Source organism: Euprymna scolopes, chromosome 27 (assembly GCF_053919585.1).
Source record: "Euprymna scolopes isolate OS-2025 chromosome 27, ASM5391958v1, whole genome shotgun sequence".
NCBI lineage: Eukaryota > Metazoa > Mollusca > Cephalopoda > Sepiida > Sepiolidae > Euprymna > Euprymna scolopes.
This window is the reverse complement of record NC_136508.1, coordinates 87811226-87916515: the sequence shown is the minus strand read 5'-3', so window position 1 is coordinate 87916515 and position 105290 is coordinate 87811226. Positions and strand designations below refer to the sequence as shown.

At 28.4% G+C, this 105290-nt stretch overlaps 1 protein-coding gene and 1 long non-coding RNA gene across 3 annotated transcripts in view; both read right to left on the bottom strand.

Moving 5' to 3' along the window:
• Positions 1-581: 581 nt before the first annotated feature.
• Positions 582-67090, bottom strand: LOC145248969 (uncharacterized). Its single transcript, XR_013863440.1, has 2 exons — positions 66954-67090; positions 582-891 (listed from the first exon to the last, which is right to left on the bottom strand). It is a non-coding gene; the product is annotated as an uncharacterized LOC145248969 (long non-coding RNA).
• Positions 67091-99180: 32090 nt separating this feature from the next.
• The window catches only part of LOC145248968 (uncharacterized), a 136676-nt gene continuing 130566 nt past the window's right edge, over positions 99181-105290 (bottom strand). For both annotated transcript variants that reach the window (XM_080110778.1, XM_080110779.1), the window contains exons 16-17: positions 102717-102773; positions 99181-100253 (exon numbers count right to left, since the gene is read on the bottom strand). In XM_080110778.1, coding sequence (XP_079966904.1) covers positions 102757-102773 — 17 coding nt within the window. In that variant the 3' untranslated portion in view covers positions 99181-100253; positions 102717-102756. The remainder of the gene's footprint in view (positions 100254-102716; positions 102774-105290) is intronic.

Genomic DNA, 105290 nt, shown 5'->3' with positions numbered 1-105290 from the left:
CTTTTCTTTTAGTGGGTAGTCGCATCACAATATCATGTTCCTGCGCCTTAGTGGGTAGTCGCATCACAATATCATGTTCCTACGCCTTTTTCATACACGTGGGTGTTTCAAAGCAGTGATTGCTATGAAATGTTCCTGCTAGGCATTTATCCCAGCCGGGCATATTGGTGCTACATGACTCCCCTCCTAGACAAGAAGTTGATCTTAAGAAGAAGAATGAAAATACTGCAAGTATTTCACTTGGTGTAGCTAGCAAATCGGACGCTTTATGTATCTGCCAGATTTGGTGCCTTTTCTTTATGTATGCACTAGTTGCATCACAATGTCATGTTCCTATACGTTTTTCATACGTATAGGTGTTTCAAAGCGATGCTTGCTGTGAAATGTTCCTGCTGGATATTTATTCCGGCCAGACATAGTGGTTGCTACACACCCACTAAGATACAAATCAACTCCTAAGTAGGTGTTGCAACAAATTGGGAGGCGGTATGAAAGGGCACCAATTGACCATACAATTACAAGGTAGACACAAAAGCAAAAAGATAATGGCAATAGCAAAAGAAGAATGACAGACACTGATATTCGTTTAAAGACAATGGATGTTGTGTTTTATTTACCAAGTAAAACAAAAGTGGTAAATTTGTAGGGACTGGAGATCATGATCAGTCCAAGTGAGATAGGATCCGTCACCAGAAACTGGTAATTGAATGTCAGAGAGCTCTGGAATGGGTATCTAGATGTCAGTGAACGCTAGTACGGATAGTTGGATGTCAGTGGGTACTAGAATAGGCAACCGGATGTTGGTGGGTACTGGAACAAGGCAGTTGGGCATCGACAGGCACTGGAGCTGGTTACAGTACATTGTTGAGAGTTGCATCATGAGTGGAAGAGCTTAAAAACAAGCAGAAATTCTAAGGAGGAAAAAATAGCACATGTGGACAGATTGAGAGAAGAAAACTTTATTGAGAACAAAAAACAAAAAGAAAAAAGGGATTGTGGGATATTTACAATCAAAGGGAGATAATGGGGGTTGTCGGACTTTCAACCCCCCCCCCGTTTGCTCCTAGAATGTTATTGTGTTGTTTTTATTTATTATTTATCTATTTATTTTTATTCTTATTTTTAAATGTATAAGAGTAGCATATTGGTAAACAAATTTAAAGTTTAAATAAAAGTCCTTTAAATTTTTCTAGTTTTGCTCGAGTTGGAGGCTTTGTCATGATGTCAGCCAGCATATCTGTTGTGGGACAATAAATTATCTCTATACTCTTGTTATTTAGAGCATGTCTGATAAAATGGTATTTTATATCTATATACTTACACCTTTTGTCAGTGTACAAGGTCCTTGGAAAATGTTATAGCACTTTCATTGTCCTCGAATATCTTAATAGGGCGTATTTTTGATATGGGTCGATTTCTGTGAGTAGCTGGCTGAAGTACATACCTTTTTGGGTGGTCTTTGCTAATGTCATGTATTTAGCTTCATATGTGAAGGACTGCAGTTATTTTCAACGAGATTGTTTCGATTTAACTTTGCTGAAATTGATCGGCTCTGCCGTTCTTTTGTGGATGAAGTTTTAACTAGAAACTTTATTTTCTTCCCACTGTCCAATGAACTTAATTCACTTAAAGGTGTACGAGCCCTTCTAGTCTCACACAAAAACATGCGTTCACATTCCAAGCTACTTTTCTAGTTATATACATATGTGCACACACACAAATACGCACGCACATACACACACGTAGATATATTCACGTTAACGTACATACACTTACATTCACGTGCATACACACATGTACGCACACGTACACACACATGGACAACGTCACTTCCCCTTTGAAGGAAATCCACACATGCACAAAAGACCACCGGAAACAACTATAAAAGCAAGAGACTTGAGCTGTTTAAGTCTTTTACACTTAGCTCCCGAGCTGAGTGGTCGACGAACCATTCGCTCCCTTTCGGGGCGCGCGCGCCCGTGTGCCTCACGTCACCTGCTACTATGTGTGGGGGCAAGAGTCAATAGACAGTACGTACACTTTACACGCTTTCTATCTCCATGGCCTGGATTGATTTTCTCTCTCTCTCTCTCTCTCTCTCTCTCTCTCTCTCTCTACAACAATAGAATTTCCCTCTCACCAGCAAACAGCGAGAGATGCATGCCAAACTGGATTGACTTTCTCACTCTCTCTCTCTCTCTCTACAACAATAGACTTTCCTTCTCACCAGTTAACAGCGAGAGACGCACGCCAAACTGGATTGACTTTCTCACTCTCTCTCTCTCTCTACAACAATAGACTTTCCTTCTCACCAGTTAACAGCGAGAGACGCACGCCAAACTGGATTGACTTTCTCACTCTCTCTCTCTCTACAACAATAGACTTTCCTTCTCACCAGTTAACAGCGAGAGACGCACGCCAAACTGGATTGACTTTCTCACTCTCTCTCTCTCTACAACAATAGACTTTCCTTCTCACCAGTTAACAGCGAGAGACGCACGCCAAACTGGATTGACTTTCTCACTCTCTCTCTCTCTACAACAATAGACTTTCCTTCTCACCAGTTAACAGCGAGAAACGCACGCCAAACTGGATTGACTTTCTCACTCTCTCTCTCTCTACAACAATAGACTTTCCTTCTCACCAGTTAACAGCGAGAGACGCACGCCAAACTGGATTGACTTTCTCACTCTCTCTCTCTCTACAACAATAGACTTTCCTTCTCACCAGTTAACAGCGAGAGACGCACGCCAAACTGGATTGACTTTCTCACTCTCTCTCTCTCTACAACAATAGACTTTCCTTCTCACCAGTTAACAGCGAGAGATGCACGCCAAACTGGATTGACTTTCTCACTCTCTCTCTCTATACAACAATAGACTTTCCTTCTCACCAGTTAACAGCGAGAAACGCACGCCAAACTGGATTGACTTTCTCACTCTCTCTCTCTCTACAACAATAGACTTTCCTTCTCACCAGTTAACAGCGAGAGATGCACGCCAAACTAAACACGTGCTGTACCCTTTTCTTTCATTTGTTTCTTCACAAAATAAATTCTAGTTCGTTTAATTCAATTTAACGCGTTGTTCGTTTCTTCCTCGAAACAATTCATTTTTCCTATTTTGTACGACTGGGGGATATGTATAATATATCTACCAGTCCACAACAAAGGTGTGCGTCCACCTGACAAACTTCTCTGCCGCACGAGTTGTTTGTAATGCGTTCCATCAACATATCTTCAGTTTCTCCATTAACTTGCTCGGCTGTAAAACTTCGACCATTAAGCATAGGTGACAACGCTCTGCTAAGGAGTTTGGTTCCTTTTGGGCTTTCAAATCAAGGACTCCTTTTAACAGACGAGTCATGGACAGAATCTGAAGTTTTATTTGATTGTCCTATAGACGGCAACAAATTGTGAGATGCCATATTCATATTTTCTGTAAGTACTCATCAGTTTTCTTGAGAGATTCTTTGCTTTTCTTTGATACAATCAGAGTCGGAGTTTTACAATTGATCTTCTTCAGCGAATCTGACTGAGATTTTTGCAATGATGATGGTGATGGTTATCTAAGTCAAGAATGTGGTGGGGGTCTTCACGGCATCAGAATTTTTTGAATTAGGAGAATTCAAATTTTTTTGAAACCTAATCACCATTTATCATGATAGATGTAGACTTACGTCATGTTGGAGATTTAGAAGTTGATTGTGATGTCTACAAGTAAAGGGACATAACCCTAAGAATTATCTACCCTTCGCTCTCTAATAAAGTAAGCTCGAACGGCAGTTCTCTGATGACCAAGCCGTTGTTAACACCTATGTCTGCGTTGTCTTCCTTTCATGCTGTTTGATTCCTGCCAGATGGGAGTCCCAACATTATATCTGGCGATGAGAGATTATTTTTCATGACGAGCTCATGCTACATAATTTTCGGAATTTAATTAAAAAAAAAAAAAAAAGGCCAGCAGTGGTTTACCAGTTTTCCCAGTTTTAGCATATATCTGGACCAAACCACAACCGCCGTTCGTTGGAAAAAATGGATAGACAGGTTGGAGAATTTATTTGTTGCTATGGACATTCACGACAATAAAAAAAAGAAAGTGACACTTCTCCACTATGCAGGAGATGAAGTTTTCGATATTTTCCATGACTTCACAGACCAACAAAAGGCCTTCATGTGCGATTTTGAAGATAAAGACAGAGAGATCCTAGCCCAAATTTTGCAGGGGGTGCACATCCTCTAAGGTCAGAAGGAAGGCGCTAAGAGACAACTCTCTGCTAAAGCAAGTTCTGGACAAAGCTAGGGCAATCGAACTGGCTTATACATGTGCCGCAGACGTGGAGTGTAATGCTCTTTACAGCAACAAGAACCGCACGTGTCTCACATGTGGAAATAACGAAAATTTCAACACCAACGGCAGTAAAGACATTTGTTGTGAACACGCGGCAAAACAGTCGACATGGCACCTCGAAGAATCGACCACGTGGTGGACAAAAAAAAAGATGGCGGACAGCAAATGTGTCACTATTGTGGATACTCTTCTACACACCCGACTTGTCCAGCCCGAGGAAAAGAATGCAAGAATTGCCACAAGAAAAATCACTTTGCGAAAGCATGCAAAGCAAAGCCGGTAAGAGTAATTCATTTCACCAATCCTCCTTCAGTATTCCCCTTTATGTCTTGTGATGAGTCTGTACTCTGTGAAATTAACAATTATGTCAATTAAGACACCAAAAGTTACCACCCTTGTCAATAATTCCCCTGTGATGTTTGTGGTAGACATGGGTGCTAGTGTCAATATAATTGCTGGACACATATATGATGGTTTAAAACACAAACCACATATAAACAAAACAACAATCCGGATATTTGCATACAGATCTAAACATGCCATACCCACCCGAGGATTTATTAATGCGAGCATAGAATTTTGTGATAAATCATGTAGGGCTAAGATATTTGTAGTCGACAACAACAATCCTTTAGTTGGACTGCAGAACCTCTTGAGTGGTCATTCTGCTGAAGCACTGGGAATGATAACGTTTAACTTCACGTTCCATGTGACAATCCCAATTCAAGACGAGTTCCTCACACTTTTGTTTGATGGAAAGATAGGAAAAATTTCCGGAGTTATCATTAATCTCCACATTGACTCCTCGGTTTCCCCAGTAACACAGCGACACCGCAGGATACCTTTCCATGTGAGAAAAGACGTGGAGACGGAACTCAAACGTCTCAGAGAAATGGATGTGATTGAAGAAGTCACTGGACCTACCCCCTGGGTTAGCCCGGTTGTGGTAGTTCCCAAGAAAAATGGTAGCGTACGAATTTGCGTCGACATGAGAAAGGCAAATGAAGCTATTCAATGGATAAAACATCCAATGCCAATCGTAGACAACTTAATAGTAGACTTAAATGGGTGTACAGTTTTCAGCAAACTAGACCTCTTTAATGCTTATCATCAACTAGAACTGGAAGAATCCAGCAGATATATAACGACATTTGTCACACTGCTATTACAAAATGCAAGTCTCCAAGGAACATTAGTGAAGTCAGATCATTCTTGGGCATGACACAGTATGTGGCTCGATTTATTCCACATTATGCCACTATTAGTGAACCACTGAGACGGCTCACAAAAAAAGATACTAATTGGAGATGGACAGAAGAAGAAGAAGCAGCTGCAAACAAGTTAAAGGAAGCTCTGACTGGAGCTGAGGTACTTTGACCCGAAGAAAGACACCGACATCCTGGTAGATGCAAGCCCAGTTGGATTAGGTGCAATTCTGACACAAGATGGGAAGTGTTATGTAATGGATGGCTGGAACCATCCGATACATAACTGAAAAGAAAAAAACTTCTTTAAAACAAGATAATAAAAGATTTAAAAGATGGGCATCGAATAATCGATTGTCCACCAGTCGAAACGAAAAAGTGATTACGTCGTAAACAGAGAAATCGGACGACGATTTTTTTGTTTACAAAACAAGGAAACGTGACATTCCTTGTAACTTTGGAATGTATATAAAGTTAGCATGAGAGATTAATTCACGTGTATCAATAAAGTCAATAGTCGGTCAGCTGAAGAGAAATCGGTCACGATGGTACTAGGTCAAGAGGCGGTGAAAAATTGTCAAAACGTGACCAACAGACGCGTGTTCTATTATCGAGCAGTGTGATCGACAGATCGCGTGGATTGGAAAAAAAACAAGCAAAAAACATATGCTAATACAAGAGGTGATTTTTGGAGTCCAGTGAGATAGAAGAGGCAGAGAAGAAGAAGAGACAGAAGCAGAAGAGAGAGGAGAAGACAGAGCTGCCGATAGGAAACGTGCGTTGTCGAGAGCATAACGTTTCCACACACCCCTCTCCATCACTGAAATGAACAGTAAGCCACACTATTAAATTTTGAACTATCAAAAATCTCTATGTAAAACGAGAAAATAATTTCTAAAGAAAATATATTTTCATATAAAAAGCCAGCATGTCTTACGTCTTGATTTGGTATGCTGAGTTACGTCTGACCTTTGTGTGCATGTTAAATTTCTTTTAGTCGGAATCGTTATTATGACAAGCGGTTGACAGGTGAATAAAGCCGAGAGAGAAAAAATGCACAGTCAAGGGGGAAATAACTCTGCCGTCTTAGCCGTTACCATAACAACCAGAAAACTAAACAACATAGTCGATCAATAAAAGACGGCTACTTGGTTTTTGTTGCAGCGGGTAACTAACTAACAACGACCGTTCCCAACCTAGGGGTCCTGGTGCTATATAACAAAGGTGCTATGCTATGCCAGTCATGCCCTCACAGATGTAAAACAGCGATACTCTCAAACTGAGAGCCGTCATATATGCAGCTGAACATTTTCATCTCTATTTATATGGAGCGAGATTCAAAATCACCACCAACCATTCATCTCATGCCCTACCATACAGTACAATCTGGTATACCGTCCCGGGAAAGATGACCAAAATCCTGCGGACTATCTGAGTCATCACCGACAACACATACCATCTAAAGACAATGTAGCAGAAGCCTACATAAGGTATGTAGCTCAGAATACAATACCAAAATCTTTAACTCTTGAAGAAGTCAAAAAAGCCACAGAACAGGACCCCCAGTTACGAAAGGTCATGGGTGCTGTTAAAGATGGACGATGGAATGACCCCCAGCTGTCAAGCTTTTCCCTATTCAAGGATGAAATTTCAATACATAATGGTCTCGTCCTTCGAGGACACTGGCTTGTAATTCCCTCAAAATTAAGGAAGAGATCAGTCGATATAGCCCATCAATCTAACCAGGGCACGGTCAAAATCAAGCAACTAATAAGGAAAAAGGTGTGGTTCCCAGGAATCGATAGAGGAAGCAATACACAGATGCATTCCCTGCCAAGCCACATGAGCCGTGAACTCATACACTCCTCACCACTACCAGTTGCACCATGGACTGAAATCTCAGTCGATTTTGCAGGTCCGTTCCCATCAGGTGACTATGTGTTAGTCATAATCGATGATTACGGCCGATGCCCTGAAGTGGAGGTAATACCCTCAATATCTGCATTTACAGTTCTTCCCCGTCTAAACATGATCTTTGCTAGACAAGGATATCCGACCATTCTAAAATCCGATAACGGTCCGCCATTTCAAGGACAAGACTTTAGAGACTTAACGGCATTTCAAGCAGGTTTCAAACATAGATGCATTACACCTCTATGGCCTGAGGCAAATGGTGAAGTAGAGTGTTTTATGCGCACCCTAAAAAGATACGTTCTTGCGGCCACAGTGGAAGGCCACAACTGGAAGACCCAGTTACTACATTTCCTAAGGCAATATAGAGCCCCCCCACACACACACCACCACCACAAAAATATCTTCATTTGAAGCTTGTATAGGGCAGAAAAATGAACATCGGCATACCAAATGGTATCGAAAGCCCAGTAACAGGGCTGATGCATGAAAAAATAAAAGAAAATGACTCTAAAAGAAAGGAGAAGATGAAGGGGTTCGCCGATAGTAAGACAAAAACAACAGCTCTCAGCCTGGGTGATAAGGTCTTGATCAGACAGAAGAGACAAAACAAACTGTCACCACCATACAATCCTAAACCATATACCATTACAAAAATGAAGGGACGTATGATAACGGTTCAGAGAGGAAATCACCAAGTGACTAGAAACTCTTCTTTGCTAAAACGCATAACTCTTAGGGATGAAAACCCTGACTCTGATTCTGATTCTGAAGGTGAGTACAATCCACACACCCCAGAAGACCTGGAAATCCTCAAAACACAAATAGCTGACCAGTTACCGAGACGAAATCCATCTTGGAAAAGACTGCCCCCAGCCAGACTCAAAGACTTCATAATGTAAGTTAAAAAAATAAATAAATAAAATAAAATAAAATAAAAAAATAATAAAACGTAAAATAGGACAGGTCGTCCCACCAAGATGGGGAGGGATGTGATGTCCACAAGTAAAGGGACATAACCCTAAGAGTTATCTACCCTTCGCTCTCTAATAAAGTAAGCTCGGACGGCAGTTCTCTGGTGACTGAGCCGTTGTTAACACCTATGTCTGCATTGTCTCCCTTTCATGCTGTTTGATTCCCACCAGACAGGAGTCCCCAACGTTATATTGATGAACTCTTAGGTAGCGAACGACTTTTACTTTTCGGGGTTGCCGACTCAATTTTACCTTTGTTTTTTGTTTTTTTTTATCCCAGGGTGTTTTGCTACGTCATCATAGATACAGTGACTGATTATTTTATGCCATGTGTGGACATCATAGCATTGATGGCAGCTGTCTTCGGTACTTTCATCCTCTGCAGTCATTAAATAGTACAGACTTTTATATATATTTTAACCTTCGTACCCTTTTTATGTTAGAGTAAATTTTCATTTTCTTTAAAAATAAGCGTTGCTCCATTTTTAGTAGCAGCTTTGATAGAAAATATGTCCTGTGGGTAGGAGGGTATAAGTAATGCCATTTTTAGGGTTACTCTTGCACAGGTTCCATTCATGTCTAGTAGGCATATTTCAACGTCTTTTTAGTTCTATGCCGTTGGTTTTCATTCTGCTAATTCCATATAGTGGTTTTCTGAACGTGAGGCCGAAATTTTTAAATTTCTTTTCATCTCTAATGATGTGGAGGGGGTTGCTCGTAAGCCCATGGGTGATATCGCCTTTCATGTGTAGTAGTCCTCCATTTTGAATACGAATGTAGTTTCTTCCCTATCTGTCACCTTTTTCATGGTATCCTTTTATTAATATCGGCAAGACTCACTCTTGTGAGTTGTGCTTTCACAGTAGTTACACCAAATTTTTCATTTGTTGTTATTGTTGGGACAGTCTTTGGATATATGTCCCTTTCCACCACATGTGAAACACGAGGTGTCTCGATCGTCACAGCTATCATTTCTTATAGTAGTTCTCAAAAAAAAGAAGTCAATTTCATGATGTCGTTACTACTCAACTGGTATTTGTGTTTCAACATCCTTCGAAGCTGTGAAATTCGATTTTAAATCCTGAGAACATTAGTTCTTTGTTGCTGTGGGTTCCATAAATAGAAAAAGGGTCGAATAGGTGAGATAATCCTTTTAGTATAATTACGATTATTATCCACTGTTTGTCCGGCATTTCTGAGAATGGTTAAAACGGTTTCTGTTCTTATTATATAGTCCATGACACTTTCATCAGTTTTCCTTTCAAGGGGGGATGTCAGTTGGGTATATATATAAAGAAATAACTTTCAGTTTTCCTTTTCCTGCATAGTGTTTGCATAATATTGCAAGGGTTTTCCTTAATTATCAGAAATAGACTTTTATCATTTAGGAACTGTACAAGCTCCACATAGGCTTCTTCATTTCTCTCATTATCATGTCCGTCTCTAACAGGGTTTATGCTTAAAATGGTGTCTTTTAGACCAAGCAAATTAAGATGGTCTAAGAATTTGACTTCCCAAATTTCGTATTTTGCTTCATCTCCATCGAATAATAATTTGCTCCATCGATTTTCAATACCTTCTTCTGGGTGCATAACCTGTTGAGAGTTCCATCGTGAGTGGAAAAGGTTAAAAACAAGTAGAAATTCTGAGGAGAAAAAAATAGCATGTGTGGATGGATCGAGAGAAGAAAACTTTATTGAGAGCAAAGAAAAAAGGGATTATGGGATATTTATAATCAAAGGGGGATAATCATAAAATAAGAGTTGTCAGAATTTTAACATATCGGTTCTGGAATCGGGAGCAGACATCAGCAGGCTCTGAAATGGATAGTCAGACATCAACAGGCACTGGAATGAATAGCCAGATGTCAAAAGGAATTGGAATGAGTAGCCAGACATCAACAGACAGGTAGCTGCAGGAGGCTTCAGAAACTTGCTGGAAATGCTGGAAGCTGCAGGAGTGATCTGGTGTTCGCTGGTTGTAGAGGGTAATCTCAAGGAGACAAGTAGTAGTTTTTATACAAGTAGCAGTAGTAGTAGTAGTAGTAGTAGTAGTAGTAGTAGTAGTTTGTGGTAGTAGTTGAAAATTAGCCCTAAAAAGGGCTGTTTGAACTACTGCTACTGCTACTGATACCCTCCGGTTGCTGCTGGGCTCAAACGACTTAACTGGGTGTAGTCATGATTCAGGAAGCTTCTTGCTTCCTAGATGTTTATTTTATTTTTCATTGCAAGTAATGTTTATACTTCACTGCAATAAATATTTATTTTTCCTTGCAAAAAATGTTTATTCTTCATTGCAAAAATTATTATATTCTTCATTGTAAAACTCTATATTATTGGTCCACCGACTTAGTCAGATTTGGACCTTAGAATTCACCCTTGTCCATTCGTCCATTCATCTGTTCATCCGTTCGTCTGTTTGTTCCCAAAATTCTCAAAAACTACTCATTACATTTTTCTGAAATTTTACTTGAAGTTACAACTACCCAAGGGAGAAAGTGTAACATTCTTGGATTGTTTATAAAATTCTGGTTGCATTCCCAGGAAATTAAAAGGAGTCAAAATGGCCAAAAGTAGCACTTTTCAGGACATTAGATTTTGCTGAAAATTACCCAAAAGCAAGATTACATGAATCTGGAAACGTAATATTTGACCCTGAGAAAATTCTGGTTGTGTCTCCAGTTGTCAAAATGACCAAAAATAGCACTTTCCAGAACATAGAACTTTTTCCACCCATTATATTTTGCTGAAAATTACCCAAAATCAAGACCACATGGATATACATCTCGAAAAATTATGGAGCTTATGCCCCAGGGTGTTTTAGGGGTGAAAACAGCTTTTGGGGCTAATTTTTATTTTTCTTCTAAAATTCATACTTGTGCCTAAATAGGGGTTTTAAATGGTACCAAATTTTAAAAAAAATGAAGGCATCGTTTGTCATGAAATGATGCCATTTGATGTTTTAGCCCAATATTTTACATCAGGCCAGGGGTTTAAATGGTCAAAATAGGTAACAGTTCTACGACTGATTTTGGCTAACAGTACAAGGGGTGTAACTCTTGTAGATTCGATTTTACAAATATTGATTATATATTCGTAGATTGAACTTTAATATTTGCAATTTGTTTACAATATAAGGTTACAAACTAGTAAGCAGGCAACTCATTTTTTTAAAATGCCTTTTATGCATGAAGATCCGACCTTTATCTAATCATACCGTCGTGGGGAGACAAGTAAATAAGAACATGTCAATTTGGATTTGTTTTACAATCCGAATTGACTATCTATTTATTCCGATTCATGTTTGTTACTTGTAAATGTTAGGCTGAGAAGTTTGAATAATAAACTCTCAGCTAGTGTTCATAGGCAGTCATGAAGATTTCGTCAGTGATAAGAATCCTCAGATTTTTGTACTTTGTATGTAGATCATTTAGAGTTTTATCAGAAAAGGTCTTTCTTGATCTGCCATGACAAATAGAAAAATGAAAAGCCGTGTGAAGTGTGATGCCGTTTATTGTACTGGCTAAAGTATCAGTGGAAGCTGCAACAAGAACAGCTGAATGTTTCACATCCTTGGGAGAAAGTGTTCGCTTGAGGTAATCAACTATAAGGTTAACAACATGATTCTTTTCAGTCCCACAACAAAAACATAACAAAGGCATTGTTTGGGGGACCATACAGTTTTTGACTTGTTCATTAAAAAAGTGTTTAATTTTCTATCAAAAACTATTCATTTTTCATTGCAAAATTATTTAGTTTTCCTTGCAAGAAATATTTATTTTTTTGTTGCAAAACTTTATTCTTCGTTGCAAGATAGGTTATTTCTTCATTGCAAGAAATGTTAATTCTTCATTGCAGGAATTTCTTATTTTTTGCTGAAAGACTGCTTATTCTCTATTGCAAGAAATGTTTTTTCTTTATTGCAAGAAATTATTTTATTGCAAAACAGTTTATTCTTTATTGCAAGAAATTTTTTATTTCATTGCAAGATTGTTTACATTTCATTCAAATAATTGCTTATATTTAATTGTAAGAAATGTTTATTCGTAATTTCAAGAAATATTTATTCTATTTTGCAAGGAATATTTTTTATTGCAAGAAATACTTATTCGTAGTTGCAAGACAGTTTATTTTTCATTGCAAGAAATAGTTATTCTTTCTTGTCAAGAAATGTTTATATTTGTTTGTAACAATTATTTATTCTCCATCGCCAAAAATATTTATTCTCCATTGCAAGAAATTTTTATTTTTCATTTAAAATATTTGCATTTTTGATTGAAAAATTTTTTTCAAGAAAGTAAAGGAAGCATTTATTCTTAATCGCAAGAAATGTTTATTTTTGACTGCAAGCGTTTTTTATTTTCCATTACAAGAACAGCTATTACTTCATTTAAAAACAGTTTATTGATCATTGATAGAATTGATTACACTTTATACAAAACCGTTTATTCATAAGTTAAAGAACTGTTTATTATTCTTGTATAAGTATTTATTCTCCATTGCGAGAAGTGTTTAGTAATTATGTATTCTTAATTGAAAAACTATTTCTTCTTTATTTTAATACTTTTTATTCTTCATTGGATAATTTTTATTGAAAAATGTGCATTTTATTACTAGAAATGTTTATACTTCATTGCTACGAAAAATAAATAGTTTTTTATGAAAAATAAATAGTTTTTTATGAAAAATAAATAGTTTTTGCTATTAAGCATAAACAGTTTTTTCTTTGAAATAGTTTTGCTATAAAAAATAAGTAGTTTTGCAATAAAAAGAAATAGTTATACAATGAAAAATAGTTTTGCTACGAAATATAAATAGTTATGCAATATAAAACAGATAGTTATGCAATGTAAAATAAATAGTTATGCAATCAAAAATAGTTGTGCAATGAAAAATAAATAGTTGTGCAATATAAAATAAATAGTTTTAGTATTAAAAATAATTTTGCAATAAAAAGTAGTTATACAATGAAAAATAAATACATTTGCTATGAATAATTAATAGTTATGCTATGAAAAATAAATAGTTATTCAATGAAAAATAAATAGTTATGCAATGAAAAATAAATTGTTTTTCTATGAAAAATAAATAGTTTTGCTATGAAAAATAAATAGTTATGTAATAAAAATAAATTCTTTGGTTAGGAAAAGTAAATAGCTATGCAATGATTAAAATAGGGTGCTGTAAAAAATAAATAGTTATGTAATGAAAAATAAATAGTTTTGCAATGAAAAATAAATAATTATGCAATGAAAAATAAATAGTTATGCAATAAAAATAAATTGTTTTGCAATGAAAAATAAATTGTTTTTCTATGAAAAATAAATAGTTTTGCTATTTTGCTATAAAATACATAGATATGCAATGAAAAATAAATAATAATATAATAAAAATAAATTCTTTTGCTATGAAATGTTAAATAGATATGCAATGAAAAAATAGCGTTTCTGTGAAAAATAAATAGTTTTCCTATGAAAAATAAATAGTTGTGTAATGAAAAATTAATTGTTTTGCTATTAAAAAAATAATCCTGTAATGAAAAATAAATAGTTTTGAAATGAAAAATAAATAGTTTTTCTATGAACAATAAATAGTTATGCAATGAAAAAATAATAATGCAATGAAAAATGTATAGTTATGCAATGAAAAACAAGTAGTGATGCAATCAAAAATAAATAGTTTTGCAATGATAAATAAATAGTTTTTGCCGTGAAAAATAAATTATTAGGTATTCAATGAAAAATAAATGGTTCTTTTTATAAAAAATAAATAGTTTTTTCTATGAAAACTAAAAAGTTCTGAAATAAAAAATAAGTAGTGTTGGTATGACCAATAAATGGTTTTGCAATAAAAAGTAATAGTTATACAATGAAAAATAAATAGTTTTGCTATGAAAAATGAATAGTTATACAATGAAAAATAAATAGTTATGCAATGAAAAATAAATAGTTATGCAATGAAAAATAAATAGTTAGCAATGAAAAATAAATTCTTTTGCTTTGAAAATAAATAGTGTGCAATGAAAAATAAATAGTTATGCAATGTAAAATAAAAAGTTATGCAACGAAAAATGAATAGCTTTTCTATGAAAAATAAATAGTTTGGAAATAAAAACTAAATAGTTTTGGTATGACCAATAAATGGTTTTGCAATAAAAAGTAATAGTTAAATAATGAAAAATGAATTGTTTTGCTATGAAAAGTAAATAGTTATGAAGTGAAAAAAATAGTTGTTCTATAAAAAAGAAATTGTTTTGCTATGAAAAATAAATAGTTATGTAATGAAAAATGAATTGTTTTTCTATGAAAAATAAATAGTTATGCAATAAAAAATAAGTAGTGATGTAATGAAAAATATATATCTTTACTGTGAAAAAAATAGTTATGCAATAAAAATAAATACTTAAGTAATGAAAAATAAATAGTTTTGCAATGAAAAAATATTGTTATGAAATGAAAAATATACAGGTTTGCAATGAAAGTAAAGCAGTGATGCAATGAAAAATAAATAGTTTTGCAATAAAAACAAATATTTTAGCTGTGGAAATAAATAGTTATGCAATAAAAATAAATAGTTAAGTAATGAAAAATAAATTGTTTTGCTAATAAAAAAATAGTTTTACAATGAAAAATAAATAGTTATGCAATGAAAAATAAATATTTATGCAAATGTAAAATAAATTGTTTTGCAATGAAAATGAATGCCATGAGCAAAAAATAGTTATGCAATAAAAAATAGATAGTTTTGTAATGAAAAATAAATAGTTATGCGATAAAAGTAAATAGTTTTCCTATGAAAAATAAATAGTTATGCAATGATCAAAAAATAGTTATGCAATGAAAAATAAATAGTTTTCAATGAAAAAAAATAGTTATGAAATGAAAAATAAATAGTTTAGCCATGAAAAATAAATAGTTTTGCTATTAAAAATAAATGGTTATGCAATAACAAATATATAATCATGAAATTTAAAATAAATGGTTTTGCTATGAAAAATGAACTGTTATAAAAGTAAAAATAAATAGTTTTTCTATGAAAGATAAATAGTTATACAATGAAAAATAAATAGTTATACAATGAAAAATAAATAATTATGCAATGAAAAATAAATAATTATGCAATGAAAAATAAATAGTTATACAATGAAAAATAAATAGTTATACAATGAAAAATAAATAGTTATACAATGAAAAATAAATAGTTATACAATGAAAAATAAATAATTATGCAATGAAAAATAAATAGTTATGCAAGGAAAGATAAATAGTTTGCTATGAAAAACAAATAGTTATGCAATGAAAAATAAATAATTTTGCTATAAAAATAAATAGTTTTGCAATAAAATGAAATAGGGGTACAATTAAACATAAATAGTGTTGCTACGAAAAAAAAATAGTAATACAGTGTAAAAAAAAATAGTTATGCAATGCAAAATAAATAGTTCTACAATGAAAAATAAACAGTTTTGCAATGAAAAATAGTTTTCCTTTTAAAAATAAATATTTATGCAATGAAAAAGAAATAGTTATGCAATAAAAAAGAAATAGTTATGAAATGAAAAATAAACTGTTTTTCTATTAAAAATAAATAGTTTTGCTGTGAAAATAAATAGTTATGTAATAAAAATAAATTCTTTTGCTATGAAAAGTAAATAGCAATCCAATGAAAAAAATAGTTTTTCTGTGAAAATAAATAATTTTTCTATGGAAAATAAATAGTTATGTAATGAAAAATGAATTGTTTTGCTATGAATAATAAATAGTTATGCAATGAAAAATAGTTTTGCTATGAAAAATAAATAGTTATGAATTGAAAAATATATGGTTATGAAATAAAAAAATAAGTAGTGATACAATGAAAAATAAATTGTTATGCAATGAAAAAGAAATAGTTTTGCTATGAAAAATAAATTGTTATGCAATAAAAATTAAATAGTTTTGCTATGAAAAAAAATACTTATGCAATGAAAAATAAATAGTTTTACAATGAAAAATGAATAGTTCGGCAAGGAAAATAAAAATTTTGCTATGAAAAATAAATAGTTATGCAATGAAAAATAAATAGTTTTTTCTATGAAAAATAAATAGTTTTGAAAGAAAAAAATAAATAGTTTTGATATGACCAATAAATGGTTTTGCAATAAAAAGTAATAGTTATACAAGGAAAAATAAATAGTTTTGCTATGAAAAATAAATACTTATGCAATGAAAAATAAATACTTATGCAATTAAAAATAAATAATTTTGCAATGAAAAAATAGTTTTGCTTTTAAAAAGAAATAGTCATGCGATGAAAAATAAATTGTTTTTCTATTAAAAATAAATAGTTTTGCTGTGAAAATAAATAGTTTTGTAATAAAAATAAATTCTTTTGCTATGAAAAGTAAATAGCTATGCAATGAAAACTAAATAGTTTTTCTGTGAAAAAGAATTAGTTTTGCTATGAAAAATAAATAGTACATAACTATTTATTTTTCATAGCAAAACTAATTCTTTTTATTTATTTGTTTTGCTATGAATAATTGTTTTGCTATGAATAATAAATAGTTATGCAATGAAAAATTAATGTTATGCAATGAAAAATAAATAGTTTTGCAATGAAAAATAAGTAGTCAGGCAATGAAAAAGAAATAGTTTTGCAATGAAAAATAAATAGTTATGCAACGAAAAATAAATAGTTTTGCTATAAAAATAAATTGCCATGCAACGAAAAATAAATAGTTAACTAATGAAAAATAAATAGTTATGCAATGAATGGGATCCTTCTACCGCTCCAGAAGATATCTCACTACGGATACAATTCTCTATCTATATAAAAGCCAAGTACGTCCATACTGTTGCCATATCTGGGCAGGAGCTGCTAAAAACAGCTTATCCTGCCTTGACAGAGTACAAAATAGACTTCGTGGCTTAGTGGGGGATGCCCTTTTCTCTACCCTGCAACCTCTCTCCCACAGAAGAGACGTTGCGAGCCTATCCTTGTTTTATCGTTATTTCCATGGCAGATGCTCGTCTGAACTCCAATCTCTGGTCGCCCCTCGCCAATCTTTCACGAAAAACACCCGTCTAGCTGAATCCACTGTGAAAAATTTCCCCCACTCTATATCTGTGCCTAAATCAAAACGCAGATTCCATGAACAAAGCTTCTTTCTTAGAACTGCACGCCTGTGGAACTCTGTTCCGGCTGCCTGCTTCCCTCCGGACTACAACTTGGATGTCTTCAAGTCCAATGTTAACAAATTCCTAATGAACCGCCCCCTTAAGTAAACATTTCAGCAAATCTCCTCACTAACGTAATGTACTTGCAATAACCCTTATCCATGAGTGGCTTCCGGGCCTTGATAAGTGGTGATCACTGTGTAAAAAAAAAAAAAATGAAAAATAACTAGTTATGCAATGAAAAATAAATAGTTTTGCTATGAAAAATAAATAGTTTTGCAATGAAAAATAAATAGTTTGCTATGAAAAATAAATAATTACCCAATGAGATATGAATAGTTTTTCTATGAAAGATAAATAGTTAGCAATGAAAAATAAATAGTTTTTTCTATGAAAAATAAATAGTTTTGCAATAAAAAATAAATAGTTGTGCTATGAAAAATAAATAGTTTTGCAATAAATATTAATAGTTATACAATGAAAAATAAATAGTTTTTCTACGAACAATAAATCGTTATTCAATGAAAAATAGATGGTTATGCAATGAAAAATAAATACTATTGCTATGAAAAATAAATAGTTATGCAATGAAAAAAATAAATAGTTATGCAATGAAAAAAAAATAAATAGTTATGCAATGAAAAATAAATAGTTATGAAATGAATAATAAATAGTTATGCAATGAAAAATAAATAGTTATGCAATGAAAAATAAATAGTTATGCAATGAAAGAATAAATAGTTATGCAACGAAAAAATAAATAGTTGTGAAATGCAAATAAATAGTTATGCAATGGAAAAATAAATAGTTATGCAATGAAGAATACAAAGTTTTGCAATGAAAAATAAATAGTTTTGCAATGAAAAATAAATAGTTTTGCAATGAAAAATCAATAGTTATGCAACGCAAAATATATGGTTATGCAATGAATAATAAATAGTTATGCAATGAAAACTAAATAGTTATGCAATGAAAACTAAATAGTTATGCAATGAAAACTAAATAGTTATGCAATGAAAAATAAATAGTTATGCAATGAAAAACTAAATAGTTATGCAATGAAGAATACATAGTTATGCAATGAAAAATAAATAGTTTTGCAATGAAAAATAAATAGTTACGCCATGAAAAATAAATAGTTATGCAATGCAAAATATATGGTTATGCAATGAAAAAAAATAGTTATGCAATGAAAAATAAATAGTTGTGCAATGAAAAATAAATAGCTGTGTAATGAAAAATAAATAGTTATGCTATGAATAATAAATAGTTATGCAATGAAAAATAAATAGTTATGCAATGAAAAAATAAATAGTTATGCAATGAAAAAATAAATAGTTATGCGATGAATAATAAATAGTTATGCAATGAAAAATAAATAGTTATGTGATGAAAAATAGATACTTTTGCAATGAAAAATAAATAGTTAACTAATGAAAAATAAATTGTTATGCAATGAAAAAATAAATAGTTATGCAATGAAAATAAATAGTTATGCAATGAAAAAATAAATAGTTTTGCAATGAGAAAAATAGGTATGCAATGAAAAAATAAATATTTATGCAATGAAAACTAAATAGTTATGCAATGAAAAATAAATAGTTATGCAATGAAAAATAAATAGTTATGCAATAAAATTAGTTATGCAATGAAAAAAATAAATAGTTATGCAATAAAAATAGTTATGCAATGAAAAATAAATAGCTATGCAATGAAAAAAGCAAATAGTTATGCAATGAAAACTAAATAGTTATGCAATGAAAAAAAATAGTTATGCAATGAAAAAAGAAATAATTATGCAATGAAAAATAAATAGTTATACAATGAAAAAATAAATTGTTATGCAATGAAAAAATAAATATTTATGCAATGAAAACTAAATAGTTATGCAATGAAAAAAAAAATAGTTATGCAATGAAAAATAATTAGTTATGCAATAAAAATAGTTATGCAATGAAAAGTAAATAGTTATGCAATAAAAATAGTTATGCAATGAAAAAAGCTATGCAATGGAAAAAGTAAATAGTTATGCAATGAAAACTAAATAGTTATGCAATAAAAAAATGAATAGTTATGCAATGAAAAATAATTAGTTATGCAATAAAAAAAATAGTTATGCAATGAAACCGTAAATAGTTATGCAATAAAAATAGTTATGCAATGAAAACTAAATAGTTATGCAATGAAAAAAGTAAATAGCTATGCAATGAAAACTAAATAGTTATGCAATGAAAAAATAAATAGTTATGCAATGAAAAATAAATAGTTTTGCAATGAAAAAATGGTTATGCAAATAAAAATAAATACACATTCTATGAGCATCTTTACTTCATCTTACTGGATTATTTTATCTCTAGGAATCATGTATACCAGGAAATGAGAGCAAAAGGTATTAAAATCAGTTTATATGATAAGATGAATAAACATAGGTTTTTAGGGTTCGTTTTCATGAAAATCACGATTTTGTGCCACAGCACATGATAAAAAAATGAATAAATTATTCAAAATAAATAAGAAAAGGAAAATTTAAATTGAATGAAATATGGATGTACAGACATTACTTTTTTCTTCCATACAAAACGTTGTGTGCAGGAACGAAACTGACACTCAGCAGCCATGTTTAAATGTAGTGTTTTATTTTGCAATTAATCAGATGCATTCGCTTCAGCATTAGTTCTTTCTAGTTTAATACATTTTTTAGGTCTTCGTCGAACTGGTAAGACAAAATAAAAAACAAAACTTATGTTAATCAGCCTCCCAAAAATTTGTTTTGTAATTCATATAACAATTTATTTCCCACTTTCTGTGCATAATCTAAATTGCCATTTGTGTACAACCTATTTTTTCTGAACAATTAACTTCTTAATTGAGCAAGATGAGAAAAAAAGAAGTAGTGTCCGCCTCTATTTCATTTGCCAATTAATTAGCCACGCATGGGGTAATACACACACACACACACACACACACACACACACACACACACACACACACACACACACACACACACATACTTTAATTTTGCATGTGTTATGCACTCATATTTACAATAGCATGTATACACACGCACACACACACACACACACACACACACACACACACACACACACACACACACACACACACACACACACATGCCGAACATAGTTATTGCTTCTGCTAAGATATTGACGATTGTTTTTAAAGATGTACCAAAACCCCCACCCCTTCACTGACAATCAAAATATTATAAATGGTGGGACATGAAAAATGATCAATGCTATAATAGAGACACGTCACCAAATGCTAAATTTACTAACAGGGTGTTGTGAACAAAATAAAAACATAGGTTAACAAGCAAAACATCTCAAATTTACAATGACCTGAAATATATTTTCCGTGAGAAAAACGTTTGGTAGAAAAGTTGTTCTTGTTTGTAGAATGTTCGATGAGGAAAAAGAATTTACTATCGGAAGTTTTTGTTGTTTTTGTTTTTGTTTTCTTATCATTTTGTTCTAGCCAGGGATGGGGCATCCTACAGGATGCCAGATATTCGCCTGCTATCTCATTTATTCCAACCAAGAGATCATTTAAAGATTCTGACCACCCCTTTAAGTGTAATTGTTTGTATCTTTCTTGCACTTGGTTCACCGGGCATATTTGGCAGGTAGTTTTTGAAATTCTTTTTCATGAGACCGTTTGCTCCTATAGTTACTGGAACGATAGAGATCTTCCTAAGATTCCAGTTTCTTTTCATGTCATACATAAGACTTTGGTCTTTCCCCTCGGCTCTGTTTAACCCTGCATCATTGAGGACACTAACTTTTACTAAGGTTGTTTCTTTCTCCTGCTTGTCCCATATCACTGTCAGATTAAATAGCTCTATTTTCAAGGTACGTAGCTGTAGAAATTTCATAGTCATAGTGGATGGTGTATGATACCAATTCTAACTGTTCCTTTCGAGTATATGTTCCCGGGATTTGCTGCTGCATTCAATATTCAACATTTAACAGATAGTGGAGACATTTACAGACTCCATTGTGTCGGCTCCCAGCAGAACTTTACAGTTGGATGTCAGATGGTTCACACTCTCTACTTGTGTGTGGTAAAACCTGCATTTGTTGTCATTGCTTAAACCACTCATCTTCCTAAATGCATTGGTTATCAAGCCTTCGTCTTGGGCAGCTTTTATAATCCTCTCCTGATTATAGTGAAGCGATCTTCTTTTTTTATTGTTTAAACTTATTTTAAAGTGTGTTTGCTTTAAAAGTAGCCACATGTCTACTCTGTTCAGTTAGAATGAAAAATAATCATGGCTACTATAAGCATTGCACAATGACTCTTGATAATCGCTCAAAATCGAAAGTTAAACAAAATACTACATTTTACATTTTAACATAATTCGTGACATTCATTGGACATGTCACAATATTTTTGATATTGTACAAATAGTTATTTATTTTATAAACAGCTTCTAATAAATTCATTATTAGGTTACATTAAGTTATTCCTAATTTGCATATTTATTTTTAACAGTTTGTAATAAATTAATATTCTGTAATATGCAGTTGGAATGTGCATTGTTATATATATATTTTTTTTTTACACGATGGTCACCACTTATCAAGGCCTGGAAGCCACTCAGGGATAAGGGTTATTGCAAGTCCAGTACGTTAGTGTGGAGATTTGATGAAGTGTTTACTTAAGGGGGCGGTTCATTAGGAATTTGTTAACGTTGGACTTGAAGACATCCAAGTTGTAATCAGGTGGGAAGCAGGCAGACGGAACAGAGTTCCACAGGTGTGCAGTTCTAAGAAAGAAGCTTTGTTCATGGAATCCACGTTTTGATTTAGGCACAGATAAAGAGTGGGGGAAATTTTTCACAGTGGATTCAGCAAGACGGGTGTTTTTCGTGAAAGATTGGCGAGGGGGGACCCGATATTGGAGTTCAGACAATCACCTGCCATGGAAATAACGATAAAACAAGGATAGGCTCGCAACGTCTCTTCTGTAGGAGGGAGGTTGCAGGGTAGAGAAAAGGGCATCCCCCACTAAGCCACAAAGTCTATTTTGTACTCTGTCAAGGCAGGATAGGCTGTTTTTAGCAGCTCCTGCCTAGATATGGCGGCAGTATTCCATCCTTGGACGTACTTGGTTTTTATATAGATAGAGAATTGCATCAGTAGTGAGATATCTTCTGGGGCGGTAGAAGGATCCCACCATCTTTCCAGCGACCTTGGCAACAGACTTGATGTACGTGTTCCATTTCAGATCAGGAGTGAAGGACAAACCCAGAAGCTTGTCAAAATACAGGGCTTCTCTTAGACAAGAGTCATCCATTTCAATTGATGCGAGATGGGGATCAGAGCATTGATGATGTAAAGATAGGAGTTTGGTTTTAGATGCATTAAAGGTAACCAGCCACGACTTCCCCCCACTGAACCACGCGCTCGAGATCAGAGGAGAGAGAATCAGAGAGAACTTTGTCATTTACAGCCTTTGATGTGTTGCCGTAGATGGTCGTGTCATCAGCATAGATGTCAGCGAATGATTTAAGTATGTGTTTAGGGAGGTCATTGATGTAGATCAGGAAGAGAGTTGGGCCCAGGATTGACCCCTGAGGGACTCCAGCATTAATACTGCAGGCCTCTGATTTTTGTCCATCGACCACTACACTTATGAGCCTATCAGAGAGAAATGATTTAATAATTGAGAAAACATTTCCAGTTATACCGTAGCTGGAAATCTTTTGAAGTAGACCCTTATGCCATACCTTGTCGAAGGCCTTTGATATGTCAAGAGCAATTGCCCTAGAAAGGAAGCCTTTGTCAAGAGATTCACTAATCCTGTGGGATATAACCGTTAGCACATCTGCGGTAGATCTTGCAGAACGGAAACCATATTGTGTGTCACTAAGAAGATTGCTTCTGCTGAGGTGGTTTACTATTTCTCTATTTAATATGGATTCCAGCAACTTACTCATAACACACAGGAGGCTTATTGGTCTGTACTGAGAGGGAGATGACTTATCACCTGAATTCTTAAATACAGGGCATACTGATGAGGTTTTCCAGGGAGTCGGAAAGCACTTCTCCTTAAGGCAACGCTTAAACAGTTTCGTAAGTATGGGAGCAAGTTCTGGTTGAAGCTTTTTTAACACTATAATTTTTTAACACTATAGTCAGGGCCAGTTGCTTTACTGGAATCAAGGTTCTTGATTAGCTTGGCGACCTCATGCACAGATATTTGTATGTTACCTAGCGTGTTCTGTGTTATAGGAGCAAATATGGGGAGTTGATGGCCTTCGTCGTATAGGGTAGAATTAGCTGCAAAGTTTTTGGCAAATAGTTTGGCCTTGTCTGATGCTGACGAGATGACCTCTGGTCCATTGATAATGGTTGGGATAGAACACACACTTCTGTTCAGGATCCTATTTGTTATTTGCCAAAACTGGTGGGAACCAAGCCGCTGATCAGCTACTTTGGATTTAACAGACTGGACATATAACTCTCTTGCATTTTTTATTACTCTTTTACAGTGGTTACTGGCGTTCCTGAGAGCAGCTTTAGTCTCAGCACATCTATTACGTTGGTAGTTATGGAAAAAGTGATTTCTGTGTGCGATAGCAGCAGCACATTCTGGGGAGAACCGTAGCTGGCTGTTAGGTTTTTGTTGGAATTTTTTAGATGGTATGAATTGGTCTATGCCTACAATTAACCATTCGGTCAGATTTGATACTATAGAGGACACATCTTTTTTAAACATGGAATGCAGGGGTAAATCAGATATGAATGTACGGAAGCTGTCCCAGTCAGCCATAGAGTATCGGTATACAGTATGGTGGAGGGGTACGTCTGGGGACTTATTATATTTCATTTTTATCTTAACTGATACGACGGATTGGTCGGAGGATCCTAGAAGAGAATGAACGGAACATGAAGATAGCTCAGGGGAAGTTGAGAGAAAAAGGTCTAGGAAGTTGCATATTGACCAGTAGTATTGGGTACACGGGTGGGTTCGCGAACAATCTTAGTGAGGTCATAAGCAATGGCAAAATCATGACAAAACCTCCCCTCATCGTCTGTCTTATTTGAATGGGTCAGCCATTCCATGTTATGGACGTTGAAGACACCACAGATGTGGATGTTAGCCAAAGGATATGCAGACTGGATGTGTTCTATTTTCTCAGATATACTCTTAAAGATAGTAACTCCGCTGTTATGAGGCCGATAGAGGGCAAATATAAATGCAGTGGTGTAAGCAAGTGCAACCTGGAAGCACATATAGGGTAAATTAGGATCTTCTCTAGAGATATCCCTGCCACATGGGAAGTCATCTTTAATGTAGGCACATATTCCATGCCCATGGCGATCTTAGGGGTCAGATTTAGCTGTTAAGTTAGAGTATCCATTAATTATGAACTCATCTAGGGAAGTGGTCAGTCCTATTCCAGTTTCACTTAGAAAGAATATGTCCGGTTTCATCTTCTGTAATTGGGTTTCAACCTCTGGAAGGTTGGAACGTACACCCCTGATGTTGGAGAAGGAGATCTGGTAGTAGGGGTCTATGTTGGAAGATGGGGTTCTAGGTTTATTCGAGTTTTTTTTTCTGGAGATAATTCATGTTGAGGTTTTGGGATTTGTGGAACAGGTCAGCATACTTGGTTAGAGCAGTACAAAGAGGAAAAGTAAGAGAGAAAAAGACAGGAAAATTTTTTTTTTTGTAGCACATGAAAAGTTAAAGCCGTAACAATTACCCACTAGTATGGCATCGAGAGGCCCCACCAGAGACTACTGCATGGTCCAGAATCCATTCACCAAATGAAAATACAGCAGTCCCAGTACTTTGCGCCTGCTGATAGGACAGCCTCCTTAGTGGTTAATCCAATGTTCGAGTCCCTGACTATTAGGCGGATAACGTCAGCCCAGACAAAACGTTTACCTCCAGCACCCTTACTAGTGACATGGCCACAAGGATAGACATAGAGATAGAAAATTTTCAACATCTCAGACTACTGTTCACCAAGTACTACCGACCTTTAAAGCAGCTTTTTCTTCACCCTTTGTCAGAAAAATCACTCATTTAAATGAGGACTGAGGAACAAAAAAGGTGAAGCGAGAGTTATTGGAGCTGCTGATAACAAATCCGCTGTATTATCTACTCTCCATTTAAAAAAAAAGGGGGGGAGGGGAATGGGTACAAGTGACTTATTAATATCTAAGTAGTAAAGTCCGGTGCTAAATTATCAATTCAGGACACTTTTGATGATAATCTCCCCTCCCATATTAATGGGTGAAAGTTTTTTATCAATTTATAAAGTCGGCTTAATATTAATTTACATTTGAGTTTAGATAATTATTCAAGGTTTTAATTTAGGAGGTTCGTTTTCATAGGTGACTTTTACTTTGCTAATGTCACTGTATTATATTTCGAATATAATTGAAAATAAGACTAACTATATTAGATGGTTTGATTGGCTAGCTAGGAAGCAAGCATTTCCAATATAAGCAAGCTTGCAGTAATAGTATATATTAAGTATATTACTTAAATAAAGTCCTAACTTTATCTACTGTAATAAAGAAAATAATTCCCAGCATTTTGTTATTTTATCGCTAGTTTACTTTGTAGCATGGGTGAGCAGTATTTTGCCTGTTTCAATTGTAGTCACGAAGAGGGGGGGGGTGACGAATAAGACAAGAAAAGTACAGACAAGTAAATAAATATGCATAAATAAAACAAGAAAAACAAGTTTAAACAAGGTAACATGAAAAACATTTTTTAGGATGAATTTTAAAATACTTAACGTCTGTTTGACATAATGGTTCGGCGTCCGTTTTTTTTTTTTTTTTTTTTTTTGCTGACTGGCATATTGCCGTGTCTTTCTAGAGCGGAAGAAGATTTCTATTTCCGGATAACTTGTGCACGTGTGCCTATCTATTTATAGAATAATAATAATATAATAAATCATATATTTTCTTATATACAATATTTTCTCTGATATTGTTGGAATACTGAAAACAGATACTACCGTTTTGTAATATCTGATTGGTTGGTTGTTTTTGTTTTACAGCATATCAACCCTTTTCAGGGTAACGCCGAATCCAAAGATTTTGAAGAAAAATTTTTAATAGAATATTTGTTGTTTTCAAGTCAGTTTCTATTTAACCCATAGTTGGGACCCTAACAGGTACTACCACTCCGGGTCAGAGTGGGCCTGGGAGCAATGGCAATTAAAGAGTGGCTCCACACTCCCCAAAGCCCGCAAGCTTGGGCCTCACCACTGGATATAGTTTAAGGTCATATCCAGGACCATTTTGTAATATCTATTTACAGAAATATGAATAATTAACGTTTACAATTTAATAGGCACAAAGCCAATCAAAAGTGTGTGGAAAATAGGTGTCGTTAGTCATCCTTGGTTATAAATACTGCAAAACGTTTATCCTACTATAAGCATTTCAGTCACCATAATATCACATTCACTCTAACATCGGTCTTACTTAAATTGATTTGAAAATTTTGATTTTTCATAACTATATGCGCAAAGATTTCATTGGAAGAAAATGAAGAAAATGAAGAATATGAAGAAAATGAAGAATATGAAAAAAATGAAGAAAATGAAGAATATGAAGAAAATGAAGAATATGAAGAAAATGAAGAACATGAAGAATATGAAGAAAATGAAGAAAATGAAGAAAATGAAGAATATGAAGAAAATGAAGAATATGAAGAAAATGAAGAAAATGAAGAATATGAAAAAAAATAAGAATATGAAGAAAATGAAGAAAATGAAGAAAAATGAAGAAAATGAAGAAAATGAAGAATATGAAGAATATGAAGAAAATGAAGAATATGAAGAAAATGAAGAAAATGAAGAACATGAAGTATATGAAGAAAATGAAGAAAATGAAGAATATGAAGAAAATGAAGAATATGAAGACAATGCAGAAAATGAAGAACATGAAGAATATGAATAATATGAAGAAAATGAAGAAAATGAAGAATATGAAGAAAATAAAGAAAATGAAGAATATGAAGAATATGAAGAAAATGAAGAAAACGAAGAATATGAAAAAAATGAAGGAAATGAAGAAAATGAAGAATATGAAGAAAATGAAGAACATGAAGAAAATGAAGAATATGAAGAAAATGAAGAATATGAAGAAAATGAAGAATATGAAGAATATGAAGAAAATGAAGGAAATGAAGAAAATGAAGAATATGAAGAATATGAAGAAAATGAAGAAAATGAAGAATATGAAGAAAATGAAGAAAATGAAGAATATGAAGAAAATGAAGAATATGAAGAAAATGAAGAAAATTAAGAAAATGAAGAATATGAAGAAAATGAAGAATATGAAGAAAATGAATAAAATGAAGGACATGAAGAATATGAAGAAAATGAAGAATATGAAGAAAATGAAGAATATGAAAAAAATGAAGAATATGAAGAAAATGAAGAATATGAAAAAAATGAAGAATATGAAGAAAATGAAGAATATGAAAAAAATGAAGAATATGAAGAAAATGAAGAATATGAAAAAAATGAAGAAAATGAAGAAAATGAAGAATATAAAGAATATGAAAAAAAAAAGAATATGAAGAAAATGAAGACAATGAAGAAAATGAAAATGTAGAATATGAAGAAATTGAAGAAAATGAAGAATATGAAGCAAATGAAGAAAAATGAAGACAATGAAGAATATGAAGAAAATGAAGAAAATGAAGAATATGAAGAATAACAAGAAAATGAAGAATATGAAGAAAATGAAGAATATAAAGAAAATAAAGAAAATGAAGAATATGAAGAAAATGAAGAATATGAAGAATATGAAGAATATGAAAAAAATGAAGAATATGAAGAGAATGAAGAAAATGAAGAAAAATGAAGAAAATGAAGAAAATGAAGGAAATGAAGAATATGAATAATATGAAAAATGAAGAAAAATGAAGAATATGAAGAATATGAAGAAAATGAAGAAAATGAAGACAATGAAGAATATGAAAAAAATGAAGAATATGAAGTAAATGATGAATATGAAGAAAATGAAGAAAAATTAGGAATATGAAGAGTATGAAGAAATTGAAGAAAATGAAGAATATGAAAACGAAGAATATGAAGAAAATGAAGAACATGAAGAATATGAAGAATATGAAGAAAATTAAGAACATGAAGAATATGAAGAAAATGAAGAATATGAAGAAAATGAAGAATATGAAGAAAATGAAGAATATGAAGAAAATGAAGAAAATGAAGAATATGAAGAAAATGTAGAATATGTAGAATATGAAGAAAATGAAGAATATGAAGAAAATGAAGAATATGAAGAAAATGAAGAAAATGAAGAATATGAAGAATATGAAGACTATGAAGAAAATGAAGAATATTAAGAAAATGAAGAATATGAAGAAAATGAAGAAATTGAAAATGAAGAATATGAAGAAAATGAAGAAAATGAAGAATATGAAGAAAATGAAGAAAATAAAGAATATGAAGAAAATGAAGAATATGAAGAAAATGAAGAAAAATGACGAAAATGAAGAATATGAAGAAAATGAAGAAAATGAAGAATATGAAGAATATGAAGAAAATGAAGAAAATGAAGAATATGAAGAAAATGAAGAATATGAAGAAAATGAAGAATATGAAGAAAATGAAGAAAATGAAGAATATGAAGAAAATGAAGAATATGAAGAAAATGAATAAAATGAAGAAAATGAAGAATATGAAGAAAATGAAGAATATGAAAAAATGAAGAAAATGAAGAATATGAAGAATATGAAGAAAATGAAGAAATGAAAATATGAAGAATATGAAGAATATGAAGAAAATGAAGAATATGAAGAAAATGAAGAATATGAAGAAAATGAAGAAAATGAAGAATATGAAGAAAATTAAGAATATGAAGAAAATGAATAAAATGAAGAAAATGAAGACAAATGAAGAAAATGAAGAATATGAAAAAAATGAAGAATATGAAGAAAATGAAGAAAATGAAGAAATTGACGAAAATGAAGAAAATGAAGAAATTGAAAATGAAGAATATGAAGAAAATGAAGAAAATGAAGAATATGAAGAATATAAAGAAAATGAAGAATATGAAGAAAATGAAGAATATAAAGAAAATAAAGAAAATGAAGAAAATGAAGAAAAATGAAGAAAATGAAGGATATGAAGAATATGAATAATATGAAAAATGAAGAAAAATGAAGAATATGAAAAAAATGAAGAATATGAAGAATATGAAGCAAATGAAGAATATGAAGAAAATGAAGAAAATGAAGAATATGAAGAAAATGAAGAATATGAAGAATATGAAAAAAATGAAGAATATGAAGAAAATCAACAATATGAAGACTATGAAGAAAATGAAGAATATGAAGAAAATAAAGAAAATGAAGAATATGAAGAAAATGAAGCATATGAAGAAAATGAAGAATATGAAGAAAATGAAGGAAATGAAGAATATGAAGAATATGAAGAAAATCAAGAAAATGAAGAATATGAAGAATATGAAGAAAATGAAGAAAAATGAAGAAAATGAAAAAAATGAGAGAAATGAAGAAAATGAATAATATGAAAAATGAAGAAAAATGAAGAATATGAAGAAAATAAAGAAAATGAAGACAATGAAGAATATGAAAAAAATGAAGAATATGAAGAAAATGATGAATATGAAGAAAATGAAGAAAAATGAAGAATATGAAGAGTATGAAGAAAATGAAGAAAATGAAGCACATGAAGAAAATGAAGAATATGAAAAAAATGAAGAATATGAAGAAAATGAAGAAAATGAAGAAAAATGAAGAAAATGAAGAAACTGAAGGAAATGAAGAATATGAATAATATGAAAAATGAAATGAAGAATATGAATAATATGAAGAATATTAAGAAAATGAAGAAAATGAAGACAATGAAGAATATGAAAAAATGAAGAATATGAAGAAAATGATGAATATGAAGAAAATAAAGAAAAATTAGGAATATGAAGAGTATAAAGAAAATGAAGAAAATGAAGAACATGAAGAAAATGAAGAAAATGAAGAATATGAAGAATATGAAGAATATGAAGAAAATGAAGAACATGAAGAATATGAAGAATATGAAGAAAATGAAGAACATGAAGAATATTAAGAATATGAAGAAAATGAAGAAAATGAAGAATATGAAGAAAATAAAGTATATGAAGAAAATGAAGAATATGAAGAAAATGAAGAAAAATGAAGAAAATGAAGAATATGAAGAAAATGAAGAAAATGAAGAATATGAAGAATATGAAGAAAATGAAGAAAATGAAGAATATGAAGAATATGAAGAATATGAAGAAAATGAAGAATATGAAGAAAATGAAGAATATGAAGAATATGAAGAATATGAAGAAAATGAAGAAAATGAAGAATATGAAGAATATGAAAAAAATAAAGAATATGAAGAAAATCAAGAATATGAAGACTATGAAGGAAATGAAGAATATGAAGAATATGAAGAAAATGAAGAAAATGAAGAATATGAAGAATATGAAGAAAATGAAGAAAAATGAAGAAAATGAAAAAAATGAGAGAAATGAAGAAAATGAAGAATATGAAGAAAATGAAGAATATGAAGAAAATGAAGAATATGAAGAAAATGAAGAAAATGAAGAATATGAAGAAAATGAAGAATATGAAGAAAATGAATAAAATGAAGAAAATGAAGAATATGAAGAAAATGAAGAATATGAAAAAAATGAAGAAAATGAAGAATATGAAGAATATGAAGAAAATGAAGAAATGAAAATATGAAGAATATGAAGAATATGAAGAAAATGAAGAATATGAAGAAAATGAAGAAAATGAAGAATATGAAGAAAATTAAGAATATGAAGAAAATGAATAAAATGAAGAAAATGAAGACAAATGAAGAAAATGAAGAATATGATAAAAAAGAAGAATATGAAGAAAATGAAGAAAATGAAGAAATTGACGAAAATGAAGAAAATGAAGAAATTGAAAATGAAGAATATGAAGAAAATGAAGAAAATGAAGAATATGAAGAATATAAAGAAAATGAAGAATATGAAGAAAATGAAGAATATAAAGAAAATAAAGAAAATGAAGAAAATGAAGAAAAATGAAGAAAATGCAGGATATGAAGAATATGAATAATATGAAAAATGAAGAAAAATGAAGAATATGAAGAATATGAAAAAAATGAAGAATATGAAGAATATGAAGCAAATGAAGAATATGAAGAAAATGAAGAAAATGAAGAATATGAAGAAAATGAAGAATATAAAGAATATGAAAAAAATGAAGAATATGAAGAAAATCAACAATATGAAGACTATGAAGGAAATGAAGAATATGAAGAATATGAAGAAAATGAAGAAAATGAAGAATATGAAGAAAATGAAGAAAAATGAAGAAAATGAAAAAAATGAGAGAAATGAAGAAAATGAATAATATGAAAAATGAAGAAAAATGAAGAATATGAAGAAAATGAAGAAAATGAAGACAATGAAGAATATAAAAAAATGAAGAATATGAAGAAAATGATGAATATGAAGAAAATGAAGAAAAATGAAGAATATGAAGAGTATGAAGAAAATGAAGAAAATGAAGAACATGAAGAAAATGAAGAATATGAAAAAAATGAAGAATATGAAGAAAATGAAGAAAATGAAGAAAAATGAAGAAAATGAAGAAACAGAAGGAAATGAAGAATATGAATAATATGAAAAATGAAGAAAAATGATGAATATGAAGAATATTAAGAAAATGAAGAAAATGAAGACAATGAAGAATATGAAAAAAATGAAGAATATGAAGAAAATGATGAATATGAAGAAAATGAAGAAAAATTAAGAGTATGAAGAGTATGAAGAAAATGAAGAAAATGAAGAACATGAAGAAAATGAAGAAAATGAAGAATATGAAAACGAAGAATATGAAGAAAATGAAAAACATGAAGAATATGTAGAATATAAAGAAAATGAAGAATATGAAGAAAATGAAGAAAATGAAGAATATGAAGAAAATGAAGAATATGAAGAATCTGAAAAAAATGAAGAATATGAAGAAAATCAAGAATATGAAGACTATGAAGAAAATGAAGAATATGAAGAAAATGAAGAAAATGAAGAATATGAAGAAAATGAAGCATATGAAGAAAATGAAGAATATGAAGAAAATGAAGAAAATGAAGAATATGAAGAAAATAAAGAATATTAAGAAAATGAAGAATATGAAGAAAATGAAGAAAAATGAAGAAAATGAAGAATATGAAGAATATGAAGAAAATGAAGAATATGAAGAATATGAAGAAAATGAAGAAAATGAAGAATATGAAGAATATGAAGAATATGAAGAAAATGAAGAATATGAAGAAAATGAAGAATATGAAGAAAATGAAGAAAATGAAGAATATGAAGAAAATGAAGAATATGAAGAAAATGAAGAAAATGAAGAAAATGAAGAATATGAAGAAAATGAAGAATATGAAAAAAATGAAGAAAATGAAGAAAATGAAGAAATTGAAGAAAATGAAGAATATGAAGAAAATGAAGAAATTGAGAATGAAGTATATGAAGAAAATTAAGAAAATGAAGAATATGAAGAAAATGAAGAATATGAAGAAAATGAATAAAATGAAGAAAACGAAGTATATGAAGAAAATGAAGAATATGAAGAATATGAAGAAAATGAAGAATATGAAAAAAAAATAAAGAATATGAAGAAAATGAAGAAAATGAAGAAAATGTAGAATATGAAGAAATTGAAGAAAATAAAGAATATGAAGAAAATGAAGAAAAATGAAGAAAATGAAGAATATGAAGAAAATGAAGAAAATGAAGAATATGAAGAATATAAAGCAAATGAAGAATATGAAGAAAATGAAGAATATAAAGAAAATGAAGAAAATTAAGAAAATGAAGAAAATGAAGAAAATGACGGAAATGAAGAATATGCATAATATGAAAAATGAACAAACATGCAGAATATGAAGAATATGAAGAAAATGAAGAAAATGAAGAAAATGAAGAATATGAAGAAAATGAAGAATATGAAGAAAATGATGAATATGAAGAAAATGAAGAAAAATGAAGAATATGAAGAGAAGAAGAAAATGAAGAAAATGAAGAACATGAAGAAAATGAAGAACATGAAGAAAACAAAGAAAATGAAGAAAATGAAGAACATGAAGAATATGAAGAATATCAAGAAAATGAAGAAAATGAAGAATATGAAGAATATGAAGAAAATGAAGAAAATGAAGAATATGAAGAAAATGAAGTAAATGAAGAATATGAAGAATATGAAGAAAATGAAGAATGTAAAGAAAATGAAGAAAATGAAGAAATTGAAGCAAATGAAGAATATGAAGAAAATGAAGAAATTGAAAATGAAGAATATGAAGAAAATTAAGAAAATGAAGAATATGAAGAATATGAAGACTATGAAGAAAATGAAGAATATGAAGAAAATGAAGTATATGAAGACAATGAAGAATATGAAGAATATGAAGAAAATGAAGAATATGAAAAAAATAAAGAATATGAAGCAAATGAAGAAAATGAAGAAAATGAAGAAAATGTAGAATATGAAGAAATTGAAGAAAATAAAGAATATGAAGAAAATGAAGAAAAATGAAAAAAATGAAGAATATGAAGAAAATGAATAAAATGAAGAAAATGAAGTATATGAAGAAAATGAAGAATATGAAGAAAATGAAGACAATGAAGGATATGAAAAAAATGAAGAATATGAAGAAAATGATGAATATGAAGAAAATGAAGAAAAATGAAGAATATGAAGAGTATTAAGAAAATGAAGAAAATGAAGAACATGAAGAAAATGAAGAAAATGAAGAATATGAAGAAAACGAAGAATATGAAGAAAATGAAGAACATGAAGAATATGAAGAATATGAAGAAAATGAAGAAAATGAAGAATATGAAGAAAATGAAGAATATGAAGAAAATGAAGAATATGAAGAAAATGAAGAAAATGAAGAATATGAAGAACATGTAGAATATGTAGAATATGAAGAAAATGAAGAAAATGAAGAATATGAAGAATATGAAGAAAATGAAGAATATGAAGAAAATTAAGAATATGAAGACTATGAAGAAAATGAAGAAAATGAAGAAATTGAAGAATATGAAGAAAATGAAGAATATGAAGAAAATGAAAAAATTGAAAATAAAGAATATGAAGAAAATGAAGAAATGAAGAATATGAAGAATATGAAGAATATGAAGAAAATGAAGAATATGAAGAAAATGAAGAATATGAAGAAAATGAAGAAAATGAAGAATATGAAGAAAATGAAGAATATGAAGAAAATGAAGAAAATGAAGAAAATGAAGTATATGTAGAAAATGAAGAATAGGAATATGAAGAAAATGAAGAATATGAAACAAAAATAAAGAATATGAAGAAAATGAAGAAAATGAAGAAAATGAAGAAAATGTAGAATATGAAGAAATGTAAGAAAATAAAGAATATGAAGAAAATGAAGAAAAATGAAGAAAATGAAGAATATGAAGAAAATTAAGAAAATGAAGAATATGAAGAATATAAAGAAAATGAAGAATATGAAGAAAATGAAGAATATAAAGAAAATAAAGAAAATGAAGAAAATGAAGAAAAATCAGGAAAATGGAGAAAATTAAGGCAATGAAGAATATGAATAATATTAAAAATGAAGGAAAATGAAAAATATGAAGAATATCAAAAAAATGAAGAATATGAAGAATATGAAGAAAATGAAGAATATGAAGAAAATGAAGAAAATGAAGAATATGAAGAAAATGAAGAATATGAAGAATATGAAAAAAATGAAGAATATGAAGAAAATGAAGAATATGAAGAAAATGGATAAAATGAAGAATATGCAGAAAATGTAGAATATGTAGAATATGAAGAAAATGAAGAAAATGAAGAATATGAAGAATATGAAGAAAATGAAGAATATGAAGAAAATGAAGAAAATGAAGAATATGAAGAAAATGAAGAATATGAAGAAAATGAAAAAATTGAAAATAAAGAATATGAAGAAAATGAAGAAAATGAAGAATATGAAGAAAATGAAGAAAATGAAGAATATGAAGAAAATTAAGAAAATGAAGAATATGAAGAATATGAAGAAAATGAAGAAATGAAGAATATGAAGAATATGAAGAAAATGAAGAATATGAAGAAAATGAAGAATATGAAGAAAATGAAGAAAATGAAGTATATGTAGAAAATGAAGAATATGAAGAATATGAAGAAAATGAAGAATATGAAGAATATGAAACAAAAATAAAGAATATGAAGAAAATGAAGAAAATGAAGAAAATGTAGAATATGAAGAAATGTAGGAAAATAAAGAATATGAAGAAAATGAAGAAAAATGAAGAAAATGAAGAATATGAAGAAAATGAAGAAAATGAAGAATATGAAGAATATAAAGAAAATGAAGAATATGAAGAAAATGAAGAATATAAAGAAAATAAAGAAAATGAAGAAAATGAAGACAAATCAGGAAAATGGAGAAAATTAAGCCAATGAAGAATATGAATAATATGAAAAATGAAGGAAAATGAAAAATATGAAGAATATGAAAAAAATGAAGAATATGAAGAATATGAAGAAAATGAAGAATATGAAGAAAATGAAGAAAATGAAGAATATGAAGAAAATGAAGAATATGAAGAATATGAAAAAAATGAAGAATATGAAGAAAATGAAGAATATGAAGAAAATGGATAAAATGAAGAATATGCAGAAAATGTAGAATATGTAGAATATGAAGAAAATGAAGAAAATGAAGAATATGAAGAATATGAAGAAAATGAAGAATATGAAGAAAATGAAAGAAATGAAGAATATGAAGAATATTAAGAAAATGAAGAATATGAAGATTATGAAGAAAATGAAGAAAAATGAAGAAAATGAAAAAAATGAAGTATATGTAGAAAATGAAGAATATGAGGAATATGAAGAAAATGAAGAATATGAAACAAAAATCAAGAATATGAAGACTATGAAGAAAATGAAGAATATGAAGAAAATGAAGAAAATGAAGAATATGAAGAAAATGAAGCATATGAAGAAAATGAAGAATATGAAGAAAATGAAGAAAATGAAGAATATGAAGAAACTAAAGAATATTAAGAAAATGAAGAATATGAAGAAAATGAAGAAAAATGAAGAAAATGAAGAATATGAAGAATATGAAGAAAATGAAGAATATGAAGAATATGAAGAAAATGAAGAAAATGAAGAATATGAAGAATATGAAGAATATGAAGAAAATGAAGAATATGAAGAAAATGAAGAATATGAAGAAAATGAAGAAAATGAAGAATATGAAGAAAATGAAGAATATGAAGAAAATGAAGAAAATGAAGAAAATGAAGAATATGAAGAAAATGAAGAATATGAAAAAAATGAAGAAAATGAAGAAAATGAAGAAATTGAAGAAAATGAAGAATATGAAGAAAATGAAGAAATTGAAGATGAAGTATATGAAGAAAATTAAGAAAATGAAGAATATGAAGAAAATGAAGAATATGAAGAAAATGAATAAAATGAAGAAAACGAAGTATATGAAGAAAATGAAGAATATGAAGAATATGAAGAAAATGAAGAATATGAAAAAAAAATAAAGAATATGAAGAAAATGAAGAAAATGAAGAAAATGTAGAATATGAAGAAATTGAAGAAAATAAAGAATATGAAGAAAATGAAGAAAAATGAAGAAAATGAAGAATATGAAGAAAATGAAGAAAATGAAGAATATGAAGAATATAAAGCAAATGAAGAATATGAAGAAAATGAAGAATATAAAGAAAATGAAGAAAATTAAGAAAATGAAGAAAATGAAGAAAATGACGGAAATGAAGAATATGCATAATATGAAAAATGAACAAACATGCAGAATATGAAGAATATGAAGAAAATGAAGAAAATGAAGAAAATGAAGAATATGAAGAAAATGAAGAATATGAAGAAAATGATGAATATGAAGAAAATGAAGAAAAATGAAGAATATGAAGAGAAGAAGAAAATGAAGAAAATGAAGAACATGAAGAAAATGAAGAACATGAAGAAAACAAAGAAAATGAAGAAAATGAAGAACATGAAGAATATGAAGAATATGAAGAAAATGAAGAAAATGAAGAATATGAAGAATATGAAGAAAATGAAGAAAATGAAGAATATGAAGAAAATGAAGTAAATGAAGAATATGAAGAATATGAAGAAAATGAAGAATGTAAAGAAAATGAAGAAAATGAAGAAATTGAAGCAAATGAAGAATATGAAGAAAATGAAGAAATTGAAAATGAAGAATATGAAGAAAATTAAGAAAATGAAGAATATGAAGAATATGAAGACTATGAAGAAAATGAAGAATATGAAGAAAATGAAGTATATGAAGACAATGAAGAATATGAAGAATATGAAGAAAATGAAGAATATGAAAAAAAATAAAGAATATGAAGCAAATGAAGAAAATGAAGAAAATGAAGAAAATGTAGAATATGAAGAAATTGAAGAAAATAAAGAATATGAAGAAAATGAAGAAAAATGAAAAAAATGAAGAATATGAAGAAAATGAATAAAATGAAGAAAATGAAGTATATGAAGAAAATGAAGAATATGAAGAAAATGAAGACAATGAAGGATATGAAAAAAATGAAGAATATGAAGAAAATAATGAATATGAAGAAAATGAAGAAAAATGAAGAATATGAAGAGTATTAAGAAAATGAAGAAAATGAAGAACATGAAGAAAATGAAGAAAATGAAGAATATGAAGAAAACGAAGAATATGAAGAAAATGAAGAACATGAAGAATATGAAGAATATGAAGAAAATGAAGAAAATGAAGAATATGAAGAAAATGAAGAATATGAAGAAAATGAAGAATATGAAGAAAATGAAGAAAATGAAGAATATGAAGAACATGTAGAATATGTAGAATATGAAGAAAATGAAGAAAATGAAGAATATGAAGAATATGAAGAAAATGAAGAATATGAAGAAAATTAAGAATATGAAGACTATGAAGAAAATGAAGAAAATGAAGAAATTGAAGAATATAAAGAAAATGAAGAATATGAAAAAAATGAAAAAATTGAAAATAAAGAATATGAAGAAAATGAAGAAATGAAGAATATGAAGAATATGAAGAATATGAAGAAAATGAAGAATATGAAGAAAATGAAGAATATGAAGAAAATGAAGAAAATGAAGAATATGAAGAAAATGAAGAATATGAAGAAAATGAAGAAAATGAAGAAAATGAAGTATATGTAGAAAATGAAGAATATGAGGAATATGAAGAAAATGAAGAATATGAAACAAAAATAAAGAATATGAAGAAAATGAAGAAAATGAAGAAAATGAAGAAAATGTAGAATATGAAGAAATGTAAGAAAATAAAGAATATGAAGAAAATGAAGAAAAATGAAGAAAATGAAGAATATGAAGAAAATTAAGAAAATGAAGAATATGAAGAATATAAAGAAAATGAAGAATATGAAGAAAATGAAGAATATAAAGAAAATAAAGAAAATGAAGAAAATGAAGAAAAATCAGGAAAATGGAGAAAATTAAGGCAATGAAGAATATGAATAATATTAAAAATGAAGGAAAATGAAAAATATGAAGAATATCAAAAAAATGAAGAATATGAAGAATATGAAGAAAATGAAGAATATGAAGAAAATGAAGAAAATGAAGAATATGAAGAAAATGAAGAATATGAAGAATATGAAAAAATGAAGAATATGAAGAAAATGAAGAATATGAAGAAAATGGATAAAATGAAGAATATGCAGAAAATGTAGAATATGTAGAATATGAAGAAAATGAAGAAAATGAAGAATATGAAGAATATGAAGAAAATGAAGAATATGAAGAAAATGAAGAAAATGAAGAATATGAAGAAAATGAAGAATATGAAGAAAATGAAAAAATTGAAAATAAAGAATATGAAGAAAATGAAGAAAATGAAGAATATGAAGAAAATGAAGAAAATGAAGAATATGAAGAAAATTAAGAAAATGAAGAATATGAAGAATATGAAGAAAATGAAGAAATGAAGAATATGAAGAATATGAAGAAAATGAAGAATATGAAGAAAATGAAGAATATGAAGAAAATGAAGAAAATGAAGTATATGTAGAAAATGAAGAATATGAAGAATATGAAGAAAATGAAGAATATGAAGAATATGAAACAAAAATAAAGAATATGAAGAAAATGAAGAAAATGAAGAAAATGTAGAATATGAAGAAATGTAGGAAAATAAAGAATATGAAGAAAATGAAGAAAAATGAAGAAAATGAAGAATATGAAGAAAATGAAGAAAATGAAGAATATGAAGAATATAAAGAAAATGAAGAATATGAAGAAAATGAAGAATATAAAGAAAATAAAGAAAATGAAGAAAATGAAGACAAATCAGGAAAATGGAGAAAATTAAGCCAATGAAGAATATGAATAATATGAAAAATGAAGGAAAATGAAAAATATGAAGAATATGAAAAAAATGAAGAATATGAAGAATATGAAGAAAATGAAGAATATGAAGAAAATGAAGAAAATGAAGAATATGAAGAAAATGAAGAATATGAAGAATATGAAAAAAATGAAGAATATGAAGAAAATGAAGAATATGAAGAAAATGGATAAAATGAAGAATATGCAGAAAATGTAGAATATGTAGAATATGAAGAAAATGAAGAAAATGAAGAATATGAAGAATATGAAGAAAATGAAGAATATGAAGAAAATGAAAGAAATGAAGAATATGAAGAATATTAAGAAAATGAAGAATATGAAGATTATGAAGAAAATGAAGAAAAATGAAGAAAATGAAAAAAATGAAGGAAATGAAGAATATGAATAATATGAAAAATGAAGAAAAATGAAGAATATGAAGAAAATGAAGAAAATGAAGACAATGAAGAATATGAAAAAATGACGAATATGAAGAAAATGATGAATATGAAGAAAATGAAGAAAAATGAAGAATATGAAGAGTATGAAGAATATGAAGAAAATGAAGAATATGAAGAAAATGAAGAATATGAAGAAAATGAATAAAATGAAGAAAATGAAGAATATGAAGAAAATGAAGAATATGAAAAAAATGAAGAATATGAAGAAAATGAAGAAAATGAAGAAATTGAAGAAAATGAAGAATATGAAGAAAATGAAGAAAATGAAGAAAATGAAGAAATTGAAGAAAATGAAGAATATGAAGAAAATGAAGAATATGAAGAAAATGAATAAAATGAAGAAAATGAAGAATATGAAGAAAATGAAGAATATGAAAAAAATGAAGAATATGAAGAAAATGAAGAAAATGAAGAAATTGAAGAAAATGAAGAATATGAAGAAAATGAAGAAAATGTAGAATATGAAGAAATTGAAGAAAATAAAGAATATGAAGAAAATGAAGAAAAATGAAGAAAATGAAGAATATGAAGAAAATGAATAAAATGAAGAAAATGAAGTATATGAAGAAAATGAAGACTATGAAGAAAATGAAGACAATGAAGAATATGAAAAAAATGAAGAATATGAAGAAATTGATGAATATGAAGAAAATGAAGACAAATGAAGAATATGAAGAGTATGAAGACAATGAAGAAAATGAAGAATATGAAGAATATGAAGAAAATGAAGAATATGAAGAAAATGAAGAAAATGAAGAATATGAAGAAAATGAAGAATATGAAGAAAATGAAGAAATTGAAAATGAAGAATATGAAGAAAATTAAGAAAATGAAGAATATGAAGAAACTGAAGAATATGAAGAAAATGAATAAAATGAAGATAATGAAGTATATGAAGAAAATGAAGAATATGAAGAAAATGAAGAAAATGAAGAATATGAAGAAAATGAAGAATATGAAGAATATGAAAAAAATGAAGAATATGAAGAAAATGAAGAATATGAAGAAAATGGATAAAATGAAGAATATGCAGAAAATGTAGAATATGTAGAATATGAAGAAAATGAAGAAAATGAAGAATATGAAGAATATGAAGAAAATGAAGAATATGAAGAAAATGAAAGAAATGAAGAATATGAAGAATATTAAGAAAATGAAGAATATGAAGATTATGAAAAAAATGAAGAAAAATGAAGAAAATGAAAAAAAAATAAAGAATATGAAGAAAATGAAGAAAATGAAGAAAATGAAGAAAATGTAGAATATGAAGAACTGTAAGAAAATAAAGAATATGAAGAAAATGAAGAAAAATGAAGAACATGAAGAATATGAAGAAAATGAAGAAAATGAAGAATATGAAGAATATAAAGAAAATGAAGAATGTGAAGAAAATGAAGAATATAAAGAAAATAAAGAAAATGAAGAAAATGAAGAAAAATGAAGAAAATGAAGAAAATGAAAGAAATGAAGAATATGAATAATATGAAAAATGAAGAAAAATGAAGAATATGAAGAATATAAAGAAAATGAATAAAATGAAGGAAATGAAAAATATGAAGAAAATGAAGAATATGAAAAAAATGAAGAATATGAAGAAAATGAAGAATATGAAAAAAATGAAGAATATGAAGAAAATGAAGAAAATGAAGAATATGAAGAATATGAAGAAAATGAAGAATATGAAGAAAATGAATAAAATGAAGAAAATGAAGTATATGAAGAAAATGAAGAATATGAAGAATATGAAGAAAATGAAGAATATGAAATAAAAATAAAGAATATGAAGAAAATGAAGAAAATGAAGAAAATGAAGAAAATGTAGAATATGAAGAACTGTAAGAAAATACTTAAGTATATGAAGAAAATGAAGAATATGAAGAATATGAAGAAAATGAAGAATATGAAAAAAAAATAAAGAATATGAAGAAAATGAAGAAAATGAAGAAAATGAAGAATATGTAGAATATGAAGAAAATGAAGAATATGAAGAAAATGAATAAAATGAAGAAAATGAAGTATATGAAGAAAATGAAGAATATGAAGAATATGAAGAAAATGAAGAATATGAAAAAAAAAATAAAGAATATGAAGAAAATGAAGAAAATGAAGAAAATGAAGAAAATGTAGAATATGAAGAACTGTAAGAAAATAAAGAATATGAAGAATATGAAGGAAATGAAGAAAAATGAAGAAAATGAAGAATATGAAGAAAATGAAGAATATGAAGAATATAAAGAAAATGAAGAATATGAAGAAAATGAAGAATATAAAGAGTATGAAGAAAATGAAGAAAATGAAGAACATGAAGAAAATGAAGAAAATGAAGAATATGAAGAAAACGAAGAATATGAAGAAAATGAAGAACATGAAGAATATGAAGACTATGAAGAAAATGAAGGAAATTAAGAATATGAAGAAAATGAAGAATATGAAGAAAATGAAGACTATGAAGAAAATGAAGAAAATGAAGAATATGAAGAAAATAAAGAATATAAAGAAAATGAAGAATATGAAGAAAATGAAGAATATGAAGAAAATGAAGAATATGAAAAAAATGACAAATATGAAGAAAATGAAGAAAATGAAGAAATTGAAGAAAATGAAGAATATGAAGAAAATGAAGAAAATGTAGAATATGAAGAAATTGAAGAAAATAAAGAATATGAAGTAAATGAAGAAAAATGAAGAAAATGAAGAATATGAAGAAAATGAATAAAATGAAGAAAATGAAGTATATGAAGAAAATGAAGACTATGAAGAAAATGAAGACAATGAAGAATATGAAAAAAATGAAGAATATGAAGAAAATGATGAATATGAAGAAAATGAAGACAAATGAAGAATATGAAGAGTATGAAGACAATGAAGAAAATGAAGAATATGAAGAATATGAAGAAAATGAAGAATATGAAGAAAATGAAGAAAATGAAGAATATGAAGAAAATGAAGAATATGAAGAAAATGAAGAAATTGAAAATGAAGAATATGAAGAAAATGAAGAAAATGAAGAATATGAAGAAAATGAAGAATATGAAGAAAATGAATAAAATGAAGATAATGAAGTATATGACGAAAATGAAGAAAATGAAGAAAATGAAGAATATGAAGAAAATGAAGAATATGAAGAAAATGAATAAATTGAAGGAAATGAAAAATATGAAGAAAATGAAGAATATGAAAAAAATGAAGAATATGAAGAAAATGACGAATATGAAAAAAATGAAGAATATGAAGAAAATGAAGAAAATGAAGAATATGAAGAATATGAAGAAAATGAAGAATATGAAGAAAATGAAGAAAATGAAGAATATGAAGAAAATGAAGAATATGAAGAAAATTAAAAAAATGAAGAATATGAAGAAAATGAAGAATATGAAGACTATGAAGAAAATGAAGAATATGAAGAAAATGAAGGAAATGAAGAATATGAAGAATATGAAGAAAATGAAGAAAATGAAGAATATGAAGAATATGTAGAAAATTAAGAAAAATGAAGAAAATGAAAAAAATGAAGGAAATGAAGAATATTAATAATATGAAAAATGAAGAAAAATGAAGAATATGAAGAATATGAAGAAAATGAAGAAAATGAAGAAAATGAAGAATATGAAGAAAATGAAGAATATGAAGAAAATGATGAATATGAAGAAAACGAAGAAAAATGAAGAATATGAAGAGTATGAAGAAAATGAAGAAAATGAAGAACATGAAGAAAATGAAGAATATGAAGAAAACGAAGAATATGAAGAAAATGAAGAACATGAAGAATATGAAGAATATGAAGAAAATGAAGGAAATTAAGAATATGAAGAAAATGAAGAATATGAAGAAAATGAAGACTATGAAGAAAATGAAGAAAATGAAGAATATGAAGAAAATAAAGAATATAAAGAAAATGAAGAATATGAAGAAAATGAAGAATATGAAGAAAATGAAGAATATGAAAAAAATGACAAATATGAAGAAAATGAAGAAAATGAAGAAATTGAAGAAAATGAAGAATATGAAGAAAATGAAGAAAATGTAGAATATGAAGAAATTTAAGAAAATAAAGAATATGAAGAAAATGAAGAAAAATGAAGAAAATGAAGAATATGAAGAAAATGAATAAAATGAAGAAAATGAAGTATATGAAGAAAATGAAGACTATGAAGAAAATGAAGACAATGAAGAATATGAAAAAAATGAAGAATATGAAGAAAATGATGAATACGAAGAAAATGAAGACAAATGAAGAATATGAAGAGTATGAAGACAATGAAGAAAATGAAGAATATGAAGAATATGAAGAAAATGAAGAATATGAAGAAAATGAAGAAAATGAAGAATATGAAGACAATGAAGAATATGAAGAAAATGAATAAAATGAAGATAATGAAGTATATGAAGAAAATGAAGAAAATGAAGAAAATGAAGAATATGAAGAAAATAAAGAATATGAAGAAAATGAATAAAATGAAGGAAATGAAAAATATGAAGAAAATGAAGAATATGAAAAAAATGAAGAATATGAAGAAAATGAAGAATATGAAAAAAATGAAGAATATGAAGAAAATGAAGAAAATGAAGAATATGAAGAATATGAAGAAAATGAAGAATATGAAAAAAAAATAAAGAATATGAAGAAAATGAAGAAAATGAAGAAAATGAAGAAAATGTAGAATATGAAGAACTGTAAGAAAATAAAGAATATGAAGAAAATTAAAGAAAAATGAAGAAAATGAAGAAATTGAAGAAAATGAAGAAAATGAAGAATATGAAGAATATAAAGAAAATGAAGAATATGAAGAAACTGAAGAATATAAAGAAAATAAAGAAAATGAAGGAAATGAAGAAAATAAAGGCAATGAAGAATATGAATAATATGAAAAATTAAGAAAAATGAAGAATATGAAGAATATGAAAAAAATGAAGAATATGAAGAATATGAAGAAAATGAAGAATATGAAGAAAATGAAGAAAATTAAGAATATGAAGAAAATGAAGAATATGAAGAATATGAAAAAAATGAAGAATATGAAGAATATGAAGACTATGAAGACAATGAAGAATATGAAGAAAATGAAGAAAATGAAGAATATGAAGAAAATGAAGAATATGAAGAAAATGAAGCATATGAAGAAAATGAAGAATATGAAGAAAATGAAGGGAATGAAGAATATGAAGAATATGAAGACAATGAAGAAAATGAAGAATATGAAGAATATGAAGAAAATGAAGAAAAATGAAGAATATGAAGAAAATGAAGGAAATGAAGAATATGAAGAATATGAAGAAAATGAAGAAAATGAAGAATATGAAGAATATGAAGAAAATGAAGAAAAATGAAGAAAATGAATAAAATGAAGGAAATGAAGAATATGAATAATATGAAAAATGAAGAAAAATGAAGAATATGAAGAATATGAAGAAAATGAAGAAAATGAAGAAAATGAAGAATATGCAGAAAATGATGAATATGAAGAAAATGATGAATATGAAGAAAATGAAGAAAAATGAAGAATATGAAGAGTATGAAGAAAATGAAGAAAATGAAGAACATGAAGAAAATGAAGAAAATGAAGAATATGAAGAAAACGAAGAATATGAAGAAAATGAAGAACATGAAGAATATGAAGACTATGAAGAAAATGAAGGAAATTAAGAATATGAAGAAAATGAAGAATATGAAGAAAATGAAGACTATGAAGAAAATGAAGAAAATGAAGAATATGAAGAAAATAAAGAATATAAAGAAAATGAAGAATATGAAGAAAATGAAGAATATGAAGAAAATGAAGAATATGAAAAAAATGACAAATATGAAGAAAATGAAGAAAATGAGGAAATTGAAGAAAATGAAGAATATGAAGAAAATGTAGAATATGAAGAAATTGAAGAAAATAAAGAATATGAAGTAAATGAAGAAAAATGAAGAAAATGAAGAATATGAAGAAAATGAATAAAATGAAGAAAATGAAGTATATGAAGAAAATGAAGACTATGAAGAAAATGAAGACAATGAAGAATATGAAAAAAATGAAGAATATGAAGAAAATGATGAATATGAAGAAAATGAAGACAAATGAAGAATATGAAGAGTATGAAGACAATGAAGAAAATGAAGAATATGAAGAATATGAAGAAAATGAAGAATATGAAGAAAATGAAGAAAATGAAGAATATGAAGAAAATGAAGAATATGAAGAAAATGAAGAAATTGAAAATGAAGAATATGAAGAAAATGAAGAAAATGAAGAATATGAAGAAAATGAAGAATATGAAGAAAATGAATAAAATAAAGATAATGAAGTATATGAAGAAAATGAAGAAAATGAAGAAAATGAAGAATATGAAGAAAATGAAGAATATGAAGAAAATGAATAAATTGAAGGAAATGAAAAATATGAAGAAAATGAAGAATATGAAAAAAATGAAGAATATGAAGAAAATGACGAATATGAAAAAAATGAAGAATATGAAGAAAATGAAGAAAATGAAGAATATGAAGAATATGAAGAAAATGAAGAATATGAAGAAAATGAATAAAATAAAGAAAATGAAGTATATGAAGAAAATGAAGAATATGAAGAATATGAAGAAAATGAAGAATATGAAAAAAAAATAAAGAATATGAAGAAAATGAAGAAAATGAAGAAAATGAAGAAAATGTAGAATATGAAGAACTGTAAGAAAATAAAGAATATGAAGAAAATGAAGAAAAATGAAGAATATGAAGAAAATGAAGAAATTGAAAATGAAGAATATGAAGAAAATGAAGAATATGAAGAATATAAAGAAAATGAAGAATATGAAGAAAATGAAGAATATAAAGAAAATAAAGAAAATGAAGAAAATGAAGAAAAAAGAAAATAAAGAAAATGAAGGCAATGAAGAATAGGAATAATATGAAAAATGAAGAAAAATGAAGAATATGAAGAATATGAAAAAAATGAAGAATATGAAGAATATGAAGAAAATGAAGAATATGAAGAAAATGAAGAAAATGAAGAATATGAAGAAAATGAAGAATATGAAGAAAATGAAAAAAATGAAGAATATGAAGAAAATGAAGAATATGAAGACTATGAAGAAAATGAAGAATATGAAGAAAATGAAGGAAATGAAGAATATGAAGAATATGAAGAAAATGAAGAAAATGAAGAATATGAAGAATATGAAGAAAATGAAGAAAAATGAAGAAATGAAAAAAATGAAGGAAATGAAGAATATGAATAATATGAAAAATGAAGAAAAATGAAGAATATGAAGAATATGAAGAAAATGAAGAAAATGAAGAATATGAAGAAAATGAAGAATATGAAGAAAATGATGAATATGAAGAAAATGAAGAAAATGAAGAATATGAAGAAAACGAAGAATATGAAGAAAATGAAGAACATGAAGAATATGAAGAATATGAAGAAAATGAAGGAAATTAAGAATATGAAGAAAATGAAGAATATGAAGACAATGAAGACTATGAAGAAAATGAAGAAAATGAAGAATATGAAGAAAATAAAGAATATAAAGAAAATGAAGAATACGAAGAATATGAAGAAAATGAAGAATATGAAAAAAATGACAAATATGAAGAAAATGAAGAAAATGAAGAAATTGAAGAATATGAAGAAAAATGAAGAAAATGAAGAATATGAAGAAAATGAATAAAATGAAGAAAATGAAGTATATGAAGAAAATGAAGACTATGAAGAAAATGAAGACAATGAAGAATATGAAAAAAATGAAGCATATGAAGAAAATGATGAATACGAAGAAAATGAAGACAAATGAAGAATATGAAGAGTATGAAGACAATGAAGAAAATGAAGAATATTAAGAATATGAAGAAAATGAAGAATATGAAGAAAATGAAGAAAATGAAGAATATGAAGACAATGAAGAATATGAAGAAAATGAAGACATTGAAAATGAAGAATATGAAGAAAATTAAGAAAATGAAGAATATGAAGAAAATGAAGAATATGAAGAAAATGAATAAAATGAAGATAATGAAGTATATGAAGAAAATGAAGAAAATGAAGACAATGAAGAAAATGAAGAATATGAAGAAAATGAAGAATATGAAGAACATGAATAAAATGAAGGAAATGAAATATATGAAGAACATTAAGAATATGAAAAAAATGAAGAATATGAAGAAAATGACGAATATGAAAAAAATGAAGAATATGAAGAAAATGAAGAATATGAAGAATATGAAGAATATGAAGAAAATGAAGAATATGAAGAAAATGAATAAAATGAAGAAAATGAAGTATATGAAGAAAATGAAGAATATGAAGAATATGAAGAAAATGAAGAATATAAAAAAAAATAAAGAATATGAAGAAAATGAAGAAAATGAAGAAAATGTAGAATATGAAGAACTGTAAGAAAATAAAGAATATGACGAAAATGAAGAAAAATGAAGAAAATGAAGAATATGAAGAAAATGAAGAAAATGAAGAATATGAAGAATATAAAGAAAATAAAGAAAATGAAGAAAATGAAGAAAAAAGAAAATGAAGAAAATGAAGGCAATGAAGAATATGAATAATATGAAAAATGAAGAAATATGAAGAATATGAAGAATATGAAAAAATGAAGAATATGAAGAATATGAAGAAAATGAAGAATATGAAGAATATGAAGAAAATGAAGAATATGAAGACTATGAAGAAAATGAAGAATATGAAGAAAATGAAGGAAATGAAGAATATGAAGAATATGAAGAAAATGAAGAAAATGAAGAATATGAAGAATATGAAGAAAATGAAGAAAAATGAAGAAAATGAAAAAAATGAAGGAAATGAAGAATATGAATAATATGAAAAATGAAGAAAAATGAAGAATATGAAGAATATGAAGAAAATGAAGAAAATGAAGAAAATGAAGAATATGAAGAAAATGAAGAATATGAAGAAAATGATGAATATGAAGAAAATGAAGAAAAATGAAGAGTATGAAGAAAATGAAGACAATGAAGAACATGAAGAAAATGAAGAAAATGAAGAATATGAAGAAAACGAAGAATATGAAGAAAATGAAGAACATGAAGGATATGAAGAATATGAAGAAAATGAAGGAAATTAAGAATATGAAGAAAATGAAGAATATGAAGAAAATGAAGACTATGAAGAAAATGAAGAAAATGAAGAATATGAAGAAAATGAAGAATATGAAAAAAATGAAGAATATGAAGAAAATGAAGAATATGAAAAAAATGACAAATATGAAGAAAATGAAGAAAATGAAGAAATTGAAGAAAATGAAGAATATGAAGAAAATGAAGAAAATGTAGAATATGAAGAAATTGAAGAAAATAAAGAATATGAAGAAAATGAAGAAAAATGAAGAAAATGAAGAATATGAAGAAAATGAATAAAATTAAGAAAATGAAGTATATGAAGAAAATGAAGACTATGAAGAAAATGAAGACAATGAAGAATATGAAAAAAATGAAGAATATGAAGAAAATGATGAATATGAAGAAAATGAAGACAAATGAAGAATATGAAGAGTATGAAGACAATGAAGAAAATGAAGAATATGAAGAATAATAAGAAAATGAAGAATATGAAGAAAATGTAGAAAATGAAGAATATGAAGAAAATGAAGAATATGAAGAAAATGAAGAAATTGAAAATGAAGAATATGAAGAAAATTAAGAAAATGAAGAATATGAAGAAAATGAAGAATATGAAGAAAATCAATAAAATGAAGATAATGAAGTATATGAAGAAAATGAAAAAAATGAAGAAAATGAAAAATATGAAGAAAATGAAGAATATGAAGAAAATGAATAAAATGAAGGAAATGAAGAATATGAAGAAAATGAAGAATATAAAAAAAATGAAGAATATGAAGAAAATGAAGAATATGAAAAACATGAAGAATATGAAGAATATGAAGAAAATGAAGAATATGAAGAAAATGAAGAAAATGAAGCAAATGAAGAACATGAAGAAAATGAAGAAAATGAAGAATATGAAAACGAAGAATATGAAGAAAATGAAGAACATGAAGAATATGAAGAATATGAAGAAAATGAAGAACATGAAGAATATGAAGAATATGAAGAAAATGAAGAAAATGAAGAATATGAAGAAAATGAAGAATATGAAGAAAATGATGAATATGAAGAAAATGAAGAAAATGAAGAATATGAAGAAAATGTAGAATATGTAGAATATGAAGAAAATGAAGAATATGAAGAAAATGAAGAATATGAAGAAAATGAAGAAAATGAAGAATATGAAGAAAATGAAAATATGAAGACTATGAAGAAAATGAAGAATATGAAGAAAATGAAGAATATGAAGAAAATGAAGACAATGAAGAATATGAAGAAAATGAAGAATATGAAGAAAATGAAGAATAGAAAAAAAATGAAGAATATGAAGAAAATGAAGGAAATGAAGAAAATGAAGAATATGAAGAAAATGAAGAATATGAAGAAAATGAAGAAAATGAAGATAATGAAGAATATGAAGAATATGAAGAAAATGAAGAATATGAAAAAAAAAGAATATGAAGAAAATGAAGATAATGAAGAAAATGAAAATGTAGAATATGAATAAATTGAAGAAAATGAAGAATATGAAGCAAATGAAGAAAAATGAAGACTATGAAGAAAATGAAGAAAATGAAGAAAATGAAGAATATGAAGAATATAAAGAAAATGAAGAATATGAAGAACATGAAGAATATAAAGAAAATGAAGCAAATGAAGAATATGAAGAATATGAAGAATATGAAGAATATGAAAAAAATGAAGAATATGAAGAAAATGAAGAAAATGAAGAAAAATGAAGAAAATGAAGAAAATGAAGGAAATGAAGAATATGAATAATATGAAAAATGAAGAAAAATGAAGAATATGAAGAATATTAAGAAAATGAAGAAAATGAAGACAATGAAGAATATGAAAACAATGAAGAATATGAAGAAAATGATGAATATGAAGAAAATGAAGAAAAATTAAGAATATGAAGAGTATGAAGAAAATGAAGAAAATTAAGACCATAAAGAAAATGAAGAAAATGAAGAATATGAAAACGAAGAATATGAAGAAAATGAAGAACATGAAGAATATGAAGAATATGAAGAAAATGAAGAACATGAAGAATATGCAGAATATGAAGAAAATGAAGAAAATGAAGAATATGAAGAAAATGAAGAATATGAAGAATATGAAGAATATGAAGAAAATGAAGAAAATGTAGAATATGAAGTAAATGTAGAATATGTAGAATATGAAGAAAATGAAGAATATGAAGAAAATGAAGAATATGAAGAAAATGAAGAAAATTAAGAATATGAAGAAAATGAAGAAAATGAAGAATATGAAGAAAATGAAGAATATGAAGACTATGAAGAAAATGAATAATATGAAGACAATGAAGAATATGAAGAAAATGAAGACAATGAAGAATATGAAGAAAATGAAGAATATGAAGAAAATTAAGAAATTGAAAATGAAGAATATGAAGAAAATGAAGAAAATTAAGAATATGAAGAAAATGAAGAAAATAAAGAATATGAAGAAAATGAAGAATATGAAGAAAATGAAGAAAAATAACAAAATGAAGAATATGAAGAATATGAAGAAAATGAAGAAAATGAAGAATATGAAGAATATGAAGAAAATGAAGAATATGAAGAAAATGAAGAATATGAATAAAATGAAGAAAATGAAGAATATGAAGAAAATGAAGAATATGAAGAAAATGAATAAAATGAAGAAAATGAAGAATATGAAGAAAATGAAGAATATGAAAAAATGAAGAAAATGAAGAAAATGAAGAAATTGAAGAAAATCAAGAATATGAAGAAAATGAAGAAATTGAAAATGAAGAATATGAAGAAAATTAAGAAAATGAAGAATATGAAGAAAATGAAGAATATGAAGAAAATGAATAAAAAGAAGAAAATGAAGTATATGAAGAAAATGAAGTATATGAAGAAAATGAAGAATATGAAGAATATGAAGAAAATGAAGAATATGAAAAAAAATAAAGAATATGAAGCAAATGAAGAAAATGAAGAAAATGAAGAAAATGTAGAATATGAAGAAATTGAAGAAAATAAAGAAAATGAAGAAAATGAAGAAAAATGCAAAAAATGAAGAATATGAAGAAAATGAAGAAAATGAAGAATATGAAGAAAATGAAGAAAATGAAGAATATGAAGAATATGAAGAAAATGAAGAAAATGAAGAATATGAAGAATATGAAGAATATGAAGAAAATGAAGAATATGAAGAAAATGAATTATATGAAGAAAATGAAGAAAATGAAGAATATGAAGAAAATGAAGAATATGAAGAAAATGAATAAAATGAAGAAAATGAAGAATATGAAGAAAATGAAGAATATGAAAAAAATGAAGAAAATGAAGAAAATGAAGAAATTGAAGAAAATGAAGAATATGAAGAAGATGAAGAAATTGAAAATGAAGAATATGAAGAAAATTAAGAAAATGAAGAATATGAAGAAAATGAAGAATATGAAGAAAATGAATAAAAAGAAGAAAATGAAGTATATGAAGAAAATGAAGAATATGAAGAATATGAAGAAAATGAAGAATATGAAAAAAAATAAAGAATATGAAGCAAATTAAGAAAATGAAGAAAATGAAGAAAATGTAGAATATGAAGAAATTGAAGAAAATAAAGAATATGAAGAAAATGAAGAAAAATGCAAAAAATGAAGAATATGAAGAAAATGAATAAAATGAAGAAAATGAAGTATATCAAGAAAATAAAGAATATGAAGAAAATGATGAATATGAAGAAAATGAAGAAAAATGAAGAATATGAAGAGTATTAAGAAAATGAAGAAAATTAAGAACATGAAGAAAATGAAGAAAATGAAGAATATGAAGAAAACGAAGAATATGAAGAAAATGAAGAACATGAAGAATATGAAGAATATGAAGAAAATGAAGAAAATGAAGAATATGAAGAAAATGAAGAATATGAAGAAAATGAAGAATATGAAAAAAATGAAGAAAATGAAGAATATGCAGAAAATGTAGAATATGTAGAATATGAAGAAAATGAAGAAAATGAAGAATATGAAGACAATGAAGAAAATGAAGAATATGAAGAAAATGAAGAATATGAAGACTATGAAGAAAATGAAGAAAATGAAGAATATGAAGAAAATGAAGAATATGAAGAAAATGACGAAACTGAAGAATATGAAGAAAATGAAGAATATGAAGAAAATGAAAAAATTGAAAATAAAGAATATAAAGAAAATGAAGAAAATGAAGAAAATAAAAAAAATGAAGAATATGAAGAAAATGAAGAAAAATGAAGAAAATGAAGAATATGAAGAAAATGAAGAAAACGAAGAATATGAAGAATATGAAGAAAATGAAGAAATGAAGAATATGAAGAAAATGAAGAATATGAAGAAAATGAAGAATATGAAGAAAATGAAGAAAATGAAGAATATGAAGAAAATGAAGAATATGAAGAAAATGAATAAAATGAAGAAAATGAAGAAAAATGAAGAAAATGACGAATATGAAAAAAATGAAGAATATGAAGAAAATGAAGAAAATGAAGAAATTGACGAAAATGAAGATAATGAAGAAATTGAAAATGAAGAATATGAAGAAATTGAAGAAAATAAAGAATATGAAGAAAATGAAGAAAAATGAAGACAATGAAGAATATGAAGAAAATGAAGAAAATGAAGAATATGAAGAATATAAAGAAAATGAAGAATATGAAGAAAATGAAGAATATGAAGAAAATGAAGAAAATGAAGAAAAATGAAGAAAATGAAGAAAATGAAGGAAATGGAGAATATGAATAATATGAAAAATGAAGAAAATGAAGAATATGAAGAATATGAAGAAAATGAAGTAAATGAAGAAAATGAAGAATATGAAGAAAATGAAGAATATTAAGAAATTTATTAATATGAAGAAAATGAAGATAAATGAAGAATATGAAGAGTATGAAGAAAATGAAGAAAATGAAGAACATGAAGAAAATGAAGAAAATGAAGAATATGAAGAAAACGAAGACAATGAAGAAAATGAAGAACATAAAGAATATGAAGAAAATGAAGAAAATGAAGAATATGAAGAATATGAAGAAAATGAAGAAAATGAAAATATGAAGAAAATGAAGTAAATGAAGAATATGAAGAATATGAAGAAAATGAAGAATATGAAGAAAATGAAGAAATTGAAGAAAATGAAGAATATGAAGAAAATGAAGAAATTGAAAATGAAGAATATGAAGAAAATGAAGAAAATGAAGAATATGAAGAAAATGAAGAATATGAAGAAAATGAATAAAATGAAGAAAATGAAGTATATGAAGAAAATGAAGAATATGAAGAATATAAAGAAAATGAAGAATATGAAAAAAAACAAATAAAGAATATGAAGAAAATGAAGAAAATGAAGAAAATGAAGAAAATGTAGAATATGAAGAAATTGAAGAAAATAAAGAATATGAATAAAATGAAGAAAAAAGAAGAAAAGGAAGAATATGAAGAAAATGAAGACTATGAAAAAATGAAGAATATGAAGAAAATTAAGAAAATGAAGAATATGAAGAAAATGAAGAATATGAAAAAAATGAATAAAATGGAGAAAATGAAGTATATGAAGAAAATTAAGAATATGAAGAATATGAAGAAAATGAAGAATATGAAAAAAAAATAAAGAATATGAAGAAAATGAAGAAAATGAAGAAAATGAAGAAAATGTAGAATATGAAGAAATTGAAGAAAATAAAGAATATGAAGAAAATGAAGAAAAATGAAGAAAATGAAGAATATGAAGAAAATGAAGAAAATGAAGAATATGAAGAATATAAAGAAAATGAAGAATATGAAGAAAATGAAGAATATAAAGTAAATGAAGAAAATGAAGGAAAATGAAGAATATGAAGAGTATGAAGAAAATGAATAATATTACAAATGACGAAAAACGAAGAATATGAAGAATATGAAGAAAATGAAGAAAATAAAGAAAATGAAGAATATGAAGAAAACGAAGAAAATGAAGAAAATGAAGAACATGAAGAATATGAAGAATATGAAGAAAATGAAGAAAATCAAGATTATGAAGAAAATGAAGAATATGAAGAAAATGAAGAATATGAAGAAAATGAAGAAAATGGAGAATATGAAGAAAATGTAGAATATGTAGAATATGAAGAAAATGAAGAATATGAAGAAAATGAAGAATATGAAGGAAATGAAGAAAATGAAGAATATGAAGAAAATGAAGAATATGAAGAAAATGAATAAAATGAAGAAAATGAAGTATATGAAGAAAATGAAGAATATGAAGAATATGAAAAAAATGAAGAATATGAAAAAAAAATAAAGAATATGAAGAAAATGAAGAAAATGAAGAAAATGAAGAAAATGTAGAATATGAAGAAATTGAAGAAAATAAAGAATATGAATAAAATGAAGAAAAATGAAGAAAATGAAGAATATGAAGAAAATTAAGAATATGAAGAAAACGAAGAAAATGAAGAAAATGAAGAAAATGAAGAATATGAAGAAAATGAAGCATATGAAGAAAATGAATAAAATGAAGAAAATGAAGAATATGAAGAAAATGAAGACTATGAAAAAATGAAGAATATGAAGAAAATGAAGAAAATGAAGAAATTGAAGAAAATGAAGAATATGAAGAAATTGAAAATGAAGAATATGACTAAAATTAAGAAAATGAAGGATATGAAGAAAATGAAGAATATGAAGAAAATTAAGAAAATGAAGAATATGAAGAAAATAAAGAATATGAAGAAAATGAATAAAATGAAGAAAATGAAGTATATGAAGAAAATTAAGAATATGAAGAATATGAAGAAAATGAAGAATATGAAGAAAAAATAAAGAAAATGAAGAAAATGAAGAAAATGAAGAAAATGTAGAATATGAAGAAATTGAAGAAAATAAAGAATATGAAGAAAATGAAGAAAAATGAAGAAAATGAAGAATATGAAGAAAATGAAGAAAATGAAGATTATGAAGAATATAAAGAAAATGAAGAATATGAAGAAAATGTAAGAATATAAAGAAAATGAAGAAAATAATGAAAATGAAGGAAAATGAAGAAAATGAAGGAAATGAAGAATATGAATAATATGAAAAATGAAGAAAAACGAAGAATATGAAGAATATGAAGAAAATGAAGAAAATGAAGAATATAAAGAAAACGAAGAAAATGAAGAAAATGAAGAACATGAAGAATATGAAGAATATGAAGAAAATGAAGAAAATGAAGAATTTGAAGAAAATGAAGAATATGAAGAAAATGAAGAATATGAAGAAAATGAAGAAAATGGAGAATATGAAGAAAATGTAGAATATGTAGAATATGAAGAAAATGAAGAATATGAAGAAAATGAAGAATATGAAGAAAATGAATAAAATGAAGAATATGAAGAAAATGAAGAATATGAAGAAAATGAAGAAAATGAAGAAAATGAAGTATATGAAGAAAATGAAGAATATGAAGAATATGAAGAAAATGAAGAATATGAAAAAAAATAAAGAATATGAAGAAAATGAAGAAAATGAAGAAAATGAAGAAAATGAAGCAAATGTAGAATATGAAGAAATTGAAGAAAATAAAGAATATGAATAAAATGAAGAAAAATGAAGAAAATGAAGAAAATGAAGAAAATGAAGAATATTAAGAAAATTAAGAATATGAAGAAAATGAATAAAATGAAGAAAATGAAGAATATGAAGAAAATGAAGACTATGAAAAAATGAAGAATATGAAGAAAATGAAGAAAATGAAGAAATTGAAGAAAATTAAGAATATGAAGAAAATGAAGAAATTGAAAATGAAGAATATGACGAAAATTAAGAAAATGAAGAATATGAAGAAAATGAAGAATATGAAGAAAATTAAGAAAATGAAGAATATGAAGAAAATAAAGAATATGAAGAAAATGAATAAAATGAAGAAAATGAAGTATATGAAGAAAATTAAGAATATGAAGAATATGAAGAAAATGAAGAATATGAAGAAAAAATAAAGAATATGAAGAAAATGAAGAAAATGAAGAAAATGAAGAAAATGTAGAATATGAAGAAATTGAAGAACATAAAGAATATGAAGAAAATGAAGAAAAATGAAGAAAATGAAGAATATGAAGAAAATGAAGAAAATGAAGAATATGAAGAATATAAAGAAAATGAAGAATATGAAGAAAATGAAGAATATAAAGAAAATGAAGAAAATGAAGAAAATGCAGGAAAATGAAGAAAATGAAGGAAATGAAGAATATGAATAATATGAAAAATGAAGAAAAACGAAGAATCTGAAGAATATGAAGAAAATGAAGAAAATGAAGAATATGAAGAAAACGAAGAAAATGAAGAACATGAATAATATGAAGAATATGAAGAAAATGAAGAAAATGAAGAATATGAAGAAAATGAAGAAAATGAAGAAAATGAAGAATATGAAGAAAATGAAGAAAATGGAGAATATGAAGAAAATGTAGAATATGTAGAATATGAAGAAAATAAAGAATATGAAGAAAATGAAGAATATGAAGAAAATGAAGAAAATGAAGAATATGAAGAAAATGAAGAATATGAAAAAAAAAAAAAGAATATGAAGAAAATTAAGAAAATGAAGGAAATTAAGCAAATGTAGAATATGAAGAAAATGAATAAAATGAAGACAATGAAGAATATGAAGAAAATGAAGAAAATTGAGAATATGAAGAAAATGTAGAATATGTAGAATATGAAGAAAATGAAGAATATGAAGAAAATGAAGAATATGAAGAAAATGAAGAAAATGAATAATATGAAGAAAATGAATAAAATGAAGAAAATGAAGAATATGAAGAAAATGAAGACTATGAAAAAATGAAGAATATGAAGAAAATGAAGAAAATGAAGAAATTGAAGAAAATGAAGAATATGAAGAAAATTAAGAAATTGAAAATGAAGAATATGACGAAAATTAAGAAAATGAAGAATATGAAGAAAATTAAGAAAATGAAGAATATGAAGAAAATAAAGAATATGAAGAAAATGAATAAAATGAAGAAAATGAAGTATATGAAGAAAATTAAGAATATGAAGAATATGAAGAAAATGAAGAATATGAAGAAAATGAAGAAAATGAAGAAAATGAAGTATATGAAGAAAATTAAGAATATGAAGAATATGAAGAAAATGTAGAATATGAAGAAATTGAAGAAAATAAAGAATATGAAGAAAATGAAAAAATATGAAGAAAATGAAGAATATGAAGAAAATGAAGACAATGAAGAATATGAAGAATATAAAGAAAATGAAGAATATGAAGAAAATGAAGAATATAAAGAAAATAAAGAAAATGAAGAAAATGAAGGAAAATTAAGAAAATGAAGAAAATGAAGGAAATGAAGAATATGAATAATATGAAAAATGAAGAAAAACGAAGAATATGAAGAATATGAAGAATAATAAGAAAATGAAGAAAATGAAGAAAATGAAGAATATGAAGAAAACGAAGAAAATGAAGAAAATGAAGAACATGAAGAATATGAAGAATATGAAGAAAATGAAGAAAATGAAGAATATGAAGAAAATGAAGAATATGAAGAATATGAAGAAAATGAAGAATATGAAGAAAATGAAGAAAATGGAGAATATGAAGAAAATGTAGAATATGTAGAATATGAAGAAAATGAAGAATATGAAGAAAATGAAGAATATGAAGAAAAACAAGAAAATGAAGAATATGAAGAAAATGAAGAATATGAAGAAAATGAAGAAAATGAAGAATATGAAGAAAATGAATATGAAGAAAATAAAAAATTGAAAATGAAGAATATGAAGAAAATGAAGAAAATGAAGAATATGAAGAAAATGAAGAAAATGAAGAATATGAAGAAAATGAAGAATATGAAGAAAATGAAGAAAAATGAAGAAAATGAAGAATATGAAGAAAATGAAGAAAATGGAGAATATGAAGAATATGAAGAAAATGAATAAAATGAAGAAAATGAAGTATATGAAGAAAATGAAGAATATGAAGAAAAATGAAGAAAATGAAGAATATGAAAAAAAAATAAAGAATATGAAGAAAATGAAGAAAATGAAGAAAATGAAGAAAATGTAGAATATGAAGAAATTGAAGAAAATAAAGAATATGAAGAAAATGAAAATAATGAAGAAAATGAAGAAAATGAGGAAATTGAAAATGAAGAATATGAAGAAAATGAAGAAATTGAAAATGAAGAATATGAAGAAAATAAAGAATATGAAGAATATGAAGAAAATGAAGAATATGAAGAAAATGAAGAATATGAAGAAAATGAAGAATATGAAGAATATGAAAAAAATCAAGAATATGAAGAATATGAAGAAAATGAAGAATATGAAGAAAATGAAGGAAATGAAGAATATGAAGAATATGAAGAAAATGAAGAATATGAAGAAAATGAAGAAAATGAAGAATATGAAGAAAATGAAGAATATGAAGAAAATGAAGAAAATGAAGAATATGAAGAAAATAAAGAATATGAAGAAAATGAAGAATATGAAGAAAATGAAGAATATGAAGAATATGAAGAAAATGAAGAAAATGGAGAATATGAAGAATATGAAGAAAATGAAGAAAATGAAGAATATGAAGAAAATGAAGAAAATGAAGAAAAATGAAGAAAATGAAAAAAACGAAGGAAATGAAGAATATGAATTATATGAAAAATGAAGAAAAATGAAGAATATGAAGAATATGAAGAAAATGAAGAAAATGAAGAAAATGAAGAATATGAAGAAAATGAAGAATATGAAGAAAATTATTAATATGAAGAAAATGAAGAAAAATGAAGAATATGAAGAGTATGAAGAAAATGAAGAAAATGAAGAACATGAAGAAAATGAAGAAAATGAAGAATATGAAGAAAACGAAGAAAATGAAGAAAATGAAGAACATGAAGAATATGAAGAATATGAAGAAAATGAAGAAAATGAAGAATATGAAAAATATGAAGAAAATGAAGAAAATGAAGAATATGAAGAAAATGAAGTAAATGAAGAATATGAAGAATATGAAGACAATGAAGAATATGAAGAAAATGAAGAAAATGAAGAAATTTAAGAAAATGAAGAATATGAAGAAAATGAAGAAATTGAAAATGAAGAATATGAAGAAAATGAAGAATATGAAGAAAATGAATAAAATGAAGAAAATGAAGTATATGAAGAAAATGAAGAATATGAAGAATATGAAGAAAATAAAGAATATGAAAAAAAAAATAAAGAATATGAAGAAAATAAAGAAAATGAAGAATATGAAGAAAATGAAGACTATGAAAAAATGAAGAATATGAATTATATGAAAAACGAAGAAAAATTAAGACTATGAAGAATATGAAGAAATGAAGAAAATGAAGAATATGAAGAAAATGAAGAATATGAAGAAAATGATGAATATGAAGAAAATGAAGAAAAATGAAGAATATGAAGAATATGAAAAAAATCAAGAATATGAAGAAAATGAAGAATATGAAGAATATGAAGAATATGAAGAAAATGAAGAATATGAAGAAAATGAAGAATATGAAGAAAATTAAGAATATGAAGAAAATGAAGAATATGAAGAATATGAAGAAAATGAAGAAAATGAAGAATATGAAGAAAATGAAGAAAATGAAGAAAAATGAAGAAAATGAAAAAAACGAAGGAAATGAAGAATATGAATAATATGAAAAATGAAGAAAAATGAAGAATATGAAGAATATGAAGACAATGAAGAAAATGAAGACAATGAAGAATATGAAAAAAATGAAGAATATGAAGAATATGATTAATATGAAGAAAATGAAGAAAAATGAAGAATATGAAGAGTATGAAGAGTATGAAGAAAATGAAGAACATGAAGAAAATGAAGAAAATGAAGAATATGAAGAAAACAAAGAATATGAAGAAAATGAAGAACATGAAGAATATGAAGAATATGAAGAATATGAAGAAAATGAAGAAAATGAAGAATATGAAAAATATGAAGAAAATGAAGAAAATGAAGAATATGAAGAAAATGAAGTAAATGAAGAATATGAAGAATATGAAGACAATGAAGAATATGAAGAAAATGAAGAAAATTAAGAAATTTAAGAAAATGAAGAATATGAAGAAAATGAAGAAATTGAAAATGAAGAATATGAAGAAAATGAAGAATATGAAGAAAATGAATAAAATGAAGAAAATGAAGTATATGAAGAAAATGAAGAATATGAAGAATATGAAGAAAATGAAGAATATGAAAAAAAAAATAAAGAATATGAAGAAAATAAAGAAAATGAAGAAATTGAAGAAAAATGAAGAAAATGAAGGAAATGAAGAATATGAATTATATGAAAAATGAAGAAAAATTAAGACTATGAAGAATATGAAGAAAATGAAGAAAATGAAGAATATGAAGAAAATGAAGAATATGAAGAAAATGATGAATATGAAGAAAATGAAGAAAAATGAAGAATATGAAGAGTATGAAGAAAATGAAGAATATGAAGAACATGAAGAAAATGAAGAAAATGAAGAATATGAAGAAAACGAAGAAAATGAAGAACATGAAGAATATGAAGAATATGAAGAAAATGAAGAAAATGAAGAATATGAAGAAAATGTAGAATATCAAGAAAATGAAGAAAATGAAGAATATGGAGAAAATGAAGTAAATGAAGAATATGAAGAATATGAAGAAAATGAAGAATATGAAGAAAATTAAGAATATGAAGAAAATGAAGAATATGAAGAATATGAAAAAAATCAAGAATATGAAGAAAATGAAGAATATGAAGAATATGAAGAATATGAAGAAAATGAAGAATATGAAGAAAATGAAGAATATGAAGAAAATGAAGAAAATGAAGAATATGAAGAATATGAAGAAAATGAAGAAAATGAAGAATATGAAGAAAATGAAGAAAATGAAGAAAAATGAAGAAAATGAAAAAAACGAAGGAAATGAAGAATATGAATAATATGTAAAATGAAGAAAAATGAAGAATATGAAGAATATGAAGAAAATGAAGAAAATGAAGACAATGAAGAATATGAAAAAAATTAAGAATATGAAGAAAATGATGAATATGAAGAAAATGAAGAAAAATGAAGAATATGAAGAGTATGAAGAAAATGAAGAAAATGAAGAAAATGAAGAATATGAAGAAAACGAAGAATATGAAGAGAATGAAGAACATGAAGAATATGAAGAATATGAAGAAAATGAAGAAAATGAAGAATATGAAGAAAATGAAGAATATGAAGAAAATGAAGAATATGAAGAAAGTGAAGTAAATGAAGAATATGAAGAAAATGTAGAATATGTAGAATATGAAGAAAATGAAGAATATGAAAATGAAGAATATGAAGAAAATGAAGAATATGAAGAATATGAAGGAAAAGAAAGAATATGAAGACTATGAAGAAAATGAAGAATATGAAGAAAATGAATAAAATGAAGGAAATGAAAAATATGAAGAACATTAAGAATATGAAAAAAATGAAGAATATGAAGAAAATGACGAATATGAAAAAAATGAAGAATATGAAGAAAATGAAGAATATGAAGAATATGAAGAATATGAAGAAAATGAAGAATATGAAGAAAATGAATAAAATGAAGAAAATGAAGTATATGAAGAAAATGAAGAATATGAAGAATATGAAGAAAATGAAGAATATAAAAAAAAATAAAGAATATGAAGAAAATGAAGAAAATGAAGAAAATGAAGAAAATGTAGAATATGAAGAACTGTAAGAAAATAAAGAATATGAAGAAAATGAAGAAAAATGAAGAAAATGAAGAATATGAAGAAAATGAAGAAAATGAAGAATATGAAGAATATAAAGAAAATGAAGAATATGAAGAAAATGAAGAATATAAAGAAAATAAAGAAAATGAAGAAAATGAAGAAAAAAGAAAATGAAGAAAATGAAGGCAATGAAGAATATGAATAATATGAAAAATGAAGAAATATGAAGAATATGAAGAATATGAAAAAATGAAGAATATGAAGAATATGAAGAAAATGAAGAATATGAAGAATATGAAGAAAATGAAGAATATGAAGACTATGAAGAAAATGAAGAATATGAAGAAAATGAAGGAAATGAAGAATATGAAGAATATGAAGAAAATGAAGAAAATGAAGAATATGAAGAATATGAAGAAAATGAAGAAAAATGAAGAAAATGAAAAAAATGAAGGAAATGAAGAATATGAATAATATGAAAAATGAAGAAAAATGAAGAATATGAAGAATATGAAGAAAATGAAGAAAATGAAGAAAATGAAGAATATGAAGAAAATGAAGAATATGAAGAAAATGATGAATATGAAGAAAATGAAGAAAAATGAAGAGTATGAAGAAAATGAAGACAATGAAGAACATGAAGAAAATGAAGAAAATGAAGAATATGAAGAAAACGAAGAATATGAAGAAAATGAAGAACATGAAGGATATGAAGAATATGAAGAAAATGAAGGAAATTAAGAATATGAAGAAAATGAAGAATATGAAGAAAATGAAGACTATGAAGAAAATGAAGAAAATGAAGAATATGAAGAAAATGAAGAAAATGAAGAATATGAAAAATATGAAGAAAATGAACAAAATGAAGAATATGAAGAAAATGAAGAATATGAAGAAAATGATGAATATGAAGAAAATGAAGAAAAATAAAGAATATGAAGAGTATGAAGAAAATTAAGAAAATGAAGAACATGAAGAAAATGAAGAAAATGAAGAATATGAATAAAACGAAGAAAATGAAGAAAATGAAGAACATGAAGAATATGAAGAATATGAAGAAAATGAAGAAAATGAAGAATATGAAGAATATGAAGAAAATGAAGAAAATGAAGAATATGAAGAAAATGCAGTAAATGAAGAATATGAAGAATATGAAGAAAATGAAGAATATGAAGAAAGTTAAGAAAATGAAGAACAATGAAGAAAATGAAGAAAATGAAGAAAATGAAGAAATTTATAATGAAGAATATGAAGAAAATGAAGAATATGAAAAAAAATAAAGAATATGAAGAAAATGAGAAAATGAAGAAAATGAAGAATATGTAGAATATGAAGAAATTGAAGAAAATAAAGAATATTAAGAAAATGAAGAAAAATGAAGAAAATGAAGAATATGAAGGAAATGAATAAAATGAAGAAAATGAAGTATATGAAGAAATTGAAGAATATGAAGAAAATGAAGACAATGAAGAATATGAAAAAAATGAAGAATATGAAGAAAATGATGAATATGAAGAAAATGAAGAAAAATAAAGAATATGAAGAGTATGAAGAAAATGAAGAAAATGAAGAATATGAAGAATATGAAGAAAATGAAGAATATGAAGATAATGAAGAATATTAAGAAAATGAAGAAAATGAAGAATATGAAGAAAATGAAGAATATGAAGAAAATGAAGAAAATGAAGAATATGAAGAAAATGAAGAATATTAAGAAAATGAAGAAAATGAAGAATATGAAGAAAATGAAGAATATTAAGAAAATGAAGAAAATGAAGAATTTGAAGAATATGAAGAAAATGAAGAAAATGAAGAATATGAAGAAAATGAAGAAAATGAAGAATATGAAGAAAACGAAGAAAATGAAGAAAATCAAGAAAATCAAGAAAATCAAGACTGGTGTCACAAAAAAAAAGTAGTAAGACTCTCCCAATGTTTTCTAAATAATAAATAGATGATCCAATTTTTTTCTGACTTGTTTAGAAGTGAAAACAAGTAGGTCAATCTGTAAGTTTGGGTGGAATCTAAAAGAGAAAATCCGGGGGAAGGATCGGGGGGGGTCTATTACAAGGGGTGGGTAACTTAAAAAGGTCCAATTAAAAATAATTTTTATGACAAATCATTTTTAAATGAACGAAAAAAAAAATGATTTTATCTACGATTGTATTATTTTTTAATTGGGGTAGGTAGTGCAGTATCGGTTCTGTTCTCATAAGACTATACTTCCAGAAATTACCTCTTCCTTTTAAAGGGCGTTAGAGTAATCTTCTCGCGCATTATATCTTCCTCCAACGAAGAAAGCAATATAATATCTGTTCTGTTGCCATTAAACCATCTCCTCACAACTATCTCCTTTTATTAATGGGTGGGGATAGTGTAGTATCTGTTCTGTTGCCATGATACTGTGCTCATAAGCATTACCTTCTTTTTGTATGGGGGTGATCCTCCCGGGTATTACCTCCTGTTTATTTAGAGGGGGGGGGCAATACGATATATGTTTGTTTGTTAGGCTTCCATAATTATCTTCTCCATTTGAGGGTGAGGGTATTTTACTCTTTGTTCTTTTGTCATGATATCATCTTCCCAGGCATTAACTCCTCCTTTTATAGGGGGCAGACGTTAATCATGATTCCATTCACTCAATGATTACCCTCCTCTTTTGGTATAATATGCTAGTTCAACATGATATCATTCCCCCAGGCTAGCAAAAATATGTGATACAAATGTCTACAATCTTACCGAATATATAATAAAGATGAAATATACTTAAATATAGAAAATGTTTTTTGCCATTATTTTTTATCATGTTATTTGGATCCATCGAACTACTATTCTCATCTTCACTTTTATTTTCATAACGTTTCAGTCGATGTAACCTACGATCTTCTTCAGTTGTATCTTGTTGAACTCGAGAATCTTTCTGTTGAATACAGGAATCCGCATAGAATTTTAAATAGAACTCTTTATTGAATGAACATATATCACTTTCACATTTTTGGAATTGGCTAACTATTGTGATGTTCCTAACATTTATCCATTTCCTAATTAGCTTAGCAGCCTTTGTCTTTGGCTAACGATTTTATGATCATGGCTTAATAAAGGGAGAAAAATATTTAATCCACAAGGGTAGCATAATCTCATTCCATCAGTCATAACCAGGTAGAAATTCTAAGTAAATTGCAATTGTATTTTGAATTTCCCCTTCAACTCCGAAAAGAATATAACTTACAACTAAATTTTACCAAGTCCTTGCCATCCACAGATTTCTGAGTTCGACAACCTGTTGGTTGGAGGTTACAGCGATCCAAATGTGAAAATAAGACTCAAGATGAGAATACTAGTCCGAAAAAATCCAAATGATGTAAATTATCAATCCTCATAAAAAAAAGATTCAGAAACTTTATTTTGTTTATTCTGTTTGTAACTTGACAGTCATTTATTCCAATACGGGATATGGTGGTCCTAGGATACGGTTTTTATATGCTTTGGGTGTTGCAGAGTGTGCACGTTGAGGATCAATCGGCACCGTCACCAATGACAAGCTTCACATTGATCCTTAGAATCCAACTAAGATATATATAATCATGGATACGTGCATCATACAGATTTTTTTTATTTTTGTCTTTTTAATATAGGAGGAATTCTAAACAAAAATGGATGATTTTACTTTATATTAAAATTAAAATATCGTACTTACTGTGGAGCTCTGTTTATCTGGAAATCCGTATTTTTAGAACCAGTCCAAACTGCTGGTGTGGATTTCAAATGAAATAAAGAAGAGGACTCATTTTATTTTATTATTTTTTTTTTTTTGTAAATATTTTTTATTTTATGAATTCCATTCATATCTTCAACTCAGGTAATGTTAGTTTTTAGTAGCGGCGTTGGTGGAGAAATCGTTGCTCACTTCTAGAAGACGAGAATAAATGTTGTCTAGTTCAGTTGCTGTAAAAAAAAAGAAAGAAAGAATATTTGATTTTTTAAACATAAAAATTATATTTCATGTGTGAAAATTATTTCAAAAGTTGCACTGAGGAGGAGAGTGTGCAAGGCTGGCAGCCTTGTGTCAAATTGGTGCAGGTGCAAACAAAAAAGAAAACAATACAGAATTGACTTTTAAGCAAGATTTCAAACATAAGACTGCCAAATATTTTGGAAATCATTTCAGACTCCAAGTTAAACATAAAAACCAAAAAGAATAAAATGGATGGATTTAGAAAAATTTCAAGAACATTTTTGGGACATTCCTTACAAAATATTTACAAATATTTTTACATAGATATTCATATTATATATTCTGTGAGATTGTGGGTATTTAGGTAGGTTAGAACGATAGAGCTTCTTTTCTGTTTCAGGTGGAGTTATTTTTTCCCTTTTAATTCTGAGACAGACACTGAAGGCACCATTTAAAGGATGACTTTGAATTTGGATAAAGATGGCGATATATTGTTTCTTTTCATAAAGATGGCGATATATTGTTTCTTTTCATAAAGATGGCTATATATTATTTTTTTTTCATGAAGATGGCGATATATTGTTTCTTTTCATGAAGATGGCGATATATTGTTTCTTTTCATAAAGATGGCTATATATTGTTTCTTTTCATAAAGATGGCGATATATTGTTTCTTTTCATGAAGATGGCTATATATTATTTCTTTTCATAAAGATGGCGATATATTGTTTCTTTTCATGAAGATGGCGATATATTGTTTCTTTTCATAAAGATGGCTATATATTGTTTCTTTTCATAAAGATGGCGATATATTGTTTCTTTTCATAAAGATGGCGATATATTGTTTCTTTTCATAAAGATAGCGATATATTGTTTCTTTTCATGAAGATGGCGATATATTGTTTCTTTTCATGAAGATGGCTATATATTATTTCTTTTCATAAAGATGGCGACATATTGTTTCTTTTCATAAAGATGGCGATATATTGTTTCTTTTCATAAAGATGGCGATATATTGTTTCTTTTCATGAAGATGGCGATATATTGTTTCTTTTCATAAAGATGGCGATATATTGTTTCTTTTCATAAAGATGGCGATATATTGTTTCTTTTCATGAAGATGGCGATATATTGTTTCTTTTCATAAAGATAGCGATATATTGTTTCTTTTCATAAAGATGGCGATATATTGTTTCTTTTCATAAAGATGGCTATATATTGTTTCTTTTCATAAAGATGGCTATATATTGTTTCTTTTCATAAAGATGGTGATATATTGTTTCTTTTCATAAAGATGGCGATATATTGTTTCTTTTCATAAAGATGGCTATATATTGTTTCTTTTCATAAAGATGGCGATATATTGTTTCTTTTCATAAAGATAGCGATATAATGTTTCTTTTCATAAAGATGGCTATATATTGTTTCTTTTCATAAAGATGGCGATATATTGTTTCTTTTCATAAAGATGGCGATATATTGTTTCTTTTCATAAAGATGGCGATATATTGTTTCTTTTCATAAAGATGGCTATATATTGTTTCTTTTCATAAAGATGGCGATATATTGTTTCTTTTCATAAAGATGGCGATATATATTTCTTTTCATAAAGATGGCGATATATTGTTTCTTTTCATAAAGATGGCGATATATTGTTTCTTTTCATGAAGATGGCGATATATTGTTTCTTTTCATAAAGATGGCTATATATTATTTCTTTTCATAAAGATGGCGATATATTGTTTCTTTTCATAAAGATGGCGATATATTGTTTCTTTTCATAAAGATGGCTATATATTGTTTCTTTTCATAAAGATGGCTATATATTGTTTCTTTTCATAAAGATAGCGATATATTGTTTCTTTTCATGAAGATGGCGATATATTGTTTCTTTTCATAAAGATGGCGATATATTGTTTCTTTTCATAAAGATGGCTATATATTGTTTCTTTTCATAAAGATAGCGATATATTGTTTCTTTTCATGAAGATGGCGATATATTGTTTCTTTTCATAAAGATGGCGATATATTGTTTCTTTTCATAAAGATGGCGATATATTGTTTCTTTTCATAAAGATGGCGATATATTGTTTCTTTTCATAAAGATGGCGATATATTGTTTCTTTTCATAAAGATGGCGATATATTGTTTCTTTTCATGAAGATTGCGATATATTGTTTCTTTTCATGAAGATGGCGATATATTGTGTCTTTTTATGAAGATGGCGATATATTGTTTCTTTTCATAAAGATGGCTATATATTGTTTCTTTTCATAAAGATGGCGATATATTGTTTCTTTTCATAAAGATGGCGATATATTGTTTCTTTTCATAAAGATGTCGGTATATTGTTTCTTTTCATGAAGATGGCGATATATTGTTTGTTTTCATAAAGATGGCGATATATTGTTTCTTTTCATAAAGATGGCGATATATTGTGTCTTTTTATGAAGATGGCGATATATTGTTTCTTTTCATGATCGTTGTAAGACACAAACTCAAGTAATATCAGACTAAGACTGATGTAATTCGTATCATTTTATGTCGTCTTGTCAATAAAATGTTTACGTCAACTTTGAGTATCCTCATTTCGTTCAACATTTTCTGTCATTCATGCGCTATGCACATATGCACACATATATTCGTCTTTGGCATTAATTGTTATGATATGCCAACATCCCCATGCATAACATCATGGAAATATCTATAATTATTAGATTAGTTAGACGTCTGGAGTTTCTTGACTGTCAACACATCTTTACTTGCTAAATTGTCTTCAGTTGTGAAACTTTCTAGGCATCTTGAATTTCAAGACTATTTAGATATTTAGAACTTCCAGATTGTACTTAACGTTGGGAGTTTAGAGATGTGTATAGTTTTAGATTGTGTAAATATTTTTATCGTTGTTGCAACAGCATCTTGTCAGGTTAAACCAGCTTCTTCCTTGCTCTGCACTACATTGAGAATCATAGCAGCCAAAGCACAGTGGTCAAACAAGATTGCCATTATTAATGCAAACCATCTGTGGACGCAAGTTCTTCTCGATGGTTGTTGTTCAGATCCTTAGTTCTCCACCAAGAAACTTGTGCTACCAAATCAAAGAAGTAGGGAGGATTATATAGCAAATTAGCTCTCCCTTTGGGCAATGAGTTACATGCTTAAAACCATCAAAGATATCGTTGCAACATTTTGAAACCATGTATTCTTTCACTCGACAACAATCATCAACACGTGCGTACCATGATTTCCTTCTTCTTCATTTGTTCTGGCCATGTCGTTGTCTCTCACATTGGTTACTGTTGAGAGCAAATACTGGTCCACAATTATGAAAAATATAATAAAACGAGAAACAAAAGAAAACACAGGCTCTGATACATTCTGCAGATTTTACTCTGTGTGTGTGTGTATGACAGCATGCTAACATACACAATTTAGTTGTCTATTAAAGTCTATTTGTCATCAGTTCATCTCAGTCTCCTAAAACTCTCCCAATCTAGACCAAACCACCATCTACTGTCAACTGTTCCTAACTGGAAACCGTCCTCAACTGTCAGAAACTCACTCCAACTCCTAAAACTGTCCATAAATTAACTCTAAATATATTTGTACCACAGTGCCTCCGCGTGGAAGTTGTTGTTGTTCTCCTCTGGTCGAGTGGTCAGCGTTGATCGTCCTTGGCGTTGACTCGTCGACAATCGTCCACCGGTCTGCCTTCGCCGTCCGCAGCGCAGGTTCCAGACAGCTTGAGTTCCTCCAGTGAAGTGACCATACACTGCCCCACCCCACGCTGTGTTTCTTTAAGTGTTAAGGCAGCGACGTCTCACCCCTGCAAGGAAAAGGTTAAACACACGGATGACCGGAGACGCTGTCACAAAAGTAAAATAAAACAGAACACTGTTTTATATATGTAGATAATAAAAGAAATCTTTATCCTGTTTTTTTTCAATGTTCAAATAACTGCACAGTCGAACGAAGGGAGTGAGTGTGTAACTGGGAATATGGCGACTTGGCTGGGTTCCGATCTCAAGGCAGTTTATCTTCGGGAATGATCGGCAACGATTAGGATGGTAAATTCGTTTTTCAATCTAACCGACTGGGAGGCTGGCTGACCAGTTCGAAAGTGCGCGCAGATCCGAAAAACGGGGTGTTTAAATAAGAAAACCCTGCCTGGCAATTCCTTTCAGATGTCATTTTCTTGCCAAATTACATTACTCAGGGCTCTTATCGTATAAATCTGCTTAGGTAACCAAAACTCTCGGTACGGAGGGGAATTCCCTCTTAAGGGTTATTTACGTCATAACCCTAGGGGCGGTCCCCTCACCTCCAACTACCGTGGAGTCGATCCTCTTACTATCATCGGTGACGTATGCTAGGGGCTGGTCCTGGTTCTCCAACCACCCTGGAATTAATCCTCTCACTATTCCCAGTGACGTCACCCTGGCGTTTCTCTACTTCTCCACCTTAGATCCTCGGATCGTGTGGGTGAACAGGCGGGGTCTATATTAATACTAATTAATATTTCCTTATCTGATTTCCGCAAGGAAATACAGTTTCCCCAAACAACATTATTCAGTGGCCGACATGTGGCCATTACCTGTCAACACGCGTCGGCTTATTGTAACTTCTGGCCGACGAATCTTTTTCCAAAATATCTTTCTCAAAACAACATTGTCGCAATGGCTCTTCTCCGGGCCATTAATTATATCAACACGGGAACATATGTCCCAGGAAAAACGAAAAAGTCCTTTTTCCAAAACAGTCATGATCTATAACTTTGCCAATTCAGCATCTGTCTCGTCAAATTCTATTTCCTCGACCATTCATCTCAATTTCTTATCTTATTTTATTTACCCAGGATCGGCAATGGCTACTGCCATCCAATTCTGTTCTGTACCTAGTAACCCAGCCAAGTACTTACTGTCTGTTAACTCTTCCAGACCAGAGTCCTATCCTAATATTGTCACATATTGCCCTCTATCTCTATCTCTTTCTCTCTCTCTCTCTCTATATATATATTGTCACTGCCACACCTTGATTAACAATCCTATTTCAGCCTTCTTTTGTGTCTTGGTGAACTCCCCTCCTCATTGTCTTACTAACCTCATTTTCTATCATCTCCGTTGCTAATCAACTATTTCCTTTTTTTTGGTGGGGGGGGGGACATAGTTTTTCAGCTTTGTTTTCAACTTCCTAACAGTTTTTTTTTTTTAGTGAGGGGGGGTCCATAGAATCACAACATAGCAGTGAGTCGTAAGATTCAGGTGCTAACAAAGTTGGAACGTAATCGTTCTGCTGGCAAAGAAAGATCTGGTGGAGGTAATCGTTGTCCAAAACTTCAAGTTTCTGCCATCAACCACGTTTGTTGTCTCACAGCAGATCGATTGGATGTCAGATTGATAGATATGCTTCTTTAATGATGACTAGCTGATGTACCCGGCATTGCCAGGTTGTATCAGATATATTTCAATATTTTGTTCCCATACATTATACTAAAATAGATTAAACAAAACATAAATTCATAACGGTTTCTTTTTCCACACACTCCATGTGGTGGGAGCAGTAGCACGTTTTATTTTATAGAGGTCTCACCAGTAGACCAAATCGTTTTTCATAGTTTAATCTTTTATCTTCTAGTCCTTTTTTCAAAATATGATGTAAGAATTGAAATGGAACATGTACATCAAGTCTGTTGCCAAGGTCGCTGGAAAGATGGTGGGATCCTTCTACCGCTCCAGAAGATATCTCACTACTGATGCAATTCTATATCTATATAAAAGCCAAGTATGTCCAAGGATGGAATACTGTTGTCATATCTGGGCAGGAGCTGCTAAAAACAGCCTATCCTGCCTTGACAGAGTACAAAATAGACTTCGTGGCTTAGTGGAGGATACCATTTTCTCTACCCTGCAACCTCTCTTCCACAGAAGAGACGTTGCGAGCCTATCCTTGTTTTATCGTTATTTCCATGGCAGGTGCTCGTCTGAACTCCAATCTCTGGCCCCCCCCCTCGCCAATCTTTCACAAAAAACACCCGTCTAGCTGAATCCACTGTGAAAAATTTCCCCCACTCTATATCTGTACCTAAATCAAAACGTGGATTCTTAGAACTGCACGCCTGTGGAACTCTGTTCTGTCTGCCTGCTTCCCACCGGACTACAACTTGGATGTCTTCAAGTCCAACGTTAAAAAATTCCTAATGAACCGCCCCCTTAAGTAAACACTTCATCAAATTTCCACACTAACGTAATGTACTTGCAATAACCCTTATCCCTGAGTGGCTTCCGGGCCTTGATAAGTGGTGATCACTGTGTAAAAAAAAAAAAAAAATTATTATTTTGTAATACATATCTGAAAACTGTTAAATCTCTTTTTGTTTTAACTATTTAATGTACAATATATATATAAAGATGGCATTAGTAATCTATTCTATTAATGAAATAATTAGCATTCAATTTCAACGAGTGCATATCTGGAAACTGGTAAATGAAAACTGGTAATGAAGAGCCTCTATATAAGCAACATTTTTGGTGCGACCTCTAACAGGTGTGTAAATGTAGAGGTTGTCAGGACTTCCAATGCGTGAGAAACCAACATACAACTGGCCATGAGAAAAGCAAGGTGTCTGAAGATTAAGTCCAACAACTTTGAGCCTTTGTCCTTGAGCTTTATTTATAGACATGGCAAAACTAATTTTTATTGGAAATTGTAAACGCTCGAACTGAAATGGCATGTCAGAAGGAATCAGAGGAATCCGAGGAATTAATACCCTTTAAATTTGCAGTTATTATAATGGCTTCCAGCGGATTAGTTTTCAAAGATTTTATTGATAACCGTGTGGCATTGCAGAATTTAGATGGATCAATATTTATTAATAATATAACTAGGGCTCCTTTCTTCAGTATCCGATTATGGTGTGACATTGATAAGAATGCTCTAACCCAGGCAACGCTTGCAAAAGATTATAATTGATCAGTTACGTTACCATGAAAACAATGTAAATTTTTTTAAATCATTTTAAACAATGAATACCTTTTTTTAATGATAAACAATATTAATAGAAATAGAAATATTAAATTATCAAAACATATAAAAAATTAAACAATATAAACAGAACTTTTCATAATTATAAAATATGAAAACGTTTTAAAGCAATATAAAAATTAATTTTTTATAATTTTAAACTATGAAAACCTTTAAGTTGAAGTGTAAACAATATAAATAGAACTTTTTATAATTTTACATAATGTAAAAAGCTTTATTTTTAATTAAAAATTGAATCATGTGATTATTATTAAATCACGTGAGTAGTTATAAATATAATTTAATATTAAGCACGCATAGTCTATTGCGACTTTTATTAATTTTCATGTGTATTCTCTTTCACAGCTATGGTCATCACTTTTAACATAAAAATTATACTGTTTAATATTCGAAAAACTACTTATTTGCGGAAAATTAAAATGCGATATTCGTTTTCAGCATACCAGAAAACCAGTGAAAGTCGTCATTTAAAAGGAAAATGTGAAGATGGGAACCAAGTAAAAATTTACCATTAAAAATTATAAAAAGTTTGGTAGTTATGTATTTTATGCTGAAATAATAATGTTATTATTTTGAAAGCCATTCTTAACATGGGCAGTGGAAGGTGTTTTGTAACTATTCTGTGCTTCCATCTAACAATTTAATAAAAAAAAAGATATCATGAAACTTGAATTTAACCTGAAAAAAAAACTATTTAAAAATAGCATGATACCAAAAATAAAGCCCCAAACTTCTAGTTAAATTGGTTAAAATAAAATAAAAGATTTATATTGTTTAAAATAAAATAAAAGATTTATATTGTTTAAAATAAAATAAAAGATTTATATTGTTTAAAATAAAATAAAAGATTTATATTGTTTAAAATAAAATAAAAGATTTATATTGCTTAAAATAAAATAAAAGATTTATATTGTTTAAAATAAAATAAAAGATTTATATTGCTTAAAATAAAAAAAAGATTTATATTGTTTAAAATAAAATAAAAGATTTATATTGTTTAAAATAAAATAAAAGATTTATATTGTTTAAAATAAAATAAAAGATTTATATTGTTTAAAATAAAATAAAAGATTTATATTGTTTAAAATAAAATAAAAGATTTATATTGTTTAAAATAAAATAAAAGATTTATATTGTTTAAAATAAAATAAAAGATTTATATTGCTTAAAATAAAATAAAGATTTATATTGTTTAAAATAAAATAAAAGATTTATATTGTTTAAAATAAAATAAAAGATTTATATTGCTTAAAATAAAATAAAAGATTTATATTGTTTAAAATAAAATAAAAGATTTATATTGTTTAAAATAAAATAAAAGATTTATATTGCTTAAAATAAAATAAAAGATTTATATTGTTTAAAATAAAATAAAAGATTTATATTGTTTAAAATAAAATAAAAGATTTATATTGTTTAAAATAAAATAAAAGATTTATATTGTTTAAAATAAAATAAAAGATTTATATTGTTTAAAATAAAATAAAAGATTTATATTGCTTAAAATAAAATAAAAGATTTATATTGTTTAAAATAAAATGAAAGATTTATGTTGCTTAAAATAAAATAAAATAAAAGATTTATATTGCTTAAAATAAAATAAAGATTTATATTGTTTAAAATAAAATAAAAGATTTATATTGCTTAAAATAAAATAAAAGATTTATATTGTTTAAAATAAAAGATTTATATTGCTTAAAATAAAATAAAAGATTTATATTGTTTAAAATAAAATAAAAGATTTATATTGCTTAAAATAAAATAAAAGATTTATATTGCTTAAAATAAAATAAAAGATTTATATTGCTTAAAATAAAATAAAAGATTTATATTGTTTAAAATAAAATAAAAGATTTATATTGTTTAAAATAAAATAAAAGATTTATATTGTTTAAAATAAAATAAAAGATTTATATTGTTTAAAATAACATAAAAGATTTATATTGCTTAAAATAAAATAAAAGATTTATATTGTTTAAAATAAAATGAAAGATTTATATTGCTTAAAATAAAATAAAAGATTTATATTGCTTAAAATAAAATAAAGATTTATATTGTTTAAAATAAAATAAAAGATTTATATTGTTTAAAATAAAAGATTTATATTGCTTAAAATAAAATAAAAGATTTATATTGTTTAAAATAAAATAAAAGATTTATATTGCTTAAAATAAAATAAAAGATTTATATTGCTTAAAATAAAATAAAAGATTTATATTGCTTAAAATAACATAAAAGATTTATATTGCTTAAAATAAAATAAAAGATTTATATTGCTTAAAATAAAATAAAAGATTTATATTGCTTAAAATAAAATAAAAGATTTATATTGTTTAAAATAAAATAAGATTTATATTGTTTAAAATAAAATAAAAGATTTATATTGTTTAAAATAAAATAAAAGATTTATATTGTTTAAAATAAAATAAAAAGTTTATATTGTTTAAAATAGAATAAAAGATTTATATTGTTTAAAATAAAATAAAGATTTATATTGTTTAAAATAAAATAAAAGATTTATATTGTTTAAAATAAAATAAAAGATTTATATTGCTTAAAATAAAATAAAAGATTTATATTGTTTAAAATAAAATAAAAGATTTATATTGTTTAAAATAACATAAAAGATTTATATTGCTTAAAATAAAATAAAAGATTTATATTGTTTAAAATAAAATAAAAGATTTATATTGTTAAAGATAAAATAAAAGATTTATATTGTTTTAAATAAAATAAAAGATTTATATTGTTTAAAATAAAATAAAAGATTTATATTGTTTAAAATAAAATAAAAGATTTATATTGTTTAAAATAAAATAAAAGATTTATATTGCTTAAAATAAAATAAAAGATTTATATTGCTTAAAATAAAATAAAAGATTTATATTGCTTAAAATAAAATAAAAGATTTATATTGTTTAAAATAAAATAAAAGATTTATATTGTTTAAAATAAAATAAAAGATTTATATTGTTTAAAATAAAATAAAAGATTTCTATTGTTTAAAATAAAATAAAAAGTTTATATTGTTTAAAATAGAATAAAAGATTTATATTGTTTAAAATAAAATAAAAGATTTATATTGTTTAAAATAAAATAAAAGATTTATATTGTTTAAAATAAAATAAAAGATTTATATTGTTTAAAATAAAATAAAAGATTTATATTGTTTAAAATAAAATAAAAGATTTATATTGCTTAAAATAAAATAAAAGATTTATATTGTTTAAAATAAAATAAAAGATTTATATTGTTTAAAATAAAATAAAAGATTTATATTGCTTAAAATAAAATAAAAGATTTATATTGTTTAAAATAAAATAAAAGATTTATATTGCTTAAAATAAAATAAAGATTTATATTGTTAAAAATAAAATAAAAGATTTATATTGCTTAAAATAAAATAAAAGATTTATATTGCTTAAAATAAAATAAAAGATTTATATTGTTTAAAATAAAATAAAAGATTTATATTGTTTAAAATGAAATAAAAGATTTATATTGCTTAAAATAAAATAAAAGATTTATATTGCTTAAAATAAAATAAAAGATTTATATTGTTTAAAATAAAATAAAAGATTTATATTGTTTAAAATAACATAAAAGATTTATATTGTTTAAAATAAAATAAAAGATTTATATTGCTTAAAATAAAATAAAAGATTTATATTGTTTAAAATAAAATAAAAGATTTATATTGTTTAAAATAAAATAAAAGATTTATATTGTTTAAAATAAAATAAAAGATTTATATTGCTTAAAATAAAATAAAAGATTTATATTGCTTAAAATAAAATAAAAGATTTATATTGCTTAAAATAAAATAAAAGATTTATATTGCTTAAAATAAAATAAAAGATTTATATTGTTTAAAATAAAATAAAAGATTTATATTGTTTAAAATAAAATAAAAGATTTATATTGCTTAAAATAAAATAAAAGCTTTATATTGTTTAAAATAAAATAAAAGATTTATATTGTTTAAAATAAAATAAAAGATTTATATTGTTTAAAATAAAAAGTGTTTATTCTTTTTCTTTTAAGTTGTTTTCATATTGTTTATTTATTTATTTTTTAAAGCAGTTAAGCTTACTTAAAACTCAACTTATGAAATACCGATGTCATTGTTTATATATTATTGGCATAGTAACATAAGGGTGATTAGGGAATTTTGTCACGGTCACTGAGATATAGAAGAAAAATGCCTGCAGGCAATGTAGGTAAGATTTGTCGAACTGTTACTGTCAATACTATATGACGGCATTTTTAAAAAGAGCATTAAAACATGTGAAAAAAAGAAAGGGGGCCAATTCGATTAATAATGAAACTGAACTTTATTCAATACAAAATATAAATATTATTTATGTAAAATTACATAATTTTAAAGCAATATACAATCTAATACTGATAAAACTGAATTATGAATTTAGAGAACAAACTGTAACACTGGCTGGCACTTGTCTTTATTAGTGGCAGTTGGAATGATAAAAGTAACAACAATGTCAACCTTAAAAAGAAAGAACTTTATTTGTTTTTTTTACATGTTGGAGAGAGTACACCTCTTGTTAATAAGGTTGGTCGACAACGTGCATCTTGTTAGTTTGGTGGCTAAACGTGTACTGGCTACTTGCCTGTCATGCTGGCTGGGGCTTGGTTAAGGAGAAAGAGAGAAAGAAACAGTATAGGAGTAGGAGAGAGAGGTGAGGAAAAGTCTTTTCACACGCAAGTTGGCGACTGATTTGGTCACAACCTACTTTTCAACCTGATCCCTGCTAGTTGCTAAGCAACAAAGAAAGAAAGAGAAAGGCTAAAAAACTATTATTTTGGGGGAATGATATTATTTTTGCCCTACTTCTTGGCTTTTAGAGGTGACTCAGGTCAGTCCTACAAAACAATTAAAGAAACATAAAACAAACAATTCCTGGCCTTTAGGACAAGATCAAAGTGTAGTAGTATCTGTTCTGATGCTACAATTCACCTTTTCTGTCCTCGGCCGGTGGAGGAGAAATTCTTCATGACTGAGACAATCTTTATTTTTGTTTCTATCCAAAGTGCCCCTTATTGGGGAGCTGGATTTTCCCCACAAGATTATATGTTGAAATATTTAAATAACTATTACTTTTAATACAGAAATTATATTTAAAGTTTTGGTTTTCTGTTCTATGTTCATTTTTTCCCCATGTTTTTCATCAAAATGTGTAGCATATTTTCATCAGTTACGTGGTTAGGGATCCTATACTCCGCTATACCCTTCATTTTCATACCAGTGCAGAATATATGAATATGGAAATAAAGTTCACATAACTACTAAAAGACGATCATACTATAATGTGAACATTTGTTAAAAACTAAGAAAATATAGTAAACATCTATGGGTGATGGTGAATTTGGGAGGGGACATTATTATTATTTCACTCACTAGGAGTTGTCTCACAGGCCATCATCAGTGATCGCTCACTGACAGTAATCTATGGTATTCCCTGGAGACTGTGTGACAACAAGTCTCCCAGATTTCCAATGTTCTCCACCTCTTGACCACTCGTGCAAATGATTGCACATTTGTGAGAAATTCTATATACAACCGCCTTCTTTCTTTAGGCCGGCCACACAGTTCTAGTAATCGGTCTGTGATTGGTTTAAATTTGAATGTGTCAGGTGATTTGACTTGGCGCCTTTTTTTTTGTATTCATGCATTTATTTTTCAATCTAAGAAAGTACACGGAACGGCATAGACTCAAACCAGTGGTTCCCTCAATAGGGAGCCAAGACAATTCCTTCATGGACACCAAACAGTCGGTGAACGAAAGACACATCTCTACAAGCAGAGACAACTTATTTTGCTGAACCTATTCAAATCAAGGAGGACATTCTACTACTGTTCGGCATGTTATTATCCAATTATTGGATCTTATCTTATTATTATTATTACTACAGTTATGATATATATTAATGACTAACTTGAGCATTTTTTTTTTTTCACTTTGGCAACCATGGATGAGGAATGAACTATTGGAGGTAATCAGTCAATTTTGACCAATAAAGAAAGCATCATAGAGTTTGGAAGGAGTAATTACATTAGAAAATGTAATACTCCTACGAAGACGATAGTTAGGAGGAGTGCATAAGTCACTCCACATGTTAGGATATCAATGGCATGATGACAAATGCAACACAATGATTGTGTTAACCATGATTTGATGTCACAATGCAAAACGTGCAACAATATGCCCCCCCCCCATTACAACCTAGAGAACTTTTGATATCATGCTTCAAATTCCATTCTAGAAGAATGTGATGTTTTCAGTTGTCATATGTAGATATATAGGTTAGCTAGAGTAACTCGTATGTCAGAGCTGCATGTGATATTAGCAAAACATGATTATTGCCAGAGAAAATTAAAAAAAAACGAGCAATGACATGACTGGAAAATCATTAAAAAGAGGAGAATAGCAGACTCGCTACTATTATTAACAATATTATAGAGTCTCCAAAAACCACAAAAGCCAACCTTTTGAGATGAGATGGTCACGAATCCCTTGAGAATAGACTTGGCCTTAGAAATTGCTCTCTTGTAGACATTACTATCTCTTTTGTAGGATTGTCAAGAAGCCTCACAACCATTCCAACAATACTGATTGAAATAATGATTATGATGGACAATGGCAGAAGCACAGATAAAAACCAGCGAGGAGAATAAAGTTTGGATTGAAACTAACGATGAGGAATAATGTGTCAATTCCAACAAGAAGCCAGTTAGCAACATTTGGAGACATGTGGTGTAACTGTTGTGAACGCTGGTAGTTTTTCATCAGCTAGAAACAATTTGCAACACAAAATTTGTTTGTTATAAAAATATAATTTTATTTCTTGCCTTGAATAGAGTGTGTGCTCAAACTGTAGATGGAGAGGAGAAGCCAGAAGGGGTAGATTCAACAGCGGGTTCATCTAATGTTGCTTTCTGACTTTTTTTTTTTTTACCCATAGGAGTCAACACTGGAGGATAAGAGTTAATGACTGTACAGTGGTCAATGAGATAATATTGTAGTAATCGTTAGTTAGTGGAAATTTGGTAAATTGGATTACTTAAGAGGACAGTTCATCAAGAATTTGTTTACATTGGACTTGAAGACTACCAAATTGTAGACAGCTGGAAAGCAGGCAAACATCCAGTTTCACAGGCATGCAGTTCTAAGAAAGAAGCTTTGTTTATGGAATGTACGTTTAGGCTTAGGCACAGAGAAAGTGAGGGGAGGAAATTATTGATCGTGGTTTCAACTAGACTAATGTTTTTCATGAAAGTTTGTTGAGAGGAGACCATGGATTAGAGCTCAGACAAGCACTTGCCATGAAAATAATGATAAAGCAGAGACAAGCTCGCAACGTATCATCTGTGGGAAAGAACTTGCAGAGAAGAGAAAAGGGTATCCCCTACTAGGCTATGAAGTCTATTTTGAACTGTCAAGGTAGGATAAGATCTTTCTAGCAGCTCCTGCTCAGATGTGGCAACAGTACTCCATCCTTGAACGTACCTGGCTTTTATAAAGGTAGAGAATGGCATCAGCAGTGAGACATCTGCTGGAGCGGTAGAAAGATTCCACCATTTTTCCAGCGACTTTGACAAAAGATTTGATGTAGGTATTCCATTTCAGATCAGGAGTAAAGATCAAGCCCAGAAGCTTGTCAAAACATGGAACCTCCCCAGCTATTCACTTTAATTGATGATGTAAAGATCGAAGCTAGGTTTTAAATGCATTAAAATTAACCAGCTACTCCTTTCATCATTCTACCACATGCTCAAGATCAAAGGAGAGAGAATCAGAGAGAACTTGGTCATTTACGGCCTTTGATATGTTGCCATAGATGACAGTATCATCAGCATAAATGTCTACAAATGATCTTAGGATGTGATCATTGTGTGTGTGCAGTCAGCACCAACCATATTCAGGGTTTAACCGGCTTCCTCCAAAGGAGGAAGTTTCATGGGAGTATGAAATTCACAAGCGGTACCCAGTCGCATGTATATCCCTGTTAGGGGAGATGACGATGTTAGGTTTTTGCAACTTTTTTGCAGGGAGGTGTCGACGTCCTACATACAGCACCTGAACTTCCCAATGTAAATCAGGAATAGAGTTTGGATGGACCCCAGAGGGACTCCAGCATTAATACTGTGAACTTCTGATTTCTGTCTATCAAACACTACTCTTATAAACCTAACAGAGAGAAATGATTTAATAATTGAGAAAACATTTCCAGCCATACCATAGCTGGAGATCTTGTGAAGTAGACCTTTATACAATACCCTATCAAAGGCCTGTGATATGTCAAGAGCAATTACCCTAGAAAGGAAGCCTCCATCGAGAGATTCACTAATTCAAGGAGATATGCTAACTTGTCTTCCCTTCTGATACATAGAAATATAACCTGTTCTTTAACAACTGTTCCAACCACGAAACCAGTCATAGGGGTCAATTACTTAACTTATTCACCTCTGGCGACATCAATTTTGACAGCTTCACTCCCATCGCTCAGTGCATTTTTGGCTACCGTAATGCATGTGCATGTGTGCACACACAGTTTCAACACGCGACAGACATATCAAAAGTTAGGACTCCATGGAACATTGGTTTAGTAATTAAAAAAAAGAGGGGGAGACATCGTAGCTGTTCTATTCGGATGCTGCACCCTGCTCAATAATAATTGGAGGAAGAATCCTAAACTGATGTCATTTTTTTATGTTCCAATTTAGAGTGCCTCTTTTGGAAGAACTGGACCTCTGTTCTCCCCATACACACAAAAAAAACAAAAACAAAAAAAAACCATTGTGCCTAGCTGCCCTCATGGGGAGGCAAGTAAATAAAGATAGAACTAAATTTGTTTTTTCATGATAAAAAAAATTAAAAAATCTGGTCCTTTCATGAAATAGTGTCTCTGAGAAGTGGCTTCTCAGGTTTTAAAGTTCAAATAGTCAACTTAAAAATGTTAATTCTAGTTAGAAACTACTTCTCAACTAGCCAATTTGAAAAAAAAAAAAAAAAAAAAAAGAAGATTTTTAAATTTAGAGCAAGGGAGGGGGTAGATCAGTATGGCATATAAATTTAACATAAAATGGATTCTATTTATGGGACATTTTAGCCTTACATAAAAAAAATAATAAATAAATAAAAAAATAATATGGACTAATTTTGTGACTTATACCGCAATTTACAATTAATTATCAATTCCCATATTGGATTCACTAGATCTACTTAGGAGGCTTTTGTGCTCTTTTTCTTTTCTTTTTTAAAAAGAAAAAAAAAAAAAAAAAAAAAAAAAAAAAAACTAGTCCCACATGGAGAAATTTAGTTTAAAATTCATTCAAACAGTTGAGTGACTAGAAAATTCAATTTGAAAATGTATTTAAGTAGCAATATTCATCGAGCATAAAACGCTTTGAATAAACACAAATTTCCAAGAAATTTGAAAATGTTAATATTTTAAAAACCAAATCACTAAATACTCAAAATACTGCCATTTTGTTTGGCAATGAATATTCACATGCATTGATAAGTAATCAAAAGTAAAAAAAGCAATTTAATGATAAAAATGTCAACGCTATGAAATGACCATTTTGTATCAGAGTTTTTGACACTCTTCTACAAGGTATTTCGTCATGCGATGCAGAAACTTAGAAGAAACATTCCTTTCAATGCTTTTCGGGGTACGAAATAAACTGGCCGATTCCTTTCTGTTGTCTTAAAAATAAACATCAACATAAGTAGTGGACCTCTTTGAAATATTTTGTTCACATTTCAACAAGTAAATCTTTTTCTTTTTATCAGTTAAAATTGTTTTCTCTTTTCATAGTATCGATTTTTAAATACATTCATTTCACCATTTTAAATGAATGCTGATAATTCATCAGCAGTAACTCCTGTTAATTTGTTTACATGCTTAAAAAGAATACTTTTTTTGCTTAAAGTTTAAGTTAATGCACTTTGTAGTTCTTTTCTAAAATATATCCTTCAAGACAAAGACTTTCAAATATACTCAATTTTAACATTTTAATTCCACTCACAAATAAAAAAATTTTTTTAGGCGATTATGTGTGAATGCCCTAAATTTTCAAATTTTAATTCCACTCACAAATAAAAAAAATAAAAATTTAGGCGATTATGTGTGATGCCGGATGCCCTAAATTTTCAAATTTTAATTCCACTCACAAATAAAAAAAATAAAAATTTAGGCGATTATGTGTGATGCCCTAAATTTTCAAATTTTAATTCCACTCACAAATAAAAAAAATAAAAATTTAGGCGATTATGTGTGATGCCCTAAATTTTCAAATTTTAATTCCACTCACAAATAAAAAAAATAAAAATTTAGGCGATTATGTGTGATGCCCTAAATTTTCAAATTTTAATTCCACTCACAAATAAAAAAAATAAAAATTTAGGCGATTATGTGTGATGATGCCCTAAATTTTCAAATTTTAATTCCACTCACAAATAAAAAAAAAATTTTAGGCGATTATGTGTGAATGCCCTAGATTTTCATAAAAAAATCATGCTTATTTGTAGCATTTGTAAATTTCTAGAATTAAAATATAAAAACAATGTTATTGACAATCATTGAATTTTTTTTTTTTTTTAGCTGCAATTAAAATAACCAAGTTTTGATATTTTAAATTCATTTTTGTTTATATTGTGACGTTTCTCTCCTGGACGGTGCTGAATAACTCGAATGATTCACTCGATGTCATGAACATTAACAATGAGCCTTTCATCACGTAGGCCTAAGCTATTTTTAGAAGTTCAGCATAGTGACAAGAAGCTGTCTAGACATTAACTCTTTACATGTTAAATGTGTGGACATTTTGCATGTGCCAGAGGTTAAAGAAATAAAACACCGGTCTGAAGTCAACCATTGACATGTTAACTTTGATTCTGAGTCGACCGTTCATAAAAATAAAAGTCAACAACGATATACTCGATTAAATGTTGAAAAACACAAAGTGATGAGAACGTTTTAGTTTGTGAGAAGCAAAACAACAAAAAATGGTTAAAAATCATGTTATTCGAGCGTCACAAATTTGTGATATTTAAAGGGAGGTTCAAGGCCATATCATTCGAGCATCATAAATCCAATGCATCTAGGGAAGACATCATGCCATTGGGCACTTATGTAATTGACCAACTACTATCTGGCTATGCAAGCACGAAAAAGGTTGGCGAAGAAAATGGTTTTCTTTAATGCTTTCATCTGTTGGTCTTGATTTCCTTTGGAATATATAACTTGAACTTTTAATGCCTTTAAAATTTGGCGTCTTGGTACATAGTGGCTTCCACTTTAACAGCCATTGGGATTATTTTTGTTTAAAATGTAATATAGGATTGTGCCCTGTAATCGAGAACTTTCATTTTTTCAATTATTTTCGTCTTTTTCCTTTTCTCCGTTGAATAAAAATTGTAATATACGCAGTAATCCAAAACTTTGACTATCCATTCTCATCACCATTGGGACTTTTTCTTTTATTTCCAAAAGGGCAAATGAAGGATTCTAGCTTTGTTGGAGAAGATATCTCAATAAAAGCATAGGTCTTCAACTAACTTCAAGCATCACAATCAGATTTTCAATTAAGAAAACTTTTTAAATAAACAGGTTAAATTTCAAGATATATAGTTTAAATGTTGGAAGCTTGCTTGGAAGGGGTGGTGAAAGAGGTTCGAGAAAGATTAAAAAAAAAAAAGTATTGACCCGTGTTGTGTCTAAATAACTCAATGGATGAGTAAATCAAACATCTCAACAAAAATAACCTTCTTAGTGACACTCAATATGGTTTCCGTTCTGCTAGATCTACAGCAGATGTCATTACAGTTATATCGCATAGGATTAGCAAATCTCTCGACGGTGGCAATCTTTCTAGAGCAATTGCTCTTGACATATCTAAAGCCTTTGATAGGGTATGGCATAAAGGTTTACTTCATAAGATCGCTAGCTATGGTATAGCTGGAAAAGTCTTCTCAATTATTAAATCATTTCTTTCTGATAGGTTCATAAGAGTAGTAGTTGAGGGGCAAAAATCAGAAGCTCACAGTATTAATGCCGGTGTCCCTCAGGGATCCATCCTGGGCCCAACTCTTTTCCTGATCTACATTAATGATCTTCCAAATCATATCCTTACATCATTTGTAGACATTTATGCTGACGACACTACCATTTATGGTACCACATCTAAGACAGTAAACGACCAAGTTCTCTCCAATTCTCTCTCCTCTGATCTTGAGCACGTAGTACAATGGGGAAAGGAGTGGCTGGTTACTTTTAATGCATCTAAAACCAAGCTTCTCTCTTTACATCATCAACATTCTAATCCACATTTGTCATCAATTGAAATGAATGGCTCTCGTCTTCAGGAGGCCTCAAGTTTTGACAAGCTTCTGGGCTTGACCATTACTCCTGATCTTAAATGGAACACGTATATCAAATCTGTTGCCAAGGCCGCTGGAAAAATGGTGGGATCTTTCTATCGATCCAGTAGATATCTCACTGCTGATGCTATTCTCTACCTATATAAGAGCCAGGTACGTCCAAGGATGGAATACTGTTGCCACATCTGGGCAGGAGCTGCTAGAAAGGACTTGTCCTGCCTTGATAGAGTTCAAAATAGACTTCGTAGCCTCGTAGGAGATGTCCTTTTCTCCTCCTTGCAACCTCTATCTCACAGAAGAGATGTTGCGAGTTTGTCTCTGATGTATCGTTATTTTCATGGAAAGTGTTCGACTGAGCTTCAATCTTTGGTCCCCCCTCGCCAAACTTTCACAAGAAACACTCGTCTAGCTGTAAACACTATCAATAATTTCCCCCACTCTTTATCTGTGCCTAAACCTAAACGTAGATTCCATGAACAAAGCTTCTTTCTTAGAACTGCACGCCTGTGGAATTGTCTTCCGTTTTCCTGCTTTCCGGCTGACTACAATATGGTTGTGTTCAAGTCTAAAGTAAATAAGTTCTTGATGAGCCGTTCCATATAAGTTATTAAATTTACCAAATTTTCATTACTAATGATTACTATATTGACCAATTTCTACTGTACACTCTTTAACCCTTATCCTTGAGTGGCCTCTGGGCCTTGATAATGTGGTGATGCCTTTGTAAAAAAAAAAAAAAAAAAAAAAAAATCTGCTGAAATGATTGGCGGGAAAGATTGCAATATAAAGGGAACAGGCAGCGTTAGGATTTTTCTTTATTTTGGCAAAGAGGAGTAAAGTGAAGTTAATTGTTTAAATGAGCAAATCATTGAAGTTGCTGGTTGAGAATTTTCACAAATCGATGTGTGAACGTGTGCTTCTTCTCACTCAACAACTCCAATGCTGTTTCACATTAGTAGCTGCACAGGGAGGCATACATGGGTGCACAAACAAAAAAAAAACACGACCACACTCACACTGACCACCCAGTCCACAAATAAATAGAATCTCTGTATTGTTAGTTAACATCGATCCACAACCTACATTCAACAGAATCAGACTCAATTTTCCTCAACCAGCAGATTGCCACTAAAAACTGACTAGTCGTGTCGTTTTGTCCCCCATTACTGCCACATCGTGATTGACTATTATTTCAGCTGCTTTTTCTGGACCTTGATGAACAACATCTTTGTTTTGCTGATAAACTTTTTTTCTTTATACTTCCTAAGACTGAGGGTGAGGATGTTGATAGTATCACAGGAGGAAGTATTTGTTGTGGCTGAAGATTTAAAGGGTTATGTTGGAAAGACCCAGATTTGGTAGGGTGTATGGCGAAAATAGATATGGTGGTAAGAATACAGGGAAAAGAATTTTAAAATTTGGTCTTGCAATGGGAAGGTTGGTTGCTTAGAAACTTTTAGAAAAAGGAAAGTTATGAATCTGGTATAGCAATGACTTTAGCAGATTATCTGGTTAAGAGAAAAGTGATATGTGGTGAACATGGCACAAAGCCCGATTTGTCATTCTATGTTGGAAAATGAAAAATGCATGAAGAGCATCTGATACATAAGATAGGAGATAAAAGCAATGGAGTGTTTACTGATTGGATCTACTAGGAAAGTGTAGAAGAACATTAGAAAACCAATGGGTAGACAAAGATGCATCCAAGGCATAGAGTAACATAGTGTTTGAAAACAAGTTGAGAAGTGTATCCAAGAAAAGTAAAAGTCAATGGTAAAAGGTTTAGTGAATTCTTATTCATCTGTATCTGGAGGTAAAAAAAAAATCAAGGAGACTGAGAAAGCTTGGTTTTCAGATATACTACAAAGAAATGATGAAAAGAACCAAGTATTTAGAAACGTTAAACAAATATGAATATTGTGGAAGAGAAGTGTATTTAGAATGAACAACATGAACAAAACAAGAGAGATGCGTGGAAATCTTGTATCACTGAAAATTGCTGAATATAAAGTTTTCATCAAAGTATGAAAATCCCATTATGTCCCAGTTAGAAATTCCAGTGTTTTTAAAGTGTACTTATCCTTTTATCTAGTAAAGTAGTTCATCCTAATGCTTCTCTGATGCTGTAATTATTTATTCTTTTCATTGTGCTATTCTTCTTTGTCACTTTTCAATCTCACTATTACATTTAAAAAAAAAAAAAAATGATCCATTGTTTACTTATTGAATACTAAACTATAAAAGGTTATATCTGACTGTTGATACGTTTATGGGAAGCATAAATGTGTTGTCTATATATAAAAGCGAAAATGTGTGTATGTATGTTCGCTTTTTGTGTATGTCCAAGAAAGGCTTTTTTCAGAGAAGCGCTCGGTCGGCTCACAACTTCTTAAAACTTTTTATATCACATATAAATCATAATATCTCCGAGTCAACAACAGAGCTCGCCTGTCTATTTAATTTGCTCGACTTCAGGAAGATAAATATTCAATATTTGTCGCTCGCCGCATGTGGATTAGGTTTTGTCGTATAAAAGCGACACTCATTCTGGCGGTATTTTCCGGCTATCGCCGGAAATGTCCAAAAGCAATCAGCTTTGATCAATGTGGAAATATTTTCCTTGCATCAGACAACTGCTATTCAATTTAGACAAGGGGAGCTGGTCCACCCACCCCCAATATTTTGGGAAAATAAATAAAAAGCATTCTTGCAGTAAATGAAATACCCCGCAGTCAAAGTTGACCTCATTAAGTCATTAAAACGTGCACCTGCCAAATCTAAGTAATTAAATAAATTCAAACGTGTTTCCGTTAGTATCTCGTGGTGGGCCAATGGTTAAAGTCGCACACTTTTTTTTTTCATACTTTAATTTCCAACTTCACCTCAAGGGTTCGGGTTCGATCCTCATACTCACCTACCAAAACTTTTTTTTAATTTAACCCCCCCCCCCTCCCACCAGTTCTGATTTACATCCAAATACCAGGGCAACGCCGGGTACCCCCAACTAGTATCTATTTATATAAAAGCAAAAATGTGTGTATGCATGTATGTATGTTTGTATGTCCGCTAAAACTTTTGACAAACACAACGAAAATTCACAAACTCGGTATCATATTCAAGCTTCATCCTTTGCTCGAAAAATATCGAAAAATTGGCCAAAAACGTTTATTTTTTCACCCCGAAATCGACAATTTTCGACAGGGGGTGGGGGATCAACAAAAACGGTCCTCTTGTGACGACGTCCAGTTCTATGCATGCGTCAGATGACGTCATGACCTGATTTACTTTAAATAGTTAAAAAACTGACTAAATTTCATGTACGTCGCATTAGCTCAGTTGGTTAGCGTGTTGGTCCGTTATCTAAACGTTTTAGGTTCGAATAGTCGTGTGAGATGACTTTTTTTTTTCGATCTTTTAAATTTAAATATTGAACCAGTGTTATTTAAGCCATTTTTCACGTAACGTTCGTTGTTCTGTTTTTTTTTTACTTCGCTTATCCACCCCCGATCACACACCCAAAAACACCCGGGTACCCACCAATTTTTTAAATTTTAATATCGAAACAGGGTAAGCCATTTTTCATGTGTTCATTTTTCTGTTTTCTTTTTTGTTTTTTCGATTTTTACATTTAACATCGTTCGTTTGCCTTACGTTAGTTTTTTTTGTGTATTTTTTCGATCTTTTGATTACCCCCCCCCCGTTAAAGTTTTAACGTTTGTTTTTATGTTTTCTTTTTTTACTTCACTTATAACAAACAAACCTGGTCATAGACCTCATTCGCTGAATAGCTATTGCTTACGTCGTCGTCGTAACGCTCTATGACTTCCGTGCGCACACCTGTCAATTTGGTTCTTACTTAAATAAATTCAACCATCTTTCAGCAACTCATTCTGGCTGGCTGATTTTATTTTCAAACTTCGCCTCAGGGCTTCGGGTTCAATCCTACCCCTCCCCTTCCCCGGTTTCTTGTTTATTTAACAGCACACACATCTCCAAACACCCGGGAAACGCCGGGTACCCCCACTAGTCTATATATATAAAAGCGAAAATGTGTGTATGTATGTATGTGTTTGTGTGTCTGCTAAAAACTTTCAACAGACATGACAAAAATTCAAAAACTTGGTATCATATTGAAGCTTCATCCATTGCCTGAAAAATATCGAAAAGTTGGCCAAAAACGTTTATTTTTTCACCTCGAAATCGACAATATTTGACGGAGGGGGGGATGGTCAACAAAAACTGTCACCTCATGACGACGACCGGTTCTATGCATGCATCAGATGACGTCATGACCTGATTTACTTTAAATAGTTGAAAAACTGACTAAATTTCATGCACGTCGCGTTAGCTCAGTTGAAACGTTTTGGGTTCGAATCATGGTGTGAGATGACTTTTTTTTCGATCTTTTAAATTTAAATATTGAACCAGTGTTATTTAAGCCATTTTTCACGTAACTTTTTTTTTTTTTTTTTTTTTTTTTTACTTTGCTTATCCACTCCCCGACCACACACCCAAAAACACCTGGGTACTTGATTTTTTAAATTTTAATATCGAAACAGGCTTATTTAAGCAATTTTTCACGTGTTCGTTTTTCTGTTTTTACATTTAACATCGTTCGTTTGCCTTAAATCAGTTTTTTTTGTGGTTTCGATTACCCCCCTCCCCCCGCTTAAGTTTTAACTTTTTTTTTTTTTACTTCCCTTATAACAAACGAACCTGGTCATTGACCTCATTTGCAGAATAGCTATTGCTTTTCTACTTCCGTGCGTGCACCTGTCAATTTGGTTCTTAAATAAATTCAACCATCTTTCAGTAACTCATTCTGGCTGGCCAATTTTATTTTCAAACTTCTCAGGGCTTCCGGTTCAATTCTACCAACTTGTGTTAGCTCAGTTTGTTAGAGCGTTGGTTCATTAAACATTTTGGGTTTGAATCATAGTGAGAGATGGCTTTTTTTTTTTTTTTTTTTTTTAAATTTAAATATTGAAGCAGGGTTATTTAAGCCGTTTTTTCACGTAACATTCGTTTTTTTTTGTTTTTTTTTTTACTTCACTTATTCTTAGGTTTTCATTAACACCCCCCCCCCCCCACACACACCCGGGTACCCACCGATTTTTAAAATCTTAATATCGAAGCAGGCTTATTTAGGCCATTTTTCACTTTTTTTTTTTGGTTTAGTTTTTCTTTTTTTCGATTCTTACATTTACATCGACTTTTAAAAGATTTGCGCTATTTCGCCTGTTTATTTATACTAAAAAGCCGAACAAAGTGAAACTAAATTCATACAGTATGTGTTCTCGGCTTTCTCGCCGGAACATCCAGAAAGTAATCAGCTTTTATTCAATGCAGTGGAAACTTTATATCAGACAATTGCTTCCATATGGACACCCCCATATTTTATGGGGAGCTGGTTTTCAACCCAACATCTTGTGGAAACTAAACCAAAACAAACTTCACTGCGGGATTGATGTTTGACAATTCACTTTTTAGTTAATTCATCACTTTTTTTCTTGCTTTCACCTCAAGGATTCGAGTTCCAACAAATTCCTGATGAATCACCCTTAAGTAAGACTATCAAATCTCCAATACTAATAATTACTACAATACTATCGCATTGATTACTGTACACGCAATAACCCTTATCCCTCGAGTGGCGTCCGGGCCTTGATAAAGAGGGGGGGGCACCATATATATTAAAAAAAAAAAAAAAAAAAAAAAAAGTCATATTCTTAAGTTTTTGATTGAATAGAAAACATGGTTATCTTATTTTCTTTTAAAATGTATGTCGGTTGTTCTAGAGTGGATCAATACAAGCAACTAATTACAGTTAAATGTCATGCAAAGAAAAAAAAAAAAAAAAAAAAAATTAATAAAATTCAAAACGCTATTTTGCATTTATTTCTATCCCTTGTAATCAACACCTCTGTAAATGTTGTGTACACAAAAATATCACTGACAAGGTCTAATTAAAAAAAAAAAAAAAAAAAAAAAAAAAAGTGTTACCGAACGAATATTTGATATAAATAAAACTAAAAAGATCGAGGTAGTTTTCGATATGCGTACATCGAAACAGTAGCAGCTATAAGAATTCAGAAAAAAATATAGGCAGTGGTAAGACCATATGATCCTGGGGTGTTGTTGCAGAAATCCTGAAGAAACCAAATAAAATGAGCTTATTGCAAAAGACTGGGAACTTTGTAACAATTCACAATTGTACTAAGATAAAGGGAGTAAAGATATAACCAGAGGCATAAATTGGATGCATCAGATCCTGAAAGTGATTGAGAGCAATAAGTCAGACAATCATAGCTAAAATAGAGTTTGATTTTATGCTGTGACAAAGTACCATTTTTTTTTTTTTTTTAACAAGCATCACCACTAATCAAGGCCAAGAGGCCACTCGAGGATAAGGGTTAAAGAGTGTACAGTAGAAATTGGACAATATAGTAATTGTTAGTAATGGATATTTGGTAAATTTGTTAACCTATATGGAACAGCTCATCAAAAACTTGTTTACGTAAGACTTGAAGACAACCATATTGTAGTCAAGTGGAAAGCAGAAAAACGAAAGACAATTCCATAGGAGTGCAGTTCTAAGAAAGAAGCTTTGCTCATGGAATCTACGCTTAGGTTTAGGCACAGATAAAGAGGGGGGGTGGAAACTAGTGATAGTGTTTTCTGCTGGACGGGTGTTTCTTGTGAAAGTTTGGCGAGGGGGGGGGGAACCATAGAATGGAGCTCAGCCGAGCACCTGCAATGAAAATAATGATAAAGCAACATCTGTGAGAAGAGAGGTTGCAAGGAAGAGAAAAGGACATCCCCCTACGAGGCTACGAAGTCTATTTTGAACTCTATCAAGGCAGGATTTTTTGTTGTTGCAATATTTATCGAAATGCAAGATAATTACCTTGATTAAAAGAAACTATCTTTGTCAATCTGAAGAAAGATTTTTAACAGTGCCAAGAAAGGTTACCCAGTGGACCTTACACAAACTAGGAGTAAAAAAGTAATTGCAAACAGTAAACTTAACAGCACATTTAGTGACAACTTTAAAGTTCAAGTAGAAACATGTCAATATTTTGTACAAGAGTCTGTTGCTTTCTATTTGTGTCTTAGAAGCATTATTCAGAATTCTGTACAAGTCACGACATTTTCATGATTTAGTGCTTGCCCGTGAAGCAATGATATGTTAATAACTTGGATGTTATGGAAAGTGAAAGTTGCCAAGATCAAAGTGATGATTGAGCAAGGGAACTTTCCTCCACTAATGTAAGAAGTTTGGTGCAATTCAATTTTTTGTGTTACTTGTAAGCATTAGGTACACAAGAAATGTAGTGGAAGTACTGGTAGGTTGAGAGAGGATAAGCAATTTTTGTGCAAGAAGTATAAGACAATAAAGAAGAACTTGGATACAAAAGTAGACGTAGAGAGAAATGATGAGAACGACTTAAGGAAAAATTAAATCTTATCAGGAGACTGATGATATGGGTATGTTGGAAAGTTCTTGGTTTAGTATTTGTAGAAGAGTTACGATAACAGGTCCGGTTTACAGGAGAAAACCAAAGAAAACATGGGAAGACTTTGCCTCAGATACATTAGTTTGAAACTCAATTTCTTTAATCCATCCAACACATGGCCACATGTAAAACATTAAACAGAATATTATGATGTTAAAAAAAAAAAAAAAAAAAAAAGGCTATTTCTGAAGTCTTGCAATGAGGATCGAATCATCGATCGAAAAGAGGTTACATGGATCAAAACATGAAAGTAACACTTACAATAACAGTAGTTCAAATCCAAATTAAAATGTTTTTTTTAGACTGAACCAATCGAAATCTGTATCACGTTAAAGTTGAACATTTAGCAGATTCTAAAGACGAGTATTTTGAGAAAATTGGACAGAATGCGTCTTGTATATAAAATAGGATAAAGAAACAAAATATGGACAATCCTTCAACTTTGAGGGACTACAAAATCAGAACTTGTATAAAAGAGGTCATCCCCTGTCAATACAGAATGCAATCCAATTTTTAAGATTTGTCTACTTTAGAAAAAAAAAAAAAGTTATAATCCCAGAATTTCAGCCATAATTTTCATACAAACATTTCAATAGATTTGGTGTAATTGATCACTGACCATTCTAAAATACTGTTGAATAGTTTAATTGGTTTTTATTTTAAGATATATTACTCAAGAAAAATTATCAAAGTAAATTTATTTTTTAAAATGTCACCTTTTCTACTTTAAATAGTCAATTCTATGTAGTTTTTCTCTTAACACCAATGTCAAATAAAAAGCAATCGATTTAAATTTAGAGAAGTTTTTTTTTTTTTTTTTTTTCAGAAAAGCAAAATTTTTTAGTTTTGTTTAAATGATGACAACTATGAACTTAATGTATCCAAAAAAACATCTGTAAATAGAAAAGCTTGCAGTTTTACTAAAATTTGTTCAACAAAACCATTTTCTTAGCTAAGTTTATTTACCCCTTCCTTTTCGGCATGATTGCAGGAAAATAGGGCGAGATTAATTTCAGCCCTCTTTCTTTAGAAAATGCAAACAAAAAAAACGGTATTAGTGCATATTGTGAACTGGACGTATCTAAGCATCTGCTTGGGTTTGCCCAACGTAAATCGCTGGATTATAGATTGTAATTCACGTCCAATGAATTTTGCTTAAAACATTTTTATCATTTTTTTTTTTTTTTTTGGTGGACGTGTACAAGATTTTTTTCTTTTTTTTTTTTACACTTGCCTTTTTTAAGAATTACTAAAATTTAAAAAGAAATTTTACTCAGGTTTTTCTGAACACTAAAAAAAAAAAAAAAAAAAAAAAAAAAAATTAGGGTGCTCAGTTTCTAATGACATTTTAGTAAATCAATCACCCATATTAGAACTAGTGGTGGGACGATGAATCGGAATCGTAAGACGTTAAAAAATACCTTAATTTTCCGATTCCTTCATTACGATTCTTTTAGTCTGATGTTGAAAAAAAGAAAAAAATTCCTGATATTTCTAACTGCAAGAGAGAAATGTAGCATGTTATAAAAAGAAACCAAAGAAATTCATTATTAACACGGCAATGCTTAGTGCCCCCTCCCTTACAAGGTTCATTCATTCAGATCTATTGTGATCAAAACTACAAAAGAGTTAACTTGAAAAGAAGTATGCAGGGCTCTACATTGCGAGCAAAAAAAACAAAAACAAAAAAAAAAAACAAACGCTTATCTTTTTGTTTTTTTTACTGACAAATCTAATAGTGAATGAAAATGATTTTTCAACTTATATTTTCTTAAAACGAGCAAAGTCAAATTATTTAAACAGTAAAAGGTTTAATAGAACAATATACTTTTTTTTCTTTTTTAAAAGAAGGCTTTTGAAAGAAATATCTCTAAAATGAAATTGATCACGTATTATTTCGCAAAATTTGGACAGTAGTCTGCTTCTTTTGAAGTTTCAAAAAAACCGACCCCATACCTATCTCTTCCAAACCTAAAGTTATTAAATAACCCCTTTGTTAATTTAAGGGTAATTAATTCAATTCAGTCAAGTTGTTTTTTTTTTTAAATTTCATTGAAATAAAATCCATTTTTTAAATTTTTTTCTCCAGAAAGATAAAACCCTGAATTTGATTATATTAAAAGCAGAATATAATTTTTTTTCTAGAATTTTAAATTGAAAATTTAAAAAAAAAGTGTTTGACGCAGTTTTTTGCCGAACGAAAAAGAAATTAATATATATTTTTTAAAAGGTGTTGTAATCAATTTTTATGTCTAAATAATATTTACAATTAATTAAATAATTTCATTTTAAAAAGTATTTATAAATAGAATTTTACTTAAGACTTATAGTTCAGCAATATTGAACCGCATCAACCATGTGTGAATTGAACACAGTCAACCCAAAAAAAAAAAAAAAAATTCAAAAGAAATGCATATTTGCATTTCATTATGTAAACTTTTATACATTGGTTTCAAAAATTAAATTCTATAAGTTTTTGTTTTTTTTGTTAACTACTGGTTGGTACAATTTACCGCTCCATCCCTTTATATTTTTTTCTTTTTGTCTTTTTTAGCGGATTATTTTCAATTAATTATCCAAATAAGTGACTAGCTTTAAAACAAAATTTAACAGTAATTTATTTGTTTACAGATAAACTGAATTTTCTAATATGGCTTCAAAGTCCAAAAAAAAGTCTTGCATGGAAACTTTTTGAAGTTGATGAAGATCATGAGTTGAAAGCCATTTGCAAAGTCTGTCAAATTAAAATATCGCGAGGAACAAAACCATCTAACATGACCACAACTAACATGTTAAAACATTTAACTATGAAGCATCCAAATGAATTGGAGGAGCAAAATAAAAAAGAAAAGGAACAAAAAATTACCAACTAGTCACTCAGAGCAGTTTTATTAGTGAGGGTCGAAATCGCAGTGTCTTTTTTTTTTTTGCCTAAGTCACCAATTTTTTTAACCTTCCTTAACTTCAAAGAGTAAATACAATATATACAACTAAAAAAATAATTTTTAAAAATGCTGATTCTATTCATGAAAAATTCTTGTAACTAGAAATTAAAACTTAGGTAAAGATAGCTGACTGACAGCAACAGGAGCACTGGTTAACTACTGAACCACATGGAAAGGTGTGGGGGAGGAAAAAAGGAAATTAAAGGATGATAATAAATTATGATAACCGTCTTTGAAAGGCACTAAACTCCTAAAATTTACTTCTTTAAAATTTTAGGCAGCATTCCCCGGCGATTTTAAAGCACTCTCAAAAAAAAAAAAAAAAAAAAAAAAAAAAGTTTAATTTTTAAGTTTGGGAAAGATATATTTATTATAACCGAATTCCTGTATGAAAACTGGATCTACTTTATTGGACGTTAATTTGTGAGATAAGTAATTTTTCAATGTTTAATATGTTTTTAAAGTTTCAATTATCAATTAAATTTTTTTAATTGCATTTTTTTTCAATTTATTTATAAAAAAAAAAAAAAAAAACAGGGTTTAAAATGTATTTTTCAAGGTAACAAGCTTCGAAATAAGTCTAATTAAAAAAAATCACTTAATTTTTAATTTCGACAACCCTGAGAATTTAATTATTAAAAAAATATTGAAATGTGACATTTTTTTTATTATTTAACATTTCTATTAGTTCAATTAATTTTCTTTCAATAATTCATTTCACTCAACAAACTTCATATTTTTTTTTGTTTTATCTTTTTCTGTAATTTTGGTAACTATTTTTGCTCAATTTTATCTAGTATTTCATTTGTTTTTTTATAGTGGTATCATTTTTATATGTATTCCTTTGATATACCCTATTTCAAAATTAGTTTGGCTAAACTTATTCTTCACGTTAGAAACAACGTGTAGAAGTAATGAAAAAGTAAGAAAAAACAATAGGTGTTAACTACTCTTTGTGAATTATGGAGGTCTGAAGAACTGCCGTCACAAATACAACTATCAATAGCCAAACAAAAAATCGTTTTTGAAATTCCTTTACTTGTAACTTTTTGCTATACCTACCTTCTGGTATAAAACACAAAAACTTTCGATTAATGGTATTTCTCAAATATGGTCGTTAATTTTGGAAGGGTTATTTTGTATCTACAGCGCCATGTCACGTGGTATATTGTTTTTTTCATTACGCATGTTCATTTATAAATTATTAAATTAAATATTTATCTTTTTTATATTTAATTAGTATATATTTTCTTTCTCTTCCGCTATATTTTTTTTTTATTTAATTCATTAAATCTGTAAATTATGAGGACCAAAATAATGAATCGTGTTAATTTATTCTCTAATTTTCTTGTTTTTGTTCTGTTATATAAATTCTATTTTATTTGTTTTTGCTCTGAAGGATAAATTCTATTTTCTTTGTTTTTTTTCTGTATTCCAATTAAGTAAAATAAATTTTGCTAATTTTTCCGTTTAGTTTACTATATAATAATTTTATTTAAACCAAAACACGACGGTGTAGACATAAAATATCTCTTCCAAAGTTAGGGAACATATTTGGGAACTACCGACCATAAATATAAAACTACCTGGTATATTTCAAAACAATAATTCCCTAGGAATCGGAATCGTACTTGGTATCGGAATCGTTAATCAATATTTTCCTGGAATCGGAATCGTATAAAAATTAGGAATCGTCCCAACACTAATTAGAACCACAAGAATATGCACACGCATATAAAAGAGGTGCAAGTATTTTAGTGCTTCTTTTGTTGACAATATTCCACTACTTGTTATGCTGTCTGCAGTAGTTTGTTCAATATTGTTAAATTGATTGTACTGTTATGCTCCATGATTTACATGTAATTACTGTTTTTTCTTCCAATATTTATCTGAAAGTAGTCTGCTTGCTGCTGCATACTGATTAGCTGATCGGTGTTTTATGTCAAGCTCCAGTCAAACGCAAGTGGACACTTTGATATGCCCGGTTCACAATATACATTAGTACAAAAAAAAACAAAAAAAAACAAAAAAAAAAAAAACTTTGTTCATGAAAGCAAGCATAGATTGGGTGTCAAAGACATTTAATAGCAGCATTCAAGTTGTACAAGTCGTAGAAAATTGATATCTAATGACACTTTCTATGATTTGAAAATTTTTATTTTATTTTGTCTATTTTTCAATTTCAATAAAAATGAAAAAACAAAAATTTTAAATGTAAACTAAGATGCATCAACAGAATCAATGTATTATTAACATTCAATTTTATTAATAAAATGATGTGCCTCTCCAGGTTGAGACTTTAAACCTTCACGACCGTCTACTTTGCGACGAATGCAAATAAAAAAAAAAATTAAGTTCAAATAAAAAAATTTGGAGGAAAAAAAACAAAACAAAAGAGGAAAGGAGTAATTTTGTTTTGTCTCAAATTTAAAAAACAGTTCATTATTTAAAAGTTTTCATGAATTTTGTTTATTAAATTTAATTTGTTTAAAACCTTTAAATTTAGAATCTCATTAAGTGTTCAGGTGCAGGAGAGACTTTTTAAACCTGTAAAATGTATCAACTAGAAGGGAGGGATTGGAAAGATTTAAAAGAAAATATTCAAATAAATAAAATTTTAAAAGTTATTGAAAAAAAAAAAAAAAAAAAAAAGAAAAAAAATATATTTAAAAGTTTTTGTTTTTTTCACTTTTTATTTTGTTTGTTTTCCTCTTTCAAGAAAAAATAAGTGACCAATCTGGAGTCTCTTGTAGAGCTTGTGTCCTGGTTAGAAAAATTCTGGTGACCAAGTCTATAAAGTTTAACAGCAGAGTACCAAAAAGGAGACACCCTACCTCCCTCCCTCAACAAAGGCGGGTGCAGGGTCTAGTGTTTGAGAGAGGAGGGGGAGAGAAAAATAAAAGGTGTTTTGGCCTGCAAGTAATTTGTGTTGTCAAGTCTTCTGCTCTGTTTATAATTAATAATTATGGAGGAGGCTGGTTTGGACAGGCAACGGTTGCTGCCAAAATGGTATGCACTGCTGCTGCTTAAGACTGGTATGAAGGACGTGGCTTGGCTGTGGTGGTAGTCAAAGCTTTCATCCTATTGGGACTTGCAGACCAGAGAAAGGAAAAAAAAAGTTGAAAGAAAAAAACTGAAAAATAAAATATAAAATTTTTTAATAAAAAATAGCCATTTATAAGAAAAACAGGACAGACAGATCAAACTTGACAGATTAAATCTTTATGTGGGTTTTCAAGTTGCTATGCATAAAAATGATCTGCCTGGAGTTAATATTTTTTCTAAGACTTATTAAAAATAAATGATAAATGCTAAGCAATAATCAGTTGTAAATGACAGTTGGGGTGGGGGGAGGAGAGAGTCAGTGTATAAATTAAGAATTACTTCAGATTTCTACTCTATCATGGTTGCTGGAATGAAAGCAAGCAACCCCTTAGATTAAAGAGTTGCAGTCAATTTCATACAGAATTCAATATGATGCACCTGAAGATTGGAGATTACATTGATGAAAGCGTTGAATAACATTCAAGATGAGAAAAGTAGTTAAAAATGTTTCTATTGACCACCAGCACTCCCTCTTGAATAAAGCAGTCTCCATCAATAGTCCCATGCTGGTATCATTAGCCAACCCCATAGGCCCCACCCAAGAAAAAATAGGAGCTATATTTTATTTTTCAGGGTCAAAGAAGGTTAAAATTATGATTAAGGGTTTTAATTGCAGTATTTTTGGTATTAGAAAAAAAAAAAAAAAAAAAAAAAAAAAAAAAAAAAAAATAGTCCATTTTTTTTTTCTAAGAGTCAGGAAGACATTGTGAAACAAGTCTTCTACCTTCCATACCAATGAAACGTTTTAAGTATGGCAACATCAAAATTTTCAAAGAGTGAGGAAAGGAGGTGAAGCAAGGCAAAACAATAGGAAGAGAAAAAAGATAAAGTGAGGAAAAAAAAAAAAAAGAAAAAAAAAAAAGCAGAAATGAAATAACATCAAGCCAAATGAGGAAAAAAAAAAAAAAAAAAAAAACCTAGCAATTTGGCTTTTCCTTGAGAGAAATTAGGAAGCAGACCTGACATCCCTGCAATAGTTATGGCTTATAAACAGTTGGATTTAATATTAAGAAGCCTAAATGATTGTCTTGGATAATCTGAGAAAATAACCATGGACAAAAACGTGATATTGAGATCATATATAAAACTTAAATTATGCACCAGGTGCGAATAAAAATTTAAGGAGGGAGGAGGCTCAATGAATTGTTAAAATCTTTAGTTGCTGAGTGACTTGATTTCTAGTTTCTTTATTAATCAAAAATGGAACAGCATACAAAAAAAATAATTAAACCCACCAGAATGGTTTATGGCATATCAACCATCTATGGAGTTATTTAATGCTCCATAAAAATTGTGAAACTTATTTTACATTCTTAAAAACAATAGTAATCTTCGTTTCCAATATAACTGTCCAATCACCATCTAATTGTGAGGAAAATAGGAACTATGGTTTTGATATTTCTGAAAAATCAGATTAATACAGTTGAAATGAACTTGCAGACACTACTGCATGATGTGACCAGCTGATTGGATTGGGTCTCTCCAACCTTCAGAGAAAAAGAGAAACTGTAAAGACAAGCAGATGTTTATAAGAGAAAGAGTATACTGGTCAGCATGCGCACATATATATATATATATATATGTGTGTGTGTGTGATGAAAAAACGATAGAATTTATATAGAGACCAAGAGGGGAATATATTCGGCAATACGCATGCGCAAAAGTGATATATAGTTATAGTGAAGAAAAGACCGCTAGAAAGAGGTAGTTGGAAAACTACAGGAGTTATAGATGACAAAAGTGGGCAACCAACCGACAGGCAGGAGAAGAAAACAGCAAACAAATAATACGAAAGAAGAAATAAGAGAATGAAAAAAAAAATAAATAAAATAAATGAATACTCTTTGGCTAGTGGCAATAACAAATGGTCAAAATCTCACACACATAAAAAGGAACTGCGAGTTTACCCCTTTCTTGCTCAAACTACTAAATTTACAAATCTGAAAGAATTTTTACCCTTTCCCTGCCGTTTGTTATAGATATATAACTACTTAATTTACTCACATAATTAATATACGAAAGTATAGATTTATGCGTAAACTTTAAGTATTTACTTCAAAAGTGCTCAATACATAGGTAGAGCTAGTTAGTAATTTATAAAATATGACAATCATGCTACACTGAATATTCCGTGTTTCATCCACTCTAGGACTCCTCAGGCTTATGCGCAAATTTTGTGGTTGTGGTGGAATATAAAAATGATAAACCACAGAATTCGCGCACAAGCCTGAGGAGTCCTAGAGTGGATGAAACGCCGAATATTCAGTGTAGCTAAATCGCCATATATATATATATATATATATATATACACACACACACACAAGAGAAAGGGTAAAATTATATTTAAAAATTGGCCTAGAAATAAGCAAAAATTGCAAGTTGAACTAATTATGGTACAAATTTGTCAATGTTGCACAATAACTAACAGGCTGGGAACGTTAATTAAATTCTCAAACTTGTTTTGAATTTAAAAAAAAAAAAAAAAACTTACCTGAATGATTATTATATTTGTAATTTGTTTAGTTTTCATTTTAGGAAAGTTTTAATGCTAAAAAAAAAAAAAAGAAAAAAAAAAAAAAGAAAAGTGAGCATTTATTTGGAACATTGTGGTCCAGTATCAATATTTCAGCCAATGAGCTATTAAAAAAAAAAAACAAACAAACAAAAAAAAAAACACATGCATGATGCACAAACAATTCAAATATAGAAAAAACACTAAATTAAAATACCCATAGATACCCACATTAGCTGAAATAAACATACAATTACCAAATATAATTTCGATAATTTTTATTACTCACTTATTTCTAACAGAATCCTTATTACAAAAGGATTTTTTAGAATCTCAAATCTACATTTTATATTAGCAATTGATTGGTGTTTATATAATAGGATTTTTTTTTTTTTTTTTAACAAATAATTTCTTTAACAAATTTCATAAAAATAAAACAGCAGCGGGAGTCCTGGAATTTTGTCAGGATAAGAGATTGCTAGCACGAATGAAAACGTGTGTACGTCTTGTGGACATAGCTGCGCTCTTATCGCAAGAAGCAAAGTAAGCGATGGCTATACTTGGAGGTGCCAGGCTGGCAAATGCCGAACATTCACATCTATCCGAACAGGAACTTTTTTCATAAAATCTAGGCTGGCAATTGCCGTAATACTAAAACTAATCTATTTGTGGGCGTTCGATAGAGTAATGCAAAAAGACCTCCAACGCGAATGTGGAATTCGCTCGACGCACACTATCACCGACTAGAAGAATTTCTTAAGACATTTGTGTGAATATTTTCTAAGGAATCCCCGGCAGATATGGGGCCCAGGCCATACGGTGGAGGTAGATGAGGCTTTGTTTAACCGTAGAAAGCATAACGTCGGCATGTTACTCACACCGGTCTGGGTCTTTGGTGGTACAACACCGCCGAAAAGGAAGGTTTCTTGGGGAGTGTACCAAACCCGAATACCGAAACCCTCCTTCCATTAATAAAACAATATATCCTGCCAGGGACCACGGTCATATATGACTAGTCATTTGGAGCAAATGTGAAAGGAAGCTAAACAACGCAACAAAGAATGCGGGACCAACCGGGAGCTTCTGGAAATATCTCCAAGAGTTTATGTGGAGGCAAACATTTGGTAAAGTTCCGTTTGTCTCCATATTAGGTCACATCGCCGAAAGCTACCCGGTTGACGACGAGCTTCCTTACACGTCCGCTATCACCTCTGCGTCCACTTTGCCATTGAATGATGCCCTCCAACAGTCTGAGGAAACATCTGTTTTAAAATGAAAAAAAAAAAAAAAAAAAAAAAAAAAAAAAAATCCAACCAAGTTTTCTTTATTTTCCTAGTTTCAAGGATTTTTTTCTTAAAACAAAAACAAAATTCCTTGAAAGTATTTAATTTACTTTTTGAGCCTTTTCTTGTTAAAAAAAAAAAAAAATTAAAACATTTTCCATTACAGTTAATAAAACTGTAAAATTAATTTACTTTTTGAGCCTTTTCTTGTTAAAAAAAAAAAAAAATTAAAACATCTTCCATTACAGTTAATAAAACTGTAAAATTAAGGTAGGTTTCTCATGTTATGCTTTCAGCGGCGATGCTCAGCTTAATTTCCTCGGCGACGCTTGGCTTACTCCGGCTGTTGACATGTTCCGGGGAAAGCCGGGCATGTACAGGGTTACGTCCGCATCACTCTCTGCATGAGTACCCCAAAAATCGTTCATGATAATGAAGCCAAACATGCAAAAAACCGTTTTTTCTTAAATTGGTTTAAATAGAGAAAAAAAGTTCCTTCACTGACACCATACTAGAGCAGTGGTTATCCTGGCAGTGGTTATCTTTAAGGTTGCACGTTTCGCCCATATAAAGGATTTTTTTTTTTTTTTTTTGATTTTTAAAGTTTTAATATTTAAACAGGGTTATTTACGCCATTTTTTTTTTGTTTACTTATTCTTTACTTTCTTATTTTGATTTACCCCCACCCGGGCAATCCTGCTAGTTTTAATATATAATGCCTCATAACTACATCAAAATATATATATATATAAAATATACACATATATATAAAATATATATATATATATATATATATATATATATAAAATATATATATATATATATATATAAAATATATATATATATATATATAAAATATATATATATATATATATTTTATATATATATATATATAAAATATATATATATATATAAAATATATATATATATATAAAATATATATATATATATATATATATATATATATATATATAAATATATATAAATATATATATATAAAATATATATATATATATATATAAAATATATATATATATATATAAAATATATATATATATATATAAAATATATATATATATATATAAAATATATATATATATATATAAAATATATATATATATATATAAAATATATATATATATATATAAAATATATATATATATATATAAAATATATATATATATATATATAAAATATATATATATATATATAAAATATATATATATATATATAAAATATATATATATATATATAAAATATATATATATAT